The following is a 124,928-nucleotide window of genomic DNA, read 5'->3' as shown; positions in this document are numbered from 1 at the left end:
CCAAGGAATATTTGTGGCAAAAAGTGTTATTTAATCAACCTAATAGGACGTATTTTAATAGGACTAAAGAATTATCTTTAGAGCTGTACATAGAGATAGCTGCAAGGGAGGCAGAAGTGACTAACCCTGTCTACCTGTCACTCCCACTGTCAGGAGGCATCATCGCGTGTGGAGCTTCAGCCCTGCAGGTGGCGGTGACTGTTGGATGTGCCTCGCCTGACTGGTCGCAGAGAGGGCGGGGGGGGGGGGGGGTACCCTTCCATTCATAAAGACCCTTTCATCTTCCAGGTTCAGGAGAGGGAGACAACACCATATTCCTCTTCACCACAGGTGATTCATCATGGCCGGTCTGGTATAGACTGTGTCCCTGTCGACCAGACCCTATATGTGTACGTGCGGTTACACAGAATGTATAGATTTCTTCCTAATGTACGCCTGTTGTGAGATGGAGTCATGGGTTCTCCTGTTGAGAGGGCAGAAGACAGGAATAGCCAATATATTTTCCAGGAAGCAGAATCACCTTGTGGTCACTCTCCACCACTTGACCCTTATCTGACCTAGTAGTGGTTTCATCCTGCATGCAGAGGGAGATGAAAGGTGGCCTGAACTTTGACCTATTTTTGGGGGGCGGCAGAGTGTCGAATGTCATCTCCCACAAAGCATTGGCTGCTGAATTTCATTCAGTTTCAGGTCACCATGCAAACTTCACCCTCTCAAATACAGGAAGGATTTTTTGTGTGTGTTTGTATGTGGGTGTAGTTTGATGTTTGACATACCTACAACCAAGATTGATTCAATGGGTGTCCAGCACAAGCGTATTCATGCAAGGGAGCACAGATCCACTCCTACTCCCAGGGGCTGTGAAGTGCTCCTGTTTAATTGGCCTGCAGGGTTGAAGTGTGACATTTACAGTGTCAAGTCTAAGGGAGAGCTTTCTCAGACTCTGGCTGCCTTCTGGGCTTTTGAGGATTATCCTACTCAGGTTGTGTTTTTAAACGGCTCAGAATTAGTTCTCAGTTTATTTCATATCATTGATCTCACCTATGCCGTTCACCAGCTGCGTTTCTCTCAAAGGTGTTTGGACAAACCAATCATGAAGAGGAGTGATGTCGGTGTGCTATGATCCAGCAGATTAGACAGAGAATACAACACCCTTTGGCAATAACAATGCTGTCACTCATGCTGTACCTGGTGTGAGAATTGTGAACTTCCCCTTACAGAAATGCACATATCCACTCACCATCATTTCTGGAGAAAGTTAGATCTCTCTGAAGTGTGACAAATGACACAATCAAGCCATGTAACTGATCCTTATCAGTGTTGTTTTCATTCTATAGATATAGGCTATAGATAACAACAGTCAAAACAGTATCAAAATTCCAGGTGGTGTGATTATTATAACATATTTTAATTGTAATTTTGCAAATAAGTTAGAAGTGTAACAGTAATGCTGGTTTAAAACATGTTTGTCGTCACTCTAATTGATCTTCATTTTTCATCCTCAACATATGCTATAATGTGTTATTCTTTTGGGGTGAAGACGTATCTATAAGTAGCCTATGTATGTTTACATAGGTGAAGAGCGACTGATGCCGGCTTGCTTCTATAAAATGGCGGTCTGAGAAAGGCGGGGGGGGGGGGGGGCGCACCAAGAGAAACTGAATTCTATACGACCAAATTCCTTGTAGCTACTTACGCCACAGAGAATGCGGGCAATTCGTGTCTAATAGGAGAAAGGGGTTAAATTGTTCAGTAAGAGGTTTTGGTTCCAGTTCAACATATCTCCATGCTATCAAAAACGTTGTCCGGTTAGGGAATATGGAGAATCTTATGTTAACAAATATGTTATAGGCTTGAATTTTAATTATGTAAAGTGTCTAATTTGTTGATTGGTCACAAACACAATTAACTATTAAGTTCTCGAAATTCAAAACAGGTTCTTGTTTAGTTTGAATGCATGAAAACGCTGAGAAATTTAGAAAAGGCGCGACTGTATTCCGACGGGGTGTTGAATTACATAAACTATACCCCGGCACACTCTCAGAGCAGTTACTTTTATAGGCAATAAAATTTAATTGTTGAAATCAACAAAGTTACAGCTTTTGGCCACGAACTCCTGGTAGGCCTAATACATGGATTATTTTCCATGCCTACCACATTTATCTTTTTAATGTCATCCATCATAAAGTATTTTGATTTATGAACAATTTAACAGGTTTAATGCAGACTAGGCTCCACCAAAAAGAATGCTAATCACTTCACAGGAAGCTTGATACATAATAAACATACCAATCGAATAGGCTAACCTCGAAGTTTTATTATTAGGCTATACTGGCGTTTATAGGCCAATAGATGCGTTAGATTGCGTCGACAAGTATGAATGTAGCCTTTTATGATTGTGACATTTCAGGTAAATATATCTAAAAGCACTGCAACCTTAACCACTATAATCCAGATATTTTCTAATAAATGATTTCCTAGAAAGTGCATTCAATAGATTAATATGAATCCGCTTCATACAAAGTTTTTTTGTTTCTAATGCATAGGCCTACATGCATCGGGCTAAGACAATAACAAATATCCACAAATAAGGTAACAAATAAGGACACAAATTATGAAAAATGCTGGTAGATTATTACAATTTTATTCTATGAAAATAAGTCATTTATAACCTTGTGGTCAAAACGGATACAAAAATAAAATAACAAAAACTTCTCCCTTAGGCCTATTTGCTGTATCATGAACCTATTTCTTGCATTATAAAGACCTTCAATTTATTAGCTGTTTTATTATCGTCTAACTTACCTCACGTGAGCCTTGTAACAATCAATTAAATCTAAAAACGGACTCACAAACTCAATAATTTGAAGTAAGATGGGAAAAACTGCGTATGTAAACCGCTATATGAGAAAAGATCTTAATAGCTCAGGTTTTGTAGATCGATTGTTGTCAGTGTTTCTGAGAAAAAATCAAAACTTTCCGTTGATAAACCTATTGAGCTATCCACGGAATCTGACAAAGTTGGGGAGAAAGAATCCGACGAAAAAACGTGAAAGTCCTGCAAAGAAATGTCCAGGGCCGGGGAATTACTATTGTCCCCGCCAGATGAGCAGCCCGGGCCTATTGTTGACACACATATAGGAACAGTGGGTGACGGGTTAGGAAAATGTTTCAGATTTTTGTCATTGCTGTTTAAAGGCGAAACAGTTAAGCTTTGGGTTTCTCCATTGTGCGCATTCTGAGACTGTTGAGAAGTTAAGGTATTTTGGTGAAACGTATGCCTATAGCTCTCTCTCTCCAAAAGCGCCCCAGACACACTGTTTGTAGCTTCTTCGAAGTCGTCCTCTCCATCCTCCAGGCTTGTAAATCTCCCCTCTCCGTTCTGATTCTCCTTAGAGTGGGTTTGTCTCTTGTGTTTCATTCTGCGGTTCTGGAACCACACTTTGACTTGCCTCTCAGTTAAATCCAGTAATGCTGCTATTTCCACCCTCCTGGGTCTGCAGAGGTACTTGTTGAAATGAAACTCCTTCTCTAGTTCCAAAAGCTGGGTGTTTGTGTACGCTGTCCGCAGCCTTCGAGAAGCCCCACCACCACTCTCCACTGTTTCTGGCGAGCCTAAAACAAATTTCAATAATTATACATATTTATTGTGATTAAACTGTTTGCAGCATAAAAATGTCTGTCGAATAGCCCATATTTAAAACTGACCGAGATTAATGGGCAACCCGATTTTCAGCGCAGGTGTATTATAGAATCAGAGGCTCTGCATGCAGCACGAAAATCATTTGTGGAGAACAGGCAACAGGACTAGGACAATTTACGAGCCCTGGGCAGAATATGATGGGTCTGCGTGAAGCAGGCCGGGAGAAGATTAATGAATGTGCAGCTGCGGGCCGGAGTAAAAGTAATCTATCACTCTTCATTACTGTCAAACGCTAAAGTTTTTTCATTGCATTATCAGACAGCACATTAATGAGATTAAATAATGCTTAAATGTTGTCCATTTATATTCTGCCAGCAATATTATATATAGGCAACAGGTATTTTCGTTCCAAAAACACAGCATCTACAACACCAAATCTGAATGGAATATGTGATCAATCATACCCTGAGGAGAGAAGTAGAGTGGTGACGAGTCGTTTGTTGTTGCTGCAGTATTCTGGTTTTTCTTAGTTGCTTTCTTCTCCTTCATCCATGGGTACTCCGGAGGTAGGGATGCGACTGGCAGCGGGCTACAGCCATTCACGCCCTGCTTTGAGCGGCTGTGGCGTGGGTGGCTACCGGGGTTCAGGCTGGGAATGGTATGCTCAAAGGGAGGAGGAATCAGTGTCGACGGAGAAAGCGTCGAGTTCTTGATTGATGAACTTTGAAATGCATCACCGACAGGAGTAAAGGATGTCAGGCACTCGGCGAGCGACGGCTGACTGTTGATAAAACCGCTCTCTCGCTCAAATTCGTAATTCATCTCCTCTCCCTTGCCTTGGAAATTCGACGTTCACAATTTAGTGGGCGATGGCAAATAATGAAATATCGTGACAAGTGTTTTTTTCCCCCAACTATTTTCCTGATTACGGCCGTGTGGGGACGGCGATTCCATTAAACTATTGCTTTCAGTGAGACAAGGTTGAAATTGGACCGTGTTGCTTGTCACATGGTTACCTCTGCCCAATGACAATTTTGGGTTTTATCAAAAGAAGCCACTGTCCTCTGTGATTGATCGAAAAACTCTGAGGGGGTAACGCCTAGTTCTGGGGGTAGGGGCTGCTTTATGTAGGCTACTTTGGGCAGTTTGTTCACTACATGCCACCGAATTCTGTGCGCGTGCATGGCTCAGTGCATGCGCGCTCCTTTGCATCCTCTGAATCCTAGTCCCCTCTACCCCAATTAATAAATGCTAATCTCACTGTAAATGCACAAACAATAATTAACATGGTAGATAACATATTATGCAAAAATATAATATATAAAGAATATAGTTAATATTGCATATTCGTGCGCAATAGTTTGCATTGCTCGAAATATTTCATGTCTGCACTTACTCCCCCTCTTCATCCCAAACTCTCTCCTCTCTCACTCCCATTTTTCATTCTCTGTCTCACACACAGACACAAATCATTTTCTTTGGTGTGTAAATATTTGCCTCTGGACTTTAACCCAGAGAAGTCAGAGGTGTGCTTCATAACCCATTTTCACATTATGGTCACAAACGAAAGTGTATATCTGGATTTAGCCTATTTGTTTTATCCTACACATAGGCCATATGGTTAGTAGCTTAAATATTTTCAAATTATTTAAAGGATCATTTTCTCTCTATTTGAAATTTCAATCAAACGTAAAGATTTTGATTCTCCATCTTAGATCAGTATTCTATTCCGAATCAGAGGGTGTTATTTGTTGTTTTTCTTGAACAGTACAGGCGTCACTGGGAGAACCTGGAAGGCCTTGGGCCGTTTATTGCTTATATTCCAAACAAAGAACCCTGGAGCCCTGCGCGCTATCAATCTTGCTCACCAAAAGGTCTGACAGCTCCGTGCCCTAAGAACACATTTAAACCATCTAACACTCTCTTAGATCGTATGTGGCCAGGAAGAAGGGAACATGAAGAAACTCAAGATCTCAGACATTTATTTCAGTGGGAATTTCTAATGGGGAATAAGATAAGAGGCTTTTTCCTATTATTTGATTTTTGAAATAAATGAGTAATAAATATGCAATTCTAACACGTTTCGTTTGGGAAAAGACTAGCCTATGTTGGCGTAAAATGGTGGCAGAAGAGTGGGACGACTAATGTGGTGGAAGAGCAACGAATTGAGAAGTTTTTACATAGGATCTTTTGTCTACAGAGGTGAGTGGGTGTTGGTATTCTGGGAATAATCCTATTCAATCCCACACATTTTGCCTATGGGCTAAAACGTCCACTATTTGGTAACCTGGACAAATTTACACTATAGCCTATTTAGACGAATGCAATAATTATAACATTTAAATTACATTATATCGCACAGTGCTTGTTTTATGAACACATAGGCTACGCATGAGAGACAACATAGCCACAATAATGTATTTCAGAACTGATATAGCAAAGAGACTAAACCTTTTCGTTGAGAGACAAAGACAAATCGTAATATTTGTTTAATTTGTTCACTCATATTTTAGTTTGGCCTGTTGTTTAGGCTTTAGGCTATTGCACTACATATCAAATTCACATAAATAAACTATAAGGATTACTTTATATCACACTTGGCTTTGTGCATTGTAACCTAAACATGTACAACTTGTTTGTAAAAACAATTTGAAAATATTTCAGTGGTCTATGTTAATTGAGGGGTAGTTATTAGAAAACAGTCAATGTTCCATTTGTAGCCTCGGCCTACTGTGTGTTTGCAAACAATAAACGAAGTGTTAAAAAATCAAAGTATGTTGAGTTTTATTTATCGAACATTAGCTATCGAAGGAAAACTGTCAGGAAAAATATGAAACACGGGAAAGCAACATTTTGCAATTTCATTGTCAATTTTTCGAATTTCTCGAAATAAGTGTGTGTGTGTGTGTGTGCGCTGTTTTATATGGATGTGACGAGATATAATGGAAGACAGACACGTTTTCTGGAAAGTGTCTGTATGTAAGAATAGTGGACCTATTAACCGGCTGTTACCCCATCAAGTGCAGACACCTGGAAATCTGATCTGCGGAATAGTGACCCAGGAGGTCTTTCCTTCAGAACCACAGTGTGAGACCCTCATTTGTTATCAAGGAGATAATTGTCAAGACATAGTGTACTTCTGTGGATACTGATGGTGTTACAATGGTCATAACGATGGGTGATGGGTGATTACATTCATATAATGAAGTTGCTTTTTTATACAGAGCTTTCGTATGCACAGCATAAACAAAATACTTAATTCTATAGCCTATTTTTTGTTGACTCTGGGTGTAGGCTATTTCAAATTGACACACGAGCTAATGTTGTCTGTGTAACCTACGACTCACTTTACTGCGCATAAAACATTATTAAAATGTTCCTGAGAAACATTCAGGATTTTATTTTGTGACATAGCCTATCATGTAAAAAAAATATAAAGACGTAGCCTATTACCGTGAATATGACGGGTTATCGCTAAACTCAACTCAAACGTCTATCATGACTAATGACCAATGCAAATAATTCTATATTTTAAAAAGGTATTAGGAAGGATGAAGATACAGAACATAGCTTACAGCCGTACAAACGTATAGCCTAACGTAGAAAATACTTCTGCATTAGACTTTTATATATAATAGCCTATCTAGTGTGCACTATAATTGTGTAGAACATAGATGGTCCCATGATCGACAAATACAGGGGTTGATGGGTGATATTTTCAATAGTGTCAATGTATTCTACAGTATGATCTGAGGTACGCCTATTGTACGGGGATCAAACAAACCCATGTCCCAGCCTCTGTTCTTAGCAGAATATCATTAAATTAAATTGCTCACAGCATCGTACAAAGCTCATCGTGATTCTATTCCGGATGCTCATCCAAAATTGGATTGCAGTCTAATTCTTAAAAGAGGCCAGTGAACATAGGCTCCTGTGTGTATGCTCTTGAACATTTGGGCATATGCCTCTTCATTGTTGAGAGTGGAATATACACAGAAATTGTGGGCGATGATGAAACCGGATATGACGACACGAAAATGTGTTCTACGGATGTACGGGGCTGGTCGCAGCAGAGCCCTCTCACATTCAAATAGGACATTTTTTTCTTTGAAAGTGTGGGTAGTATCATATGGGTCACTAAAGTTTATTTATGGATTAAATTAAGAGTGCTTTCGGGTTATTTTGGTAAGATATGACTTTGAAACATTAGTAGCCTACCATTTATTCATTAACATAGCCTACACATAAACACAAATATTTACTATAGACTATAAATAAGATAATACAATAATCTTTTAGTAATACATATTTTATATATTTATACCAGTTCAGATCAATAACCAGATATTCATGACAGCACGAATCACTACAGCCCCAAAAAATGTCTTCTGTCACTGGAGCTGACATAAGGCTTGATGCATGAGGGTCACAAAGAAACATTTCAAACAACACCCAGATAACTCTGTTTGAACAGCATTCCAAATGCTGTTTACGTTACTGCCAGCCTAGTCGTCCAACCTGACACGAAGAGCCGAATATAATTAAATTCAGGCACATTACTTACTGTGTTTACCAACCATCAGCTCTTTGCGAGAGTAAGGATCTGATAAGATATCTATGGGACAAGGTTGGACTGAGTAGCCATGTAGAGAGGTGCAAACAAAGCTTTACAAGAGAAGAACGCCTCCACCTATCCCCCCCCGGACAGTGGACCCCTCAAAAATTAAGAGACATGTACAAAACATATCACAATGTAATCAACATTGTGATATGATGTGACGATATTTACTTCATTATGTGAGGTTATTGAAATGTAAAAATGTATTTTAATTTAATGTGGCCTACATATGTAGATAACAATGTTCTTCGAATGAAGCGACGTTCAGGCCATGCAGCGTTAATTATTTTAGGCGAGACGTTGCCTCCACCTACTGGTCATAATGAGACAGCAACAGCAACACTGAATGCACAAAGCGCTTACAACCATCCACCAGTAGATAAGGCACATGTTTATCACTGGCATTTGGTTATACGGTTCGATTACGTCAAAATATTCCAAGTAGGCTACTAAAAATGCCCAAAATGCTAACTGTAAAAAAATATGACCCATCTTGATTTTAGTGGCTTAATCTCAACGAGGCTTTTGTGTCAGAATACACCAAATGGTAATTTTCCTGCACCAACAGTCGAATTGTTAGTGGACAGTCGTAAAGTCATTAAAAGAGGAAACCAGACAGCCACACAGAGATGCCGTTTTATGGAGCATTCTGGTCACCTTTGAAGATCCCATCCCATCTGCGTCACAGCTAGGCTAAACTGGTGACTGACAAGTGTGTTTGTGTAGGCCTACATGTGTGGTTGAGAGAGGTTGAAAGATAGACCACGAGAGAGATAGAGAAAAAAGGAGGACGAAAGAACAGAAGGAGAGAAAAAGAGAGAAAGATGGGTTGTGTTGTGGATTGAACTTTTTAAATGCCTCACACACACAAACCTCCTAATTAGCATAATTCGAACATGGCCGTCCATGATACAGATTCCCTTCTGCCCTCACTCGCTTTACACCCCATAAACAGTTAAACAGTGATTGTGGTTTACTGCTGTATGGCTGTCCGACGTTTGCCAGGGCCCGAATTGTCAGCATTAATAGTAGGCGCCATTCCAGGACGGCATAACTTAATGTATTGTGATTGATAAGTAGCTACAGTTAACAAGACATGAAGGAGAGTGAAGAAGATATGGAAAATTGGGCAACAATTGCCAGGATTATCGTCAAACAACATAGGCCCTTTACCTTAACGTGTAAAGTCCTCTTTGAAAAGGGAGATCAATAGGAATGAATAGCAGTTTTCCCTTTTTCTGAGAATGTGGTTTGAATTGCAAATGCTATTTGTCAGGTTCAACCAAAATGTCACCGGAATTATTTACACACATTTGAAGATAATAAGTAGACGCAGAAATTACCGTCGAAATTTATTTGCTATCCAAATACAAACTAAGAACGTGTAAGAAGACTTGACAACGAGGTATATTGCGTGTGCATATTTCCATTAACAAAATACATACATTTTCTCAATGTACACAATAATTACGCAGCATCTACAAAACAATAACTTAATATTACGCAAAAAGGTATAGGCTAGATAAAGACATTTAGGTAGTCGTCATTTATGGTCACAGTCGATTATCAAATATTACATGCAACGAACATTAAACAATTCTTAACATAATTTCGATGCATGAATTCAGTTTTCAATATTGATGTCCTATGCCCAATCATTTACAAATATCAAACACAGAACAATGGACATAACATTTCTACAACAACAACACAAGACTTATAGAATATGTACAAGCAAGACATCATGGGGTAGACTAACAGTATTTATTTTTATCAAAAATCTGCCAATTTCCGAAACAGTTCACAGTTTACGCCTAATTATCTCTCCGCCTGTCTTTATTGCCTTTTTTCATCTTCATTCTGCGATTCTGAAACCAGATTTTTACTTGTCTCTCGGTCAAATTAAGATGTCTAGCTACTTCATACCTACGGTCACGGGGAAGATACATGTTAAACAGAAATTCCTTCTCCAGTTCGAGAATTTGATGCTTAGTGTATGGGCACCGCTTTTTCCTTGTCGATTTCGCATGAAGCCAGTTGGATGCCGGATTATCTGGAAAATGAGTGTAAAGGCAGACCTCAGTGGTGAGCTCAAAGTGCATTTACATTGATTTCAAATTATGAATCTTAAACAGGCTACAGTAGAGACTGAAATTACTCAAAACGTGTATTTTAGGGCTATTTCAGTATAACGCGCAATGGTGCACCCAATGGAAAGGCCTGCTGGTGGGCTGCGGCTGGTTATAAACATATGATAATATACCCCTTTAGAAAACAAAACATACAAAGTATATAGGCCTATTCAATTAAATTTAGGCCTACTTTAGTTCATAACCAGCATCAATCCCCCCAAAATAGTATACACGTTAGGCCACTAAAACATGAAATGCGCATCAAAAATGTAGGCCTTGGGGTAATGGGGTTACAGTGACGCGTGGTCCTTTTTGTTTTTGGCCTACCCTGCTTATACACTATACAAGTTAACATTAAAACTATTTTAATGTGTCGCTATTATGATATAACATTCCACTACAAATTGTGTGGAAGTCATCGGGTATTTGTACACTATTATCCCCTGCAGAATTAATCAAACTACCGGATTAATGTCTATTCGTTCCTTTTCCAATGTTTTGACGCAAAGCCTAGGGATGACGTATTACAATGCACGAGGTAATATTAATTTAGATTTGTGTTTTAAAGTGAAAAGTATTATAGGTCGTATGCTTCAGATATTCCATTGTCATTAGAATACATTAGAGTTACATAATTTTCTCTTACTTGTGTCTATGTCTTTTTTCTCTTCGGATGACTTGCTTTCTTCGTTGGGTTTAGAGATAACTGTATCGCAAATGGGTTCACTCTCCGCGAGGGACGTTCCGTCAATGTCGGACACGAGAGGTGTGTGCGTTTCCAACGTAGTGCAGTCACCACTCCCAATCAGAGGCTCAGATTTTATATCATAGTGCATGCTCGACGATAATCCTGTTAAGCAAACGGGCGCAGAAAGAGGCTCCAACGTCCACGAGCGCGTAAACATTCCATCGACATCTCCAGTTGGATAATGAGAATGTATATAGGTCGGGTGCATGGGTGCGATGCTCGAAGTCTGAGCAGGAATGGGACTCCAAGATCCGCTGAAAGACTTCGCCTGTAAAGGACATGTTTCTTGCCCGCCATATTCTGTCAGCATCGCCGGGCTAGCCTGATCGAGCCCCGGTGCGGATGAGTATCTGGGTGCCATAACATCCTCCTGGTCCGGAGGAATGTGCGAGTTTGCATAGTAACTCGCACCTAATGTCGACATGACAAAACACACACAATGGATCGCAAAAACCCTGCAGTAAAATATTTAGGAAAGCAGTATCATGATGCTTTCATGCACCAAGAGCACTACAGCGCGTCCAATAAGTTGAACCTTGCCCATGATTGGATTGGGTGACTCAAACACGTGATCGTGGGACAGAACAATAAATAATAAATCAGCCTGCTCAACTAAATTGCCAGCATTTTCCTCGTCATATTTTTTATAGCAAAACCATATGCCTTTATTGGCAGATATTTCGTTTTATAAGCAGTAAACGTTATGATTTTGGTCTCGAGACTACGTTAAGTAGGCAATAGACTAATAAATAGGTTTGTAAGGACTACTTATAACCCATGCAGTTTCAAAGTTACTTTTATTTAGATTATATAATGAAATGTTACGAAATGAGCACGGGATAAAGCCTGTTTCAACGTATTGTATTTACTATGAACGTAAATGAGTCATTGTTTTTTTCCTACTTCATTTCGTTGTTCAAAGAATTGGCTGACTCTAAATAGTTATTCAGATTACAAATGTCAATAGGGCCTTGTGATTCAGATGGAAGGAAGCATGTTCTATTCATTAATTGTCTGTTTCATAAAACTAAACCATTTCAGTTTTCATTGTAATAATTTATACCCAAATAGACCATACAAAAAATACATTTAAAAATATTAGCAGTAGGTCAGGCATTTTTCAATTGCTGTGTGATGTTTATATCAGTGGCATAACTAATAAGACATATTCCAACATTGCTCAGTTCCATTGGTTTTCTGTTAAATGGCCTTACAAACATCTCAGAGAGGAATTTGGCAAATACCTCATTTAAATAGATAAATTGTATGTGATGGCAAGAGAGCGTAGGCTACTTGAAGCCAAAGTAAACTAAATGCCACGCGTTTATTTTTTATCGTACCCAGTAGACTATTCCATTATTCCAAATTCTGCTTTAGGCTACCAATGTTGATGTTTTTAGAATTATGGGATATCAAACAACCCTTCACAATTACAACGTGCAAAACGTGAATTAAGAACCAAGCAACTGTGTCTGTCCGTGTAGCTATACACCGCAACAAACAGCTTTCTTTTATGGACCATTATGAAGATCGAGCTCACATTATACTAGCGTAGGTTTTCTCAAACGGAAAGTAGGGAAAGGATGGGTGCAATAACAGTCTGTTTTTATCACGGGGCTATTTAGCTGTTTGTCTTTAGGTTACAACCTGACTGTCTGGCCTAAATATCGCCAATAAAGTTCATCCTTTGTGTCCATTCTCTGACGGAGCAGACGCATCCGGCACTTAAGGCGTGCCAATGGAAACGCTGCTGCGCACGCGGCATTGGCCAGACTGCAATGATCGTAACCGAGGCCTTGCAAGGACTGTCCGCAACTGCTCCTGGACGTACACGTTTCACTTCTTGTTTAATCCACCTCCTTTTACATTTTTTGAATTTCCCAGTGTATTACTCTAATATAGCCTTCAATTGACAAACTAAACAGATTAATTTGTGTTCAATTAAAATATCAAAAGTTGATAGTGGCCTGCTCGCTGTAAGATTATAGAGCAACATATTATGCCGTCCTAATATAGAGATGTAGACCTATATACTGCCATAAACTTAGGCTACATTTGTTACTTTAGTGACATTCAAAAGAGGTAACAAATGGGGTAGGCCTAGTCAATTCCAAAAATGCGCGTTTACGCTACTGAGGCAACAAGGGCCGTGTTGTTTGAGGCAAATCGAAAGCCGAAATGACATGGGACCCCATGTCCAATGCACACCGAACAGTGTAAGGAAATAGATGTAATATTATGGTCATCGTATTAACATTTATTGATCTGCTCAGTTTTCAGAAACCATAAAGGCTGCAATCGTGCCAGTTTTACCTATTTTCTAAAGGTAGTTTTACTCTACCTTTCAGTGATGTCCTTGAGAACACATTGTGTTCTGTGACATTTTGGCCCCATCTCTTACCCAGGCAATCTCTATAATCTAATTAACCATTAAAAAATAACGCGGGTTTGGCTTGTGAAAGGTTTGATATCAAGGTCATCCATTTCAAAGAGCACAATATAAAGGAAATGGATGTCCATTGTCCAGGGACTTTTTTCATCCTACATTTAACAAACTAAATCTAAATGCCTGGGCTATGCTTAAAAACGCACCAAACCCAGTCGTAGAATAGATTAAAGAGATTAATCATAATATGTACACGATATAGTTAATGTTTGTATTTAGTAAATGATCCCAATCCACACATTGTACGAATTATTTCTTAAATTATTTGTTGTGACAGGAGACAGAGGAGAAACATTGATTATCGACAATGATTTTAATTTAGCATTGTGATTACGCAAATGTTGTAGGTCTACAATACAAATAAAAACATGTAGATATATTGTAGGATGCTTTTATTATATTTGACCAGCAAAATGTGCAACATCAATCAAACCTGTTGGGACTTTTAAGCAATGAAGAAATAAAGGCAAACCTTTGATTAAGGTCCAGCATGCAGATTCAATTGTTGGGTTATGCTGTACAACCAAAGCCGACAATCTGCAGTTTATGTTGTCCCTTGTTAATTTTACTATACACACCAGAACCATATACTTACAGTATAAATACAAATCCACCACAAAAAAATAGACGTGAAGAGATAACATTTCAACAAAACGACAATAAGTTAGCAGTAGGTTTGTCCATATTCTAACAGTAGGGTTTCTGGAGGACGCACTTGCAGTTGATGGACGATGGCGCCAATGACCACAGCACGAGTGTCTCATGAAAAATTGAAGTTGTTCGAGAGCTCCCGTATTCTATTTTCTCGACTCATTTTCTTCAGTTTCATTCTTCGGTTCTGGAACCAGATTTTGACTTGCCTGTCTGTGAGGTGTACACTGCGGCTTATCTCAAGACGACGCTCGCGAGTCAAGTACATGTTGAAGAGAAATTCTTTCTCTAGCTCAAGAGTCTGATGCTTGGTGTAGGGACAACGCTTCTTTCGACCACTCTTTGCAGTCAACCAGTTGGCCGTGCTCTCAATCTTTTGGTCTCCTGCATGAATATGAAATAGAGGTCAGAAGTTAGGCGAGATTTTCGCACACCTTCCTATGATAGGTTCCACATTCTGCAATATTTAGGCCTACTAACTGCTAAAACATATTGGGTTGGAAAGACAACGATGCCCATGGATTCTTTAAAAAGATTGTATAGCCTACTTCAGTTATGCTTGAAGACCAACTGAACTAATTAAACAAACGACACAATACTGTCAAATGCAGTGGATATTTGACAGTAAGGTATAGCCCATACAGTACAGCAGTTCACAAAATAATCTCACTTTAGTTAGGGACGAGACATTGCAGTCTGTTGATTGCCCTGTAACATGATCTTTCACTGTAACATGATACCTTTATTTTGACATAAAACGTGGCCTACACGTTAGCCTGCTGAAATTATGGCTATATGCATTTTACGAGGGGACAACCGAGGACATCAGCGCCTTGCATTGGACAGATGGACTGGACTGGATTGGCCTTGCCGCTCATCGTCACAAAATAATAAAAACACGAGAGGAAATCCCAGTCCGTGGCCTCTCAGTTAAAGCAAAGCTATGCATAACACAGACTATATGTGTTAAGCGTTGTTCACAGTAAACACCGAAGTAGGCATTTTACAACCCAAAGTTAAGAACGTGATGTTTAGGTAACCACGGGCATTGACATTCCTAGCGCGTGTGAACACTGTCATAACACTGTATTAAGCCTGTTTCTGTAAGTGTAATCCATAAACTCACCTTTAGTGGCTTTTTTCGGACTTTCTGCGCAGGTGTCTGGTGGTTCTGGGGAGGAAGAGCCTTCAGCAGACGATGGCCGTGTGTCCTCGTCTCCTTGTGGATGGCATGGCGTAGTGGCAGGCGTTGCTTCACTCTCCCTTCTGCCTATATCGACCGAGGAGCTCTGGGGATGTGTGGTACCGAAACGGGCAGGACGTTGCAAAGTAAAGTGAGTTGGATTTGGCTGAACATCTTGGTAAACCTTGGAAGACGTGTATGTCTGAGACAGACGGAAGTACCCAGGAACAGGCACTGATCCATTATTGTTAACCGGGCATGATCCGGCTGTTACCCGGGAATAGGATATGTCGTTCACCGTTGACCCTTTAGGACATTTCTCTGATTCATAGAGGCAATATGCGTTCTCTTCTTTGATGCTGGGAGAAAAGGAACACGCAGCAGTTTGTTGGTTGCTAGACTGATCTAATCGGCAAGATCTCGAGTTCTCTAACCACGTTTGCATCCCTTGAATATACGTACCAGAGGAAGGTATCATGGTTTGAGAATTTGTCTCGTCTCGCTTTCCAAGACCAGAGAAAAAAGCGCCGTGGGAGAGTCCATATGTGTATTCTGAAGCTGGTTGCAAATATATGCTGTTACTTTCGTAGTATGGGGCACTGCTCTCTGCGCGCACGTTGATTAGGGAGTCCACTAAAAACGAATTCCCAGCTTGGTTGTCGGAGCATGACATCGTTGTAGTGTAATTTGACTGAGGATGAAGATAACGCTTTCCGGCTGACATTTCTTGTGCAAAACATGCTGAATATAATTACTGATACTCACACTTCTTAGTGCTTCAGCTGACAGCCAATTAAAACACAAGAAGACGATAGACTCCTCCCATTTCCAACACGCAATACCAGTATGACATATACGTTTTGTTTTAAAAATTAGAAAATCCACAGAGATAAGTCATGCATTAGCCCACTTGAATGATACATTTACTGTAAACCTATCTTGAGTGTAGTATATGTCGTTTTTACAAACACATTCGTACACACACACACACGCGCGCACACACACCCACATTCACACACACACATACACACACACACACACACACACAAGGTACAGAGTGAAATGCACATTAGCCTTTACCATTAACTGAACTTTCTAAATTATCTGAAATACCTCAACATGTGGTGTAATGTTCCTTGTTATGTCATTGTTGTGTGTGTGCTCCGTTAGCAAGGCCCACTTGCCTTACCTACTCTTGACGCAGGAAATGAGCACTCCAATAAAATCTGTGTCCCACAATCATTGTGTTCAGCTTATTACACTTGTAATTTTAGTTTTGTACACCAAAGAAGACCAGTTTTCCACATAATTTTACGCATTGAGTGAGGCTTACCACCATATAGCATTTTCAAAATGAAAACAATATTTTGCAAAAATTCACAGCTTTTAGGGTATGCAACTTAAAATATGACTATGTGTAACCTTTGTAAGCCAATAACTATAGTTGTTAAAAATCTGTTGTCTTTGCAACGGTAAACTGTCTCTTAATTCACGTTGATTTTGGAATCAGATATGTATTTTTTTATAGGATATTTCGATTTTTTTCTACGCTCATTAGGCATGCTCATCCTCTAAACAGAACTCAATTGTAGTGTGTTTAGGAACAGATACTTTACATTTTTCAAGATTTTCAAGTACTATGTTCATATATTTAATAATGGGTTCTCTAATACTGAGTTATATAAGAAACATTACGCGAAATCTTCTCCCTCCAAATATTGTTTAGATTTTGTATTTAGGCCTACCATGTTCATATTTAATTTCTGCTAATGTTCCCACCTCAACTAGACACAGGTATACAACTGAAGTATGAATATAATAAACACCTTGTTGTATAACACATAATATATTTAAGATAGGCTCTAGAGAATTACTTTGGAAACATTAATTAAATGCACTTAGTGCACTTTTGTAACAGCCACAACATCTAGCGCTATATGCGCATGAAATGGCTGGATTTTCTCCCAGCATAGAATGAATAGGTCATACTTTGGATGAGAATAATAAAATCTCCCATTGCAGTTTATTAATTAGAACACGCATTAAGCATTATTTAGATTTTAGCACAACTAGAACCAACACACAAACGCGCCACATCCTCTACTGCCTAAAGTGTGTCACAAGCAATGATCAACATGCGGTTTCAAGTATATTTCGTAAAATTGCACTGGATTAAACAATTCAACAATTATATTTACCTTAACAATGAAATCTTGAAGCCGAATGGAACGATGGTCTGAATTTCTGGATGTTTTTGATGTTAGAGGAAGGCCCGGTCAGTTTCTACATCCACGGCAATGACATTGATCTGAGGAGCGCCACCCAGTGGAACAAACATCGACGTTGGAGCAGATTCCTGAATATTCCTGCTATGGTGAGACGTCGAGACAAATGAAGCCGGAATACCCAGCGAACACAAGCTTTCAATGGTCCCTCGTCGTTGTCTTCAACCCCTTAGTCACAGTTAATAACCTTGGTCTCAGACGGTTTATTGCACTACTCTCCAAATGCTCCAGACAAATACCCGTTTTATGGCAAAGTTACTACAGCAACAGGGAGGATGTGCCGTAATTAAGGAATTCAGAGAAGCCGAACAGGATGCACAACACAGGCCATCACAAGTAGACCTTACATCAGCTTATGGCAGCCCTTCTTAATAGTTGTTTTCAGCAGCCAAACATTCACGGTAAAGGGTTTTCACAACAAAACAAAGATTTCAAAGTAAAATTCAAGTAAAGGTTAGGCTACAGTATGATCTGTAAAATAATATCCACTTTATCTTGTTGACCCCAAAGCAAAGAACCAAGTCCAAGATTTCAATAGGTAAACAACTGATGGATGAGAAATATTATCTTGCATAAAGACCATATTTCAACATGTATTCATTATTTATTCTGCCATGGAATATCTTAATGGGATTTGCGCTTGGAACATGCAGTTGCATTAACCAACATGCTAGTCAACATTAGGTTGTAAGTTTGGTCATGGATATTTAATATTAATTGTATGGGATCCTATTGCAGCTCAGTGGCAATAAGCACCCTAATATATTAAACATTTGATACTACCCACGTCCACCCGTGTTTTATGTGGGGACAAAAGACTACAAGGGGATCGTTTGTCGAAATTATAGGAATATTCATCCAGAATTTTACAAACACCCAGACATAAGTTTTATACATATTTTGATAACTTCCTATACTTTTAAAATAATTATTGTATTTTGACAGAATAATAAGTTCACAATAAGTATTGTTTTAAACGTTTCAGTGTATTCCGTTCTTAAACAAATGTATCTATTTCGTGGCACATAACACAATAAACAACCAAATAAAGGAAGAAGGTAATTGCGGGTTTCCCAATGCAGGTGCACATTTATACATTAATGTAAAAGACACTTAAGATTGGAATCTTAACCCTTATTAAAATACTCTCGCTTTACGCGCACTTTACGCACGCATCCACCATGTATATTTTGGTTCAGTCATAAAAATAACAAAAAATGGCAACTAAATGAATACATATTTATACTAATGATTACAAATATACCATGATAAAGATACACATATAATAATATAATAATAAAGTCTGCAAGGTTATACTGCTGTGGACAAACTGGCCTAATAATAAATACTACAAACATACGACAAGACCTAACAGTATTGATTAATTAATTATAATTGCTGCAAGAAGTTGAAATAAAATATGCACACATTACTGTCATAGCAAAGGGTTCGTGGTGTAATACTGTAAACGGTCTCTATTAAGTTTCTTCTCTTTCATTCTCCGGTTTTGAAACCATATTTTCACTTGCCGATCAGTGAGATTGAGCATCCTAGAGAGCTGAAGACGTTTCTCTTTGTTAATGTAAACACTGAAAAAAAACTCCCTCTCGAGTTCTCTTATTTGGTATTTTGTGTAAGGGCATCTCTTCTTGCGTCCCTTCTGACCATCTGAAACACAAACAAGGGAAAAGTCAAAACTGTCCATAGGCCTATACGTGATTAAGCTTCTCAAATTTCAAAGGCATTAAGTCTAATATCTTTATAAACTAAAGAAAACACGTAGTACATTTTCCAAGATGTACTTTCGAGTTGTAATGACTAGTAAAGCCAAATGAGCCTAGCAGCCCTTGAAACGGATGATTTGGAAATGAGCAAACATAGAGACTCTATGAAAGTAATAAGACATTTTTATTATCATTCCAGTGGTTTGAAACACTATAAGAGGCATAGTCTAAAAACATGAAGACAACTGGTAGGCCTATGACTAGTTTATAATGGATTCGAAAAAATTCTATCATGGCAAATGCCGGGTCTTTCACGGCCAATTTCAATCTCAAGCACGTGATCTTGTCGTTTATAACAAAGTTTTGTTGGGGTAAATCTGCAGGCCCTCCATAAACCTTCGGCGCTTATAAAACAGCATATAAAAGCTTTAATAGCAAACCGTTAGATTGCAAACTTTCACACATAACTGGTGCGCTTCTATACTTACTACTACTACATCTGTCCTCATTGTTGCAGGAAGACGACGAGGGGCTACAGCTCTGCTCGCGCCGCGTTCTCTCCTCTGTATCCGGGCACGCGTCGGAGCCGCATGAAGGAACTGGAGGTTGTTTGGCTGCAGAATGCTCGTTTGATGTCTTTTCTGCGTAGGCAGAATCGAAAAACTGATCGAATGCTTGTGGTAGCACTCCATTTCTACCAACGCTACCGGAGAGACTTGTCGTTGGATTTGAGTTCGAGTGGTGGTAGACAACACTGGAGGTATTTTTCGCGAATATTTCCCCTAAAGAAGTCGGGCTGGTAAAACAGTCCCTGTGCACAATGTCCTCAGACGGGTAACAGTGTGATAAGCTTCCTCTGTGGTGCCATTTACTGGAGGTATCAATGCCATAGTCCCTGAAGGCTACTTCTCTTACGGACGGAACCTGTGGCAGAGATGAGGATGGGTAGGAATATGTCATGGGACAAGAAGATTGGCTCTGTGATAAAAAAGGAGGGAGGCTTGAGAAGTCAGTCCCGGAGACATAATACGTGCAGCTGGGTAAATACATATTAGACCCAACAGGGACCCGTTCATCAAAATCCATTATTCTACTTTGTATCCTATACCAGTCCTCGCATAGTTCCTCTGCGTTGCTTTGACCCAGTCACTTTGAAGCAGATTCGCGTAGCAGAAATTTTTAGACGTGAGCTGACGTGGAAATCTATCTCCATCCATTCCTGGGGGCGCCAACCATGTGACCAAGGGCAGAAATTGACAGATACGCCTGTTCAACCGATGCTGCCAATGAGTGAATACGCGTGTTAAGGAGTGTGACATGAGAATGATGCGAATTTAGCCTATCACAGCAGACCCTAGCAGACTATATGAAGGAAGTATATGTATATTTGAAACCGTTATATAAAGGACTGGCATCATGCAAATCATCTTCTCAAAATAAGGGAGTATCAAGAGTTATTTATAACTAGTTATTCCGCAGATAATGTTATGCTATTTAAGTAGCTTTCTCGTCAGAGGACTAGCACTTGTATTAAAGATCCGTAGTTGGTGCATGTCAAAGCAAGCACAAGGTGCAGGAAGGAGATCATTTTCACAGACCTCAAATGCCTAAATTGCATCTCATCTCATACAAAATAAATCAGTCATACAAAAAAATCAGGTGAAGCTGTGCTTTTAAAGTTGAATTTTGATTTTGCACTTGAACTGATACATTCTTGTCTCTTGTTGGAAACCTACAGGCAATGCCTATTGTGGAAAACTTTCCAAATAAGACATGAGAGTATTCTTTTTCTCCGGGCTATAATGATTTAAGAATAATAATGTGAATACCATCAAACTTTTTGCTCCGATATCTGTCCAACAATAGTTCAGGATAAGTTATAGCACTTCAAAATACTGCAAGGAGAATTATTTTATTGTAGCCTACTTTACAGTTAACTGTGGTCATTGTCGAGACAGACACAGGCTGCAGACGGGTGCTCAACACGTCATTGTTTTGAGAAGTTCAATGAAACGACATTCGAAATAATGCAGCTGGTGAGTATAGGCTTTAATAGTGCCTGAAATGACTTTTAAAGAAACATTAAATTGCAAAATCTGTTCATAATATAAATAGAGGGCGATATCTGCCTGTAGGCTACAGATATTTTTCAAACATGTAATCTTTGAGGGCCTACACCATGCTTATCAGCTTTTTCTTAAAACTGCGTGCGTAATACCTGAAAAGTTAAGTTCAAATGGATTGATGAAGTGAATTGCCAGCTAGTTGAAGTCGAAGAACACGAAGATCAATTGAGTAAACTATAGTTTACACGTCAACACGACCCCCTATATTGAGATGTAGGCCCTAGCCTAGTTTCCTCAAATTGATCCAGTTATTTTGAGTAAACGTAACTTTTCAGGCTTTACATATGTAAAAAATGAGTGGAAGAAAATAATCATAATGGAGGACAATATCGAGAAACTTGATTTGTATGATGCGACGGTGTTAACGTCGGTGTTAACGTTTTTATGTTTAAGGTCTGCTTTTTAACAGTTCAAAATATCGTGGGGTCTTAAATATGTCGTTATTTAAGTCAAGGAGTTCATGGGGTAATAGAAAATGAAATATTTTTATTCTGAGTTTATTTAGATTTGCAAGTAGCCAATCTGCTTAAAATGTAGCGAATATAACATGTCAACAACGGTCAATGTCAACGCTGTCTTATTGAAGTAATGAATGCATCGGAGTTTACTGAGCCGTTGTGGCCTCAAGTTTGTTTAAATAAAACCAAAGAAAAGGCTTTAATGCAATGTGGATCGTGTTGTCACCATTGTTGGTGGTGATGATGTTGTTGCCTAATTCTTTGGAATTGCTTGTTTTTTCTCATCTTCGCCCTTGAATCACTTTGAATTCATCAGTCTCGTGTGGGGTGTAGGCCTACGTGAAATGCCCTTCCAATAGTTTTGACTAGGCTTATAAAAATTACGAATATTTGTCTAAAGGATTGCATTATTTATTTTGTTCACCCTTTGTATGGAATCTTAGGTTTATAATATATAACCTTCATTGTTCTTATTTTAAATATTATGAAATAACACATATGGCGAGAAATAGAGACTGAACAACTATAGGCTATAGTCTTTATTTTCCACTTCATTTCATAAACCAATATTCAAGGGGCCATGCCATTTTCTAATTCATGTATCAGAGCGCAGGGTTTCTGTGATAATGTGGTAATAATACAATAAACCATTAAAACCATTTAGTACATTCATTAATACAAATGTTAAAGTAATCTTGTGGATGAGGAGATGATGAGAGGATGAGAGAAAGCAATGGGCATTGCAGTTTAAACTAAAAAGGGTTGACATAAGGAAGTATAATGAACACATAAGAAAACATCACATATCAACTATAGATTCATCAAAAGCATTGATATTGTTTGAAATGATAGAGGTGCAGCAGTTCCTGGATATGAAACCATGAAACCAAAAGTTTTCGTCCGACAGAACGAACGCTTCACTCTTGTGGAATTATCAGCCTTAAAACAGCAATATATTGGTTCATAAATATTTATCCTATGGTTGCTACAGCATTTATCACCAACTTTGATAACAAGACAATTTGCAGTATTCTTGCTATATCACCCCTACTGATTACCCTAGGTCATTGTCATCAGCATTGCATTACAGAAAATTGTTGTCTAGACACATTTCTATAGGAGATAGGACTTTATAAAATTAGGTAATCATACTATAGCCTATTCACCTGACGTCATTCTAACAATTATGTCTAGTTTAACATTACAAAACAGGGCAGTCCTTTCTTAAGTTGCTAAATCACATTAATCCATAACCTGGAAATTGCATAAAAGTGAAGTTTCTGTCGACAGAAACGGACTGAACAGGAACCAAGCGCAAAGTGTTAGGTTTACTAACTATACAGTAAGAATGCAGAAGTTTAGAATCTTAATGCACTTGTGCTGTTATCAACATTGCCTTTGGGTGGCAGCAGACACTGAGTGAGACACCTTGGAGTAATATTGGGGCTCCCGTCCAGAATAGAAGAGGCCAGTACCATATTTTTTGTTTCTCTGCCAATGAGCCAAGACCATTTCATTTGAATTTGCAACAGAAAATCAGGAAACAGGAGAATACAGTAACTCTGCTTAGCTGGGGCGATTCTAGGATCAGACCATTAGGGGTGCTCAGCCCCCAATGAGAATGTGACATGAATACAGTGCCTTGCAAATGTGTTAAACCCCCTTGCTAATAAATCCTTAATTTTACTGGATATCAATTAATACATGTTTTTATTATTATGCAAAATATTGAATGAATGAAAAAACTGAGGATGTCCCTTTCTTCATGAACTACCAGCATCAAATCATAATAAACATTAATAAAAAGTATATTTATATATAATTATTATTTTTAGGGGTTCTGAGATGAAATTTAGGGGTGTTTGAGAACCCCTAAAAGGGTCTAAAATCGCCACTGCTGCTTAGGCTAAGTCATCTACTATTTCATACGCCCCACATGCCTCATTCCCATGCAAATAACCTCGATGAGGCCAAAACGGGTTAACCCAACACCCCCATGTATCTCACTGTCTCTCTCCATCTCTCTCTCACACACACACACACACACACACACACACACACGCAACGTAAAATTAATGTGCGATCTATTAATGTTGAAATAAAGACATAATATAGTAGGTGTTGTCAAGTGCATGTTGTCGTTGTTACAATGGCCCTCCGCTAAAATGTTCCATATTATTCCATTAGCACCAACAATAGCATAAAGAAGCAAGTATATCCTTTTCCTGTATACTGGATGTTAGGCCTATACATGCAGTATTTTTTTGATATTGGACTTACGGCGCTGAGGCGGCACAACAGTATGTCTGCCACTAGGTGGCAACATATTCATCATCTCCAGTTCTCGGGCCTTCATTTGTCTAGCCTACATTGCTAGAGCCATTAGAACCTATGTGACCAATAGCAATTCCACGATTTGTTTTGTTTATTACTATCATGGAGGCCTAAATATATACTTAATTAATTAAGTCCTTTATTTGTCTGAAGCAAGACGAGTCATTCATAGCTACATAACATCGAACTCTGAATAGTCTTTTGAGTCGAAGCAGTCTTTTATGATTCATTTAGCCTACAAGTTAAGGAAAAGTAAATACAGCATTTTGTTTATTGTAACAGCAGCAACTGAAAGCAGAAAGTTGAATAGGGCTTAACAACTATTAAGCTGTGTTTCAATTGCACTTGGGAGGATGTGCGTAATGCGGGGATACATATTGTTACGGCCGACATTTTCTTAAAGTTGACGGTTAATAGGCTATTGTTGATAGGCATACAAATATAGATTTTTTTCCTTCCAAATTATTGTTGGTGAACGATTTGAGCCTTAAACTAGCTTTGAGCTGGGATATGCCTTTAATTTAAAACATAGCATATATATCAAAATCACTATAGGCTACATTTAATTACACCAACTAAAATATGATCATGAATATCCTCATCTTAAAAAGGCTATTTCATATGTACTTTTCACGCAACATCGCAGGAATAGGCTACATGACAAGTGGAGCAGGAAAGCCAACCCATGAAGAGAGGGAAACGGCTAATAAATTACAGTTCATTTTAATCGAACAACATTCAAGTCTTTTTTTCATCCTTTTAATTCCACGGCTAACTCGGACTCTTGAACTTGTTGACGACTTTCTTCTCCTTCACTCGCCTATTTTGAAACCAGATTGTCACTTGTCGCTCTGTCAGGTTTGTTTGGGCAGATATCCTTCGTCGTTTGTCCTTTGTGATGAATTTATTCGTGGCATACTCCCTCTCCAGTTCTTTGAGCTGTACCTTGGTGTATGGCACGCGCTTCTTTCTACCACGTCGAACCGAAATGGTATCTCCTCCAGATAAAGAATCTGTAAATAATAAGATGAATTAATTGTTGGAAATGACACGCCTCTGGTCTGTCCAGGCTATTTCCTTTCTTAGGTGGTTTGTATGCTTTCTACAACAATTAAATACATTGTGTAAAATATACATATTTTTTTAATATTATTGCTCAATATAAGCAGGTATGTCGCCTATATCACTGATTACTCAGAAGCAATGTCATAACAAATATTACAATGTTAAAATAATGTGACTATTTCGACAGGCGTTGTAATCAGGCTATAGTCTACATTTTACACTGATGCATTAAATGTGAACTGAAATTTGAGAATAGGCGAGAATAAGTATGAAGCTACCTTGAATGGACGATTTCCACAGAGCATTTGACTGTGGCTGATCCTTAGCGCAGTACACTTGACCATTCCAGCCGTTGGCTATAGCCCATGGCTGATATGGTTCTATTGGCAAAAGAGATTCATGTCTGGGCTCTGGAGGACCGTTTAGACCTGGCACGACTGGCACGTCCAGATAACTTGAGACAGGTTGGTAAGGACCAGGTGAATACCCTTGGTAGAAAGCAAACTCCTTAGCTCTGGACGGGAATTCCTCTCCAGAAACCGATGTGTCCATGTACTTATCCCCATATGGAGAGGGCTGCGCACAAGACTTGACGCCGCTATGTGACATCCTGCACGGGTAATAGCTGCTGCCAAAATATCCATAAGGCAAGGATGCATTGGGCGAACTCTGTGTGGCAGAACAGGGGCTGCATTGTTTGACAGGTTCGCCCATGCCAGAAACCTGCACCTCACTAGGAGTGTAGGTGGTGGTTGGAGCCAAGGACGTTGGATGCGCCAACAAATTCCTGCACTGATTCGCGGCAAAATTGCCACCAGCAAACCCCTCCATGTTTTTACCTATTTCATCCAAACCGTTGTCGTAGAGGAACATCACCGGGTCAATCCAGCGTGAATGGAGTAGTAATGACGCGGTCATAGCATGCCCTACATCGAGGCAACCAGCTCTTTTTCAAAATCCCCACGACTGAAGAAAGATACGGAATCTGAGAGAGTAACCGATACTAACGCGCCTTGGTGCAGAGATCGCAAGGTTATTGGCCAAACTCTGCCACGTGATATGCAAAGGAGATGATAAACGTCTAGACTGCAGATAATGCACACCGTGGTCGATGTAGCGCAAGTGACAAAGCTTACTACGAAACATCCCGTGACCAAGTTTGATTTGATTCATTAGCCTTGATCAATTCATAGCATCGACAAACATCGTAGGCTTTTAAATACATCAAAATGCAGTCCTCAGCTGTGCTGTAGCCTATTGGGATGACATGCATAATTAAAGAATGATAATCTTCGAATTATTTCAGATACAAATTATTTATTTGCCTGTTCAATTATTTTGTATCACTTCATGGTCCTATTATGAGTATGGTTAGTAAAACAATCGTTTTTGATAAGGTTACACTATCCATTTAGCCTAGACATTTTTATAGGGCTATTTTTACACTTAGGGCCTACACATATCACATAACCTTACTTGCATTTAAACTCAAATTTGTTTTTCAATCACCACTGATTTTCCCTAAAGAAATCAATCATTTAATGATTTTATCAATCAGTTGTTTTACGCGTAAAGGACAAACATAAAGCACAATTTGCTGGAACATACACACGTGCTGTCAGTTTTGTATTTAACACTTCAGTTTCCAATTTAGGGGACCAAAAGGAAGGAGCCCACTATTTGGCAGATCTTTTTTACATACGGGTTAGACACGACTAGAGGCCAAGGTCAAGTTGAAAGTTGCTGTCTAGCCAAAGACGCCGTCGTCTTAAATGAGCTGTCCGTCTGCTAAATTCCTTTAGGCGAGGAAACGTCAACATGGAAGAAAAATAAGTTACGAAAACATTTCTATATTAAGGTAACTTCTGAATAACTTTGGTGATTTATTTTATTTTTGTGAAGTGCATGGTTAAATGTATATGTTGGTCAAAATGTGTAATTCATGTTTGCACAGAGAAAGCTAGTCTGAGTGAATCCCGACGGATCTTAGGATCTTAGAACTGGAATAGCTTTCACCCACAAAACAGGACTTCCGTTCAAACTAGCCAAAACACTATTCACAGCGCTTCAGACAATACAGAAAAAGACATAATGTAATGATATATTGAAAAAAAACAAGTTAGGCTAGATGATCATATTTTCCATCTGTTATCCGTGTAATGAATCGTGTTTCAGTAAATAGCTCTGAATCTTGAAAATGTGCTCAACAAAAAAATAATTGGGCGACATAGGTCTAAATGATACTGAAAATATTAAACATTTCTTGAATGGTAGCCCAAAGCAAATATAGCAAAATGTAATTCAAGGTAAAGAGAATATGTACTGCGCCGAACACAGGGGCATAGGCCTATATTATAACGCGTAATATTTCGCGTTAAATCATTCAGTAATGGTGTAGAAATGAAATGTTACTTCTTGCGGAGTTTGATTAAATCCGAAGTTATAACGCACACACAAGAAATGGGAACAATACATATAAGCATACTTGAACCTTTTAATACCTTAACTCCAACAGAACTATCATTGACAATGTTTACTTGTTTTAAAGAGCAACCATATTAATGTTTGAAATCCTTGGTGGTTTAGCCAAATTTGAAATATAGCCTACAAACAATTATTAGGCCTATACTGTAGCTGTTTGGCTTTGTAGGCTATTCAACTGACATCAAACATTATTAGATTAGAAAGCTCACGTTTTTATACTTGTCCCCGTATGTATAAGACAGACAATTGAAGCTTTTCAGTTCCAGCCTTGGGCTACCAAGTGTTCCAGCAGAGTAGGCAGGAAACATCTCAGCCATATAGTTGCTCAGTATTTGTTCCCATTAGAGCACTGGCGCTGGGTGCATGATATCATTCTATTAACCATGCCTTGTGTTATGTGAAATGTTTACCACAATCTGTCCTCATTGGAAAAGCCTAATTTTATCCATACAACAAATAGGCACGAGTGGTTGGACTACTGGCACAAAACACCCAATAGGCCTACGTAAGAAACAAAGTTCGAGGTGTGTGAGACTTCTCATAAAGGTCAAATGAGCAAAACTCCGACCTATCTGTGCCAGGGATCGCAGACCATGCGAAAGTCACGATAGCCATATTGACAATTCAGAAGAATCATAGGGAAAGGTATTTTTAGGAATCGAGATTGCATGAAATAATAAGCATTTGACATGAACATGCGTCTTAATAAAAGTTCACTCATTTAATTATTTTTGTCTATTGAGGGGCTTAAAATGAATTTAACATTTTTGCAAGAAGATTTTTTTTTTATTGCCATTGGCTATAGTTTTAGAACCAATCTTATAATCATCCAATTCAAAACATATAACACATATCTTCCAAGGTAAAATAATAAGACGTAGGCTAGTGTTTGCTTACACAAAAAAACTACAACGACAATTGAGGTATAATAAATAAAAGATTGTTTGTATGTTCGTGATACAAATAAACAAAGGCATTTTTTCGTTTAGTAACATAACGGTATGCTGAATATCTTTATTTTCTCATTTATTGTCAATAAGATGTCATGTTTTTCAAGTGGATATAGCCTAGTAATTGTAAGCTATAACTAGTACGATTATTAGCCTAATTATAAATAACAACAGATTAATCGTTTTCCTGTATTTTCAAGGGGCTTCAAACTGATCAATTAACTTTTGATTATTGTAATTAAGTAGCGTAAAAGCCTACCACCGATACTTAAAAAATAAGATTTAGAAAGACATGAAAGTGTTAAAAAAGTAGCTTTTAATCGTATGGCACACAGATTATGGCCAGACGTGGAGTTGCAATAGCCTATAGGCTACAATTAGTGAGACTTTTAATCAGAAATTAATAAGATATTGTCTGATTAAAAACAAAATATTGTCTGTCTCCTCCTGTGCCCAGATCTAGGAATATCGTAATATCGTGTTATATTTGACGACCTTTTATTCAGCAGGGATTTCTTTCATATCAGGTAGGTTTACATTCAGTTTAGGTAGGTTTACATTCTTTTCCCGCTGGCTTTTACTTGGGTGACATCAATGAATAGGTTTGACGTGGTGTAAAGCTCCACTATCCTAATTTGACCTCAACGCTTTTTATAAGAACATGGAAATTCGAAGAAATTAACATTGTGGCGCATAGTTGACATTTCATATCAAAGAGTATTCGATTAGCGAAAGTAGTAGCCTATTTGTTTGCATACTTTCGTCAACATGCTTTTTCATAAAATTCAATCTGATTAGGTCTACCACTTAATCAATATGTAGATGTCTGTGCCATCCTCTCTCAACCGAGTGTCTGGGTTCGGAGAGAGTGGCAGGGGGTGGAACCTTAGTCCAGTCAGTCAGTATCTTGGGTCTGTCGTGTCTCCCTGACCGTATAGAACCCCCAAGCTCAAGGAAACGGGCAAGGGGATCTTTCAGGAAAGGCCTACAGGACATTATACCAAAGGGCTATGTTTGTAATACCTGCCAAGTAGATAACAACACAGCACTTAGTCTACAGTGCTTAATGGACTTTTTATGAGTTCGTCTTGTGATCGCGTGACCTATGGCATCTTGGCCTCTCAGTGGCTCTTGGCAATCCAGATCAGAAACATACCGCCCCTCTTTGTTTTACAGAAAGAGAGAGAAAAATAATAAATCTGGCCATGGTTTTTATAAAAGCATCCACGCATGACATTTCATTAAAATCCAGCAGGCATCTGCGCATTATTTAATTAAGCCTAGATTCATAAAACCATTAGTGAACGACAACTACTGAATTTCTGCAGGTGGTTAAATACATTTAGCCGTTGGTGGTGCCAAAAAAGACCCGACAGGCTGTCCTTGACTTATCTTAGTTGTGGCCAACACACTGTGGTCTTGACAGCCTACCACTTGATGAATAGACCAACTTACACGTTGAATTGGCTCTTCATAGATAGATTGCCTATAGGTTGTATCGCTATAGGCCACTTGACTGACAGTGCTGGACTGCGTTTCCCAAAAGCATCGTAACCCTAACCCTAAGGCTAAATTGGTCGTAGAATCCATCGTACGATGGATCTTTGTTTAACGGGCCGTTTCTCAAAGCTAAAGAGGCTCTTGAAAATGCTAGTAGATTAACGAGAGTTCCAGAGCAGTCGTAGATCGCAAAGTGCATCTTAAGCTAAGAGACTCAGTGGAGACACCAGTAGGCCAAACCTAAAAACGAGGCTACATGGATGTGTAAAGATAATTCGAGTGAAAAAATATATAATTATTTATATTTTGTATATATTGGTTATATATATATTTACATAAGTTAAACTGAAACTGGGATATTTTTCAATGAACTAGGCAACACGTCTTTAATCAATTGGTGTGCGCTTTATAAGCATTTGTAAAGTCATGACACCTGCTATATGGACATGCCTACATGTCGTTTTAACTATTTTTAACCACTTACAATATAAATTAAAAACGGTCATAATAATTATGATATAGCCTAAACGTTCTGTACCGACAGTAAATCATTTTTGTGGACCGTGACTACTCAATTCTTTTGGTTAAAGTTTATTTAACAAAAGTCATGAAGTGACAACTATCATCTCAGTATGCCTGCGCCTCATCCATTAATTGTACATGGGACAAGTTATCCCTTTTTTCTCACCATGAGAAATGGTTGAAATGCGTGAGAAATACGGTGTTGCGTGAGAAATGGCTGACATGCCTGAGTCTTGCGGTGAATGCGTGAGACTTGAGACCTGAAATCTTTCTTGCAAAATGATTTATACATCGTCTTTATTTTAGTATTTATATAGGCTATGTATGCTTTCATACCCTGTTAGTGGACTTCAATTGCATGAAAACCACACAGCAAAATATCTCCTTCACCTTTATTATCAAAGATATAAGAGTGAATTAGGGATATGACATAACACGGCAAACAATCCATCCCAATATGGCGGGAGAGTGTATCCCACAAAAGACAGGAAGAGAAATATTTCTACAAACAGAAATCACAATCAAACAGAACAGATCAGACTATGTGACTAAAAAGACTCCCATTGCCAGGGTGGTTAGTCAGTTCTAGGTGAGTAATCATTTCTGCGATGGCCAAGTCGGCTCCACTCTGAGGAGTTCCTTGGGCAGCACCTTAGGCAGCACCTTAGGCAGGGAGGGTCTTAGTTAGTCAGCCTACGAAACAGCGTCTTCTGAGATTCTCCACACATCTCGAAAGACACCGTGGCTTCTAAAAAAATAAAAAAACAAAAAGAAAGAAAAAGAAGTGCTGCTTTTCTAACGAAGGCAGGATCACACGGATAACATGACTCCCAGCAGGAGACAGTGCTAACATGATCTTATACTTTTGATTCAAGCTCCCCACTAGCTTTGTTTAAATTAATATGCCTTTTGAAGTCTTTGTGAAATGGGGGTGGGGGACTGCATGAACTGCATGCCTTGTGTGGATCAGGACAAAGCCTGGTAAGGCTGTGGACAGGACGAGGAGTGGCGCCCCCTATTGGCCCTCCTCATCACGAAGGAACTGGAACACAGAAGAGAAGTCTTTGCCGGCGTAGCCACGTGCACACATCATGCGATAGATCTGGTGGGCCAGGGAGCCCAGAGGCACAGGGGTCTTGGTGTTTGTGGCTGTATGTTGCGCCAGTCCCAGGTCCTGGAGACACATCAGTCACATCAAATAATGTCAACTCTAGTCACCTCATCCCAGCATAGACAATTTCTCAAACTAAAAACTTTCTTACCCGTTCAAGAACGACAATCAGATAAAATCGTCAAGAGTATAGTCAAGAGTTCTAAGGAAAACATTTATGCAGAGTAATACACAGACGTATTTGAGTTACCTTAGCCATCAGCTGGGTACCGAAGCCTCCCTGGTAGTTGTTCCCAGATGGCACTCCCTCCATGACCCCAGGCACAGGGTTGTATGTATCACTCGACCAGCACCTTCCAGAGCTCATGTTCAGAATCTTGGCCAGCAGCTTGGGATCAAGGCCTAGTCTGTCAGCAGAACAGAAAACATTCTCTCAGTCTTCAGCAATAACTTTATTTTGTATGCAATTTCCCCTTGGGATTAATAAAGTTTCTGCCTATTTTGTGCCAGCTACTGTAGACGATTATGAACTATGTTAACAGAGGTTGTAATGTTTCCGAGAACACCACATACCTGATTCCAAGGTTCATTGTCTCGGATGTTCCAATCATTCCAATGGCTAGAAGCATATTGTTGCAGATTTTAGCTGCCTGCAATGCAGACAAAAAACAACCAAATTGGTTAGCAGTTCATAACAAACACCATATTGATTATTGCTCATTTAGAATCATTACACCATAACATTAGACCATGTATAGCCCAGCCATAATACCGTATTTCCTCGAATAAACGCCGCCCTTGAATAAACGCCGCACCAAAAATGAACGTTGTGTAATAAACGCCGCCCTCGAATAAACGCTGCACCAAAAACATCTTAAAACGGTTATCTAATTGGTTACATTTTTGCCCAGTATTTATTACACATGTACATATATTTCTGCACAGCTTTCTGTTTGAAAGCTAACGTGTATGAACGTTTCGGCATGCTGCTTCAGATTTCTACACAATGTAGAACACTTGTACTTGAGACAGTTGTACTACCAACGCACACCTAATTGATTGCCAATGAGAAAGGGAGTTGCCGCACTCATAGACAAACAAAGAATAGTTAAGGTCAGCGGTAGTAAATGAAACCTGCTTTTTAGCTGCATGATTCATGTGTCACAATGCCAGCAACGAAGTTGTCTATGGTTGCACTGCAGCTACAATTCACAAAATCTCTCTTACTAATTAAACGCCACCCTCGAATAAACGGCGCACCAAAAATTTACGTTATTTAATAAACGCTGCAGCGTTTATTAGAAGAAATACGGTAAGTGTATTCTCTACATACCTGTCCAGTCCCGACCTGGCCACAGTACACTACGTTGGCTCCCATGCAGCTGAGCAGCTCCTTAGCTGCAGTGAACTCCTCCTCGGCTCCACCCACCATAAAGGTTAGCTTCCCTGAGCTAGCAGCCCCCACACCTTCAGATGACGACATACGTAAAAATAAACACACACAGAAGCTAACTTGCAAAAATGTAATAATACATTTAAAAAGTATGTGATTAATTTTTACTTCTTCCTTCTCGTAAATAACAGTTTCTTAATAATTTGCTTATTTAATATTACCGTGAAAAAACCCACTTGATAACTAAAATCTGTCTCTATTGAAGTGCCGTTTAATGGCAACAATGAGCTGGAAGAAATCTCTGGATCGAAAGGGCCTTTCTCTCTCTGTCCTAAATGTGGTTGGGTAGCCACTGGTTTGAATTGCAGAATGAATTAAAATCTTAAACAAGCTAGGGAAAGTGGCAAAGTGCGTACATAAAAAGGCAACCTCTTCATTTATGCTGCCAAAGTTGCAGGCTCTTAGTCCACATGACTCTACTAATGAGCAGTGTGTGAAAGGCTTCTGCTCTACCGGCACACACCAGCCCAAAAATACACTCACACCTCACACAAATATACATAAGGACACACACATATATACACAATATCAAATAATAATGGATCTTCCCTATCCAACTCTGTCACGCCAAACTTCTGTGTATTAATGTGGCATGTATGAAGACTGTCAAATAGGGCAGGTTTGTGGATCTCGCACTATTGCTGCTGAAAAGCATTCCTTTTAAATTCGCAGCTGCCAAATCTCTGTGACGCATTCGAGGTGGGAGAGGCAACTAATTAAGAACAGAACAAAACTAGTGGGACATTGTTGTTTACAGTTCCAGAAAGAACAAAGAAGAACTACCCAATTACAGAGAATTAAAAAGGTCCTATTCAAGTTCTTCCATTCTACAAAGCAGCCACAGAAAATTGTTACAATCCAGTCACAGTATGGTTCATGGTTTGTGCAGTAGTGTCACAAATATTGCTTACCAGTATTAATCTTAAAAAAATAAAAAATACATATATAACAATACCTGGCACCAAGTGCTGTGGTACTGAACAGATTATCTAATGCAAGTGAAGCTCATGTGCTTATGGGACAGGGCTTGTTGTAGGTGTAGTTACACAAATTAACTTCTCGGTTAACGTGTCCTTTATATTAACATGTGTGTGTTGTCTTCTAACCACAGGCTCAAGTATTGGTTACAGTGCCATCTCCTGGGTATTGCTAACATCACTGTCATCCATGAACTCCAATACCATGCATCAACTCACCAACATCAACCAGTCATAACTGAGCTCTAGCACCAATGCAAAAACATACCTCCTTTTTGAGGCTGGCACACACTGATTCAATGAATCAAGCTGGCCCCATTAAGACACTATCCTTGTCAATCTGCATAGCCTCTTTTGAACACTGATAAAAGGCTAAACCGCACATTCCAAATCTCCTGCTAGGTGGATAACATCACAGTGTAGGGTAGTACATGCTGGAATATTTAGCTTTAACCATACACTCACACTCATCCACTGACCTACAGCCACCCAAGTTCAATGTGGGAAGCTGGACAGCCTTAATCCATATGTACTGCCACAGGAAGGAAGCTTATAAATCACTGCTAATCTTTAGGACCTGATCGTAAAATAAGTCAACTTCTATTCAAAGAAAGTGCCTTTCCTCAAGTTGAAAGGCTGAGTTCAAACAAACTGTGTGTGTGTAGACCCCCAAGACTGCCTGGCAGTGAGAGTTTTACGGCTGGGGACATTTCTGTAGGCCAATACTGTTCTCCCTCAAATTTCCTACCTCCCACACACTGAGGTTGAGATAGGTGCATCTCTTCACAAACCTACACCTACATGAAAAGTAGCAAGGCGGAATGAATGTTAATTTCAAAAGTGATGATGGTGCATTTGAACTCGATCCTTTCTAGAGTATCTTAGAGTATCTTAGTTCTGTCCAAAAACACTTAATGGACACATGACAAAAGACACACACTGTGTTTGAGGCTTCTCTGAGTAAAAGGAAGGAATAAATCTGTTTGTTCACAGAAAGATTTACTGGTTGATACTGAAAGGATACATTGGGGGTTCACCTTTAAAGCAGAATGACTCTACACTGGAAATACACCATCTTTTGGGGAACTGCTGGGATGTTAGCAAGAATGTGTGAGTGTGAAGGTCATTAGATCAATTCCCAGATGCTCATATATAAAAAAAGTTTGAGGAAATGGGCTTGTATCATTTTTATCAAATTAGTAGTAAAGTATGTTATAATTTGGCTATTTAGGGGCCACATAGGGTCTTTGTAAATGACTGATCATAAACAAAAGCCTGACCAGTCCTTACCTCCTGACACAGGTGCATCCATAAACACAGCCCCCATTTTTTCAGCAGCCACTGCCATCTCTTTGGAAACCATGGGGTCAATGGTGCTGGAGTCAATCAGCAGTGAGCCTTTCTTCACCTTCCTATAGGGGAGAAAACACACTTTATGCAGTACTCAATATCTCTGTGAATACAATAAAACATGACAGCATGGATGTTCAGAGTGCCTTGAAGGAAGGAGGTGGTGGATGGATAAATATGGATGTACTTACTTGAGGATGCCATTGGGACCAGTATAAACATCAATGACGTTGGGGCTGGAGGGCAGCATGGTGACTATGCGGTCGGCCTTGTCTGCCACCTCGGCAGGATTATCAAGAATCTAAAAACACAGAGAAACATCAGATCACCAAACTGACTGAACTGGAATAAAATTAAAATGATTATTTTCTTTTTAACAATTGTGGTATTTATGATGTATTGTTGTGCTAGGGTATTCAGTTCCCACCTGGGCACCCAACTCTTGCAGTTCTTTACAGGATTCTGGAAACACATCCGTTGCCAATACTGGGTATCCATGCTTCAGCAGATTTTTTGCCATTGGATTCCCCATGTTCCCAAGTCCAATGAACCCCACATGGGTCTTTGAGGCCATAGACCTGGTAGAGACTAGGAAAATGGAAACAATCATTTTGATTACAGGAATGAAGTGTCACAAAAAGCTGTCACAAAAAGTACAGTCTTAGTCTCATGCCCTTCAAATTCAATGTCACATAAAGCATACTTGCCCTATCTATATGTACTTTTGTAGTAAATTGCTTTAGCATCTGTTGAGTCATAGTTAGACTCAACAACACAATCATGTTGCAGTGGGGACAGTTTCAAACAGGTTTGCTCCCATGTCTGAGAAGGATTGAGAGCCATAGTTTCACAATGAATAAGTGAGACTGTGGGCTAAATAACCACGTTCATACAGGTCATCAAAATGTGTTTCTTTGAACAGTTTTATGAGACAGCCACAGGGCATATAATAAGTAGCCACTCTCTGGTGCATGTGTAGCAAGGAGTATGGACGTCAGCCAGGTCTCACACGCCTCGCATAAGCCATTTTTAAGAGTCTGCCAAGACACCTGCAACTCTTGACCAGGCAGCACTGAGGCTACTTAGCCTACTTTTGCCTTGAGATGTCATGGGCATCATTATGTGAAGCAATGCTGAATACGTGAAATACACTATCCTGTAACATAACATTTAATCACATAAGTCACAAATCATGTGATCGTCTTTATGCATATACAAACTTCACAGAAACGTGGATCAATGTAATGTGACTTTCTCCAAAGCATTCAATTGCGTCTCGAGCATTTTTATCATTTGATATAAATTATCAATATACTGCTGATCCATTTATAGATGGAGAGGTGTGCTTTTGACCATTAACTTGTTGCTCATTTCCTGAAATGACCACATAGCAATCTTTCATCCACTGTATCTTGCCGGCTACGCTTTGACAGTTAAACAGTTTTAAACAGAAACAGACGTGTAGAGGGTTTATTCCGAGATTGTTGAATGAACAACATAACTCCAATGCTTCCTCGCCATATTGCAAACCAAAAAGGGGACCTGTGCTTTGCTAACGCAGATTAGCTGACTGATTTGAGCTCAACATTGATCTTTAAGCATAATGCCGAAGGCTTTACTCAGACATATCCTGTCGAATAGTAACGAAAAAGAGCGAGCAAGCCAATCAAAGAGCTATTGAAAACTCAAAAACTCCTTACCGAAAGCAAAGTCAACATGCTTATAACACCTTCCCAATAGGTTTCGAGACCCCCTTAACACAGCGGCCATGCTTCTTTTCTCTTGACCTCCGATTTGCCGTGACGGCATTGGATGGGTTGTGATTGATTTGTTTTCTCTCCATTCGTAGAGCAGTTTTGGTGCATCGGCGTCCAATGAGAATTAACAGGGCGGGACATCTCAAGGTTTTGTGTTTTGAAGGACGGACATTTGTTAATTAAAATTCATCACAGATTGTCACAACACTACTATTTTAAAGGTGTTTTTATTTAGTGATCCACCTTCCAACTGCAATTGACGATCTATTTCAAACTTTGACAATACTGACTGATTTGATTGATTTGACATGACCTTTAGTTTGAGATTCACTTTCACCATTATTCAATTATCATTAAAAAATACTTTTATACACATACAGTGCGCACACATACAATTGCATATTTGTATTGTATACACAATTTGTTCAAAAACATTATCCATTGTTAACTGAACTGTTTACACATGTACTTTACTCCAGTTGGGGTCTCTCTTGATCTCTTTCACTTGATCTGTCTTCACTATGAAATAAAACTGTCTGTGGCAAAAGTCTTTTCATTTTTTTATATTTACAATTTAGGTCCATCTTCATCTCGTTGTGGAATACAAAAAAAACAAACATGCAAACAAAAAACAGCTACTTATTACGGTTTAAATATGGTACATCAATTGATAATTTATGTATGAATGAGGAATAATCGTTTTACGATTACTGTACACAGTTTGTACTCAGTCACTTTTCTGTCAAATGAAACTTCTGGAATTCCCATTTGACAGGAAATGATGTAGCGAGCGAATGTTGTTGTTTTGTTCCAGGAAGAGAGAACGTGGGGAATGTACTGACACAGCAACTGCGTCAATAAATATTTTGACGGGCGTCTTGGCTTTTATCTGCACTTCAGCATGGTAAATGGGTACGTTGTCGTCTTTTAATGAATTGTCATCGATATAAGAAAGAAAAAAAGAAAATTTTCTTCGGTTTGCTATGATAATTGTGATAACATTTCAGAATAGCTAGCTAGCTAACGTCAGCAGGCTAGTAATAATGTGCGTTATCTGATTCCAACAACGTAGACTAATGCAGCTAGCTACAAAGGGGACACCGTACAAGGACGGTTGACTAAAGAATGTTTAATTTAAGGAACGAAGTTGCCAGAGGATCATTACTGTTGTTGAATCATCGGAGTATATATCTTCTTAGCTATCTTTGCTTAGCTTGGTTGGTTGTGAAAAGACGACTTGAGTCTAGAGCAGAGGTCTGGGCCTGTTCTTCAAGCGTATTGAATAATATGGCTAGCTAGCCAACGCCGTTAATCACTCAAGCGGTTGTTCGGTTGAAGAGGACGATAGATAGACCACAGTCTACTACAAAATGGCAAAACAATGAATTGTAGTCCCTAGAAACTAAACGTAGATAGATTGATATTGTTAGCTTGAAATGGGTTGTCACTACACTGGCCTCAGCCTCACCCACAGTATTCTAAGACCAAATTGAACACATGGGAAAGTAGGCAAGCCAGTCAATTGACAGATTATAATAAACAGAAGTTGCTGATTATACGCATGCTATTGTCTTTTCTAGAATGGCGATTTTGAATGAATTGGTTGTAAGATATCGTGTATGCCGATTATTTTCGAAATGGAGCTGGAATTAAAACTAGACACAAGAACCAGTGTCTATTTATGAGTGTTGTCTCTTTGAAATGTCTTCTGTCACGTATGTAGACTTGCTTAGAACATACCAATGCATATAAACTGGAAAGTCCTGCTCCATCCTATGCACATGCATACCTCCCTAGAGCCTTTAAACTGTATAGCTTATCATAAAACACGATGAGAACTACAGTTAGGTCCATAAATATTTGGACATTGACACGATTTTCATCATTTTGGCTCTGTATACCACCACAATGGATTTGAAATGAAACAATCAAGATGTGCTTTAAGTGCAGACTTTCAGCTTTAATTTCAGGGTATTTACATCCAAATCAGGTGAACGGTGTAGGAATTATAACACATTTTATATGTGCCCCCCCCCTTTTTAAGGGACCAAAAATAATTGGACAAACTAACATAATCATAAATCTAATTGTCACTTTTAATACTTGGTTGCAAATCCTTTGCAGTCAATGACAGCCTGAAGTCTGGAACCCATAGACATCACCAGACGCTGGGTTTCGTCCCTGGTGATGCTCTGCCAGGCCTCTACTGCAACTGTCTTCAGTTCCTGCTTGTTCTTGGGGCATTTTCCCTTCAGTTTTGTCTTTAGCAAGTGAAATGCATGCTCAATTGGATTTAGGTCAGGTGATTGACTTGGCCATTGCAGAACATTCCACTTCTTTGCCTTAAAAAACTCTTTGGTTGCTTTTGCAGTATGCTTCGGGTCATTGTCCATCTGCACTGTGAAGCGCCGTCCTATGAGTTCTGAAGCATTTGGCTGAATCTGAGCAGATAATATTGCCAGAAACACTTCAGAATTCATCCTACTGCTTTTGTCAGCAGTCACATCATCGATAAATACAAGGGAACCAGTTCCATTGGCAGCCATACATGCCCACGCCATAACACTACCTCCAACATGCTTCACTGATGAGGTGGTATGCTTTGGATCATGAGCAGTTCCTTCCCTTCTCCATACTCTTCTCTTCCAATCATTCTGGTACAAGTTGATCTTGGTCTCATCTGTCCATAGGATGTTGTTCCAGAACTGTACAGGGTCTTTTAGATGTTTTTTGGCAAACTCTAATCTGGTCTTCCTGTTTTTGAGACTCACCAATGGTTTACATCTTGTGGTGAACCCTCTGTATTTACTCTGGTGAAGTCTTCTCTTAATTTTTGACTTTGACACAGATACGCCTACCTCCTGGAGAGTGTTCTTGATCTGGCCAACTGTTGTGAAGGGGTTTTTATTCACCAGGGAAAGAATTCTTCTGTCATCCACCACAGTTGTTTTCCGTGGTCTTCCGGGTCTTTTGGTGTTGCTGAGCTCACCAGTGCGTTCTTTCTTTTTAAGAATGTACCAAACAGTTGATTTGGCCACACCTAATGTTTTTGCTATCTCTCTGATAGGTTTGTTTTGATTTTTCAGCCTAACGATGGCTTGCTTCACTGATGGTGACAGCTCTTTGGACTTCATATTGAGAGTTGACAGCAACAGATTCCAAACACAAATACCATACTTGAAATGAACTCTAGACCTTTTATCTGCTCCTTGTCAATGAAATAACGAACTCCCATGAGGGAATAACATACACCTGGCCATGGAACAGCTGAGCAGCCAATTGTCCAATTACTTTTGGTCCCTTAAAAAGGGGGGGGGCACATATAAAATGTATTGTAATTCCTACACCGTTCACCTGATTTGGATGTAAATACCCTGAAATTAAAGCTGAAAGTCTGCACTTAAAGCACATCTTGATTGTTTCATTTCAAATCCATTGTGGTGGTATACAGAGCCAAAATGATGAAAATTGTGTCAATGTCCAAATATTTATGGACCTAACTGTATATGTAACGAGGCCTTTCACTTGTGAAACCTCTTAGTCAGCTCAAGACATGTACTTATCTATGCTTAGGTTAGAGGAGGGATGTTAAATGTTGTTGAGAACCACTGTCAGAAACAGTCTCATGTTCTTAAAACAGGGCCTTCCAAGGCAACACGGGCAAGTCTAAATATAACAATAACAACCTTTAGTTTGGTACTATGCAAACACATCCAGCAATATTAGCCTATGTTTTGATCCATTCTTACTAAATAACAGATCGTTTTAAGCCTGTCTCTGGTTTCCAGGGATACTTGTCAGTAGCATAGTTTAGGGCAGACAAACAGACCATCCCTTTGTGAGTTGATGATGTGTGTGTGTGTGTGTGTGTGAGTCATACATGGGTCATACATGGAAACCACCATGGAGTTTATGACTTTTATAATATGTGATCTATAAAAAAAAAAAAAAAAATCTGTGTCAATATTGTGTCATTGCAAGTAGATAATCATGCAGATAATCATGAGTTGAAAGAATCAATAGTTTTTTTTCCTCACATCCATTTTTTCTTTGCAACCAGTTTTGAGTGATAGATGGCGCTATTCCTGGACGCATCCTCAGTAGGCAACACCATGGACACTTCGAACTTTGCCCACGTCATCTTCCAGAACGTGGGGAAGAGCTACCTGCCTCACGCTGCATTGGAGTGCCATTATACCCTCACCCAGTTCATCCAGCCTCACCAGAAGGACTGGGTTGGCATATTCAAGGTGAGTCATCCCCTCTTCACGTGTACCGTGTCCCATATTCAGTTCAAACAAAGCCTGAAAGTCACCGGCACCCGTCTGTTGTAAAAGCCTTGTATGCAAACCTAACCATATGTAAGTTAAGACAACAGTTTGGGGATGGGGGTGTAAGTAGAATGGGACAACTTGGATGTAGGCCCGTTTTGTTAGGATGATAACATAGGATTGTAACATCATAACTACTGCTGTCAGTTAAACGCGTTAACGGCGTTAACGCAAACCCATTTTAGTGGCGTAAATTTTTTTATCGTGTGATTAACGTTCTTGAGAAACGTGAGAAAGTGGAGGTTTGACCCCCCTGCATACTGGAGTGTCCCAGATGGGGCTGGTTAAAGGAGCACATTAAATTCAATACACCAGCAGTAATTGTTTTGAGCCTTGTCTGTGGTGGGGGGGTGGTGGAGACAGAAGTTTTTTTTATTTTAGTGTGAACTGATGAGTTGCGGTCTGTGTTCAGAACATATCAGATCAAAGCAACAGTGCAATTCTTCTTTCCATTCCCCATCTGTGTGGGCTGGATTAAACACACACACACACACGGTTAACATTTTTCCGGTTCTTTTACAAGAGCAAATTCTACATTGCCATGAAACAGAAGCAGTCTGTTTTATGACATTGCAAAATGTGTTATTATAAGTGAGCGTACTGTATAAAGACTTATTGTGAACCTGAATCTCATTGAACAAATTAGTCTAAACTGTAAAACCATAAACTTAATTCTAGACTCTGTGTCCAAAAAGTTGTGGATTGGTAGGGAAAGCCTCAGTTAGACAGGGGTAAGGGTTATGTTGCCAGAGATGGATCAAGAAATGTCTGGGGCATGTTTACAGTGTTTGGCCCAACATTCGATAGCAGTTTTGTGTACAAAAAAGGGTTTTACCCTCAAGCAAGTGTGTCTCGTAACAAGCACTAATTCCCATAGCCTCTAAAACACAGAGTGAAGGTGGAAAAAGCTGAGCATGGGATCATAAATTGTACAAATGTTCCTGGCTGTGTTGACAGACAGCAGTGTTGGTGCCAAGCTCCCAAGTTTTGGAAGAGGACAGATACCTGCGTTCTGACTCACAGGGCCTGAAGCAATGCTCTCTGTTGGCCCGACACAGCGCCATAGACATTATGCTGCTATCGCCCCCTAGAGACACGGGGCTGCAATGGTCTCATTACTTTTAACGAAGAATGCAGAATTTTGTTCTTCAGCCCTCCATCTGATTCTAAATGATTTTGGCATGTAGGCATTCTTCATTCTGTTCCATATATAGGGAGTCAGGTGGCTGAGCGGTGAGGGAATCGGGCTAGTAATCCGAAGGTTGCCAGTTCGATTCCCGGTCATGCCAACTGACGTTGTGTCCTTGGGCAAGGCACTTCACCCTACTTGCCTTGGGGGAATGTCCCTGTACTTACTGTCGCTCTGGATAAGAGCGTCTGCTAAATGACTAAATGTAAATGTAAATATATTGCAGCCTAGTGGTGACAGATCAGAGGTCAGACTAAGAACAAGATTCTTCGTCTTAATATGTCAATATGTCAATATCCAACTTACTTCTAGACGAGAGAGACATGTTCTCGATTGCAAGTTTCAAGCCTGGACCGTGTTTCTCTGAAGTTGTTTACAAATGCTGGAATTGTTTGGCGGTTAGATAGGGGTTTGTTTGGCTTGGCGAGGGGCAAACAAACCCCTATCTCCCACCCCACAGTTTATGTACTGTCAGGGGAGGTTGCCTATATCCTCTTGTTTGAACATGCACAAGCGCAGACTCTGGGGGCTTTGATGTTTGAACATTTACCGAGAGTTGTGATTGAAGGTGTTGTAGACAGCACGGCGGAGCTGTGTTGGGACAGGTTGTCAGAGGTACCAAGGAGATGGCAAATAGACCTTTATAATTAACCTGTCTCAGAGCACAGCCCTGCTCTGTGATTCATGGACAACTTGTCCTGCCTGTTTGATTAATAGAGCCTGATTCCAACATAGACTAGACTACCAGCATTAGCAGTTCTGTGAATTTAGGCCCCTGCAGCTCTTTTGCAGAAGGGCCTGTTTGTGAAAAATGTAGGTGTTTTCTGAGGGCAAGTTTTAAGGGTGCAACGGTTGCAAAATTAGGCTCTGGACAAAGCTAGATAAGGTTAAAAAGCTTTTTGTTTGGCATCTGGGGGATTCGAAAATGGTGGCTCGGATTGAGAGCAGTCCTCTAGGGCAGGGCTGAACGTTAACATTTATGGGGGCTAGTGGGTTTGAAACTTACTGGCCCCAAGACCATTTTTTACAGGCCCCCACCTCCTAAAGTTGTAATTTATCATTGTTACCAAAAGACTTATAAGTTATGTTATTGTGTTAACATGTTTAGCCATTTACTAAACACATCCTGGATATAAAAATAACACAAATTAAATCACATTTCTAGTGATAAAAAATAAAAAGGTAACGATCAGAAAAACAATTGACTTTTAACGTTATTTAAAATAAAGTTATTTATGCATTTAGCAGATAGCAAAACATGCAGGATGTTAAGTTTTGCAATGCTATTTTTTTTTCCAATCAATGCTTTGCAGTGGCCCGATCGGGACAGTGAGTTGCTAGTTTAACTGTCCCAAAGTTACTTTTTACTGGCCCCGGGCCATCGGCCCATCGTTATTGTCGAGCCCTGCCTCTAGGGTATGATGCTGATTCCAGGGTTGTGCTGTCAGTTGGATGTGTGTGTCCATGTTTTGAGTTTGTCGCGCCCTCCCAGTCCTGTGTGGAGGTTCAGCCAGGACCTCTGGCTGACGTGAAAGACCTACTCACAGAGAGCTGTCACCCCTTTCACCTTGAGCTGCGCTAATGAGCGGAGCGGTGAGCTCCTAGCCCTTAGCGAGGACAGTCTCTAACTATGTGCACACTCTAATGGCTTCCTGTTCCTGCCTGCTGGAGGTGGGAACACCCCCGGTGACAACGTGGGGATTATCAACACCAGAGCCATGTTATCTGTGTCTCAGATCAACACTAACATCGTTGTTGCTTCAGACCTTTCAAATACCCCCGGGTAAAAACATGACGGTCACATAGTGTCGGTTGATCTGAAAGCGTTTTGGAAACGCTTCTTTATCGGGGTGACTTCAGGCTTGCATTGCATCTTATAAGCGTTGCATTCCGTTGTGGGCGTGTGAGAGTTATACTGTGTGAGAATTGAGTTTGGCTTGTTGTGGATGCGTGTGTGTGCCTGAGCGTGTACGCCTGGAAAGCCAGCCAACCCAATGTGAGTCTGATTTTGTTTGACAGTTTTATGGCAGTGGGCTGAAATTATGGATGTATTTTCTGTACTCCCCCCTCATCAGGCATCAGTTAACAACACATAAAGTTCGTATAATTACATCTTGGTTTTCATTTTGAAGTATGTATAAAATTTTCACCTATTTTCTTCTTCCTGTTTGAGGTGAGTTGTAGCTGTTTTTCCACAGTTGGACCAGTTCACGAGCATTGGCCTCATACACGTGGCAGCCAGAAACTGGATTGGTTACATAAGTGGGCCTTATGTCATCTCTGACATGTTGCTACATTGTTCACGGTTCGAAAGCCAATAGACTTTCACCATAGGCTGCAGGCAAGGATGTCAGCTATGATATTCCATAGTAAAACACGAAATAATAACAACTTATTCTAAGTACATTGCCTAATCTTAACAGTTCTGTTTTTTGCCAGGTGGTGTGGGGCAGCAGTTTCTGTGGGTTTACGATGGTTGTCCTCGCGATCAAGCTTGGTCTGTTGTTATTGTCAGTATGTGGTACTAGTGCTGTTTAATCTGAGCCCACTCTCGCCTCGCAGGTTGGTTGGAGCACAGCGCGCGATTATTACACATTCCTGTGGTCGCCTCTTCCTGACACCTACGAGGAGGGCACTGCGGTCAACAGGGCTGTGGTGTTTCAAGGTAAACAACCCAACCACGTTTTTAGACATCTCAACCGCGTTGGGTTACCACTTGTCACTGCCCTTCTGAGGGCCGTTAAAGGGATTTTAATACCAAAACTGCGAACACCAATAAAATATGAAACTGTAGCCATCGGGCTTTCTGCTGGTGTTAACAAGGCCGTTTTCATAAAACCTTTATTCAGTGTCTTGAACCGAGGTTAAGCTCTGTCCACTTCTGCTTCATGGTCTGGCTGACAAATCTCTTCTTTCTAAGGATACTACGTTCCCAATGATGACAGCGAGTTCTACCAGTTCTGCTACGTGACTCACAAAGGGGAGATCCGTGGCGCCAGCACGCCCTTCCAGTTCCGTGCCAACAGCCCCTCCGACGACGAGCTGCTGACCGTGGAGGATGAGTGCAACTCGGACATCCTGGTGGTCACCACCAAGACTTGCTTCCTGGAGGTACAGTCCTGCCCTCCACCCATCCAGACACCCCAAGTGGCACCTGGACACTTGGGGAAAGTTCCATGACATATGTTATCACTTGCATTACATAGTCTCACCACCGTAATTTCATACTATACGCTAACTAAACATCAAGCTTCATGAGATCAAGGAGAAAATGGAAGGTGTCTCTATACTAGGGTATTGTTGACTAAAGGTTGTCAAATTGTCAAACTAGGGTTTTGCTAACTTTTCCAAAAAGTCAGTAACCTTTCTTTCATCCCTTCAGCAAAAGTTGGAGGAAGCCCAGAGAGAGAAGGAGGAGCTGGTGAAGACCATGGCCCTCCTCCACCAAGAGAGAGACCAGCTGGAGGTGGAGAAGGAGAGCCTGCAGAAGGAGTGCGAGGAGGAGAAGGAGACCTGTGCCCAGCTCAGACGAGAGAATCAGGTGAGAGCCAGGCGGGCAGTCCAACTCTGGAACTCCGAGTGGAGAAAAGACCATCGCCTCGTTGTTCCTCTTCTATAACTCATGTTCACTGGGAGTGAAATGATGATCTGAATTTGTTACTTTGATCGAGTGATGTGGAAATGGGTTGAAATTGTAGTAGAAATGGATAAGCAAGGGATTGAGACTTAATAAGGTCTCTTCAGACTGGATGGCAGAATATCGTACATTTCTAAAAGGAGGAGATCTTGTGATGTTGGATGCTGTTGTTCTGGTCTGGCCTCACAGTCTCTCAGCACCCCCTAGTGTGAGTCTTCATTCCACCCTCAGTTTGAAACAACAGACTTACCCACAAGCTCGATCCAACTCATAAATCTGACCTTGACAGTCAGGATCTTTAGAAGTCATTCATTTTTCATAGAGCAACATTAGGCATATTTAATGTGTTTTATGAAATAGTGTGAATGATGATTCATATAATTCTTTTGCGCCATAAATCCTGCTAGGTTTAAAATGGCCTCTAGATGAAAACATGATTACTGTTTTTGCGGCTGTTAATTTTATGGTCAAAGTTTCGTATGTTTTTTTATGTGCTGCTAAAAAACGATTCCAAAATCCTGCCTATAAACATACTGTACAAAGATTTTTTTTTTTTTGCTCATGAATCACCGTGCAAACTTAATGTTTCATTACAAAACGTATTTGCAGTCACAATTTCCCCTCAAAAATGTCTCCTCAGTTTTCTCCTCAGCCTCCCTTGCCACAGGCAGATTCAAAGCAGCACTTCCTTAGAGACCTGCATTATTAGCTGCCTGTTTGTGATTTAATCCATAAAGGTCTGGATTTGTGTCTGGCACAGGAGGGGGAGTGGCCAGGGAGAGCCGCTAGCAGCCAGCACAGTCTACCATTTCAGTTTCTGACTGTAGAAGGAAAAGAGAACTGGGAAAAGAGCTAAAAACCGTTGTGCCTAGAGAGAAAGTTTGTGGCCAAATAATGAATATAACACTTGCAAGAACACTTGGTTCTCTTAAACAACAGCATGGGGGCAGAAATAAATGAGTCCATGTTTTCAACACAGTTCATAAAATTATTTGTTTAAAAAATATAAATAGTTGTAAACAATGTAGTTAGAAATCATTTTGTCCTGTTCCATAATAGGCTAGCAAACCCCTCATAGCTCGTTGTGTTACAAAATATTTCCGCAGAATACCACATTTTTAGTTTGACTCCTTGTCCCCCCCCCACCCCCCCTCCTTCCTCCAGGATGTGCAGAGCTCATCCCAGGCCTTACAAGAGGAGCGAGAGGAGGTGAAGAGGAGGCTGGACGAGGCCACGGCAAGAGTTGTGCAGCTGGAGGATGACCTCATAGGCATCACCCAGAAGGGGCTACAGAGAGTGACTGAGCTGGACGGGTGAGTCTTGGACAAAGGGGTCGCCAACCAGCCAGCCACCATAGACTACGGTTCATTTGCTGTCTCTTTAAGGATTGGACTCAGGTGATGAAAGTCCTGCTGTTTTGATTTGGTCCCTAGCCTGAAGGACAGAGTGAAGAAGCTGACAGTGGAGAAGGAAGCGCTGGAGTCCCAGTTGAAGAACGAGAAGGATGAGAAGGAACTGTACAAGGTTAGTGTTTCCTGTGGCTCCCTGCCGTTTTCTAACCCCAACCCCGGGGCCCCTGAACCTGTATGTTAACACTCCTGTTCTGTTTACGTCCTGAGCCCTGACTTGGTGAAGGTGCACAGTGCGTGCTCTGTGCGTTGTGCCTAAACAGGGCAGGCCCTGTTCCGGCTGCCTCTGGTCCGCATGCCGGTCCCTGGCTCTCTGTTGTGGCCGGCTCGGCTCAGGAACTAGGAGTGGCACTCGCATAGTCTCTGCGGAAACGCAGTCAAACCTGCACCTAATTTAACTTGGCCATCGCAGAGCAGGATTGGAGGGCCAGCTTTATGGGCTCACCTCAATCTCTGTTATGTAATTAAGGTCACGCAACACTTATTTTAACTGTAGAAATTCAGATGGGCACGTCTTGACGATATTGCACAGAGAGGGCTACACAGAAAAGACCAGGCTGGATTATAACAATTCTTTTGATGATTAACCCCCCTGTGTTTGGTCATTTGTTTTGTGTGTGTGTGTGTGCGTGCACGCGTGCTGCAGATTCACCTGAAGAACCGTGAGCTGGAGAACACCAAGCTGAGTGCGGAGCTGCAGATGCTAAAGGGCGTGGACGTGAACAAGGAGAACACCATCGCCCAGTTGAAGGACGAGGTGGGCTGTCTGCGCACCTGCCTGACAGAAAAGGAAAAGCAGCACAGAGAGGTCCTGGCCAAGGCCTCCCCATCGGTAACCCCCCCCCCCCCCCTCACCAATACACACCCACTACCAGCCACCAGCAAACACACTCGACCTCCGATATCCTCTTCCTCGTCACCGATCGTCGCAGCGCGCCTCAGTCTTTCGTGTCGTCGTTCTGAACGTGTGTTGGTGTCCACGACAGGGGGAGCTGAAGGCCCTGAAGGAGCAGCTGCGTCTGAAGGAGGAGCAGCTCCACGCCACCCAGCAGGAGTCCTCCATGCTGGGCGCCGAGCTGCGGGACGCCTCCAGCGCCCGGGACCGCAGCATGGCCGACCTGTACCGCATGAGGCTGGAGGCCGACGCCCTGCGCCAGGACAAGGCCGACGTCCAGGCCCAGTGTGCCCGGCTGGAGCGCCAGGTGGAGCAGATGAAGGTCGAAGCCCAGCACGAGGCAGTAAGGAGCATTACCACTCTGATTCCCTGTCGCGCAATCCAGCTTCTGGGATATGCGTACTCGACAACACATTGTTCATGTGAAAATCTAGTTAGTTTAGCAGATGCTTTTACCCAAAGCACCAACAAATAGTGCACGTTGTAAGTAAATAATCTAGGACTAAAAGTGTACAGTTCTAACAGTATTTCCAGTGGTTCGTGTCAAAGAACAGTCTGTATTCTCACGATGAACCAGTTAGAAATAGTATCACTGCTCAGTTTTATACAAGAAGTGTGGAGGTCAAGGTATGAGCTGGTCTTCAGTCCGTGGGCTCCTGTCTGCCTGCAGGCTAAGGCAGAGGCCCGGCCGGAGGAGGACGGCGTGGATCCTGCCACCGTCGTAGAGCTGCAGCGAGAGGTGGAGGACCTGAAACTACGCCTGCATATGGCCGCCGAACACTACAAGGAGAAGTACAAGGAATGCCAGCGACTCCAGAGACAGGTGGCCAAGCTCTCTGAACAGCAGGGGGTGAGTCTTGGACACACGCATGCACGCACACAAACACACACACACGAACCAGACTACACTGAATCAAAGTCAAAAATGTGTTTGTTTCCGTCTGGTAGGAACTGAAGAGAAACCCAGCGGCGGAGGCCATAACGGTTCCTCTGTCTGTGAGCCCAGACACATCAGTGCCAGGTATACACTCACTTCCTCTCAATGTTGACCCTGGGCACAGGTGTGAGTGGTTTGCTCATTGACTCGGTGTTCTCTGGAAGTCTAACCCTGTTCACCCCCCTGCACCTCGATCTCTCTCTGCCTCTTTATCTATGTCTCCTCTCTCTCTACGTCTCTCTCTCTACTTGTATTTTTCTCTCTGCCTCTCTCTTTCTACCTCTGTCTTCCTCTCTCGGCCTCCAGGTAGCCCAGGTTCTGCTGACCCTATGCTAGAGGCCATCTTCCAGGAGAAGCTCAAAGGCATCAACAGAGAAGCCTCCGACAAGAGCGACAAATACAAGAAATGCAAACAGATGCTGAGTGTAAGTAGCTGTTTGGCAGGCAAAAACGGTGTCATGTTTGGACATTTTCACCATCCTACGCCAACCAGTCGAAACAGAGTAGGGAGAGACCGCTTCGGTGTGATTGTCCTCATGAGAGCCCAGATAGGTGTTTTGAAGCAGTTTTGTGTTGTTACCTGTAGGAGGAGAAGGAGCGTAGCTGCATGTTTGCCGACGAGCTTGCCAAGATGGAAGTGAAGTTGAAGGAGCAGCTGAAGACCAATGAGAGCCTGAAGCTGCAGCTGGCAGCAGAGGAGGACCGCTACAAGGTCAGTTGGCAGGACAGGCTAGCAGAGAGGCTAAAGCTAAGTCTAAGGTTTAGGCTAAAGCTAGGTTAAAGCTAAAGCTAGGCTAGTGCCAATGCCAGTTTCCTGCAATCCTTTTGACTGGGCGCTGCTTCACCAGAGTTGCTGTCTATCACAGAGCTACTACTAGAGAACAGAAACATAAATCACTCTCAACTGCACGTAAAAACTTGGCTAGAAGACAATTGTGTACCACTGTTGTTTGTTGGTGAAAACCCAGAACAGTTTTTGGATTGTACATCCTAGCTGGCTGTTTATTACTGTGTATAGCTGGTCTAACTCAAGTATTCAGCCCTTGATGGTATCTCCAATGGAACACAGAACGAGTGACAGTGGTGTTTATGAGCAGGCCTGTTCAGAGAGGACGTTTTACTGCTGTTTATGTGAGCGCTGGAGACAGCTAAGCCTGCCTCCAGAAGAACCCGCTCCTGCTGTCTGGCTTATGCAGTGGTTGGCTCGGGGCTAGCGGATATTTGTTCAGCATCTCAGAAGGGTTCCAACAAGTTGTTTTGGTTTGAGCTCTACAGTACGTAAATCAGCAGTCAGCAACTACCAAAGCCTTTTTTAGGCCTATTATAATTAAGATGACTCTCTGGAGAAGTTCGCTGTCTTAAATGTCAGAGATAAAGCTTCATTTTATTTAGTTTTTTTCCTAGACTGAGTTTCCTTTGACATTGGATCAAAAAAAGTTCATTTCCTGTTTGTGTGCAGAGTCAGGTGGCAGAGAAGGGCCGTGAGCTGAAGGAACTGAAAGGCACTCTTGCTGTTCTGATGAAGGAGAAGGAGAAACTCGAGGGGGTTAGTGACAGCTTTCATTTTCTCGTTTCAAAGTCTTCTTACCAAGCTAAAAATGCCCCCGAAAGCTGCAATTTTTCCGGCTCCTAATCTGGTTTGGGTTTAACATGTCTCTCTAATTGGTGAAGCAAAGTAAGTGAGTTCTTATTTTCCATTCAATTACTCTGGACCACAGCTAGATCCACACTGACCCAAACAAGCTGCCACGGGGTAATGCAGTTGTAGCTCAGAGAAGCAAAATGACCCAATTTGAGGTTCAGACTGTAAATTAAATTGGCGCCTGCAACAAACTTCAATAAAACACAGCCTTCCATTCCCTTTGAAAACGCAAAGAGTTTCTTTTTAATGAAGATGCTAATTAAACTGTTGTGTGTGTGTGTGTGAAAGAGCTAGCAGCGAGTCCACAGCCTCAGAACTTCTGGGAGCTTGTGGCTGGTGAAGTATTGTCTCGTAGCTGACGCAGGGACGCAGACTTGATAGGTAGTTTCTGTCTAACTCTCAGAGACGTACGTCAATATCCATTTAAGCACTCTGACGTCTCATGGTGTTCCGCAATTACACACGTCAGATGTGGGTGATATATATATATTTTTTATATATTTTTTTTTTTAAAGCTCCTAAAACTAATATAGCACCACAGATTGAATGGGAGTCAAACGAATGGAACTGTTATGATGTTCTTAACCTTCATTGTCCTGCTGTTGTCCCCACCAGGAGCTCCAGAACGGCAGCCCCAGGAAGTCGGAAGACGAAGAGGAGATCAGTCTTGAGAGCGTCCAGTCACTGTTCCTGCAGTACCCCCTCCCCTACGCCCAGGACACCCCCACACCCCTGCTGGTCCCCCAGACCCCCACACAGCTGCACTTCGGGAACCCCTACTCCCCCTCCGACACCAGAGGTAGTCCTCACCTCGATGTCTCGTGCACACAGCTGGCTCTCTCTCTGTACCGTGACATGGATGGGGTTTTCTCTCTACCAACGACACTAACTCGCCACACAGCACAGTAGCTTGGGGATATTAAACATACAGTCTGGATGACTCCTGTGCTTCACGTGGGATTCAAATGAATCTTTGTACAAATGATATAGAGTTTAGTGGAGCAGGACCGACAACGACAACAACGGTGTATTTGTATGTAAATAAAGAAATAGAGAGTAAATGAACGACCCCTTGCAGACGGGGCGGACGGGGAGTTCTCTGACGACCAGGTGCTGCGCCTGCCCCCCGTGGGCCCTCCGTCCTGGGACAGCAACGTGGTGTGCATCCAGCCGGCACGCAACCTCAGCCGGCCCGACGGCCTGGAGGACCCGGAGGAGCAGCAGGTGAATAACAACAACAACGTGAGTCCCCGCCCTCCCCTTGCCCGTCGCATTTGTAGCTCCTGTGCACTCATTCGTTCAGGGAGTGTCATTCCAACCATTTGTTAGTTTCGCGTACACTTGTTTATGTGTTGTAGTGGCATTTTGTTCCGAGTGTGTTTCTGAAGCTGCTCTGTGATTCCCTTCTCAGGGCAATGCCAGCGAACACCCTGCAGCCACTGAACCCCACAGCCCTGTCTTAAATGAGGGACAGACAACTTTTTGCTTTGAGTCCAGGTAACACGCCCCCACAAGTGGTTTAGTTTGTCTCAGCCCAGCATTTTCCCATCATCCTATGCATCATAATAACATGTGTAAAGTGTTTGTTCTGCTGTGCGTGGAACCCCCCCCCCAGCCCACCCCAGCCACCATAGTCCTGCTGTGAGGCGTAGAGCAGCACAGGGCCCACCCACGTTGACTCACTGACAGATGCTCCTTATTAGCCCGCTCTCACTGGTTTGCCAACATCATCACTTGGCTGCTCGTTATCCCAAACTCACTCTTTTCAATTTTTCCATCTTTTCTTTTTCCCCGCGTCTATCCTCCTCTCCCCCCTCCCTCTTTCCGTTCTGCAGCATGGACATCCACAAGCGCTGCCCGCTGTGCGACGTCATCTTCCCCCCCAACTATGACCAGAGTAAGTTTGAGGAGCATGTGGAGAGCCACTGGAAGATCTGCCCCATGTGCAGTGAGCAGTTCCCTCTGGACTGCGACCAGAAGATCTTCGAGAACCACGTGCTCACCCACTTCGACGGCAACGTGCTCAACTTCGACTAGACGCCTCAGAGGTGTGCAAACGCGTCCGAGGTCCCGCCAGCTTCTCTCGCCTCTGAAGTAAATCCCACTGCACTCTTTTTTCCGCATGTAACAGTGTGAAGATCCACTTTTAGGATTGTTATCGACTTGCAGTTTGTAACTTTTACTTAGAAGAACCGTTCTTGTGAAAGTGAAAAGTGAAAGGTGCTGCGATTCTCCAAAAAGGACGATGTCATTCGATTTTAGTGTAACTGAGGGCTATGGGTTTATGAGTAAAACAGACCTCTTGAAAAGGTCCTCTTGGTTCTCGTTTGAAGAGACTTTGGGGGAAAACGACTGTTCTATTGACTCACCTCTGTCCAAAACCACTTTTAAAAGATAAAACATGAACACTAGAATAAGAAATCAGGGACAGTAGTTACAGGTTTACCAAACATACATTGAACCCTTCAACCAAATGCTTCCCCTGGGCTTCTTGTTTGTCAGATATCTTCTTTATAGAAAGCAGCCATGCTGCACTTGATGCAGTCAGGAAGAAAGCATTGCTTCTGTGATTTAAATCCAAACCTGATCATATTATGAAATAATCTATTTTAGAACTAAGTTTAAAGGCCAATGATATTGCACAAAGTCTTTCGCAATATGGTGTATCGTGAAAGACATGTTCTACATTAGTGTAAGTTGATTTCTTCTGCTTGTTTTATTATTTTAACTCTACTGTGTTGTGTCTGGCTAAACAGCTCATGCCTGACGCTCTGCTGATCAGTGCATGTCAGGCCTGTGTTAAATCTATTTCTCTCTTTACTTCCTTAAGTTATTCCTGTCATAGAGGCCGTTCATTTCCCCGCGTGTTTGACTCATGTATCAAATGAATAAAATCTCAATAAAAAAGTGTCAGTTTGAAACAATGTTTTGTTTCGAGTGTTTTTTGTGACAGACTCACTTGAGACACATGTCAGAGGCATTTTGTATTTTTCAAATGTAATCAAGTTTACATTTATGAAGCAGCATTCTTTTTTTGTTGTTGTTGGAGACAGTACAGTACATCACCGTCAGGTCCGTCACAACCTCTGGATACACATACGTACATTGTCACTTCAGAAACATACGAAAATATAATTTAATGAACTTACACTGATAACATGACAATACATTAACTATACACAATATTTCAAATACTTCCCTCCTCACTGGCAGTATAATACTGTCACTGTTATCATCTAAATATAAACTATGGTTCCATAGCAACATTAACTTCCATGCAGTGATGATGTTTGAATGAGTCATTAATAGCCTCTATTTTGTCTTGTTTTCTGCTGGAATTTTTCGCCTCTTACTTCCCTTTGCATGGCACATAAGAAGAGTTGGTAATGTGCTCCACTCAAACAGGAGGTATTCAATGATTTCATATAAAGGACGCGTGCCAAACTCGACTGGAGGTCTCTTGTTCTAGGAGAGGTCTCTAGAGACTGCACTGGGCTGTAGTCTACACTGGAGGAATCGCAGACAGTCTGGACCAGTCTATCTTTATAAGAACGTCTAACAGGAACGTTTTGAACAGGCTAGGCTTGAACTCCTTGGATCGTCTCCACGAGGCTGTAGAAATATACTGGATTGGAATGCTGTGGTCTACAGTTCAAGGCAACCATATACATAATCTCACAACAAACAGGAAATGCTGGAGGTCTGGTGAAAAAAATAACGTCCCTTAAAATTGAGGGGAACATCTAGTACCTTCAGAGTTCCTTTAGCTACTCTCGGAGACTAAATATCATCGCAGACCAAGACATTGGCAACCCAACAATAAACCATTCAAATTGGTTGGCAACAGGTTACTAGAAAGTGCTTTAAACTCCTCACCAGATTCTGGTGAACAGGACCAATCAGCTCCCTAAGAAAGGCTTCTGGAACTCTTGAAGCAGTCTTGGAGTTCCAGGGAACAACGATAACAGCTGACTCCATGATCCTGTTAGTTGGGCAGGATTATGGTACTGAAATGTTGGCGAATTGTCACCTGAGATTAACATTTGGTGCCAACACAAAAAAAAGGTTCTGAGAAAAAAAGATGTCTATATAGGAGGATCTTCCACTTCCGTCAGTTCAAATTGGAAAATAAATTGTCGAAGCATTTTCAAAATCTCAATATGAAAGTGCATTTTCTATACGGTATGTATACACTGAATGTATATACTGTACACAAATGTACAGTATCATATATTTTCTATATATTGGGTAGTAGGTTACAAACATTGTCTTTGAATTGTCACTGCAGCAGAAAAGTGTATCACTAGTGGGCCGAAATGAGAGAAGTGGTTTGAATGATGATGATGTGATGATCTTTGATTTCCGTGTAGAAATAACGTTTTTCTTCCTCAGCTAACTCTAAAGTCGTTTTATCTTCTCATACAATCTCAATTTGTATTTGTTTTGTATCTGTCTCCCTCCATATCAGGGACTTGGCTTTCTCTGCAACAAGTTGGACCAATAAGCACCGTGTGTCAGAAAGTACAAGAAGGTGAATGATAGCTTAAATGTGCAAAAGTACAAAACCGAACACTACAGAGATACATTCCCAAATAAAAACGGGAGAAAAGTAATACATTTAAAGCATGCCATAAAAGAGTAGTGTAATGAAGAAGAAAAAAAAGTATGTTTGAATATGTGTGTGTGCCTATGTAATGAGGGGTGTGGTGGGGGAAAAGGGGGTGTTAAAAAGGACTCAGCCACTGCTGGTGATGGTAGGACGGGACGGGGGGGAGCAGGGGGGGCTGGTCGGGCGCCCTACTGCTGCATCTTGCGGATGATATCGGCGGACACGGGCGGGTGGAAGTTGATGGTGTGGTGGCGGAGCCCCTGAGAAGTCTTGTAGCTCTTCCCGCAGCGGCACTTGAAGGGTTTACGCACGCGGATCTGGGTTCTGTGGCCGTTCTTGGCGTGGTACTTGATCCCGTTCACATTCTGCACAGGTGGGGGGGGGGGGGGGGGGGGGAGGAGGGGACACAGGACAGGACATTTTCAGGACACTGGTGCTCCCAACACCATCAACCTGACGACATCGTACGTCCTTCTATGGAAACGTCACGGACGTGGCCCACTGCTTTACCATGTGTGCCATCAACCGTGACCCTGAAATTCACATCAGCTGAACCGTTTTCTCAAGCTGCACCTAATTTACCCTGACCACACACCCCAGATGTAAATGGAAAAATCTAGTGAAACACCGTCAATCATTGAAGTGGACTGTATGTGTTGCGTTAAAGGATGTTGACATGTAGTAACATTCAACTAACTAACTAACTGCACCCTGCTCTCAGACATCTGTCTCATCCGGGTTCTACCGCACAGCTTAATGCAACATCTGAGATTTAGGTTTGTGGGACCACACAAACATCTCTGTTCCCTTCTAGTTTTGACATGGTGGGGTGGGGGGTGGGGGTGGGTAGTTATCGAAACCTTTGCAACAGCATCAAGCGATGTAGCCAAACATCGGCAGGAAGAGCTCGCAGGTGGGTCCTACCTTGTATCTCTTCTTGCAGCCGGGCACGGGGCAGGCGAAGGGCTTCTCCTCCCCTCCGTTCATGCACATGGAGCTGAGGATGGACTCGGAGCTGATGGCGCTCTCCGTGGTCCACGACTCGTCACTGTCCGAGTCCTCGTAGTCCACCTCCTCCTCGTCATACTCACTGCCTGGATGGGGCGAAGCACAGATAACACACACGAACACACACGAACACACACACACACAGTCAGATTAGAACCAGAGCCTTGTATGTGCTTACACTTCCTCAATCCTCTTAGAAAGTCTTCTTGATCAGACAGTCATCCCCAGGTCTGGCACAGGCCCCTACTCTCTGGGACTGTGCAGAGAGAGGCAGAGTCTCAGAGCCCGTCCATCCACATGTGTTCTGAAGCAGAGTTCCCACATTCTGCATTTCCCTTGTTACTAAACCCACATTTGATGATCGCCTAAAACACGCTCGTTTGTGGGAAAGTATTTAGCCCATTTCAACAGGTCTTAAGGTTAATACACTCCATGTAAATGCTGCATCAGCTATCAGCGTAGCAGCCAGGTTTAGCTTCACAACCACAAGATCCAAACAAACAAGAAAAAAGCAATTAACAAAAATGCTGAATATTCTTAAACCGTCTGAGAACATGGGAAAACAACAAGCAGTAACCAGGAAGTCGTTCTGTGTGAAATAACCACTGTAATACTGTCCGACCGGATGCAGCTTCTCTGCACTCCCAGTGGATAAACTACCCAACCAGTCATGAGAGCAGGCTCAACAGCGACCACGCAAGGAGTGCGTGCTGTTCCCATGGTTACGCTAGCGGTGAAGGGCTGTTACCATGGTAACACAAGCATCAAAGGGCTGTTACTATAGTTTCGCAGGACCTGCTGCCACACTGAGGCGGGGTGGGGGGAGGGGGGCCGTTGCCATAGTTACCCGTGGGCGTGCTACTGCGGAAGGATGAGGAGGGGGTGATGGGCGGGGTGACGGGGGGCGTGAGGTTGCCGCTGCTGTGGCGTGGAGGCGTGGACACGTTGTTCCGGGACAGACTGCCAGTCAGGGACAGGGAAAGCTTGGGCTGGACCTTCTTCTTCAGGGTCTCGTGTTCCCGACGCGCCGCGTCCGTCATGAACCTGTCAGGACGAGGAACACACACACTGTTTAGGACCAAGTTCTGACCTGGACCGGCAGTGGAAAGCATATGTTCTGTCACCGTCATTCACTGAAGCCATTCCCATTTTCAACGGCGAATGCAGGACCTGAACTTTACGATGGACAGTAAAGTCTTGGGGTGAATGTATGTCATAAAAATGAAATGTTCACACAGACATTGTTAAAGCAAAAGTGGAATTAACAGATTAAGCAGAAACCACATCAAGATGTGTTTGTAGGCCCAGGGAGACAGGCTGATTCTCCTTCTCTGGTTCCTGCTGCAGGCCTGCTGCCCACCATTCACACACCATATCAAACACGGCCCCAGTTAAACTGCAATGTCATCTAACTCTATTTCTGTAGGACCCATGGCCTTATAAAATCCAATTACCATATGCTAACCTAATTAATATGGAGTAATACACCAGATGAGACTGGCTACCGAAGCAAATTTGCTCATGGAACTAAGTGGTAATCAAATCCTTAAAGAGAGCATGATACTGTACAGTCAATTCGCAGCACACTACATCGAGACAGACATTCCCAGGGCCAGGTATTATGGGATGTGTTGTGAGGGTCGGGACAGCTCGTCCTCACTTGTTGATGTAGCTGAGAGCAACATAGGTGGGCTGCTGCTGCTCCTGCTTCTCCAGAAGACGAGGGTCTGTGTCTGAGGAAGGGGAGAGAGGGAGAAAGGGGGGGGAGAGAGAGACAGCAGTCAAATTACACCACACCGAGACGGACACACAGAACAGAGGGCCATGGCATTGTTACTGTAACGCCTGTTATGACAGTCCAAGGGTCCCTGTTGAACATTGGGACACTGCAGCCCTTTGGACCGTAGCAGGTCTACTAGGAATACGACATTATGTCATTGACTGTCTAGACGGCAGTTGGTCCTGAGCAAATCACTGCTGGAGATTCTCCACAAACCACCTCGTATCCAGTCTCTTTCGACTCTGGGAATGAACTTTTTAATAAAACATCTCTCCAACTCGAAAGCAAAGGGTCTTGCCTACAAACGGCGTAATAAGGCCACGCGTGGTGCCGTGTCTCTCTCTGAAGCTCCCTCGTTCCGTTTTTAAATGGCCCTCGTCGCAGCCACCCTACTGGCTGCGTGGAGACCACACTCGACACACACTGCGTTTTCCCATGCCGGGCTCCAGATGCTTGGCTTGCTCTGCAGCACTACAATGGCTAAGATCCACACCCTGAGGTGAACCAGGCCTCACTTCAAAAAGCCTGCCCACTGCCATGCATGTGGGAGCAGGGAGACGCTCCATAAAACCCCCGCTGCCTCTGCCACTCACCAGCTGTGCCTGGTGCCTCGGGCCGGGACGCAAGGACAGTGCTGCCCCCCTGTGGCTAAGAGAATCTCTGGCAGCTGTGGCATACCAGGGAACGCGAGCGTAAACAATTCTCGTACATTCAATAATGTACACCCATGCATTGCTACAGTATATCATGAACACGCCGTAATATGAGGATACAAACAAACCACAATGATATTCAGACACATGCAGGCAAAATGATCCTTCATAGATGCATGCAGGCAAAATGATCATTCTTAACAACAGTGTAGAGGGCTTGTATTCTGTGGTAATGTAGAGGAGGCTGACAACAGACTGAGGACAGAAATAAACAGTTGCCTTTAGGGTCAGAATGATTTATTCATGCAGCCTATGGCAAGAGCACTTTGAATCACATCACTGACGTGCTTGTCCTAGATTCACACGAGATGTGACCTCGTAACCTCTCTCAAACTCTTTTCAGTGAACGCTCTCTATGGGTGGGCTCATGCTGAGGCCACGCTGATTCCTGCCCATCTTAGCATCTGATCCAAAGCTTGCCGTATTCCCAGAGTTGGGGAGAGGACGGACATTTCAGCGCGGGGGCGTGCGTGCCGTGTTTGTGTGGCGTGGAATGGTATCAAGCGCTGTTCCAAACCCTGCCGTCATCTCTCCATGCAGCTCTCATGCATAACACACACTCTCCCACACTCCCACAATAAAGCCCCACCGAGGTAATGGTTTGCAGATGCACCCCTCCATAAGACGAATACAAAAGAAGTGCTCCCCTCCTCATCTCACCTCTAATGAATCCCCCCCCCCCCTGCTATGGGACTCCTGAGCACCTCCACCTCAGCCACACTCTTTTGAGGACATGAAAAGTCAACATTTCTCACCGGCTGAGGGGATGGTGGATCTAATATGGGGCTTTGGCCAGCGCCTGGAGCCGTAAGACTTTAACACCTCGTGATTAAACGACAACACGGGCTCTACCACTCCGCTGTTTGTTTACAGCACCATGGAGACCCTGAGCCAAACTATGACCCACAGAAACCCCACCGATAGGCAGATCGGTCGGGGCTGGGGGGGAGGGAGGGAGGGGGTTGAGGCCGGGGATTATACTGAGGGTGGTGGTGGGGGTTCTTCTGTGCTCGCTCTGACAGGTATGGTACCTCTGTAGCCAGGTGGGCTTCTCCCATGGCTCCACTGCTGACCAAGTGTTTCATTAGCCGTGATTTACCGTGTGTTAAGGAGGACCCCACGCACACACACACACACACACACACACACACACAGTTCCTCCTCTCTTGTCCATTCACAAGCACAAAGACATAAAGAAACGCACATTAATAACCATATTAATTCTCCTGCCAGAACTTGGAGGTGCTGGTGAGGGGATTGAGTGTGTGTATGTGAGAGAGGGGAAATCCTCCCTAAGATCACTAATGAGCATAAAGGAGCAGCAGCGTGAGGGGGGGGGGGGGGGGAAGGTTGCTCACCGACCGCTCAATTAGCTCTGGATCAATCTGTTCCCACACACTGTAAATCACACACACCTCAGGTGGGGGCCAGGGAACAGGGAGGCCGGCAGGAGCCAAAACCCCAATCCCCCAGAGCCCCATGCACTCTGCTGGGGCCACCGGCACAGACCCACAACCCCTCCCCACCCCCCACCTCCCCTGTTAGGACCAGGGTCTGGGCCCCTGGAGAGGAGAATGGGGGTCCCCCTGAGCGAACCACACAGGTGGTCCGCTGCGGTGGTCTTTAGACCGTCGAGAACCTTCTGGGAGATATTAGCATGTTTGCTCTCTTCATCTGATGCTGAGATGCTGAGATCAACAAACTCCACCCTGAGCTTCGGTATGGGAAGGAGTGTGGGTTTGTGTGGGTCTCGTTTAGGTAACCCTGTGAGGAGCCTGCCAGTGTGTTGGCTCTCAGATGGCTCATCGTCCCCGTGGAAGCTTATTGTCCCCATGTCATAATGAAACAGACGTGATGTCAACCACACAGTCTGCATGGGGCCCAGCACCCAGGGACAGGAAACAGGGGATGGCCTACGCACTCCAAACCTTCCTGAGGCAAGAAGGGGGGGGGGGGGAAGTGACGCCTGCTACCCCTTCATTACTCCCTCCTTCCCCCAGACACGGTCACACCTCCCTGCTTCCTCTCCCCTGTTCGCCCCCTTCCCGGCCACCCCCTCACCCCCGCGCTGTGGGGTGGCGCAGAGTGGCAAGCATCATGGTGACATGTTTATGGTGGGGCCGAGCTGCAGGGGAATGTTTCCTGGGATGGCGGCACAGTGAATGGATTAAGGCAGGACTTCCACGGAGGAAATTAAACTAGAGTCCAGGAAGCAACAACAGCAGCAGCAGCAGACGTGTAGCATATCTGCATGCTACTGTGGGTCCTGCTTCGACCTGCCTGTTCCTCCCCTGGTTCTCAAGGCTGGATGGACCTATTCTTAATCCAGATACATTAAACAGACACAGGCTCATACTGAAACACTACACAAACACAGACCGACACACCCCCACAGAGCATAGGCCCCCAAACCGAACCAGACACCCTGGATGTGAAGCATGCAACATCAACACAGTCGGCCTGGTTGTCTCATAAAGGCTGCTGTGTTGAGCGGCTTCTCTCCTCCCCGCACTCGAGCCCGGGAGCAGGGGCGGGGCCTGGGGAACTGGTGTCGGGGATGGGGAAATGTAATTAGGTCCACCAGGTGCACAGAACGGGGCGCCAGTTACTGCTTCCCAAATTTATGACTTCCGCTCACATTTTGGGGGTGCATTCCAAGAGCTCCTAAATGAGCCCCCTGTGTCGAGCAGCTACACTGAGCCATTGTTAGAGGGCCTGGACACTAAAGACCATCATTATCCCAGCCCAGGGACATGTAGACCTGCATACAGTCACACACCATGGCCATGGGGACTCTCTATGGCTTAACACTGGTCTGGATCTAACCTACTGTAGGAGAAACTCTGTCTTACACACAACACAACACACTAACCAGTGGCCTAGTGTGTTGGCATGGGGATCTTAAATCGCTAACCCTTCATGATTTCCAGTCCCTTTCCAGGTCTGATTTGCACCTGTTCTTAAAAAGCCCAGTGAGATTTAGATAAGCAATATGGAATCGCATTAGTAAGACAGGATGGGGCCTAATTTATTTTTAGAACAAAAGGCCTACATTTAATATACAAGTTATTTGTCAGATTTATGTGTCTGCTATCAATCTCAATATGAAGGCATGAGCTAATGTTTCCCAGGACTAGGTTTAAGAGAATGGACAAAACTAACCCTAACCCTGTTCACTCTCAAACTTGTCTAAACAACTGTAGATCTAATGGTTCTACTCTGCATTACGATCAAAGGACAGGTTTCCTTTCACCACGACTCTCTAAAGACAACAATCCAGCGCCACCTACTGGCCTGCAGCCCACGGAGCAGGCTGGAGGGGGGATACGGGGACAAGAATGCAGAGCTTGTTTTCCGGGCCTCTAATTATAAATGAGAATGTGTTCTAAGCAGCAGGCCACCAGATGAGGAGGAAGAGAGGCCAAATCAAGCGCACTCTCTGTAATTACGCTTCACAGGCGCTTGGCAGAACGCGCCAGATTTCGCACTTCTGCAAGCGGGCACAGGCCAGCAGACCAGGGACATGAGCGGGGGGGGCAACAGTTTTTCCACTCGGGGTGCACTAATTGGCTCATTATTCCCCAATAAGTCATTGGGAGTGTTCCTCCTTGGGCTAACACCTCGGACACACGTTCAGCTCTCACTCTGAGGGAAGAAGAGGAGATTAAAGCAAGGAAGTCATGCAACCAAAAAAGAATAATGGAGACAGCTGGGCCCAGTTGACATCAACACCAGCTTGAAATTGTTGACTAAGTCGACTGCAGAGAGTGTGTATTTTTTCGACGTGCAACACAGTGGATGGATCGACCTTAATGGATCTACTGTGTATTCCTCACATACTTTTGAGAGTGACTGAAGTGTCGCAGTCGTTTTCACAGTGCGGGTGACAGGAGTGATATTCTGCTTCACTGAACATTTAACTGTCGGACCTCCATCGCGTATGTTAGTTGCACAGTGTATTGGCCAACAGTGTTACATGATGTTTTTCTCAACCTGTAAGGTGAGGTCATATTTAAAATTCCAGCACTAATCCCATGGAATTTAAAAGCAACAAAATCTCCTTTAGTGACGAAAAACTCCAAGCTAGTGGTTTGCTTTTGCAAACTACGTAAATATTCTCGTGAACCTCACAACTCTTATATTCATGGGAGTCAGGTGGCTGAGCGGTTAGAGAATCGGGCTAGTAATCAGAAGGTCGCTGGTTCGATTCCCGGCCGTGTCAAATGACGTTGTGTCCTTGGGCAAGGCACTTCACCCTACTTGCCTCGGGGGGAATGTCCCTGTACTTACTGTAAGTCTCTCTGGATAAGAGCATCTGCTAAATGACTAAATGTATATTCGGATTCATTCTCATCTTGTCTGCAGTGGGATTACATGGTACCTGTTCAGTGGCAGGTGTACTTGTACAGGTACAAAATCCATACAGACCAGCCAGACAACATCCTAGGGTAGGCTACAGCTCCCTCTGTTGGTGACATCAATGCGACCCCCAGCTCCCTGTCCCACTCCCCTGACTGGACACACATCACCCAGACACAGGCAGAGATACACAGTGGAACTCTCCCTGGACCATGGACAAAGGCATGTCTCTACGAGGTCTGTCCATGAAACAAGGCCTTGATTGTGCAGCATAAGAAATGAAGAAGTAACAAAACACTGTTACTATCAGGGTTGCAGTAGCTCAGGCTTTGAATGTTTTTGTACAGTGGTATACAAGCGTGATTCTAGAGGTTAAAGGTGAGGAACTCCAATGGCTCTAGATTTAGAGTTGATGGGAGAGAAGAGGAAACCATGACAACTGACCCATTACTCCCAGTCTGGGTCTACAGTCACAGGGACAGCATTGTAGGCAGGCAAATGCCTTTTCATTCGATCACCCCCGGGTCCCCCCTCTCTCCCTTTCCCTCTACAAGCACATTCAAGATGATTAGGTCAGGGTTGGGCTTGTTCAGTCCTACCTTAAGAGAAGCACTTGAATAATCCTGCATTCCAGATGCACTCCATCCCTGCACTCCCACAGCGCCTGACCCCCATGCTCTGAAAGATCTGCACGTGCTTCTGCAGAACGAGTTAACCAGCAGAGTGGTGGGATTGGGTGGAGGTAGAGGGGGGGGGGGGGGGGGTCGGGGGAGGGGGTACTATCAGCTGCAGCTCTCAGAGCAGGTGGAGTTCTCATTACCCAACCCCTCTGCAGGAAGCTATTTAACAGCACTTACGGATACCACAACAAAAACATGGTGGTGTGGAAGTCAAGCCTTGCGTGAGAAAAGCACCACCGCACAAAACCCAACGTACAATTCCACAACAATGTGGGAGTGAGTGAGCTGTTGCCATGCAATACAACGCCGATCATCTACTCAAAGAGTTTAGCCACAGCACCACCAAAGCAGGCCTACGCATCCCCATGGTAACCACAAGGGTGACTTATCAGTTTGCTCAGCATGCACCAATCATGATTCATGATCCCCGCATACCAGCCAATGACAGGGTTTTATCTGGACTTAGCTGCCACATGAGCTCCCCAGGGGTGTAGCTGATTGAAGCTCAGGGTTCACACAAGGGACATGATTGATTCCTGGTGGGTTGGGGGCTGAGGTCTGGTCTATATGTTGCAGAGAAGATACGACGACACTAAGAGGACAAGACCACAATTCCTACAGGAGTGGTCGTGTTTTCACGGTAGTCACTCATCTGGGCCTAATCTGATTTCTTATTCTGCACACAAACTGTTGTGGGGCTCCCCAGGCAGCCTCTAGCCCTATGGGCACAGGACACCTCAAACCAATAGGGGAACTTGAGAAGGTTATTTGACCTTTTCATGTCTGCGAGGATAGCATTGTCAACCCTGCTGTGCTAGAAGGAGCGTTTTTTTTGTGACCCATATCCAGATGTATAAATATTCAATTCAAGACGCAAGGTGATCCACATTCACATGTAGGCCTGGTGTATCAAGCTCTGCAGAAGCCTGATAACGACTATTAGTTTTAATCAGCTGTGTTGGAGCAGGGAAACATCTAATACAAACAGGACAGTGGGCCCTGAGGACCAGGGTTGAAGACCACTGATCTATTCTCGGCGACGGTATGGGTCAGAAACTCAACATGAATTCACAAGGCAATTTTCTGAAAGCAATCTTTTTTTCTTTCATATATATATATATATATATATATATATATATATATATATATATATATATATATGAAAGCTATTGTCATGATAATATTTAACAGACAGTGTTACTGCTAAACACAATGACCCGGATTTTCAGATACCATGCACTTTACTGTTCCTTAAAATAGCAGTTTTGGTCTGGAGTCAAATGGTTACCCCTTCAAATGCAGACAATTTTGGGAACAAGTTACAACACAGTGGGTCACATAATAAATGTGATGAATAATACATGGAGCATATACAGTTTTATACAAGTATTATACCATACCTATAATAGGAGTCATTAATGAATTCCATGGGTTATGATGCATCTGATTCTAATTGAGTCTCAGAACCGCATTCAACAGGGGGGAGTGGTTTAACATTTGTCAGAGCTTCCAAATGTATAATCCTCAACAACTCGTTGATGTTTTAATGTTAAGTAACGTAAAACTAGTATCTTCTATCAGCTCACAACTCAAATTTTGTTTACAAAGTCGAGTTTTTCCGCATGTACTAGTTCCGCTACTCAGCAAGCGCTCACACGGGCCTAGCGCAGAATTGCAGTCAATGGTTTGAGCGAGCATAAGCTCGAGACAGCTATGTGCGTAAAAGACTAAATGCATTAGTAATTGTGCCTAAATCACTATATGCATATATGTAACTTGCAAATATAGAAAATATGTACTTTTAGATGATTCACTAGTAACTAAACCGAATAAACAGGCAGAGGTCCCATCGATACCACACCTAGCAACAGCGCTGTCCAGGACGCAGGAAGTAGCTGGTAGACGGCTAACCTAGCCACTTTACCCTGGTTCGTGCTAACCCCAGCCATTGTGTATATGTGCGGCACTGATTGTTTCTGTTCGACGGTGCTTACCAATGTGGTTATCCTCAATGTGTACGATAAGTTCGGATAGGGATTCAAAGTGAAGTCCGCAGCCCCCGAACCTGCAAATATTGGAGAAGAAGGAGGCAGCGGCGATGCCTGTCATGGTCTCTACTGCATTGAATATGCGGGAGCGGCGGCGAAGAGAGAAGCCAGTTCAGACTCTAGAAGGCAGGCAGGCAGACAGCGGCGGCAGCAGCTGGAACCGCACACTCTGCAAGGCAAGGACGGAGGAGAGGAGGGACCAAGTATTTGCGCAACTGTAATCATCCGTATTACCTGTTGAACGTAAAGTAGACAGCAGTCAGTGTGCATTATGACCAAAAAAGTCATCTGCTGACAGACTTGTAGTAACAAGGGAGAATGAACAGAAGCCTGGATGTTTACCTGATATTTATCACCATGTTTATCTTGATTCTCTATTAGTTAATTGTAAAATATAGGCATTTTCCCCATAAAGTAGGCCTATACAAGTTGTTTTTGTTGGTGACTTTGTTTAACTCGCTAAATTGTATCAATGAGTGAATGATTTGTGGAAATTCGTTTTTCATTTAGTTCGGAGTCTGACCATTCAGTGTTGCCTATAGCCACAGTGTGGCACTGTAACCCCAAAGAACGAGAGAAGTGAAACCACTGTTCAATGAGACAAATCTTCACCTGTTAGTCCCAATATTGAGTTTTTTTTTTTTTTTTTACTAAATAGTTATTATTGTAGAGAACATGTATAACTACTATCATGAATAAATCAGTTTATATGCCAACTGACATAGTCTAACTGACTTGAAGGATCAAATATCTTAAAATGTATCTAGACATAAGTATACCCTTCTCTAATTCATAAAACAGTGAAAGTATAATTCTGCCTTGCATTCATAACATTGTAAAAATTAGGAATTATATTTTCTGTTCTTCCCCAAATATATCAATTTCCACCAATCCACATTATATTGAGAAGGGGAGAGGGGAAAAGGCAAATGATCCATGACTGTTGGCACTAGTATAGGTGTTCTTTGGTTCTATGCCTGCTGGTGTGTGAGATGTCTGACTCCTGGGCCCAGCCCAGTGTCAGATCAGGCTACCCAGCGCTGGTAAACTGTATTTTTCCAGGGGTAGGCCTACTGGGGAGCAGTGTGGTGTATAACTGAGAAAGCATGACATCACACTGAACCCCTGTTTGAGAGAGTCCAGGGCTTTCATTTGAAAAGCTGCCGCTGGCTATCCGTAGCTATTTATTGATGGCTGTTTCTTGATGAGTAAAGCTGCTACTAATCACTACTCTTCAATTCATAATAGCCCATAAAACCAGATGAGGTAATAGATGTATGTGTGATTTTCAGAACCTCAGATTTAGTGGCCCTCTCGGGCAACCCGTGCACAGTGTAGAGAATTACATTTCAAAGACTTCCATGTCATTTACTGAATCATAGTCCCTTAGTTGACATCGCCCAACTAATCTATCTACCGTACTCAAGCAAACCAACATGCCTGGCCTGGACAGAGTCTTCTGATAAAAAGAACCTCACTTCCAACCTGCCATTCCCAACCCCTCTACACCCCCCCCCCCCCAATCTCTCTTGGGATTTAAGTATTTATTTTAATTCCAAATCCTTACTTTGTTTATTTATCAATTGTAATATGGCATGTTAGCAAAGCAGAGGAGCCATTCAGAGTTTATATACCAAGTTTAAATATTGACTGTGCAGTGCAGGGAGTAATTTCAATGTGTCCTCGCGTGAAATTGGATCTCTTGAAACTGCAAGCAAAAACAAACCATTGCAACGTGCTAATGACATCATGATGTGAGTACCTGGATACCATTACCCGTTCATTACCCATAAGGCTTCCCCAAAGACTCTCAATGTTGACATCATATTGTAGTTCTTAAACAGTACCCCAGCGCCCCCCACCCATCTCACTCACACATACAAGCACATCTGATCTATGGTGATATGTTGAATATCTTGATATCTCGACATACTTAATTAATCCCATCCTAGGAATTCCTTTATAGCACAGAACACTCCGTAAGAACAGATAAGCCAAAATAACAATGGATGACGATTCCAATTGGCCTGCCTTTAGGTCCTCATTGACATCAGGAGTCACGATAAAGGACGTGGGGTAGGTATGTGGTATTGCATAAAGCGTGATGTCTCAACATTTCCACCCCTGCAGGCACAGCCATCCCTGCTGAAGGTACGGCAAGTGCTAAACACAGAGACAGTAACATTCCATACAAGATCTAACAGAGAGGAACCTGGCCTCATTGGCCGTGCATAATAAACATCTCTCCAAGGTGATCCTTTTGTACAAAAGCACTGCGGAAAAGAAGAGCACAAGAATAAAACATCTGCAACAGTAAAGATGGATCTCTTTAAGTGGGGACCACTGACCCCCAAACTATACCGTCTCTTTTACCATTAATAGTCCAGTTCTCCAGGAACATAATATTTGGATTGGTTGAGAAATATATTGGCAATAAAGGGACAAAAGGATGTCATAAACGTTGATTAAAGCCCAGGTTAAAAGATGGAGGCGGAGAGCCTCTGAGTTATGGCAGCTTTCCAGGCTGTGTTACCGTTCCAGTGACAGAGCTCTTAGTGCGACTGGCTGGGCAGGCGGTAAACATCTCTCACAGTGTGAGGAGACAGTCATTAATCCCTGAGCCGGAGCGAGGCTTCACGTCTGGTGCCTGTGGACCCAGAAATCCCACCCAGACGCCACTAACGGGTCAGACTGAGTCCTAGCAGACCGCCAGGATTGCTCCTCTCAGTACAACTCCAGGAGCCACTGATGTGCAATAAAACAGACATCAATAATATTGGGTATGGAGGAAGGACTTGTTTCGTTTGCATCATATTCCTTTACAATTCTTGTCTATTGGGTTGACAAAGAGGGTTGTGTTCTGGTGACTCTGTTGCTGACAGTCAACATGTCAGTGTACTTCATGAACTGTCAAGCTGTCAGACGCTGGTAAGGATACCTTTTGAGACAGGTTTTCTTTGTCCTCTATGTATGTACGGTGGTTTTTAAATAGTTTGCCACCAGTTTACAAAGCACACATCCTGTAAGCTTTAACCCAAGTCGTAACAAACTGGATTCAGAATTAATTAGATTTTTTTCCGGCAGACATTGTCACTTTATCATCACTGCATGACACCAGACTGGAGATGACGCATTGCTCTGTAAATATAACAATATCATTAGAGAATGCTGTAGCCCACCTCAAAGTCAGAAGCAGGGGACAATGAGTGACATATGGTAATCATCCAAGTGACAAGCACATCATAACTGCATATCCCTATGTACTGATGTACAGTACTTTGTCAATCATTTTAATGCGTGCATAAACGTCTCTTAGATGTAAACATCTTGAGGTGCAGGAGGAAGGATGTGTTGCAGTGCCGAGAGTTGTTTGGTTGATGGACTGCCGTGATGTTCTGTCTGTCCTTTGATTTCACTTGCATCAAATTACCTCTACCTGGCAATTACGGCAGGACAAATATCTCACTTCTTCGTCCCTGTAACAGCATCCCTTAAATCCAACACTTAGACGTCCATATAATGCCACCAATTATTTATTTACTCAAGGCTGCTTGATTATTCATTATTAAGAAGGCATGCACTCTCGTATAGACAAGGGCAGCTCTGGGATCTTTCTAGAGCAGGGCTGTCCAATCCTGTTTCCCAAAGTATACTGTCTTGGTGGTTTTTGCTCCAACTTTAACCTAGAGCACTGGATTCTCACATACAGTAAATTGGTTCATAGATGGAACTCGGAGGATCCAGGAACATGGTTGGGCATACCTGTTTTAAAGATCCATGCTTTTATGACCTCGAGTTTTTATAGGGTTAGGGATAGAGTTATTTATGATATTAATACATTTATTATTAGGGTTATTTACAATATTTTTCATTTTCCATTCTTCAGAAAACTCGATAAGTGACAAAGTGAATCAATAAATATGACATATATTTAACAAAGTTAGCGACGGACATTATTATAGCTTTAAAAAGTACTTTGTAGATATACGAGCTCTTAAAAACAGAATAGCCATATTGTCAGTATTTCCAAACATATCACTGCTTAGTACTTACATTTAAATTAGACTGTTACCTGCTCTTACCTCGGTGAAAATCTTGCATTTTGCTAAATGCATCTTACAGACACAAGTTCGATAGTGGAAGATTTGCGCCGCACCGCACCGCACCCACCATAAGTCCAGCGCTCCGTAGGCCCTACTGTTGCTAACTCCTCCTCGCTTGCCCCGCCTCCAGCCGGACCGCAATGATTTAGAAGTTCAGGAATCCCACGTGACGTCACCTTATGGGTGAGGTAATGCTTCTCTAAATAGAATGTATTGTAATCTTTTCTCAGTCCAACGTGGTTCCTTCAGAGAGACTGCTGCACATTTTATACACTTGTTTGGTAAGTTAAAGTTATTCCACTATCATAGTTTATCTTGAAATTGCGAGTATGTACTGTCAGACTAGGAAACCGTTAGTTGTTAGCTGGTGTTGATGTGACAACTACAGTGGCAAGTTATATTGCATTTAAATAGATTTATTCAGCCTACATATTTTAAGCTTTGTGCATATTTCGGTTTGAAGATACTTTTTATTATTTCCCTTCGATTTGCTTCTTATGCATTGGTTTCCATCTCACCATCATGAAAAACAGCCTAGTATTTGGACGCGCGCGTAGTCCACGCTGTTGACTGTTGTTGAAGTTCACAGCGGAGAGGCAAGTGTAGCTCGGTGCTCGTGGTCTGTCAAGCAGGCTGCTCCCGCTAAGTAACAGTAACACACTGGGTTGTGGAATTGAATCGTATACGAATGACAGTTCACCGTTCTATGTACAAATAAGAAAGTAACTTATTTAACAGTCGTAGTTAAAGTGTTAGTTGGAGACTTCACAATTAAAATGTTCTAGACTGCTATAATTATATATTTTTTACTGTGAACAAAAAACTTAAGATATTTTTGCACAATTCTCCTCCTGTCCCATCTGTGACTGTAGAGGCCGTCTAGACTTCTGCGTCTTTTCGGTGAGCTGCGGGATTCTTTTACAGTCATCTCAAGAACGATATAATGGGTCACGGTACTGTATCATTATTATTATTTTTAAAGAAATACAATTAGTTGCTTCATACTGCTTAAGTATTCATTTTTCGTTTTAAATAGAGAAAAAACATTACGTCATTCTGCAGGCCAGTCGGTATTTGATTAACCGACGAGATATTGAAGGTTTCAGTGGTTTGTGCTGACGAGGCACACTTGTGCCCGCGGACTGAAAAAGATGCTTTAATATTATTGTCTTTGTGTTCACATTACGGTAACCACTTGTTTTCAACCAAGAAACTGTTCGCTTAATACCGCAGAGTGAATGATAATTTGACAAAGCCTCCATGAGGTTTAGGATGATAACTATAAAATGTATAATAGCCTAATTGGAGTCATTGGTTGCCATGACTGGATTGAATGAAGAATGAATCCATAGGCTACTGAAAATTAAAGACACAATACTACAAGCAAACTTTTCAAAAGCTGTAGTAGAACTAATGATTGTTTTACCACTTACAATTAAACACAATTTTCCTTAGTTTTCTTATGTTTCTATGTTTCATCATGAGATGTAACTTTAAATCCTTCCTAAAATATTTCTCGTCTGTAAGATGGCTTATAGTGATAATTTTATGTCAGCTACATTGTTTGTCTCTGCTCTTTCTTATAGTATTAATGTGGTTATGCAGGAATACATTTATTTTGTAGTCATAACTATAAAAGCAAAAGTTCTTAAACAAATTAATTTAATCAGACTAATTGAATTTTTAATGTGCTTATTAAATTACACAGATGACCTTGACCATCCCAATGAAAAAGATTTATTGAACTGTATTGTTGGAGTTGTTATAACTATCACAACTTGAATGTTCTGCTCAATATTAAACAACTCATACCTTAAATAGTAGTGGTACAAAAACCTGACTAAAACCTCTTTTCACAGTTATCGATCTGATTTGACTCAAAGCTAATTGCTTGTGGTGATACGGTACATTATCTGTACAGTGCACTCAAATTTGCATGGGCCATATCGACCTCGCAACCTGGTAAGCTCGGCTGTAGGTATAAAGAGAACTGTCAGTCTTACTGAAGCTGGAGCGGTTGTATATCTCTGTGGCCGATGTGAGTTGACACACTAAGGCTGACGTGACGACTGACACTGATTGAGGGTTGCCTGACTTGCCTCTGCCGGGCCTCTTTGTCCTGTGTGTGTAGGCCTGCTTGAGCTGGGGTTCACGGCTCACAATGCATTGTGGGAAAGCTCAGTATTTCTTGCCTCGGGGCTCGCTGTGATCCTACCTTGAACCTGCGCTGCCGAAGGGACTCGAGTTGCAACGCAAGTTTGTGCTTGCCGTAACCCTGGACGCCCCTGTCCCCAATCCCCGGTTTCCTCACCATGCTGTTTGAATTTGAATATGCGGTCTACCTGGAGAGTTCCTTCCCTGGTTCCTCTTGAAACCGATCTCCGGACCCTAATCCTTCCCCTCTCTCACATCGGGACCTAGTTAATTTAAAGTGTAACCAAATTTCCTCTGCTAAACTAAAACATCTATGCCAAATGAGAGCCAAGTGGCCCATTGAAGGAAAGGGCGTTGAGCACTGTCGGGTTAGGGGGCTTGAGCGTTTGGAACGTTCACCCTGGCTTATATGGAGCTCATGTTTTAGTGTTTTATATGTCTTATGGTTTGAATTTCCTTCTGGACGTGCTGATTTTATGTCTGTCTTGGTGAAAGGAAACAATGTAAAAATAAGCAATATATTCTGTTCCTGTAATTATGAGGATATATCTATGTGATTACAACAGGGGAGTGCCCCAAGAAGTTGATTGTTTTGATTGTTTTTAAAAGGTTTGGGAACCAAGCCTTTTTTTAACTAGGTGCGATTGCTTGGATCTGGGATCGTATCAGAAGGAGTGAGTAGCAGTGAAAATATGACCTCAATTTAGACAGAACTATCCAGTGACGGCTCCTGAAGAGTTGTCAGTCACTGTGAAAAACAAAGTGACCATTTTGTTGACGCTGAAAAATCTCGCTGTGGATGTCACACATCCTTGTGTTTGGGATCAATAGCGGCAACATTCAGTATTATCGTTACTTCCTGTCTGTTTTCCCTGCTCAGAGATGGAGTGGTCTTAACATTGTTCCTCTCGGAGGCTTTGTTGTGGTGAAATAGACCAGGTGAAGGATGAGGGCCCTGGGGAGCCTAGGGATAGGGAGGGGGTTGGAGGTGGCAGCCCTCATCGCTCTCTGACAGAGGGACCCTGTCCAGGCCCTTTCCAGCAGACTTCGCAGCAGAAGTATAGCCTGGAAGGAAAACAGGTCTGTCTGGTTAACTTAACTTATTTGAATGTTTCGACTGTACCAGAGGAAATGGTCTGTACTTGTCAGAAAATCACGCATGCAAATCATGTATGAAAGTATTCATGCTTAAGACGTCATGTGTGGCCTGGTCTTAAATATTTTACTTATTCAAATATTGGATAGGAAAGTGACACTTTTGTGTATGTAGCCTGTTGCTTATACAGTTTATAGTCTCCTTTCCCTCAAAATTACACACTCGGTCATACACACTATAACGGAGTATCAATTCTTTTGGGAGCCACAAAATCGCTCAAATAGAGTTAGTCTTTCTCACTGATGTGGCCTGGTCGAGGCTGGAGGCCGCTGAGCCTGACCCAGAGGCCAAGGTGGAGGGACCGGTCAGAGGCATGGAGAGCACCTAGCCGTCTGTCTCACCCCCCAACACCCCGGGGCTTCGTCCCCCCCCCCCCCCGCCATTGGATCTGATCCCTGGGAACCTGCTCATTGATCTTTTATAAACTCTTTATGAAGGGTGACACCACCCTGGAAAATGTACTGATTTGCACCATACATGTCAACAACAGTTGGGCAGAGAGAGAGAGAGAGAGGGCGGCCCAGAGTGGAAAGCATAACAGTTAGCATTCTGTCTAACGTGCTGTAAGAACAACACTGTCCTATATTTTAAAGAGAGGATTTGCGTTCTTGCAGATGCCTATTGAGTGTAACCATTGAACAAGTAAAGCTCTGTGGTAGTGACCACTGGCTGCTGTGACCTCTGTGCTGAGAGACCAGGGCTCTATCTCTTGTGTGCCACTCCAACATGGATAGCTGACACTGCTGCGCTGTGGTCAGTGATACGGCTTCTCGCTGAGACGCTGTGGCAGTCTGACACCCGAGGGTCAGTAATCACCAGTGTCATGGAGACCCGGCCAGGCCCTGCCTCCCAGCCCTAACAGCTCTGCCCTTGATGTCACTTCCTCCATCTGTAAACACCTGAGTGCAGACCACTGCAGGCAGGGAACACTATATGTTTATGACTGAAAGCAAACCGTTAAGCTATTTTCAGGCACGACGTAACCGCTTCATCTCGGTTGACACAATGAGAGGGATGAAGTCGTTTTCTGCATCTGCTGGGGGGGGGGGGGGGGGGGGTGACAAATATTAACTTCCCTCCTTTTTCTCCTATTTTTTTTGTTTGTAGTTTTATGAGGAGTCGGCAAGAGTGATGAACTCAGAGCAGGAAAGGCCGTACGTGTGCAGCGCTCCTGGCTGTTCTCAGGTGAGTGGGTGTCGACACAAGGCCTGGTGTGTGTGTGTGGTGTGTGTGTGGATGTGTGTGTGTGTGCGCGTGTGCTTGTGTCTTCGTGCATGTGCGTGTGCGTGTATTTGCATGTAACATGAAGACGAGGACATTGAGCAGGCCTAGGGAGTAGGTTGCTCCCTCACACATTAAGAGGAAACATAATCTCACAGACAGGAGTGAAACACTACCTTTAAATAAAGGTGCTTTTTTGCTGCAGGTGTAAATATGTTACTCTAAAATAGTTATGGAATCAAAAGGAACCCTGTCACTCTTTTGTTCGAAAACACTGCGTGTGAAAAATTGTAACATTTGCATTGTATTCATTTGGTTTAAGGCTTTAAAGCCAAGGTGGAGATTAATATTGGTTTACTACATAAACCATTGATACTGGTTTATGTATATTCAATATTGGCAGAATTCTCTAATGTGAAATGTTTTTATAATATATGAAATCCCCTACAGTAAGAAAGTTGCAGAACATAAAGGGAAAGCAAATCCATGTGTGTGTGTGTATGTGTGTGTGTATGTATGTTGGAGAGCTGATCTGTCATATTCCATCCCATTCACCCCTCCACACCAGCGGTTCCCCACCGAAGACCATCTGATGATCCACCGACACAAGCATGAGATGACCCTGAAGTTCCCCTCCATAAAGAACGACAACATGCTATCAGGTGAGAAACGGCTCCATCGATTAGGCAAACATTACTCTGCACCGTCCTGACACCGTGTTCGGGGGCCGGATTGTAGCTTCTCTCTGAGGGCTCTGGGGCGGTCTCCCGCCTCTGCGTGCATGGATGAAGTCCCACATAAACTCATCCCACAGTGCTGTCTGTCATCCACTGGGTTTATGGTGTATCTGTACGGAGCTATTTACAGTCATGTAAATCAAGACTTGTCATGTTCACCCACCCCTCTTTCATTACTGTTGATGCCTTCTCCTCATCTCTGCTGTCTGTGTATCTAGTGTCCATGCGTATGGAAGGGTATAGTTGAGCTTGGGTCTGCAGCCTGTCTTTAGCCGGCGTTAAATCTGCTAAGCTCAACGGAGACAAGGAGACAATGATGTATAACCGTCCAAATGAATGGGGCTTCTTTTTCAAGTGAAGATAAATGTTTTGTCAAAGACAGCATTTTTCCACCTCACCTCTTTGTGTTTTGCCGACTTCCTCTCGTCCTTCGACCCCGCATTAGTCTTTCCCTGACAGAGGAGAGGAAAAGAGGGGGAGGGAGGGAGGAAGAGAGGAAGAGAGGGAGGGAGGGAGGGAGGAAGAGAGGAAGAGAGGGAGGGAGGGAGGAAGAGAGAGGGTGGGTGGTTTCATGCCCAGGGAGGGAGCAGGGAGTGGCTCAGGTGACATATTGATCTACCGTTCAAAGAAACATCTGATTTATAGATTGTGTACAGCACCTGTAAGCGTCACCTCAAGGGCACACCATAATTCCCAGCTCCTCGTGCCTAGACATGACCCTGCAGGAGCAGCTGCAGCAGTGTGTGGAGCTGCAACGTCGAAGCTGTTGCTGAGATTGTGTCTTGTTTATTATTTACACTCAGCGGACAGCCAGATCGGGTTTCTAGGCCGCGTGTCCTTGTTCCTCCCTCTCTGAGGTACAGCTCGATCGTTTCTCTTACTGGGACCTTGGCCCCTCAGGCTGGGAGAGTCAATGTCCATAAGTCACATTTCTGCCGGACTCCCCTTTGGGGGTTAACATAACTTCAACATGTCAACCAGACAGATTTGATAACCGCCTGCCCTTTACCTTAAAAATCTATGACACTAAAGCAACTTAGCTCGTTTGGGTTCGCGGTTGGCCTGCTCCTAACATCCCCCTCGAGTTAGCGCGTCTGTGGTGAAAACAGACACCGCGCTCTGCTGATTTTATTAATGGAAGACTTCAACTTCAACCCCGTGGGGAAAGCTGAACTGCCTTTGGTCAAAACTGTATTTTGGGTCCTACAGGTCACAAAGAAAGTTTTGAAGTCAATCCCCAGTCTAGCCAGAATGGATAAACAGACGTCAAAGTATGCTTTTAGCCTTTGAAATGAACTTGATCCTCAATTCACCTCGGCCTATCGGAAACCAGATCCAGTTGGTGCCCCTCTGAAGGTGGGCTGGGGGACCTGGCTTGACAAACGAGCCCCCCTTTGCTGGTGGGATCTGGACTTTGTTAACTGGAATGGCTGGTGAAAGCCATGCCAATGTCTGCTATTCTTTTTGCTCCGTATCACAGCAGTCTAAAAGCACAGGGAATTTTGTTGAAAAACACGGTATCATCTTCAAACTTAAACTCACGTTCAAACGATTTGTAGGCTCCAGTCCCAACTGCGTTGAATTCTAAGCCGTTGTTGGGTTCCAACCTGTCTCTCTCTGTTCCAGACCAGACGCCCACCCCAACACGCTTCCTGAAGAACTGTGAGGAGGTGGGGCTGTTCAGCGAGCTGGACTGCTCCATCGAGCAGGAGTTCCGCAAGGCCCAGGAGGAGGAGGACAACAAACAGGTAGAGTACAGTTCTATACACTGGGTCAGATCACAGTAGAGTGCTGTACACTGGGTCAGATCACAGTAGAGTGCTGTACACTGGGTCAGATCACAGTAGACTGCTGTACAGTGAGCAGAGTTGTGTAGAATAGAGTAGAGCAGTGTTCTGTAGAAGTGCTGTGTTCAGTAGAATGTGGACAGTAGAGTAGAGTACAGTACAGTACAGTACAGTACAGTACAGTAGATAGGCAGGCATGGGAAACCAGGTGAACATATAGCTGTTTTGCCATTTTTGCTGCAGGCAGGTCAGACGGGTGCACACATTTTGTGTTTGCAAAGCTTGCTGGGCCTTGGCATAAAATGACTGCTAAAATAATTTCTGTAAGTCATATCATTAGCACAGGGGAAAGTGTGAACTAGTTCTAGCCAGGTGAAATCACTCTATCATTCTGATTGTATTTTAAGAGCAGATCGACTGCTGTTAAAGAGGGGACTATTTGCATATATTAAAAATGTTCGCCCCAAAAAAGCTTACAAAAATATGAAATGTTCCTTATTGTATTCCAGTATTCTATAGAAACTTGAAAATATTTTTCTCAAATACTGAACCAGCAAACTTTGCAAAACACAATATTTCTCATTGCCAAAACTTATGGCCACGACTGTAGGCAGGCAGGCAGGTAGACAGGCAGACAGGCAGGTAGGTAGACTGGCAGGCAGGCAGGTAGACAGGCAGGCAGGTAGGCAGACAGGCAGGCAGGTAGACTGGCAGGCAGGCAGGTAGACAGGCAGGCAGGTAGGCAGACAGGCAGGCAGGCAGGTAGGCAGACAGGCAGGCAGGTAGACTGGCAGGCAGGCAGGTAGACAGAAAGACATTCAGGTGGGTTGCCCTGGTTGCTCACCGGGTAGAGCACTTAAAGAGCACATAGAGCACATAGGTTGACCGCAGAGGCCTTACTGCAGACACCTGGGTTTAAATGGCCTGCATTTCCTGTCTCTCTGTAACAATCACTGTCACAATAACTCAGAAAGGCCTTCAAAAATCCATGCATTCAGGGAGCTAGATTTGCAGATAGACAAGCAGGCTGAGCCAGGCAGTGAGAAGTCTGGGAGTTCCAACAGGTGAGCAGAGAGCAGGGGATCATGTTCTCCACCTGTACTTCAAACAGAGAGACAGTCACCTGTCAGGGCGCAGATAGAGAGGATCAGGTTTCCTCCAGCGCCCACAGATAAGCTTGCCATAGCCACTCCCTGCAGGTCAGACTGGGCCAGGCCAGACACCCCACCCCCCTGTGGCCTGGCAGCTGCTCATTGTGACCTCAGAGTGGGGTGCTGTGATTGACAGGTGATCACTGACTGCATACCTGTAGGCTGCGGCTCTAGCGTAGCCTAGCCGCGGCGCAGACTGCTTATCTCATGTCTGGAATGAGTTGCTCTGCAGGCAACATCTAGCCCAGCTGACGTCTGGGGAGGTTTTTGCGCGAGCAGGCTGTCTGAGCTGGGGTCAGCCGCGTCTCGTCTCCCCCAGCGCGGGTGGTTTATGGTTGGGGAGCAGCGCTAAGTCAGCAGGAGGCGAGTTGCAGCAGGAATGGGACAGCCCAGCGCAGGCGAGAGAGATCAGAAGAGAACAACCGGGGTGTGGAAGTTCAAATAGCAGTGGTGTCCTGCTGTAAGCAAGACAGAGGACAGTCACACTTTAACATTAGTGCTGGGACTTGCCATAAAACACCTACAGTACCAAGACTGCACAGCATATTGGAAGTGGCGTTGGGTGTCTATACATAGTGCCTCAAAGACCTGTGTTAAGTTGCAGAGGAAAAGGTGAGCAAAGGATAAACAGTACAGTTAGAGTTACGGCGCATATGAATGTGTGTATTTTACTGTTAGTCTGTTTAGAAACGCCTCTTCTGTTCTATAAGTATCTTATTATGCAAATAATTTTTACTTGCCTGTGCGTGTGTGTCTGCCCTGCCAAATTAGTGAAGTGGGGGATATATATTTGTATAACAAGTTATTTTAAATTCAAGTCTCCACACTCATGCCTCTAAGACTATATAAACAAGCATAGTTGCTGGACAAATAATGGTATGAAAACCAGACCCTCATTAGCCCTGTATCACACACACACACACACACACAGATGCACGCACACACACACAAACACACACAACCACACACACACACAGATACACACACGCACAAACACACACACACAAATACACACACGCACACAAATGCACACTTCCCATGTGAAAAGACGGTGATGAAACCACAGTTTGCGCAGTTCCTCCTAGGTACTGAACAGTGTGTACTGAACAGGCTACTCAGTCAAACGACTGTTGGAGTGCTCAGCATTTGACAGCGCACAGCTTTATTGAGGGCGTCACAATCAAACGCATTCAAGTGACTCAAAGGCATGAACACCCTAACAGCATTATTGATGCCCTAACCCTCGACGTACATTCACTTTAGAAAATTCAATATCATTCCAATGATTGACAGTTGGGCATGTGATGGTCATTAAGTCGCCCTGTCTCTCTCTGTCCTCCGTCCAGAACATCTCCCTGCATGGCCAGCCAGGCCAACACCAGCAGTCTCACTCCCGGATGGCTAACCACGACAGCAGCATTGTGATCCAGCAGGCCCTGCCCTCGCCCCAGTCCAGCTCTGTCATCACCCAGGCCCCCTCCACGAACAGACAGATCGGGTGAGTGCTGCAACCCCCTCCCCACACCGCCACCGACCACCAAACCTCGCCGACACACACAGTAAAACTGACAGGCCTGTCTCTCAACAAAATGCTGTTCAATCTGTCAAGGACTCTCGCTGGCTGGCTGGCTGGCTGGCTTTCAGAATTCATAACATTCTCAAATCTCCTCAGACTCCTAGAAGTTTGCTGTTTGCGTTGGTTTGTGTGTTTGTGCGTGCTTGTGTGTGTGTGTGTGTGTGTCTGTGTGCATTTGTATGTGTGTGTATGCACTTGTGTGTGTTTCTGAGTACAGTATATGTGTGTGAGTGAGTGTGCGCATGCGTGTTTGTGCCACAGCATTTGCAAAACTTAACCGAGCATAGCGGTTGGAGGTGATGTGAGTTACTTTCAACTTGGCCAGTAGATAGAACCCCACCACATCACATACAGCTCTCACAGTACATGACAGAGGGGGAATCTGTTTCCTAGCGCAGTGTGGTGTGTTGAGGACCACAGTTAGGGGGGCCCTAACTGTCCCTCTGCCTCTTGTACTGACTGCCCCTCTGTCGTCTCTGAGCTCATGTCAGTGTTGTGTTACATATGGAGCTGCGTGCGTGCTGTGCGTGTGTGTCGGTGACAGGCGATTCATGTTTTGCTGTTGGCTCAGTATTGTCCTAACAGGCATAGCGTGTCATAAGTGTCCCAGGAGACGACATGAGGTCATGGCTGAACTGAGGCCTCTGCCTCGACTGCTTTTACAGAGGTTTTGCATTTCACGCTCCAAAATAGTCCCTCTAAACACGGGTACTAACGCAGGACCTTTCCACGTCTTTTGCTCGTACTGTACGGATGCTGAACAGCTTTCTGCAACAAGGCCGGTCTGTCGTCGTAAAACTGACCGAGAGGGTTTGGTTCATCTCGATGGGGTGTGAATCTGAAATGGATTCCAGTGACAGAAAAGATACCCTTTTGTCACTACACTGTAAAACGGACGGACTGTTTTTTTTTTTTGCGATTTCTGTCAGTTCGTGTGCATTGGTTGGTTGCTGTTTCTCCGCCCCTCGCTAGAGGTCCTCCGGGTGTGGGTGTGTCTCGCTATGATGTCACAAGCTCTCAGACCCCTGTGGGGATATCAGCTTTTTGGGGGTAACGCCTTTGGTTGCACAAACACTTCAGGGTTTGTTCAAATAACCCCTATGTACTGTATGTCTCTTTGGATAAAGACCAACGAATACGTTATTCTGAGTGTCTCTCATTCCGAGTGCACTGTCACCTCCAGATGACAGAGTGCAGCGTTTAGATTTCAGCCCAAGCAATGTGTCAGTCGGTCTGGCCCACCTTGACCCAGGTGTGCGTTGGTGTGTGAAGCGGGAATAGTGTTAGCGTAGCATAGCTTTGAGGCAGCCTGGTGTTGAGAAGCTGGTGCTGAATGACTTTACAGCAGGAGGAGCTGGTGAATATTAGATGGGAGGCCCAGCCATGGCTAAGCCTGACTGACAGGGCGACAGGCTCTTTGTCCTCGACGCAGATGAAATTTCATCCCCCTGGAGAAGTAGCAATCACTGCCGGTAAGAGAGACATCGCAGGGCCTGCCTCACCTGGGCTTATCTGTCGCCTCAGACTCCGCACCTCGCTGGGTCTCTCCACCGCCTCACCACGTAGTCAACCGCCATGCACTAGGGCTCCGATCAGCCCCCCCGGTTGTGGTTTTTGTCTTAAACGTTTTATAATCAGCTGTATTATAACATGTGGTCACAGCTAAACATAACTGCAGTATGACATAAGGCCCTACTAATTGGGTTCATATAGCCCTGCCAGAATCTGATTCTGGCGCTGGTACTGGTGTCGGCACATGCCAGGTTATTGTGGTAGTCTGGGCCTGGGGCCTAACTTGGTGTTTGTTTGTATGGTTTGCCACTCTGTTATCTAAAATGGTAACAGAGTTCAGCTGTTTCAGTGATATTTACATCAAGCCAAGCTGTGGTCAACTGACAAGACACCAATTACTTTCTAATGAACTATGTATTTATACATATTTGGATATATTTATAAATATACTGCCTTTGGTAAAAGGGATGAAAGCGAGGGCGACAGAAGACGTTGAGCTCTGCAGTGCAGGGTTGACCTGCTTTAGACCATGGGACGACCACAGAGCGGGTCAGATCGAACCGTGCAGGGCGACGTGTCTTGTTTACCGGCAGGCGATGGAATGAGGCGTGAGTATCGGAACGCTCTCTGGACGGGCTGGTTCACACGAGTGGGGAGCCGCATGGAAATGTTCGCATCAGCAGGAGCAAGCAGGGCAGAGGAAACCCCTCTGTTGAGAAACAGCGCTTCCACAGGAAGCCATTAGGACCCAACAAGTGGCTTCGTGCGCGGGCTCTCTCCACAGGAACTTCCTGCCCCCAAAGCCCCACCGCAACACAGACAGGGACAAAGGTCAACGTTTCATCGCAAAAAAACATGGTACTGAAGGTCAACGTGACGCCGATCACGCTCAGTTGCACTGAGTGAGTGAATGAGTGGCAACTTGTAGGATCAGCAACAGTACAAGAGGTCACATTTCCCCAGAGGGATGAATCTATCTGTCTCTCTGTCTCTCTGTCTGTCTCTATTTCTGTCTGTCTGTCTTTATCTACCTACGTACCTACCTATCTACCTAACTCTCTATCTTGGCAGACTTGTAGGAGCTGTATAGTCGATCTCTAGAACCTTTTAAATTCCTTTTACTATTGTTCGGCAGAGCAGTTTACGAACGTATATTCTGTTGCTCAGAGGCAGTTCTCTCCACATTGCTTCACCTTAAAGGAGCCATGTTTATGAGCTTTGTTGTTTATTGCGAACCGTAGAGCTTTGAGAAGTTCGGACATGCTTTTCTTCGCCGCGCCCCTCCGTCAGAGCTGAGATCTCCCTGAACGAAAGGAGGAGTTTAAATTCAGGCAACCATCTGTTTCCCGGGTTTTTGGCTTTGCCAAACGCGAGGCAGAGAGCGTCCACTGAATTACGATAACAAGTCATTTTCATTGCTCCACAATGTTTACTAAAGAGCTTTGAGGCTTAGAATCAATTAAGATTGGCTTTCCCCAAGTCCATTTACTTTAGGGTTGAGCTGGGGCTCACAGCTGTGAAACCTGAGGACTCTCTCTCTGTCTTGCTCTCTCTCAAACACATTCTATCACTCTTTCTCTCTATATATCACCAAGTGTCTCTACTCTGTCTTCTTACCTCTCTTTCTCTCTCTTGAATTCTCTCTTTTTCCTTCTTTCACAGAGACTCTCTATCTCTCTCTCTCACTATTTTTCTCTTTCTCTCTCTGCTCCCTGAGTCCCCGAGCAGTGCCCTCAGGGAGCAGCATTGACACGAACCAGTGTTAAAACCAGGCCTTAGAAAATGCCAACAGATCTTACTGTAATGTCATGGCTATCGTTATCATACAAAGGAAAAAGGGGTGTCCAACGGATTTGAATGCTCTCTGCCTTTGAATCATAAACATCTGGTTCTGAGCAGTGTCAGGGCTAAATGTGTTAGACATAGCTAGTCAACCGAGTGAGATACAACATTGTGTGGAGACCTCCACCTTTTGACTCATAAAAGAGGGGGGCGAGGGGCAGGGGTAGGTAGAGAGGGCGAGGGCTGGTTGGAGGGAGGGAAAGGGGGAAGGGGGGGGTACACTGGAGATGGGCGGTCGCAGCCTCAGCATCAACTGTAGCATCCAGACTGGCGGCTCAGTGCAGGGAGGAAACACAGCTATCATCGTCCAGAACACAGTGAACCTGAACACCACTGGGCTCCTGGCCAGCTCTGATTTCAGACGTGGTGTTAGGCTCATCAATTGCTTATTTATAATAGATTTGAAATCTGCTGTGGGGTTTTTCCATACTCGTGAGGAAGCAAGCTGATACTGTATTGTTCTTGCTCTCCACAACACACCACTAGGGTTATATTTTATGCCTTCCAGTTACTATTATTATTTATTATAAGGCTGCTTTTTGAGCATTGAGCTTGGTAAATTTATTGATGGGTGTTGCGCTATTCAATCATTGTTCTAGAAAGCAAGATCTGAAACTAGAAACAGTGAGCTCAAGTGATTATCTTGAAATGATGGATAATCACAATAAAAGTCTTATCTTACTCAGGTTTCTCGTTGGAATGAAAATTGATTGCGAAACCTTTCCCAGAAATACTGAACATTGCAGTGCACTGGTTGGAAGCCACGAGTCATTTAGACTTAACCTGCTGTTCCTCATGCACTTGCAAACTCCTCAACTCCTTACCACTTTGGTACAGACCTTCGGTTGCTGATGTCGCGGGGTTTACTCCTTTAAGATTAGAAAATACTTTTATAATAAAGTATCTAGTTTTGGGGCACCACCTCAGAAATTGTTTAAAGGGGCTGAGGCAACCTTACCGAACCTTGTTTAATAATAGCCTTTGTAATAATCAGTCTAATCTTAAGTAATGAATTAGTTCTAAGTGTAGAGCAGAGCAAATAACATGAGGGATCAGAATATGTGAGTTACAATTAAACCTAATGATTTATTGGAATAAATGGAAATCTAATGAACAGTAATGGAAATATGTTATTGGCTTTAGTAAGAGTTTGATGGGCTAACACATGAAACAAAACATACAATGGGCCAGATGGAAAGAGCGGGAAGGGGGAGGAGAAATAATCAATTAAGGCCTAATAAGGTCTAATAACTGGAATGTCTGGTGGTAAACTAACGGTAGTTAGTTTTACGTGTAGGTTGAATCAAAACACACACAATATAAATTACTTCATGCCAATGTTAAAGGTAAGAAATATGGCTAGTTGCATTTACGTTCGCCGTTGTGTTGAAGTTGTCGGTCTAAAGCGGAGTCTGTTTTAATTTTGGCTTTAGTAAATTAATCTGTGTAATCCAATCAAAAGAGTCTTTCGTGAAAGTATTCCTTTTAATCCGTGGTGAGATTGAGTTTGGTTATCTCAGTTTCGCAATTTTAAATTACGTTTGGTTACTTCTGCAGAATTGTCCAGAAAGTGTTGCAATCACTATAATGTTGAATCCCAGGACCTTGGCAAGATCCTTTTTGAAGGCCTATCCGTTGTCTGGACTTGCTGCATCAATGGACTCAGCGAGTGATTATTTGTTGTTGGTATTTATAATCAGAATAAAAGGGAAGTGTATTGTGGCAGGTAAAACGATTCAACGGGTGTTGTTCAAACTGTCTCACAGATATGTGTGACGAGGCTGTTACTTTTGGATGGTTTCTTTGAAATGTTCATACCTTGCATATACTTCATAATATATGTACACAACATTTATAAATGGTTTGGTTTGTAGATTAAAATCATTTTGATATCAAGGTTGACTGGCTTATCATAACAGGAAAGGAAGTTACATTAAAACATCAAATTACATCAACACAGCATTAAAGGGAAAGCATAAATTGTCACACACAAATTCCAATAATTATGTCCACAAACAGCATTGTCTTTGAGAGATGTTTGTAAATCCATTAAATGTCTGTTTTGGATAAATCCTTTGTTTAATCCAGAGTTTTCTGGAGTAGGGATAGGTTGAGAAAGGTGGGCCACTTGGCTGGTCCTTCTCCCTCCCCTGGGGAGAAGGAGATGCCAGGCCTGGTGTCAGCCCTTTGAGGCTCACCCAGAAAGATAGTGGCATTGTATGAGGCGTCATATCATGCAATCAGTCGTCATAATGTCGTCAGTGCTGTGTCTTACTGAGGTGATCAGAAATGGCCACGTTCAAGGTTTGACTCTATGCTTCACTGAACTCATTCAGGCTGTCATTATTTTTTGGGGGAAACGGAAGTAGACTGAAAGAAGTGTGTGGTGTGTTAAGTATCAGAAACATGCTTGTTTGCACACCTCTAAGGATCTTCCGTGGCTTGTGGTCTTTTTCATGGTCCAGAAGAGAAGTGAAACTTTGACAGTTTGCAGAGATCACCAAATAAAGAATGTGTCACTGGTCGGTCTGACTGGAAGTGTGGCTTTGGCTTGGCATGTTGATTTGTTCTGTAAAAATATCTCATCACATTTTTACCACAGAACACAGCACTGGCGTTTGATGATGTGTCCAGATCTGCTCGAATGGAAAAAACCCACACATGATCCAGAGGCTGCATGTATTTGCAGTCAATGTTCATTTCTGCTCCTCATCAAGGTGTTCAGTAGCGGTTATTAATACCATGCCAAATCTTTTTTTTGTAGTTCTTTCGTAGTTTCATAGTTCTTTTCGAAAATATTACCTAAGTTAACATAACTATTTATTTCCTGAACAATGGTTTCAGTTACAGTATAAAGGTTCACTAAGACAAGAGGAGATCATATTCCTGTTGGTTTTGGGGTGAACTCAAACTCCTAACTTATCAAGTGTAAAAAAAACTATGAAAAAACGCTACTGTTTGCAGTTTTCCAAACACATCTCTCTGTAGATGAAGAGATGGTGTCCATTGTGTTTCTGCTCGCCATTGTTAGACTGTGTCGGAGGGGGGAAGTGGCCTTGCTCCACAGAGCGTTGGGCTTTTCATGTTTCCATGGCCGAGGCCTGACCTAATGACCTTGGCCGCTTCAACCCGACTTCCTTTATTATTGTTTATGATTAGAAAGCGTTTACAGAGGGGAGATAAGAGGAGGGGGTCCACCAGGAGGGCAGAGTGGCAGCGGCGAGTGGCCTTGCCCTGCTCCTCTAACTCCACAGGCAGCCCTGGAGCCACATGCCAGCGGTGGTGGTGACCCCAGATAACGTAGGTGAGAGAAAGAGCCTAATGATGACACAGTGTTTGAGAGAGAGAGAGAGAGAGAGAGAGAGAGAGAGAGAGAGAGAGAGAGAGAGAGAGAGAGAGAGAGAGAGAAAGGGAGGGAATGAGAGCGTGAGAGAGTGGGGTAGGGAATGAGAGCGTGAGAGTGAGAGATGGAGAGTGTGTGTGTGTGTGTGTGGGGGGGGGGGGGGGACAGAAGGAAAGAGTGAATTAGAGAGAAGGGATGGAGACACACACACAAAAAAAGCGCAGGATGTACATCTGACCTGAATTAAGATGAGCTCATTGTGTACTGCAGTGGGTTTAATAGTGCGTTCGGAGAGGAACGCCCGGCTCTGTTCCCTCTCATTCCAGCGGGGCTGTGTCATCCTTGCCCCGGGGCCACCACACACACAACCTCCTGCTCCAACACACAGCTCCGGGGAACACAGGCCTCTCAAGACCCGGAGGAGGTCGAGAGAGAGGGGATTACCTGAACAGGTTGGAGGACAGGAGGCGAGGGAGGAGGAGGAAGAGATGGACACCTGAGCAGGTTGGATGACAGGAAGTGAGGGAGGAGGAGGAAGAGAGGGACACCTGAGCAGGTTGGAGGACAGGAAGTGAGGGAGTAGGAGGAGGACGAAGGAGAGGAAGAGAGGGATCTCAGAGGAGGATGGAGAGGAAATGAGGGATCAGGAGAGAGGGGAAGAGAGGAAGAGGGGATCAACAGGATAGAGGAAAGGAAGAGAATAATCTCAATTCAAAGATGTTTGGAGGTGAGTCACAAGAGAAAGAATAAGACACAAGAAAGGCACTCAAGGTCAATGAGGCATAATCTTAATACTCATAACTCATAATCTTCTCAACAAAAAAAAAAGAGAACAACACCTGGAAGAAGAGGGGGTGGTGGAACACAGACAGAATTCTCCAGACTACTTTGAGATGACATCACCCTGTACACCTGTGACACTCTCCGCACCACCTGATGTTGTACTGTACTTCTGGCATTTTACACCATGCACAAAGAGGGAGTTTACACTGGGGCCTCATGGGCTTTCCAGGAAATCCATCATCTATATTCTGGCATCAAGTCAGCTCCTCATTCCCCAGCATGCGGCGAACACTCCATCCCAGATCCATCCCGCAATCCCGAGCAGCCTCCCAGCATCCCTGGTGCTAGCTCCCTCTTCCCACTAATAAAAGTCAGCCTGTGTCGTAGCCCATTAGGACTGATTTATTTGATCAGATTCGTATTATTTCCTCCGTCCAAACCCCATGGCTCTCTCCTCCCACCAGTGATTAAAGGCAGTAAATCAGGGCCAGGTCCTGCCTAGTGTTTACTCAGTCAGCCCGGCAGCTGCAAGCTGTTTGAGGCCCTTGTTTCTTGCCGTGTTTACCTCCGTTCCCATGGCGACTGCACCACCGTCTCCCGAGCGTCTGGAACTTGGCCCCGGGCTGTTTTGGTTACATTTGAACGCTTTTTTCGCTGCTGTGTCTACCCAGAGCTAGCAGTGACTTCACCCAGAGCAGAGTGGAGCAGAGCAGAGCAGAGCAGAACAGAACAGAAAATTGGAGAGCAGAGCAGAGGAGATCAGAATAGTGGACAGCATGGTAAAGGAGAACAGAGCGAGGGCCGATTTGAGGAGAAGAGAGCAGTGCAGAAGACAGGGGTGGAGGGCCGAGTAGAGGTAAAGGAGAGGGGAGCAGAGGAAAGGAAAGGATAAGATCAGAGGAGAGGGGAAAAAAGAGAGGAGAGGATGGACGAGAGGAGAGGAGAAAAGAATAAGAGAGGAGAGAATGCAGTGCTGCTGGAGAAGGTACTGAGAGAGAGAGAGAGAGAGAGAGAGGAGGAGAGAAGGGAGGGCGTTAGGGGCAGGCAGGCAGGGGGTGGGGGGAGATAGAGAAGCCAAGAGCATTACATCACTGCTGGAGCAGAGTCAGAAGGGAAGGATATGAGTCAGTGGGTTGGCTGCACCTCCCTCTCTCTCTCTCCTTTGCTCTCGCCCTCGTCTTTCTTTTTCTTTCTCTCTCTCTCTCGTCCCTCTCTCCCGAGTCTTTCTCTCTCTCATCTATCTTTTCTCTCTCTCTCTCTCTCTCTCTCTCTCTCTCTCTCTCTCTCTCTCTCTCTCTCTCTCTCTCTCTCTCTCTCTCTCTCTCTCTCTCTCTCTCTCTCTCTCTCTCTCTCTCCCTCTCTCTCTCTCTCTCTCTCTCTATCTCTTTCCCTCTCTTTCATTTCTCTTTCCCCCATCTCCAGTTGGACAGCTGCCAGGCCCCTTGTGTTCAAGTCCCAAGTGCTTGAGTTGGAGCTGGGACTCTGGGCCTGGGACTGTAAAGCTAAGTGTATGTGCAGACCAGGGGATTTGTAGCTTAGAGTAAGTAGGGGGTTAGGGTGTAGGCTACGCTTTGCGCCCGGAGCAGAGTGATAGAGGCTGTGCCGTACAAGGATGGGCTGTGTTTTAGATCAGGATGGAACGGTAGAGAAGTGCGAAGGGGGTGACCAGGGAGAAACAGAGGATGAGAGTGGCAGATTAGAGAGAGAAAGGCATTGAGGGAGGGGGGGGAGGCTAGCAGAGATGTTCTAATGGAGTGGAGGGGAATGAGAGAGGGGTACATAGAAGTGGGGAGGAGGAGAGGAGGGGGGGGGCAGGGTAGGGAAAGAGGGGAGAAAAATGGGAGGGGGGGTGTATGAAAGGAGTATGGAGGCAAGTGGAGGTTTGGTGGAAAGGGAGGAGAGGGGAAGATGGGGGGGGGAATGGAGGAGAGTGGAGGACACTGGGGGCAGGGAGGAGAGGAGAATGGAGCAGAGAAGAGTTGAGGGCAAGGGGAATGGAGGGAAGCAGAGGGGAGTAGAGGAGGGTGGTGGCTCGGGGCTGGAGGAGACTGAGAGAGGAGGAGGGAGGGAGGGGAGTGGGTCTGTGAGCCACTCAGTAATGTGAGAGTGCCGGGTCAGGACTGCGGATCGTCTACCTGCTCTCCCTCGAGGCTGGCAGAACAAGCTATTATCAATCCCCTCAGTGGGGCCGCAGCCTGTCATTATTCACACACACACACACACACACAAGTACGCACACACATACATGCACAGACGCTATACACACACAGGCAGACAGCCGCACACACAATCACTCACACACATACACACACACAGCCACACGCAAATATAGGCTCACAGAAAAATTCAGTGACTTGACTCATAGACACACACAGACTGCCTGTCAGACATGTCAACAAACATGCAGTAGGAAAAAACAGGTACCTTTTCCAGTTAGGTTAGCACAGGGTGAGCTGAAGAGCCTTTTAGACACATACATACACACAGACCCAGCCCTCTCCCGAACAGACACACACATACACATGCAACAGCTCAATACTGCTAATGCATACAGTATGTGTCCACGTGCCCAGCACCCACACTTCACCACATGCTCACACACACTAGACCCTGTCACAGCCATGCACAATGCCCACAGTCACAGACACACAGGCTCGCTGGTTAGCGCCAGCCTGCCTTACAGCCTGCCTGCCTGCCTTTCCTGACTGCCTGCCTCCATCGAACATGAACATGTCTCCATCTATCAGGCCAGCATGCTGGGAGCTGGAGTCAAACTGCAGGAGAAGGCCTGTCAGGGAGATGTCGATGTTTTCTCTCCTGTTGGACGTGCGGGTCCGCTGGTGTTCCAGTGAACTGGAGTAGTGCAGAGTGGTATTCCCCTGTGGCAGACACTGAGCCGTGTGTGCCCTGTCTTGCAGGTGAGCAGTGATGCAGACAGGCAGACAGGCAGACAGGCAGACAAGCAAACAAGCAGACAGACAGACAGAAAGGCAAACAGACAGGCAGACAGGCCGGCAGGCAGTATTGAGACTTTTCCAGTAATCTATTGGGGAACATTACAGCCTATAATCATATTTTGTTTTGAATAATATAGTCTAATAGTTTTTTTGGGGGGGAAAAGCCATATTTATTTGTTTAGAATTGTATTGTAGTGTTTATTTTGTTCTGACTGCCTATTAGCTTAAGTGTGCATTCCCAAGAGCCACGCTCAAAGTGGACCAGGGAAGTTTGGTTGGCGCAGGGAGGGCGCACCTGATCTTGAACGTCCATAGGAATTGGAAATGTTTTTGGTTGCAGGGTAGTGCCATGAGATTTTGCCTCTATGACGAACGAAAAGAAAATGAAAAGAAAAAGGCAGTAAAGAAAAAGATAGACCGACTCCTGAGAATTGTTCGCACTTGCAGGCAGGCAACCCAGAGCAGAGCATGGCTGGCAGGAAGGCAGTCGGCAGGGGAACCTGCATCTCTTCAAAAGAGCCTTTCTTCTCAGTGGATCCAGAGCTGGGCCTGGGACCAATGCCCTGGGTCCCCACCCCAACAGCCCTGGCCAGGCCAGTAACCACACAGGCCCCTGGCTCCAGTCAGAGCAGAGCAGGAGTAGATTATAGCCTCTGACAGCACACCGATCCTGGGTGGGTGTCTGTCAGGGGGACCCAGGCCCTGATAACCCGGGCTCCCTGATAACCCAGGCTCCCTGGGACAGAGCACACAGCCATAGCCCCTTCTTAGCACTTGGAACCCTTGGCCGTGTCACTTGGAAAAGGTCAAATGTAAATGTCCAAAATACCACCGGTTCATTTGTGCTGACTTGGGTTAGCATTAGGAAAAGAGGCTTGCTTTGTTACACGGTGTTGCCTGTATTGATTAGTGTACCCCTTTTCTTCACCCTGCCCTGGCATCCTGCTTTCCAGAGCAGAGCAGAATCAGAGAGAGGGCTTGTTCGACCTGTGTGCTGTACAGCCACACTGAATGCATGCATGATGTTAACCTGGTTGCACTTACACAGCTTTCCCCTCCATGTGGAAATGTTTGCCTTCAGCTGCGCTCGCTGCCCATGTCACACGTGCCGTTGAATGAGCATGATTGTGATAAATTGGAACGCCGGACAGAAATGACACCGAGTCGGGGAAGGTAATGGCCCGGGGTGTTTGTCTCCATCGCGACTCTGTGTGCAGTCGTCGAAAAAAAGAGGAAAAAAACACAGTCTGGGGGCGTAAATGCACACATTTAGGTCTGGGAAAATACAGGTGTTTGTTCAGGTGGGGGGGGGGGATGGGGGGGGGGGAGTCGTCAGCTACACCCTCACCCCCCCAGCTGTCTCTCGTTCCTCTCCTCTCAGCAAAATCACAGCTGTGATGTGACCCTTTGATTACAGTGACCCCTCTGAGGCCCTCCTGTTCCAGACTCTGCTGGTTGGCATTAGTGGGTACACTGATCCATGGATCAGTTCTGAGCGATGAGCAGCAGAACAGATCTGGATGATCTGTGATCAGGAAGTCGTAGGACGGAGCTCACTGTGGCCTGACAGGCCATTGTGTGTCTGTGGGCCTCATGCAGGGCCGGAGTGGGGCCACTTTTCAGCCCGGGAGTTTCAGGCCCAAGACCGGACCTTTTTTTTGTATACCAAACAGTGCCGGATGCAGCCTGCTTTGACTGAGGGTGCAGTGAACATTTCTGGGGGGCATCATGATTACAGAAAGGGATCGTATTATTTTTTATATTGATACCATTTTTGAGACTGCTTAACGATCCGAGTGTTAATCAGGCACGGAGCCAGACGTTGTAAACATTAGGAGCTTTGCCCCAACCTAGGGCGTATGGGTTTGATGTGATGCAAGATAGGGACTTCTACACTTAATGCGAGCGCGCACAGCGCTTTGACCGCAAAATAGTTTTTTGAGCTTTATGTAAAATAAACAGACGTTTTTCAATTGGTAAAATCTTGTCTAGCGATGCCATCACTCCGGCCCTGCTCCCATCCATCCTCCCTGATGCGTATCGTTACGGCCGCCCGTCCTAGCTATCGGTAGCCGATCTGGGAAAACTTTTTGACGGGCTATGGACCCAACCAACTCAATTTGGGAGGGGAGAACTCCCTCACATGGTACAACCCATGCAGAGGCTGAGGTGTCAGAATGCGGAACGTGTGTAGCCTACTTTAAGAGAAGATAGACTAACGTGACAAATGTCAACAACAAAAAAATCCTCGACCGGCCCAAAAGTGAAGCGGCCCACTGGGAACTCTCCCGATTCTCCCGATTACCCACCCCTAGTGATGTGTCGTTCGTGAACGATTCGTTCATTTTGAACGAATCCTTACAAGGACTCGGGAGTAACGAGTCCTCTCAAAGAGTGATTTGTTCATTTTCTCGTGGCCGCGCATCGGGACTGTTGCATAGGCTCGTCCAAGTAAACAGAAATGATTCGTTCATTTCCCGACTCGGTCTTCGGGTACGAGTCTTTGGATCATTTTCCACGTGACCTGCATAGGCTCTGTAGTGGTAGCTAGAGGAAACGCTAGAGGGAACGATTCGTTCATTTCCCGACTCGGTCTTTCTACGAGTCTTTTGATAATTTTTCACGTGACCTGCATAGGCTCTGTAGTGGTAGCTAGAGAAAACGCTAGAGGGAACGATTCGTTCATTTCCCGACTCGGTCTTTCTACGAGTCTTTGGATCATTTTTCACGCGACCTGCATAGGCTCTGTAGTGGTAGCTAGAGGAAACGAACGATTCGTTCATTTCCCGACTCGGTCTTTCTACGAGTCTTTGGATCCTTTTTTCACGTGACCCGCATTGTATTTTTTAGTAGAGGAAACAGTTTCCTCATTCCCTTTCGCGTGGCCGCTGCTTTAGTAAGACGTGAATGATATTCGCTCAAGTCATCATACTGGCTGGTTTAGTTATTTTCACTTTACATTTACACTTACAGTTTAGTGCAGTGTAATTGTTTGCTGTGATAATTAAATGCTAGTGTGATAATAAATGACCAAATAATACAAGCTGTCATGATACATTATTTTAATGCAGGAATTTCTTTTAAAATAGTATCTGCTGGTGCACATATCATGCACTAACCTACATGAGAATATGATACGTGTTTGCAGTGGACGGATAGCCCCCCCCCCCTCCCCCCTGAAATGAACGAATGACTCGAACAAAGATTCGTTCATTTTACTGAACGAGATTCAAAGAACCGAATCAGTAAAATGATCCGAACTTCCCATCACTACCCACCCCGGCCCTGGCCTCATGTAAATACATTTGCAAACGTAGCGTTATTAGCGCCATGGTCAACCCGCAGATTGCGCACGCTGTGATACTTCAGTTTACGTCGTAATTACGAAACCTGCAGGTCATCGGGTAATCAGCGCCTTTCTCTGCCCACTATACCGTACATTGCGAGCATTCAAACGCGCGATTGAATGGACCTCGATCCTTCTCTCTTTCTATCATGGATCAGCCACCAAAGTCAAAACAGCGATGACTGTTTGAAATGATCCTGATGCCAATATTTGTAATGTAGCGAGGAGTTTAACAACTGCTGGAATGGAATGTGAACGCTGAGTCGGAGATTCGATGTAATCTTTGATTTCTTCCAGTAACTGTAATATTGCATGGCTGCTTAATCTGTAACGCGTAATGATTTCGTGTTCATTCAACTCAAAAAGTGTGATCCTTGTGGCAAAAAATCCTTTGGCCTATGTCTTCGTCTTTCTCGGGTTACAGCTGCCATTTCACCAGGAGGCATATGCGCATCCTGGTTTACGCCTGCTTTTAACAGGCGAGAATTTTCACCGCAAAATAGAGGTGCGCTTTCACAGGCGGTTTTTGTACATACCGCGGAATACATAATTAGGCGTAATTTACGCATCCCCTCCCATCTATTTATGGGAAACTCCCACTTTCCCCTTGACCCTCCCGTGAATGTATATGCATGATACGGAAAAGCGCAATTTACCATTTTCATTTCCCGCGCTTTTACCTCTGTGCGGCATGTTTGTACATACCTCGCCATGCTTTTACGCGCAAATTGCGAAACAAATACGCCTGAAGTGGGCGCAAAAGCTTTATTACATGAGGCCCTGTGTGTCTCTGTGTATATGTGCATATATAATTATGTGTGTATGTACGTGTCTGTGTGTGTGTGTGTGTCTGTCTGTCTCTGTGTATGTGTGCATATAATTGTGCATGTGTGTGTAGGTGTATGTGTGTATATGTATGTGTACAGTTTAAGCATAGGCAGCTGGGACTCTGTGTTCCTACATAAGGGGAATTTGGTGGCAGTTGTATAAATGATGTCAGTCAGGCCAGATGGAGTGGTCTGGGTATAAGCAGAGCAGTAGACCTGAGCCAGGTCTGCTGAAACAGGACTGGATCTGCTCATACAACGACCGCAGAGCCCAGTCCTAATCCCATTTATTGATGTGGCTACCAGTGTGGATTGGCCTGTCAATCCGCACGCTGGATTAGTGGCAAAGGGGAGACTTTCCAAAGCTTTGCTTCACCAGAGCGCTTTCTAAAAACATCTCACTTCACTGTTGTGGCTTGAGCTCCGGAAATACGATTGACATGAAGCAGACCGATTCTCATTGTTTCTGAAAACAGCTGTTTGCCCGATGTGTCCTGCTCAACCTTTAGTTAGATTCTGGTCAAGTTTTGTTAGTACCACTATGACTTTCTAAAGAGGAGTTGAGATGGATAGATGGACCATTAACTCAAGTGATGTATGTTGAGGGATGGCACTGCACAATGGACACCCATGTGGTTGAACTGTTGAGCTGAAGAACTCTGCACTGTGTTACAAAGACCTGCTTGATAAAGTGTGTGTGTGTGTCTCTTACTGAGAACTCATGGTATGAATAGGGTTCATGCTGCTAAAGAATGTAAATGATCAGCAACAGTCATTGTGTGTGTATGTGTGTGAAATATACCGTACAGAGCATGTGTGTTATGACTGCATACTAGTGCAGTGCCTGTGATATACATGTCAGACTATGACTAGTTGCTAGTTCTTCTAGTCAGACATAATGTGCTTTCTCTTGTGCATTTTCCTATTTCTAATCAAATAATATAATACAAAGCATAAGCTTGTCAATTAGCCACTACTTCAGTGAACTGGTTGAACAACTTATAAGTCATGTGGGTAGCTAGCTAGCTAATGTTAGCTGCAGAAAGCCAGGCTATATAGCTAGGTAGCTAGTGCTATAGGATGATGGATTTAAAGCTAACCCACACTTTAAGCCTCTCATGCTGGCCTCCTCACATGACAGGAACCAATCCTTGACTCTTTGCCCCCCACGTTGCTCTCATTTCATGGCAACGTGAGAAAAAAAAATGTCAGTGAGCTGTGATCCAGCTGGCAAATGTTAACTTCTTACAGCGGCCGGTTCTCGAGATAATCGAGACACAGACAGACGCACAGATTCCCCTAGATTTATTGTCCGATTTTCATTCGTCGTCGCACTGTCAAAATTGCTGTCTCTCGGAAATGTGTCTGTGACATGAAACCAACCAGAGTACTCTGTGTGTCTGTGTGTCTAGGCCTGTCCCTGGCTCGCTGTCCTCACTACTGCACCTACGGAACAGACAGAGACAGCCACTGCCAGCGTCTATGCCTGGCACCCTGCCAGACCCCACCATGCCTGGCTCCTCAGCTGTACTGATGCCCGTGAGTACACAAAGACACACTCAGGCACGCACACACACAGACATGCATACACACACATACAGGCACACACACACACACACAGATACGCATACACTCACACCCACACAGGCACATATAGACACACACAGATATATACACACACGTACACAGGCAAGCACACACGCAGACAAACACACATCCACACACACACAGGCACGTAGACACATAGGCTCTCACTCTCACACACACACACAGACACACATGCACACACGCACAGACATGCTTACTCTCAGACATGCACTCATACACACCCGTACAAGCTCATACAAACACACACAGGCTTGCACACAAAAACACAACATCCAATCACACACATGCACCCTCATTTAAAGATGCTGTAAAGGGGAATTGAAAATTAGTTTTAAGTTCATCACACCACAGAAGAATGTGTTGTTAACTACCCATCCAAATTCGAATGAAAAAAACCACTGACAAGTATGTTAAATTAGGCTTTTGGAGCTGAAGCTCCGCCCCCTCGAATTTATTGAATTTAGCAACAACAGCAACACTAAATCAATTGCAGATATCAGAACAGACCTACCTGCAGTCTCTGAGTGTTTTATGTGTTAATCACTTGTCTTTGCATCGTACCAGCATTCAACCAGAGTAACAGAATGCAACCGTCTGTGATCTGTTGTAGATAGTCGCTGTGACGTAGATAGGTTGAGTTTTTGCCCCGCATATAAAACTGAGTTGAAAACGGGAGAGAAACACTGTTCAACGGTCTAACTCCACATTTCAGTGCGACAAAGTTTTCGCGCTTTGCACAAGCTTTCAGGAACTCATTTCACACGTATATAATGTACTGAGAAGCAAATAATGGAATTTGCTTTACAGCATCTTTAAGTGTGCATGCAAGCACACCGACACATTCACACACAGACACACAAACACACCTTGTTCTTCGGTACATGTATAATCATTGTCTCACGAATGTCCATGCACACACTATTGCACACTGGCTGTAATGTCAACAGTAGCTATCTTGCATATTTAAAACCATTATAATCAGCCTCTATTAAAGTGACCTCATCTTTATCGTCTCTACTTAATGTAAGACTCCACAGTGAAGACTTTATTGTAACAAAGCCAATATGATTTAGAAGGAATTGTAGTGGGAGGCAGGGAATGATAACAAGGCATGAGAAAGTTCCCCCTATCAGAATTCTAATGATACAACATATGTTCTCATTGTAACACAAGACAAGCCATGTTTATGCTAAGGAAAAAAAGTCCCATGTTTATTAAATTAAGAGCTAAGCGATTTTGGAGAAGATTGACGGGTCAGGAAAGGGGTGCAGGTTTGGGTGATATTTTGACACAAAACACACTTAGTGCAATTACGGCGGTGTGTAGCCTTCCTGGCCTGGCTCTCAGTAGACAGGGGCCTTGTGGAGGGAGGAGGAGGGGGGCTGGTCCCCATGGAGACCACCAGACTGGGGCCTGGAGAGAGCTAGGAGTCCAACTCATACTCACCCGCACACACACCAAATCCATGCACTATAACAAAAAACAACACATTTCACATTCACACACACACATATACTAGAGAAAGCTGGAAGACCCCAGCACCTGACACAACCTGCACCCCCCCCCCACACACACACACACACACACACACACACACACACACACACACACACACACACACACACACACATATACACACACACACACACACACACATACACACACAACTCAGTTGACACCTTTACCCTGACATTTCCAGTGTGGCTCAACCCTGGCCAGTCCCTTAGAACGCAGAACCAACCACACACTGATAAAGATCATTTAAGTTTCTCACCTACCCACTCCCAGTCACATTCTCACCCGCTGGGCCTGAAAAAGAAGTCTATATGTGTCCACATTTATTATGAGAAACTCACACCGGTTTACACAGCTTCCTGTGCTCCCCCCCTCAGCTTCCTGTTTTGGGGGAAGCTAGCTGTTAGGATGCTGTGCAGAGCTGTGCAATGGGCAGGTTCCAGTGTCAAATCAGTATCCTATTTGAATTTAGTTGCATCTAGTCGGCCAGATCATTCTTGTGGTTCATAGCAGATTGGAATGGTAATAAAGTTATGTATGCATGGTCTTCAACCCCATTTAAGGCTGTGTTCTTGTCAGCATGTGTATATGGGGGTCTGTGTGTGAATGTGTGCATATGTGCCTGTGTTTGGGTGGGTTTGTGGTGTGCATTCACGAGTGTGTGTGCATTCATGATTGTGTATGTTTTTGTGCATGTGTGTGTGCATGTGTGTGCATGCATGTGCGTGCATTTTTGAGGGTGTGCGCGCGTACTTGTGTGTGTGTGTGTGTGTGTGCTGCAGCGGTGGTGTGTGACGGTTTGTTGCTGTGCTCCTCAGATGGAGAGGCAGATGTCCATGGGCTCCAGTATGATGAGCATGCAGGGTCCAGCCCACAGCACATCCTGCTCCTCCACGCACATGCCCTCCATGCACTCAGAGGCCAAACTGGTGAGTCCTCACACACACACACACACACGCGCGAGCGCCCACACACACACACAAGCTGACAGGCCTGCCAACCTTTACAGTTGTGCACACATGCACACACACACCTCCCCCTCCGCACACACACTCAATATGTTCCAGCTTTCTTTTCCACTGGCCTGTGCCAGCAAAGCTGTGCTCTTAAGTCTGTGAGGATTTCATCATTTGGTGTGGAATCAAAGCTGCGCCTCAACCTGCCAGAGCATTGCTGCAGACTCTGGCTGGAAGAAAGAGCCCTTTATGTGGCTGGGCTGCCCACCGACTGCCTGATGTGTATCTTAATGTACAGAACATGGTCTGTAGGTCCTGCAACTTGTTAGCACTAGTTTAACACAGTGGGGGGGGGGGGGGATGACCTCATCCTTCACAAAGTTGGTAGTTAGAGCTTGCAGGGAGAAGGAGAGAGGGCTGAGAGAAGAGAAATAGAAAGAGAGAAGAGAAATGAAAAGAGGAGAGAGTGCTGACAGACAAGCCAGAGAGAGAGAGGGCGAGAGAGACGGGGTGTTGAGAGACATCCCCACAACTTGATTGGTTGTAATCCTGCTACTAACAGATAGGCTAAGAGATAACATCCTGATGATATGATAGTCAGGTTCTGATACTTGTTTCCATGAAATATGACCTTTCTTTGTCATGTGTGCTCTTTGAGCCAACGCGGTTGTGCAGATCTCAACTGTCACAACTTTGTGTTCTCGAATGACAAAGACCAAAATACGGTTCGGCTCCTAAAATGTTTGCTACGGTTCTACTAAGAGAGAGAGGGAGAGAGAGAGAGAGAGGGGAAGAGGGGAAGAGAGCGAGAGGAGAGGGGGAGGGAGGGAGATAGCAGAGGTCATTATAAGAGTGATTGCGCTGATAGAGGAGAGCGGCTGCATTCTCGGGGCTCTTAAGTCTCCCCCTCTTCCTCTCACTCTCTCAAGATTGATCGTCTTTGTAGTCTTTTGGATCTCTTCTGCGGTTCCTATGGCAACACGCCTCAGTAACACAATATTAGTGTACAGGGCTTATCTCTCAGCTGGCTGTCATCCAGACACATCTTGCTCTTTTTTTTCCTCCTCCTATCAGGATAATTGAATTGTAAATGCACTGTTAGGGCTCCAGTAAACATATGCAGTCTGTGAAGGGCAGAAGAGCCAGTGACCAGACATGGCTGCTCAGTGCAGCGTTCGTAATGCGACGCGCGAATGCAAATCAATTAAGATCCCGCTCCTCGATAACTGAACGCTCCGATGGAATTCCGAGATTGTGGAACAGAAAGTGAGATTCTAATTGTGTTATCAGGCAGCGATCTCCAGCGTGGTTTTCATAAGCGCGGACGGGGGTCTCTAATGTCTGTAATATCCGCGCCCGGGTCGGGTCGATAAATACGGCCGCGCTATCGGGTGACCGGACCCTGATCAGGCCCATGTGTCCCCTGCGACGGGCTCGATCCGGCTCTAATCGCATTAGCCAGACCATGTTGACTTTCCGCCAATGGGAAATCTCCCCACCGTAACCCCACACCCAGCGAGGCACGGATCCGAACGGCCTCTCTTTTTTCAACGTTTACATTACGGGGGGTGGGGGTGTGGGGTGGTGGTGGGGGTTGGGACTTTGACAGACATGGGGGGAATGGATAGAGATAGAGAGAAGGAGTTGAGACAGTGAGGGCTGAGAGAGTTTTCAGTTCCAAATGATATTGATAACAAGAGCGATAGCGCACACAGAGTGACAGGGTGAGAGAGAGTGGCAGACAGCGAGAGAGAGAGAGAGAGAGAGAGAGAGAGAGAGAGAGAGAGAGAGAGAGAGAGAGAGAGAGAGAGAGCGAGAGAGAGAGAGACAGACAGACAGACAGATAAAGAGACAGAGAGAGAGATAAAGAGACAGACAGAGAGAGAGAGAGAGAGAGAGAGAGAGAGAGAGAGAGAGAGAGAGAGAGAGAGAGAGAGAGAGAGAGACAGAGAGAGAGACAGAGAGAGAGAGAGAGAGACAGAGAGACAGAGAGACAGAGCCTGTGTGTGTGTGTTTCTTCAGGGCCTGATTTCTTGTGCTTGTATGTGTGTGTGTGCATGTGTGTGTTTATGCTGTGGTAACTGGAGGTCCCCCTCCCTCGGCAGACTTAACCCTCTCCTGCACAGAGGGAGTGTGCTGAAGAACCCGGTCCCGGGACTAATGAAGGCTAATTGATTTTGCGGTGGGCCTGAGCTGCTGGGAGGCCTGTCTCTGGTGTAAATAGTTAATGAGCTGGGGGCCGCTGGGGGCCCCTTGGGGACTCATATCACAGCATCTCTCACCGGGCGCTGTGTTTGTGCTCTCTGGGCCCCCTTATCTCCTCTACCTCTCTCTCTCTCTCTTTTATCCCCTTCACTCGTTTAGTGCCGTTGTGGGTTTGCGTAGCCCAGCGATGGCGTCATAACTGGCTCTAACGGCGCGTGTCTTTCTGGTGTTTGCTGTCGGAGTGTTTTGAGAAGTTCTGGTTGAGGTGGTTTTTATGTGTTGGGGTCAGGGTGCCTCGTGCGACATGGCGAGGGGTGTGGTCGCGCTGCGCCGTGTCTTGGGAACAGAGCGCTGTGTGTTGTGCGTTAGGGATGACGGGATAGTTGACTCTTGCACTGCAGAGGAAACGCAGCGGCGAGGAGGCCAAGTCCCACACAGCATGACATCATCACTGCGAGCCAGCGCTCCTAAGACCCCAGCCAGCTCCAAGCCTGCGTCATCGTCCTAGCATGGTGCCACATGCTTGTGCACACACACACGCAAGCACACACGCATTCACTCAGCCAAGCATACACACCCACACACAGATAGACACACACATAAGCAGACACACGTACGCACACACACATGCTCACACAAACACATACACGCACACAAACATGCGCGCACACACACACGTATATAAAAACACACACATACACAATTTTGGGGGGGGTATTTTGTATTCGCACAACAAAAGACTTTCACTTCTCCTTGCTGCAGAAAGGGAAGCCCAAACAAAACTCTTATCAAGTTCTTAAAAAATGTGTCTTGTTGTGCCAACTACGAGACATAAGTCAGAAATGTAGTCAGAGCAGGTCAGATTTCAAAGTGGTGTTGGCTGCCACGGAGAAGAATCTCCAGATTTTATAAAGCTCTTATCTTGCTTTTTTATGTCCTGTTTCCCTGGCTTCGACTGCAAAGTCATAAAGGGACTGGTTTGGTGAGCAGTTGTATGAAAATGTGCTATTTATTATCTCCGTAATTATCTTTTGTTTACATTGTTACTAAGGACAATAAATGTGTCACTAAGCGTCAGGCTAGGTGCTGAGTTTTTCATGAGGTAAACAATGCTATATGTTCCTAGACCGCTGCTCTGCTGGCTGTGGAGCTGGCGCAGCATGGGATGGTGACATAATTCTTGGCATGCTCTAAATGTACTCCTTTTTACTGGAGTTGGGGTGGGGGGAACCGGAGCGCCTCTTAAAGAAACATTTCATAATACACAGAGACCCGCCATCAAAATCAAAGAATGCAGCTTGAGTTCTATTTTTTTTTTTTCTTTTTTTTTTGTCAGCATGAGTTTTAGTGTTACGATGTTATCCTTTTCCATTTCAAAATTCGGATTGGAATGGGTCCAGCATTAAAAGAAATACGTTTTCCTGAAACTCAACTTAAAAAAAATATCGATGTCATGATATCTTAATCATGTTAGGAAGACATGCCAACTCCTAAACCGACACTAACAGTCAAAAAGCAACAAGAGCAGATGTCAACTACCACTGCTTAGTGTGAAGTCATTTATACAGTAAGGAAGCACTCCATTAAAACAGTTAACCCTGTTACGTGTTCCATTTATCTTCTTCCCCTCAACTAGATGAGCACCTCTGGCTCAACATGGCATTGCTAGGAGGAGCAGCTCACAATAGGGCCCTAGCTTCAGGTTTTAGAAGCAACATCTGCATGAATGGTGGCATTGTCAGAGGATGATGTCATCGCGGGGAGACGGTGAGCTAAGAGCACAGCTGAATCCGCGGGCTGCAACACTGCTCCACAGAGCTCCGACGCGCGGGGTTAAAGCGCCCGTGAACGCATGCGTGTAGGGTGTGTGCCCGTGTGTGTGCACGTGTGTGCGTCTAGGATGCATGTGTGTTTCAGTGAGAGCAGGGGAGGGTTAAATGGGGGACAAAAGGATGCAGAAATAATTTCACCAAGGGGAGGGTCCATGTCTCTGTGTCTTGCCAAAAGCAGCTCTTCCAGGTGGTTCACATTATCCCCCCAAGGCTGGAAGGTGTATGGATTTATAGTATGGTACAGTCCAGGAAGTAGAGTCAGAGGATAGTAGAGTATATGAGGGGTGAGCAAGCTCCCCGGGTGTGTCTGCTAGCTTATCTGTGGTGGGTTTGGGCGAGGGGGGCTCTCCCTCAACAGTGGTGCCAAAGGCGGGGGCTTAGACAGAAGCCCTGTCTGTCTGTCTGTCTGTCTGTCTGTCTGTCTGTCTGTCTGAAGCCATGACAACAGCACCACTGTGACTCCCTGTGACTCATCTACACCTACTGTAGCACCGGGTGCTTCACCTAAATTCTTGACTTGAGCTTTTGGTGCACTGACTTGAGCTTTTGGTGCACTGTAGCTGTGAGGCCTATCTTCGCAGCGTTCTGCTTTTTCCACAGTGTGGGGATTTTCAGAGATCCTTGTCTGAAGGGTGTGAGCATTGTGCCGGATGTGACCAAAGAGGATGTCTTTGTAAAGAGAAGCAGGTGGTGTAGGGAAGGACCATGACGTTAGATGTATCGGAACATGGTGAGACCGATGTGAGTAGATTAATTTAAACCGTCACAAGTTTATTTGTCTCAAAGATGGGTGGGACCAGTGTGTGTGTGTGTGTGTGTGTGAGAGAGGGTGGGGGGTATGGACAGGAGAGGGCAGTGAGGGTGGCAGGCAGGCGGGCTTGGAGCAGAGGGTCCCGGCTGTTTGTCTTTGGGTGACTGCGTGTTGTTTTAGCTGGGCTGGTGGGAGGCATGTGTGTGAAGGCCATTTGGGCACGGTTCAGGGCCTGTGAATGGGGCCAGTGCTCTGGCAGGGCCAAGCTTGGGTAAACCAGCCTCGCCTCACCAGAGGAGCCAGACTGGACTGGCCAGCCCCCGCCAGCCCCCACAGAGCCCCCCCTCGCCTGATGGACTGGGCCACCGACTGCATGCGGTGGGTGTGTTGTTATGTGTGTGTGTGTGTGTGTGGGTGGGTGTCAAATACTGTAGATGGAACTTGGTTTGTGGATGAATGGTTGATACACTGAGGATGACACTCTTTTGATTAGCTCCGTATACACATACTAACCACCAGACTGAGTGTGGATTTCTCAGGATTACAACATCATAGCTTCTTTAGAAATGGTCTAAAACGTCTAAAAAACTAAGCTGTATAACGTGACACATTAATACATTTGGCAAGACAAACACATTGAGAATGAAAATGCAATTACAACACTATTACCAAAGAGTTTCCTTGTTATCCTTACTGTCATCTTTACTGGTTGCAATTTACCCACAGGAAAAACACAGACTCTGTTGACCTTACTGTTGTTCCAGCCATCTATCAAAGTCAGATGAAAGTGAACCTTTAGTGGTACTCCTTCCAGGAGATCCATCCTGCTGTCTGAGGAACTCTGGATGACTATCAGCTAGTTTGTGGGTTGGGGGGGGATAACTTCTGATACACTCTGCTAAGATTTTCCTGCTTGGGTAACGTGGGAAACCGTTTCTTTCTTTCCTTCTCTCTTTCTCCCTGTCTTTTTTCTGACTTAGGGTTGGTTATTTCTCTCCCTCTCTCTCTCTATTTCTCTCTCTCCCTCTCCCCCACACTCTCCTTATCTCTCCGTCTCTCCGTCTCTCTCTCGCCCTCCTCAGTCATGCTGATAGCGATGGTGCTGTGGTGATAACCATGTATGTTGCTCCAGAGCCGGTCTTTACAAGGGGAGACAGTGTGTGGATACCCAGTGCGGAGTCAGAGGCCCATCTATCAGCCTGACAGGGAGGAGGGGCCTCAGCCAAGAGCATGAGCGCACGTTTGGAGCGCTCTCCTGTGTGGGCGTGTCCCACACAGGATCCCGGCAGAACCGGCCCACCTTTTTTATGTCTGTGAGGAGCCATAGGGAGGCCCAGGCCCGGCCCCAGAACGAGAGCTGCTGAGCAGGGAGAGTCTCCTCGACAGAGACGTTGCAGCTCTGCACTCCCATCAGGCTGTCTGGCTCTGTGGTCCCTGAGGAAATCAGTTTAACAGTCCCCAGCTCTTGGTTAGGGCAGGGGGGGGGGGGGGGAGATGGAGGAGAACGAGGGAGGCAGGGGCGGAGTAATGGGGGGGATTGGAAAGGGGGGGGGGGTTCTGCCTCTCAGGGCGAGAGGGAAATCTAATAAACTGATCTAATGGGGGGTTGGGGGGAGTGTGTGTGTGGGGGGGGGGGGTGTGGAGAGGGTACATCGGGGAGGCATTGGTGGGTAGTGCTGGTGGAGGACACAGAGGGGGGGATTAGAGGACTCTTAGTGTTTGGCACAGCCCAGTCCAACTCCCCGCCCCTCTCCCGCAGATGGTGAACCCATGCTGGGTTTAGGAGCCGGGGGTAAACGTTGGGTGTGGGTAGGGGGGTGGGTTGATGGGTGTAGGGGGCTGGGCCCCACAAAGACCACTGCCAGGAAAGTTACAGCGTTGATTTATGATGCAATTATAAATACGGTGTGCACGCGAGGCACCGTACACGGCGACGGGGCACCGGTTTGCCCCGTGCTTAGCTCTGAAACATCGCCACTCGTTTCTCCCTCGCATCCATACAGGAAGAGGTGTCTCTCCATTAAAAAACTCTTCCCATATTGTAGCACTTTGGCGCTGACTTCCCAGACCTGAGACTCTTTCCTTTGCTCGGAGGCGCCAAAGATGCCTCCGGCCCCCCGATCGCCCGCTGCTCCACTTTTAAGGGGAATAAAAGTGCTCACCCTGACCTCATTGGGTTTGATTTACCCATCCTGAGGCGGGCGTGGCCTCCTCCTTTTGTACCTGTTCCTCGCCCTCTCATTCTCCCAGCACCATTAATAGATATGAAGTCATCTGTCCAGGAGAAACCCGAGTGTGTTCTCAGGATGAGCCCAGGGCACTCACAGGAACATCACTCAAAGGGACCCAGCGTCAGAGAGGAAACCCACATACATAAATATCATTAATGGCTGATCAACCTGGCGTCTCTGAATGGGCCTGGATGGGAGGCGCGGGGAGAGGGAGGGTCAGGGGTCAGAGGTCCGGTGGATCCCCCTCTCTTCTGAGGCGAAAGCAGACTGAATCAGCGCTGGCGTTTCCAAGGCGTTTATTATCTATGGGGATCGATATGCATTGTTAGCACTTGTCTTGTCTGTGACTGCGTACGGCTGGGGTGAGGAAGACACGTTGGTGATTGATGCCTTTCCCCCCTAAAAGCCTTGTTCCAATAAAGAGATTAACGTGGTTGATTTGTCAAAAACGTTGGATAAAAAAAACGTCCCTCATATGCCCTTTATTGCATTGCAAGACATATTCATTAGCAACCCTCTTAGGCAGCCACATCCAGTCCCGTAAAAAAAAACATGTTTTCTGCTCCGTGGTAACAGTGTCCGTGGAGACAGTCGGCGTAGAGGGCAGACGGGGCATGCCTTTGCAGGTCATAGGTCACAGTGGACCATCCTATCATGGGAGAGCAGAGAGCAGGGAGAGAGCTGTGATGTGCCACCACCAGCTAACACCTGTGCTGACATAATGACTGTTTACTGTGGCATCAATGTAGCCCTGGAGCTGTTTGTGTGTGTGTGGTGTGTTTGTGTCTGTGGTGTATTTGTGTGTGTGTGTGTTGCATGCAGGTGTGTGTGTGTGGTGTGTGGTGTGTTTATGTCTGTGGTGTATTTGTGTGTGTGTGTGTCTGTGAATGTGGTGTGCATGGTGTCTGTGTGCGTGGTGGGTCTGCGTGGGCTTGTGTGTGTGTGTGTGCGTGTGGTGTGTTTGTGCGCGAGTGTACGCGCGCGCGTGTGAGTTCCCAGTGTGTCATTAGAGGTTAATGTGCAGGGTGGTGCTAAAGCCTCGATGATGAGCCGAGTCTGGGCAGAAACACAACCATGAGTTAGAGACACATTAGAGATCCTGATGAAGGTGTTTGAAGAGCGCAGCCTGCTTATCATGGTCCTGCGAGCCCTCTCCGCCTGCGTCACTGTGGTTCCTGACGCGGGGGACATAAGTCCTGCTGGAGGGGTGCTGAGCCGGCTGTAGGTAGAGGCCGAGCAGGAACCTGTCCTGAACAGTCACCCCGAGGAGGAAACTGATACGGTGAGAAGCTCTCTCTCTTTGTTTTCTCCTTCTTTTTCCCTTCTCGCCGCCCCTATCTGGCTGGACGGTGTTGGCTAATGTTTTCTCTTTGAGTAGTTCTGGAGCTGTACAGTTGTGCTGTTGGACAGTATGCCGTAACGCTGGATTGAAACATTGCATCGAGACAGCTTTAGTTTGTGGTCGATCCTCACGTTTGTTGTTCCCTGGCTGGTCTTCCCGCAATGGTTTTCCAACATGTCTGCTACTCAGTTTGTTGCATGATAAGGCTTATCGTTTTTTTTCCGGACGTGATTCTATCCATACCATATGTTATGGAGCAACTTGTTGGATTTAGTGTTACGCTGCCAATAAATATCTTTTGGGCGTGCTGAGTTGAAAGCTACAGTTTGTTATACTGACAGAGACACACTTGAACCTTCTGTTGGCGCTAACTGCTGTCTCCGTCCTGGAGCCTGGAGGAGGGTAGGGGCCCATGGGCCTCTGACCTGCTGCTGGGCTGTGACACTGCGCTCCTCCTCTGATGCAGTCTAATTTAATTAATAAACAGATAGCCCTGCCTGGCCAGCTGGACTCCTCAGAGCCAGGGTGATAAACGAGCTCTCTGGCCTGGCTGGCTGTGTGGAAGAGAAACTGGGAGCCATCTACTCCCCCGTACTAGCCTCTGCTCTCACTCCACCCCCAAACCCCCCCCCCCCCCCACTCCCCTGACGCCTGGCTGGCATGGAGCCAGGCAGCCCCCAGCCCCCAGACGTCCGTCTCACCCACTCTCAGAACACATTAGCTGGGCTGCAGAGCAGACATCGGTGGTGGATGGGCTGGCACATTCCACTGGGCCCTGCCCTGCCTTGCTCTGCTGTGTACTGCTCTCCTCCAAACTGCTCTTGTTCTGGCCTGCTTGGCTCTGCTGTGCTCTGCTCGGGACTGCTCTCCTCTTCTCTGCCACGGTCTTCTCTGCTCTCAACTGCTCTGCCCTGCTCCGAGCTGCTTTGCTGTGCTGTGCTCAGTTTGTCTCTGCTCTACTCTGGACTGCTCTCCTCTCCTCCCTTCTCCTCTCCTCCCGTCTGCTCTCCTCTGCTCTGTCGTGGCTGGTGGGAACAGTCTGTAGATTGCCTGCTGTGACCCAGAGTGCCCAGAGATAGCCCCACAGCTGCAGAGCCTGGTTGGCTGTCTCTGACAGGGGAGGGCCCACAGCTGGGTGTTGATTGACAGATGGGAGGCTCCGGGGGGGCGGGGGGGGGGGAGGTGTGTGTATGGCTCGCCCAGACTCAGATGACACCCTCACACACACACATGGAAGATGTCCCTGTCAGCGCGGGGAAACACGGCTGAGCTCTGATACTGGCTCCTGTCTGTCTTGCAGTACAGTAAGTGTGGGAATAATTCCGATTCGACACGTTATTGCTTTGTTGTTGCGCCGTGATGTCTGTAAGTAGATGATTCCCCCAAAAAATCTGCGTATTGAGAGAGACAGGGGAAGGGAAGGAGGGAAGAAGCAGGCCTGCCACCCCCCCCCCCCCAGACCCCCGTCCTTGGGGTCAGGGAGCTATCTGTCTGGTCTCCAACCCGACCTCCGTGGTCACACAGGGTCAGGCTACTGGGACTGTGGTCAGAGTATGACAGGATGATAACTGTACTGTGAAGCTTGATGGAGGCACTGTGAGGAGTTGGTGGTTGGAGTATGAAAGTGTGTTTATACTGTGAAGCAGAGTGGGTGGGGAGGGTATGAGAGTATGGTGGATTTAAAGTGGTGGTGGATTTGAATGAGGAAAAGTTGTAGAAGTTAGTCGTTGTGTAGAAGTGAAGAATACTGTCTCCATTGTGTCATTCTAAGTTTAGATAACATAAACAAAGAGTATCCAGCACAAATGAGGACATTGTTTCTACCTGGGGACTACAGTGCTATTTTGAGAAGCAGAAACTGCAATCTGGCAAAAACAGGCTCGACAGGGTGATGGTTTCACTTTGCTGGTTTCATGTCAGACTCGCTGTATCACTGGGCCAGTTTGAACGGCAAATTCTTGTCCCTCATTCCTTCTGCTCTGCGTCAGGCCTTGACAGATGTATGGCCTAAATAGTGTGAATGTGTTTTTTATTTGTTTTCCGTCTTGATGCCTCATCCTTTATCCTGGACAGGTTTCCACTGAAGTAGAGAGGGAGGTATGGTGTGTGTGGGGGGGGGGGTCTGCAGAGGGAGGTGTTGGAGAGGACAGAGAGGGATGGGCGGGGTTGGAAGAGGAGGAGGGAGGGAGAGGAGGGTGGGGTGGTGGGGAGGGGCGGGGCGGCTGATGTTTTGCTCTGGTTCAGAGCGGTGATCCAGGCCAGCTGTCTGCCGTTCCCTGTGGTAATCATGAATGTGAAGGTTGTTAAAGATATGGAGCCCTGGACACTGCCTGGACTGACTGACAGCAGCTGGGAGGAGGAGGAGGGGGGGGGGGGCAGGGGGGTGGGGGATGGAGAGAGGGAAGGAGGGAGGTACAGACAGAGAACGCGAGAGGGAAAGGGAGCGAGCTGGAAACGGAAAGGAAAACGAGAGGAGAATGGAAAACAAAGTAGAATGGAATACATGGTTGAGCGGCAGACAACTAAACCTTTGAACTGAATAGACTGATGGGATTAGTAAGTGTGCTTTTATAGCTATAATGAACACCTCAGAACACGAGAGTCCACTGAGGAGAAGCCCGTCGACTCAAAGAAATTGACGCAGAACGGCACACCTTTGAGAAAGAAGCAGCACCAAACGGCATCAATCATAGTAGCTGTTGCAGACTCAACACTCTCTCCAAATGTTATTCCAGAATGAAATCGGAACAGAAAAATGAATGGGTGCAGACATAGCTTTTTTATTATGTCTGAGTCGGTTTTCAACATCTCGGGCCTGCAGACATATTTTGGCATTGCTGTGTTTGGGTAATGGCTTTTTTACAGTCCTGGGGTCTGTCTTCAAGTGATGCCCAGACTAACAGACAGTTGAGGAGTGGTGGGCCTGGTAAACCCAGTGGGAACAAGCCAGCACCTTGAGAAACGCTGCCCTCCGTGGTCTCCCTGCCAGAGACGACTCCTCACAGAGTCCTCGGTGACCACACGGTTAAAGCAACAAACCTCCGAGTAAACAGAGGGGAGCCAACCTGAGGCTGGGGAGGCCAAGGCTGAGGCTTAGTTAGAGGCAGAGGCTGGAACAGAGGCTGAGGCTGATTCTGGGGCTGCAGCAGTGAGAGACGGGAAGGACTGAGTGAGCGAGTGATTAGAGAAGGGAGCAGGGAAGGAGAAAGGAAGTCAGGTCAGTCCGAATTCTCTGTTTATTGTTATTTTGACATTTGCGTAGATTTATTGAGGCGTCGGGTCCACTCTACCTGCAGCCAACTGACACTATGATCTATATGAGAAACAGACCAACCTATTCCTTCAGTAGTAAATGACGCCGAATGTGACAGATGGTAAACGATCCCCATTTCTCTCCACAGAGGCTGAAAGCTGCACTCGCGCACCACCCGGGAACCATCGCCAACGGCAACATGAACACCATGGGTCACATGATGGACATGATGTCATCGCGGCAGGAGCAAGGGGGCCACCACCACATGCACTCCCACCCTCACCAGCACATGCAGGGCCCTCCCCACGGCTACCAGCACCACGCCCACCACCACCACAGCCACCCCCAGGGGCACGGCCAGGGAGGGCACCATCACCACCCCCAGGGACACAACCCCCACCACAACTCCCACCAGCCTCACCTCCACCCCGGCCACCCGCACCAGACCTCCCCCCACCATGGGATGCACTCCGGAGGATCACAGGTGAGCCAATCAGGAAAGAGGATCACATCCCACAAGTAGATGACAGGAGCTGCTCTCTTCCCACCCAAAACCACCCCATGTTTCGCAGCTTACAAATCGGTAGCCGCTAAAACCACTTGTTTAGTCCAAATCGCCTACTCTACTCTACCAAGACCCAGGGCAGACACTGGTTCAGAGGCCTCTTACATAGACCATCAAACAGACAGTCATTAGTGGTCTAAAGTCAATTGGGCAGCGGTGGATATGGCCGTACATTCCAGATTCACTGTAAAACACTGGTCAAACACACTTTCCTTTGCCATGGCCGGACTGCCAAGTGGTTTCCTGGCAGCGGGCTCTAGGGTCAGTTTTTCCTGTTAGGCTGGTCAGCCACGGGTCAGAGTCAGGGGCCCGCCATGGACGCAAAGGTCACAGAGAGGTCGTAAACTGCCGGCTGTAAAAGGTTTGCAGGGCTCTCATTTGGAAAGTGCGACCCACGCCCTGACTCCTCCCGACTCGGCCTGGCTGTCGTTAAGCGGTCACAACATGGTCCAGGTGTCTCAGGGCAGGGTGGGTTTAACAGCCGTGGTTCTGGTGAGTGGTCAGCCTTAGTTTTATACTGCAGCCTCACACTGTACTCAATGAGTCTTTTAAGGTGTCGCTGCAGTACGTACTTAGAACTGACAATGTGATATGAGTCAACATCTACTGATGATAGATGCTGCGTTAAGTTATCAGACATCCCGATGACGGTCAATTTGAGGTCCGTCAATTCTAATATCCCCCGTTTGTATTTGAGGACTTGACAGTCACGAAGGATCTAGATGTGCGTTCCAAATGAACCATTAAAGCGTTGGAATAACACCCAGTGTATACACAGCAGCCATCAAAGCAGCTTGGGTTTTCCAGATCCTCGTAAAAAAAAAAAAAAAAAAAAAAAAAAAAAATGGTAACGATCTGAAGCCTGAAAACACTTGACCTTGCCAAGTAAACGTCAGGATCAGTCAGCGGGCATTGGGCTGTAGAAACGGGCCTTTTGACTGGGCGTCTTGGAGCGTTAGTCTGAGTGGAAGTGGGCGGTGGAAAAACGGTGCCCTGACACCTCTTTAACAAGGCGGGCAGGCCAGTGAATCAGCCCTCTCTCTCTCTGGCTCCCGACGCACACAGACCAGGCCAGCGGGGAGCGGGGCTGGGGCAGGTGTTGTTTTTAGGGAAGTCCAGACACGGAGGGGCTGCCTGCAGGAGGTACTGGACTGTATGGATGCTTGTTCAGTGGGGGGCTCGGTGGACAGGTGACTGGCTGCTCCCCAGGCCTGTCAGGCTGAGAGCGTGTCTGGCTGCAGGGCTGGAGATGGAGGCATAAAGAAGGCAGACCAGACCATGTTAGGGACACACCATGGAATGAACATCCAGATGAATTGAGTTTGATTGCCAAATATTCCTATACCAAATGGTTCAAATGGTTTGTTTACTGTAACATGTTGTATACACTTATATCAGATACCTGGGAAATTTGACACATTATCCAAGAATGAGGGCTGTGGGTTGGTTTAGGTGCAGTTCTATGGGCAAATGTGAAGCCATCTGTGACATTTAATTATATAAAGAGGCTTTTCAAATTCAATTTGATTTGATTATAATACAAATTTCCATTTCAAGCATTTTCTGGAATGTACAACAGAGCCCAATCAGAGACGTGTATGTGAGCTTGACCCCTGTGACCTCTGTCTCCCTGGGTTACAGATGTCCCCGGCAGCACAGCAGATGCAGCCCACGCAAACCCTGCAGTCTCCACCCCCCAGTGGTGGGCGCCGCAGACGGGTGGTGGACGAGGATCCAGATGAGCGGCGACGGAAGTTTCTGGAGAGGAACCGGGCGGCGGCCACGCGGTGCCGACAGAAGAGGAAAGTGTGGGTGATGTCCCTGGAGAAGAAGGCTGAGGAGCTCACCCAGACCAACATGCAGCTCCAGGTATAGAACCACTGGGTTTGAAGCTCTTCTGATTCTGATTCTGATTCAGATCTTATCAGCGTTGGAAGAAGTAGAGAGAATGTTCTGAGGGTTCTGTTCCTGAAAGTACACCCTCTTCCACTGACACCCCTACCTTGGAAAACACCTTCCAACCCAAAGTGTTTCTTTTTTGTATCCGTTCATCTACAACCCACAGAGATTTTCACAAATGTTCCTGATTTGTTTGTTGTTCTTTTAGTCTTTGATAGAGAATAAATGAATGCTCTCTGGCACTGTCCCAGTCATGTGAATGGGCTTGCATTGGTTCAGAGACAGCTCACCCACTGTAGCGATGCTGAAATCAAAAGCTTTGAACCCATACAGTTTCACTTTTTTTGTTTAACTTTTTTCAAAATACATTTCTGATAAATATCTTATCTCAATCTCTGGTATGAGTCGTATGGCATTTGTAATTTACTTAAATGTAGTCAGAAGTCAGACAAATTATCATGAGGTTGGCAAGAAAAACATCAACCAAAATTTCCCAACCAAACCGACTCTGTAAAACCGCATCATTCACGTGTGTTGATGGCAGTCCTGCTCAGTGTTGCTCATGAGTTCCTCTTAACCCAGTTGTGATGTGTGTGTGTGTGTGTTTCAGAACGAGGTGACCATGCTGAAGACAGAGGTGACCCAGCTTAAGCAGCTTCTCCTTACACACAAGGACTGTCCCATCACCACTATGCAGAAAGATTCCCAAGGTTACCTCAGTGAGTAGCCCGCTGCCTCAACACACACACACACACACACACTCAGCCAGGCGAACGCACTCTCTCATCAGTGTGCCTTGCTGTGTCACCACCATGCAGACAACCCTGCATGGGTGCTTCACTAGTTCCTCCTTTCAAAGGAGACGGCCAGAGTCAGGCTGGCCGAGGGAGGCAGTTGTGAGGCAGCCCAGCCTTGGCCGCCCTGCCCTGTCCCCGGGTCTGGCTCTCTCGCTCTCCGCAGGCACGTCCTCCTGACATATGGAGGGACCCACTGAGCCAGCGTGGCCAGGCTGGACCCTCGCTGCTCTGCGGCCGTGGGGACGGTGGGACTGGACCCGGGCTGGGAGCTGGCCCTCTGGGTCCCCACACGAGGCCCTGTGATGTTTTTTTTCCGCCAGAGGGGTGCGGAGCGGACCGCAGGGGGTGATGCTCGGCTTCCGTGGGCGGAAGACATCACCGAACGGCGCCCGTCCAAACTCCCCGTGTTCTTCCCAGGCTCCCGCTGGTTATTGGACTGTTCCGCTGATTACATCAGAGCCACACCCCTCAGATATGGATATGGGCGACATGTGACATTTCCATGTAATTAGGACAAGGCCCCTCCCTGTGCGGCTTCAGACAAGGAAAATCAGGCTCACTTCCCCCTGAGAGAAAGGCTCCTTTATAGGGGAGAGACAGGGCAGAACTGCCACCGGCCTGGGAGGGACTCAGACTCTGGTGGGCCTTGTCTGTGTGCTTGTCACTGCTAGCACGATGGAAATCAATCAAAGTTTTTTTTTTCTTTCAGGGGTGACTGATTCACTTTTTCAGTTTTCTATTAGTCGTTGATGGTTTTTTACATAGAAGTTGACGTTGTATGTGAGACTAAATCCATTGTATTATACTGTACAAATACAAATGTAACAAATATATTTTTGGTAATAATAAAAATGTCTTTTAACTGTGACTAATTTGGAGAGTGTTTTTTTAGATTAGAATAATAATAATGTTTTTGATCAGAAAGATGTCAGTGTTTGAGATTGTTGTCATTCATGTACCATAGTTTGAAATGACCATGACCAACTTTGAGTACACAAACATCCTCTCTCTTTCTCTCTCATCCATCCTATCTCACACACATACTTTTCACACACACACACACACACACACATACGCAGGTGGTCCCCTCCTCAGTGATCTGTGTGGTTGTGTCCTCAGGTCCAGAGAGCAGTCCGGCGAGCAGCCCTGGAGCCCCTGCGTGCTCCCAGCAACAGGTCATCCAGCACAACACCATCACCACCTCCACCACAGCAGTAGGGGGCGGTGGTGTGCACGGCCAGCCCAACCACCGCACAGACATCAACCCCATCCACTAGAGACGAGGGACCAGAGAGACTCCCCCCCCCCCCCCCCCCGACCCCCCCCCCGAGGCTGTTGTTCGGCCATGCGCTGCCTCCTCCTTCAGGACCCATCAAGGGAAAACCTCGGAAGCCTGCGAGGCTGCTCTTTATACAGTAGCTATGTATTTTTATAGACCTTATTAACTCATTAATGTCCGTTTTTTGTTTGTCTGTCTGTTTTTTTTTTTTTGTCTTCTGAGTTGTCCTGTCTACTTTGTATCCTGCGTCGGTTGTTATTTGTACTTCGCTAAAAAGGGAGTTCGGCTGATTGCGCAGCGTTAACCCGTGTGACCCTGCTGTTGTTGTTGTTGCGTAATACCTTCGGTACTAGACGAACAGGCGTCCGAGCTGGTGGAACCACGGCAGGAGCTCGAGCCTCAGAACGCTGACCCTCCGTGTCCCCGCCCCACCCCTCCGCCACCTACTCCTCCGTGTGACTGAAGCATGGGTGTCATAGACCCAGTATGTGTCAGATGCGCTGATCACAATGTGTGTGACGGTGTTCTGACTGTTTTAAGGTGTCATAAAATGTGTGTTTATCAGAGGGAGTATATGAAGGTTTCTGCCTCCGGGCTGTTGGTTTTGTAACCGAGTTGAACTGTTGCCATGATATGTTTTTAATGACAGGAAAACAGGCTGGCGTTTTTATATTGAACTAAGCTCTTTTTTCTAGATTGGTTCTTGACTGTTAACTGTCATTGGTATTCTGAGAGTCTTTTGAATGAACAAAAAACATGATGCTAAAAAAATATACCATATGATCAAATGGAAGCAATACGACATCTCAGTATTGATCATGTCCCATACAGAACCAGCACTGCATAGCAAAGCCAGTGTGGCTGTATACTGTTGGGATGTGCTTTGCTGTTACAGCCATATTGCTCTGCACTGTGATATCACCTAGGCAGCTGAACGGGTTAGACCAAACTCTTCTGCTCTTCAGGACCAATAGAAGCTTTATCTGAAGGAGGCCTCTCTCTCTTTCACTCTCTTTCTCTCTCTCTCTTTCTCTTCTTCCTCTCTGTGTTCTCTCTCCCTCTGTTCTCTCTCTCTCTGTGTGTGTTACTGCTTTTAGGATCCAGTTCTCAGGATTCAGTGGCAGATTCCAAACAACCATAACATTCCAATGTGTCTGTGTTCTGTCCTCTTCCTGCCTGTTCTACCTCAGTGGTGGAGTTCAGATCAGGCAGCAGACAGACATGGAGAGAAATGAGCTGGAATATCAGGTCAGAGATTTGACCGATAGCATAGTTAGTCTGTCAGTGTAATGGAGAAAGATTGAATGATGAGATTTTATTTGTTGTTTTTTTATCCCACCATTGGCATTTAGCACTGTACTATTTCTAAAATATCTGCAGCTCAAGCCTACTGTACGCTTTCCAAATGTCACATAGTGCCTGAATTACTCTCAATGTTATGTGTTACCATATGCAAGAGTATATTAATTGTTTCATACTGTACATTGTCTTACTATTGACTTAACCATTGAACAAACAAACCCCTAACATGTTGTTTCAAAGTCTCTGCGTTGCATGGATCTGCACAGTGTGTCAGCTGAAGCTTCAGTCAGTTCTTGTTTTTCACACAAAGGCAGAGCCAGCTGACCAGAGAGGAAAATACTGACCCCCCTATTTGACCTCTGACCTGTCTGTCCACGTAGCTTTCCTTCAAGCAGGTTGCGATGCATCACTCCCTCTCTCTCTCTCTCTCTCTCTCTCTCTCTCTCTCTCTCTCTCTCTCTCTCTCTCTCTCTCTCTCTCTCTCCATCTCCTTCTCTCTCTTAACCCCAGCATGCTTTGACTAAACTCTTCCAGCAGTGAAGCTGCATCCTTTCTTCTGTGTGGATCCCTACAGCTGAGAATGTTGGAACTTGTAGGTTCCCATTGATCACTGTGTTTTTCAGACTAAGCGAGACCACGGAGCTGTCTATGCACTTTGTCCTCTGGGATGCCAGAGGGTAGAATAGCCATATTGAGGTCTCAGAGATCTCAGCGATCCCCATTCACACACCAGCGAGACACTGACCGTCGTCAGCTCTGTAGAGACTGCTTTGCCTTGACTGTGCCTAATGTGTGTCGCACGTGTACCTGAACGAGGAGAAGCAGAGAGCCCGGAGTTCAAATCCCAGACTGTAGCCTTTGTCCTTGGGATAGGCTCAACAAGAGACTCTTAAGCTTTAAAAAGTGATCTGTCAGTTCTTGCCTGTCCTTCTAATCTGTACCACAAGGCAAAATCCCAAATGTCAATTTTGCTCACTGTGTGACGTTTGATCGACAGCATTAGGTGAACTGGAGACTCTCTCTTATACTCTGGGTGTTGCAACATTGTTTTAGAAAATGCAATTTTAAGGTCTTATGTAATTCTCGGGCCGAAGTGTTTGTGTTACTGAGGGAACGAAAGGTTTAGATTCTCTTTAAAAGGGCTTCCTTCTAAGAACCTTGGGAAAACACCTTCAAAACGCTTGCCTTATTTCGTCAACTTGTGGCTCCTATTCAGAAAACGTTTGAACTGTTCTTCTGAATCAAACATGCATGCATGGGAAAATATGACATTGACCTCAAAGCGTATTCAACTGGAATTTTTTATGAAAACGTTTTCTTAGGCATAACGGTATCTAGACTTTGGTTTTGACAGTAGACACAGGTTGTGCGATAAGGAAACGTGAGCTTTGTCTACTGTAAAGACACTTTCAGGGCAGGTTGAGGGAGTGAGAAACTAAGTGGGTGTGTGTGCCTACACATTAATGAAAGTATAAATGTATCATTTTGAATATAAAACTATAAATATTGTATAGAATGTAATTCATTTCTGTAATCTTGTACATGTAAGGCAACCACCTTTCTTTTTGAAAGGAGTAAATGTTTGGTACATGTATGTAAATAATGTTTGCATAGCACTTGCATCCTTTCATTGTGTGTCAAGGAGAATTTTGGCGCTTGCATACATTGTGTCTGTTCTATGTCATGAACTGATGAGAGCACTCTTGCCTGCAAAACTTTGTACATTTTTGTGTCTCTTACAGCATTGTCTTGTCTTTGTTGTTTTGCATTTGTACAGATGTGAAATATCACTGCAGCTACTTTACAGTATGAAAATAAAGCACTTGTTCTGTAAAATAACACAACCGACATGTTTCAACCTAACTAATACAATTATTTATAATAGATTAGAAATTGTCATAATATAATTATACAATTGTGGATGTTGCTGAATCAACAGTCTAAGGTAAGAATGTGCTGTATGTGCTGAATGCAAGAAAAACAATCCTCATGTTAAATTAATGATCCACCTATTCTTTCATACAACACAGATCTCTGATTGTTCATTAAAATGTTGTTTGTTTAAACGATCTATATCACACATCAAATATTGAATTGTCTAGACTCCTAAATTGATGCCTAATGAAATAACAAGGTGGTGTACCATGGTACTGGACACAGTCCCAACATTTATGTGGAGCAGACGATGTCACAATGCCAAACCGCCCCAGATAATAGAACAGTGTTCCAGCCTGTGTTTGAGAACAGTCTAGTATCCTGTAGTGGGCTGACTGACTTAAGGTCTTTGTTAGAGATGATCTCCAAAGATTAAAAGGAGTTTCTAGGGAGATAGGGAGGTTCTAAATGATGCAGTAGAATGCCTCAGTTGGGCTGCATCCTGGGTTCATATACATGATGCTATTTTCAGGAGACTGGCAGCACAGTGATAAGAGAGTGTATGTCTACACAGGAATAACGTTTAATAATGCATACTGTTATGGTTTTCACAACCACGCTCTACAGTGTCTTGACTTGCTCATAGCAAATACAGTATCAATACTTGTGCATTGCCATACTAGGATCACTAGTGACCTCTGGTGTACATAAAGAGAACTTAATTGTTCAGCGTTGATAAATGTGTTCTTTTATTTTATTGATAACAAAGCATGTCAACCTTGTCATTAAAAAATATATTGATCATGTGCAACAGTCTTTCCCCACCCAGTACCCTTTTAAAACATACAATCAAAATGTACTCAATTCAGGCACATCCAAAGAACAGAGAGCCTAAATGTTAATTTGCAGAACAGGCCATTGAACAGCATTTACTGATTTCTCAATCTGGAGGCAAAGGAGGATGTGTTGATTCACCACGCTTATTTTGGGTGTGAAATGACAATGTACGAAATCATGTGCTACTGCTCTTCCTGACATGGCGTTTAATTAAGGGAGGAACTCAGATCCACCGTGTTCCTGTGCAGTCCCACCTCAGGACCAGCCCTGCGTCGAGAGGAACCTGTCAATCATGTCGAACGACCTCTCCGGTTGGTCGTACGGCAGGATGTGTCCTCCCCCGCGTATGATCACCTGTGAGACGAGAGCATCGTGGAGACGCCAGATGTCACGGTCAGAACGGACGACGCTATAAACTAGTGCTGGTGGCTCAGGCACCAAGCCAGGCTACAAACACCACACATCCACCCACCTGGTAGAACTCTCCCACTTGACGGACGTAGCCGGCTACCTCCGTGTCGGTGGGCTGGATCTTCCAGTGGAAACGCGGAGCCCTCTTGTACTCCTCGGCGCCGGTCCAGTTCACCGTGGGCAGGAACCGCTCCGTCAGGGGGGCCGCCACGATCACGTCCAACTGGCCGCTGTAGATCAGCACCTGGGTAGAGACAAAAGATAATGCAGGGGGGCTTTCAGTGATGCTGCCGGGTCGCGGTTGGTCTCTGGACTCGGAGGAGCTGGAGAGAGAGCCGCTAATGCTATATGGCTCGCGAGCCATTTTCAGTGCGCAGTGTGACTCTGCCTACTGTGTATCACCTATCTGGCGTGGCTGTAATTTCTGTCAGTTTCCACCCTAAAGCACATATTGGTAGGATAGATGAGTTGGATGAATGTTAATTGGGATAAAAGCTCAATTCATTCATGTAGTTGCATCACACTATATCGCAGCTCTGGATCACACAGTCCATTCCTAGGAGATATGCATTTGAAGTTTGTTTTTTCCCTGCCCGTGTGTGTGTGTTTACCCTGTAGTTGTCCATGAGCACGCCCAGCCAGGGCTTGATGCTCTTCATGACGTCCTCCAGCAGATGTTTCTCCACCAGGGAGCCGTCGTGGAACGTCAAGTTCCCCACGTGGATCGAACGGCGCACGGCGGGCAGCGTCACAAACTGGGAGAAATACTCCTGGTCTTCTGGCTCCTGGACAACATAACCGTGCGTGTGAGACCCTCACAGAGTAGTGGAGTCTGACTGTGTGGTGAGCTGGATGGAAACAAGGGTGGTCTAGAGAGACAGAGAAACAGAGTCTGGGGAGGTTTGTATTCACCTGGCACTGCATGTAGTTGTAATAGTTGGTGCAGCCCGTAGCATTCTGGAAGAAGGAGGGGTAAGGTTGCACATCTCCATTCAGCAAGCTGTCGAAGACCTGCGAGGTCGGACACATAACACGCGTAAACATCCTGTCGTATTTGACTCCCATCTGACATTCTGTGTGGCACACGCCCAGACTCAGAGAGACACCAAAGTGTCTCCTACCTCAAAGGCTTCGACCCATTTCTGCTGCTGGATGAACTGCACCCCGTTGTCTGTCTGCTGGATGACATACTCCCTCTGCAGCTGGTCCACCATGCCTGTCTGGTACAGGAAGTCTGCATAGCCGCCCAGCATCTGAGACCACAAAAGCATGTACTTCGGTTTCCTGACACGCCTCGTGATATTGTGAAGAGTCAGATCAAGTCAGGTCACAATCAGATTATTCAGTGCTGGGATTGTTAAATCTTACCAGCTCAGGATCGCACAGACCATCTCCGATAGCCACACCTTTAAAGTTGATCTTCACCTTAGCTGAGGGATTGTTCTTATGGATGTAGTAACCAATGGCTGGAACATACTTTCCTGCATAGGACTACAAACATGGAGTGGCATTAAATTATGTTTGATGAAATTAAGCGAGCAAATAAAAGAGTTAAATGTAATAATAATGGGAAATAAAGTAGTAGGACAAAGAAGGCAATAATTACCTCTCCAGTGGCATAGAACTCATTGGACTGATACTCTGGAAAGATCTGGAAGAACTGGGTCAATGCGCTGAAGGAGGAAGAGAGATGGGACAACAAAAGACACAAATGCACAATCAGTGATACAAGAAGCACAGCTTGGGCCTCGACAGATGCATCTAAACTGGTCTCACCTGTAGAGATCTCTGCCGACATCATCCTGGTTCTGGGCAAAGCCTCTGTCATCGTCCGTGAAGCTAAAGCCTGTCCCTACCTTGGAAAAAACCCCAACAAGGTTCACTCTATGGAGAGCTGTGTTACACCACAGCTTATTAAAGCAGTACTGCAATGTAAGACACTCACTGGATTGTCAATGTACACAACCGAGTATCTAGATGTCCAAGGATAGTCTCTGAAGCCCACTGTAAAATCCATGGCAAGCCAAAAACAAACTGTTATAAATTGGTATTAAAAGCAGCATATGGTAAATATGGTAGTAAGACTATTATGTTACCTGTAAGGTTCTTATGAACCATGTAAGGTCCATGTTCAACAAAGAGTCCAAACATTGAGGTGCCCCCTGGACCTCCTTGTAGCCACAGAAGGACTGGGGCCGTTTCTGGTGTTTCCTATAAGGAAGCAGGCACAGAGTGGATTAGAGGAACACTGCCATCTTGTGGTGAAATGAGAGAGGTGCAGACAAGTCTGTCCTGTCACTGTTTATGAGTTCTAGAAAGAGTCATTTTTATAGCTGTAAACATGCTCACACTGACAGTGGTTGGACCTTGGCACTTTGTAACACTCAGATTTATAATCATAATACAACACCAATGTACACTAGTATTCCTCACAAAATAGTGAAAGCTAGACAAACTGGTTTTTCCTTATCACTGTTGGAAGGCATGTGGGCCTGGGTAAAATGGCAGCTGCGCAGATCAGTATGTTACAGTACAGTACAGATGAGTAGTATATTATGGTAGATTACAGATCAGTATGCTACAGTATGGTAACTTATAGAAGAATACAGATCAATATGTTGCAGTACAGCAAGACCAGCATGTTACAATCCAGTGCAGATCAGTATTTACAGTGGATCTACAGTACACATGTTACAGTACAGTACCTGTGCAGGGAAGAACCAGAAGTAGAGGTTGCTGTTGTATTTCTTGTTGACGGTGAGGTATCCAGCATAACTCTTGACATTGGCTCCAGGCAGAGGTCCCACAAGACTCAACTTCCTGGCTGGAACAAAACAAGTCAGATAATAAATGTATGTTTTTACCCCAGTGTGTATGATGCATCAAATATTGCTGGTCTTGCATTTGATTCACACTTTTGTAATTCAATATTGTAAGGAGCTTGATAACAACCATGACACAACATGGAGGAGGTTACTGTACAACAGACAGTGTACAACTATTGGAGATTATAGCTTAATTGTTCTGGCAGTCTACTGCAGCATACCCTCGTCGATGTTTCCCTTTTCAATGTATGGGGTGAGAAAGAGCGGCGATCCAGGGTCTGCTCCTTTGTGTTCGCTGACACGGTGAGATTTTCGGCAGAAAAAACTCGAGCATCCCCTTGACTGCGTCGACTCCAGGACAGTCAGCAGCAGGAGAAACCTCAGCGTTTCCTTCAACATTCTGACAGACTAGTAACGGGAGACAAGTTACAGAGCCTGTTGTATGTCGTTTCTGTTTTAAACATTGAAGATCATATGACCAAACTAGCCTGGCGGCACTAGTCTTGACAAAATGCTACTGGGGTTCATTAACAGCACAGATGGAGACTGTGTTTTAGAAAACAGTGCTCGATACACAATTCAATGGCGATGCTAAGTTTGTTACTTTGCGCATTCATTTACCGAGCCAAGACCACGTTATAATTGTGTAAACCATCCCATTCTGTTTTTCATTTGAAATTGGCAATGGGTTAGTTTGCCTTTAGTGAATGAACAGCATATATCAGGAATGTAAATACCTTATGAACTGGATCTAGCTCAGCTGCAGGATCTTCGGCTAAGCAAAACACTTCCCTGTGTCACATGATCATATTGATGGTTTAAAAGTCATGTGACAAATGGTCTCTTGCGCAATTGGAGGACCACATTTATTTGGTGCGTTTCCGCTTCCTAAATGTCTAGCCTCCACATGCCCTTACTCTGTGCTATGCATACACACCTTTCTGCAAGAAAACTTATAACTTGGGTTATTTACAAGTTCTAAATTCTCTGTTTATTCGTACATTTTGTACAGTATTAGAGTTTTCCACATTTTTGTAAAGCTTGTAGCCTATTTGCTATCAATAAAAAAAAATTGACGACTGAAGTATTATTCGACTGGTATACCAAATTATTCGAGATTAAATAACTCCACGTAAATATAAAACAGAAATACATGAATTTTCGATGTTATGTAGCCTATAAACAATGTGAGAATAATTGCCACATTAGCCTATAAACGCCAGTTTCACGGGACTACGGAATAAACCGAGATATGAATTAGGTGTTTTCACAAAATTAGGTTCATTAGATATGAATCATCCATAGTCTGCATGCCGCTTGCAACACAGATAACTAGGTTAACAACCCTAGCTGTCCGTGTGACTTGAATTTCATAGTATTTTTTTTATAGTATCATTACTTTTTTTTGTTGAGAAACACTATCAGTACGGCATGTAATGTCAGTGGGCGAGGTAGTCATAGGTCATGACTCATGAATGTGAAATGCTATGAAGAAATACATGATTGAGAAATATAATTAGTAAGACTATTTTGAAATCAATATGATAACATCATTATAACTTATAAGACATTTTGAAAAGATTTCATAATAATGTGCAGGCCTGGGACGTGGAACATCACCTCGCTGGAGGGAAAGGATCCAGAGCTGGTGCGCGAGGTAGAGAAGTTCCGGCTAGATATAGTCGGCCTCGCCTCAACGCACAGCATCGGCTCCGGAACCAGTCTCCTTGAGAGGGGCTGGACTCTCTTCCACTCTGGAGTTGCCCTCGGTGAGAGGCGTCGAGCTGGGGTGGGAATACTTGTTTCCCCTTGGTTCGGCGCCTGTACGTTGGGGTTCACCCCAGTGGACGAGAGGGTAGCCTCCCTCCGCCTTCGGGTGGGGGGACGGGTCCTCACTGTTGTTTGTGCTTACGCACCAAACGGCAGCGCAGTGTAACCACCCTTTTTGGAGTCTCTGGGAGGGGTGCTGGAAAGCGCTCCTCCCGGAGATGCCCTCGTCCGCCTGGGGGACTTCAATGCTCATGTGGGCAATGACAGTGAGACCTGGAGGGGCGTGATTGGGAGGAATGGCCCCGCCGATCTGAACCCGAGCGGTGTTTTGTTGTTGGACTTCTGTGCTAGACACGGCTTGTCCATAACGAACACCATGTTCAAGCATAAGGGTGTTCATATGTGCACTTGGCACCAGGACACCTG

General features: G+C 44.6%; 10 protein-coding genes across 14 annotated transcripts; 2 read left to right on the top strand and 8 right to left on the bottom strand.

Moving 5' to 3' along the window:
- Positions 1 to 2,627: 2,627 nt before the first annotated feature.
- hoxa2b (homeobox A2b) lies at positions 2,628 to 4,601 on the bottom strand. Its single transcript, XM_062466755.1, has 2 exons — positions 4,108 to 4,601; positions 2,628 to 3,615 (listed from the first exon to the last, which is right to left on the bottom strand). Exons 1-2 carry the CDS (start codon positions 4,463 to 4,465, stop codon positions 2,918 to 2,920), a joined length of 1,056 nt encoding a protein of 351 aa, XP_062322739.1. The 5' UTR covers positions 4,466 to 4,601; the 3' UTR covers positions 2,628 to 2,917.
- Positions 4,602 to 9,610: 5,009 nt separating this feature from the next.
- On the bottom strand, positions 9,611 to 11,676 carry hoxa9b (homeobox A9b). The gene is made up of 2 exons (XM_062466251.1): positions 11,040 to 11,676; positions 9,611 to 10,314 (listed from the first exon to the last, which is right to left on the bottom strand). Exons 1-2 carry the CDS (start codon positions 11,563 to 11,565, stop codon positions 10,076 to 10,078), a joined length of 765 nt encoding a protein of 254 aa, XP_062322235.1. The 5' UTR covers positions 11,566 to 11,676; the 3' UTR covers positions 9,611 to 10,075.
- Positions 11,677 to 13,929: 2,253 nt separating this feature from the next.
- Positions 13,930 to 16,190, bottom strand: hoxa10b (homeobox A10b). Its single transcript, XM_062466250.1, has 2 exons — positions 15,365 to 16,190; positions 13,930 to 14,622 (listed from the first exon to the last, which is right to left on the bottom strand). Exons 1-2 carry the CDS (start codon positions 16,143 to 16,145, stop codon positions 14,348 to 14,350), a joined length of 1,056 nt encoding a protein of 351 aa, XP_062322234.1. The 5' UTR covers positions 16,146 to 16,190; the 3' UTR covers positions 13,930 to 14,347.
- A 2,624-nt stretch (positions 16,191 to 18,814) lies between these two features.
- hoxa11b (homeobox A11b) lies at positions 18,815 to 20,583 on the bottom strand. Its single transcript, XM_062466254.1, has 2 exons — positions 19,919 to 20,583; positions 18,815 to 19,374 (listed from the first exon to the last, which is right to left on the bottom strand). The coding sequence occupies exons 1-2, from the start codon at positions 20,514 to 20,516 to the stop codon at positions 19,142 to 19,144; spliced, it is 831 nt and encodes a 276-aa protein (XP_062322238.1). The 5' UTR covers positions 20,517 to 20,583; the 3' UTR covers positions 18,815 to 19,141.
- A 4,017-nt stretch (positions 20,584 to 24,600) lies between these two features.
- Positions 24,601 to 26,368, bottom strand: hoxa13b (homeobox A13b). The gene is made up of 2 exons (XM_062466249.1): positions 25,692 to 26,368; positions 24,601 to 25,361 (listed from the first exon to the last, which is right to left on the bottom strand). The coding sequence occupies exons 1-2, from the start codon at positions 26,329 to 26,331 to the stop codon at positions 25,120 to 25,122; spliced, it is 882 nt and encodes a 293-aa protein (XP_062322233.1). The 5' UTR covers positions 26,332 to 26,368; the 3' UTR covers positions 24,601 to 25,119.
- Positions 26,369 to 31,247: 4,879 nt separating this feature from the next.
- hibadhb (3-hydroxyisobutyrate dehydrogenase b) lies at positions 31,248 to 37,587 on the bottom strand. The gene is made up of 8 exons (XM_062466754.1): positions 37,461 to 37,587; positions 36,188 to 36,348; positions 35,952 to 36,061; positions 35,701 to 35,822; positions 33,314 to 33,447; positions 32,554 to 32,630; positions 32,231 to 32,387; positions 31,248 to 32,043 (listed from the first exon to the last, which is right to left on the bottom strand). The coding sequence occupies exons 1-8, from the start codon at positions 37,567 to 37,569 to the stop codon at positions 31,885 to 31,887; spliced, it is 1,029 nt and encodes a 342-aa protein (XP_062322738.1). The 5' UTR covers positions 37,570 to 37,587; the 3' UTR covers positions 31,248 to 31,884.
- Positions 37,588 to 38,289: 702 nt separating this feature from the next.
- On the top strand, positions 38,290 to 54,481 carry tax1bp1b (Tax1 (human T-cell leukemia virus type I) binding protein 1b). 3 transcript variants are annotated; one of them, XM_062466751.1, is made up of 18 exons: positions 38,290 to 38,429; positions 41,578 to 41,767; positions 45,600 to 45,702; positions 45,958 to 46,148; positions 46,420 to 46,578; positions 47,839 to 47,987; positions 48,108 to 48,198; positions 48,730 to 48,915; positions 49,070 to 49,321; positions 49,649 to 49,828; positions 49,927 to 49,999; positions 50,222 to 50,340; positions 50,502 to 50,627; positions 51,375 to 51,461; positions 52,173 to 52,356; positions 52,636 to 52,799; positions 52,969 to 53,054; positions 53,393 to 54,481. In XM_062466751.1, exons 2-18 carry the CDS (start codon positions 41,591 to 41,593, stop codon positions 53,592 to 53,594), a joined length of 2,529 nt encoding a protein of 842 aa, XP_062322735.1. In that variant the 5' UTR covers positions 38,290 to 38,429; positions 41,578 to 41,590; the 3' UTR covers positions 53,595 to 54,481. The 3 variants fall into 3 exon arrangements, with proteins under 3 accessions (XP_062322735.1, XP_062322734.1, XP_062322737.1); XM_062466750.1 differs by having other exon boundaries at positions 38,296 to 38,421; XM_062466753.1 differs by lacking the exon at positions 50,502 to 50,627 and having other exon boundaries at positions 38,296 to 38,421.
- A 47-nt stretch (positions 54,482 to 54,528) lies between these two features.
- Positions 54,529 to 66,981, bottom strand: jazf1b (JAZF zinc finger 1b). The gene is made up of 5 exons (XM_062466749.1): positions 66,701 to 66,981; positions 58,835 to 58,907; positions 58,022 to 58,218; positions 57,091 to 57,260; positions 54,529 to 56,531 (listed from the first exon to the last, which is right to left on the bottom strand). Exons 1-5 carry the CDS (start codon positions 66,813 to 66,815, stop codon positions 56,355 to 56,357), a joined length of 732 nt encoding a protein of 243 aa, XP_062322733.1. The 5' UTR covers positions 66,816 to 66,981; the 3' UTR covers positions 54,529 to 56,354.
- Positions 66,982 to 71,044: 4,063 nt separating this feature from the next.
- On the top strand, positions 71,045 to 118,850 carry creb5b (cAMP responsive element binding protein 5b). 3 transcript variants are annotated; one of them, XM_062466745.1, is made up of 12 exons: positions 71,088 to 71,138; positions 71,730 to 71,810; positions 75,275 to 75,352; positions 75,957 to 76,050; positions 77,752 to 77,873; positions 80,410 to 80,561; positions 96,662 to 96,788; positions 99,191 to 99,301; positions 111,091 to 111,426; positions 113,149 to 113,376; positions 114,017 to 114,125; positions 115,323 to 118,850. In XM_062466745.1, exons 3-12 carry the CDS (start codon positions 75,299 to 75,301, stop codon positions 115,478 to 115,480), a joined length of 1,491 nt encoding a protein of 496 aa, XP_062322729.1. In that variant the 5' UTR covers positions 71,088 to 71,138; positions 71,730 to 71,810; positions 75,275 to 75,298; the 3' UTR covers positions 115,481 to 118,850. The 3 variants fall into 3 exon arrangements, with proteins under 3 accessions (XP_062322730.1, XP_062322729.1, XP_062322731.1); XM_062466747.1 differs by lacking the exon at positions 115,323 to 118,850 and adding an exon at positions 114,225 to 115,071; XM_062466746.1 differs by lacking the exon at positions 71,730 to 71,810 and having other exon boundaries at positions 71,045 to 71,138.
- Positions 118,851 to 119,371: 521 nt separating this feature from the next.
- On the bottom strand, positions 119,372 to 123,597 carry cpvl (carboxypeptidase vitellogenic like). The gene is made up of 13 exons (XM_062466748.1): positions 123,470 to 123,597; positions 122,954 to 123,140; positions 122,613 to 122,731; positions 122,004 to 122,118; positions 121,853 to 121,911; positions 121,684 to 121,763; positions 121,514 to 121,580; positions 121,276 to 121,398; positions 121,029 to 121,160; positions 120,820 to 120,918; positions 120,519 to 120,692; positions 119,969 to 120,151; positions 119,372 to 119,850 (listed from the first exon to the last, which is right to left on the bottom strand). Exons 2-13 carry the CDS (start codon positions 123,129 to 123,131, stop codon positions 119,752 to 119,754), a joined length of 1,428 nt encoding a protein of 475 aa, XP_062322732.1. The 5' UTR covers positions 123,132 to 123,140; positions 123,470 to 123,597; the 3' UTR covers positions 119,372 to 119,751.
- Between the last annotated feature and the right edge of the window lie 1,331 nt (positions 123,598 to 124,928).

This window comes from Osmerus eperlanus, chromosome 7, assembly GCF_963692335.1.
Source record: "Osmerus eperlanus chromosome 7, fOsmEpe2.1, whole genome shotgun sequence".
NCBI classification, from domain to species: Eukaryota; Metazoa; Chordata; class Actinopteri; order Osmeriformes; family Osmeridae; genus Osmerus; species Osmerus eperlanus.
The sequence above is the reverse complement of the archived record's forward strand: the minus strand, read 5'-3'. Positions and strand labels throughout refer to the sequence as shown.

Bases quoted from the DNA above. Each gene is read 5' to 3' on its own strand.
- hoxa2b (XM_062466755.1), bottom strand. From the start codon at position 4,465: ATGAATTACGAATTTGAGCGAGAGAGCGGTTTTATCAACAGTCAGCCG. The intron at 3,616-4,107 runs GTATGATTGATC...AATTTGTTTTAG, and splicing joins ACTCTACTTCTCTCCTCAGG to GCTCGCCAGAAACAGTGGAG.
- cpvl (XM_062466748.1), bottom strand. From the start codon at position 123,131: ATGTTGAAGGAAACGCTGAGGTTTCTCCTGCTGCTGACTGTCCTGGAG. The intron at 120,693-120,819 runs GTGAATACAAAC...TATGTTGTCCAG, and splicing joins ACAACTACATGCAGTGCCAG to GAGCCAGAAGACCAGGAGTA. The intron at 120,152-120,518 runs GTAAACACACAC...GTCTCTACCCAG, and splicing joins TGCTCATGGACAACTACAGG to GTGCTGATCTACAGCGGCCA.
- tax1bp1b (XM_062466751.1), top strand. From the start codon at position 41,591: ATGGCGCTATTCCTGGACGCATCCTCAGTAGGCAACACCATGGACACT. The intron at 46,579-47,838 runs GTGAGAGCCAGG...TCCTTCCTCCAG, and splicing joins AGCTCAGACGAGAGAATCAG to GATGTGCAGAGCTCATCCCA. The intron at 48,199-48,729 runs GTTAGTGTTTCC...CGCGTGCTGCAG, and splicing joins ATGAGAAGGAACTGTACAAG to ATTCACCTGAAGAACCGTGA.
- hoxa10b (XM_062466250.1), bottom strand. From the start codon at position 16,145: ATGTCAGCCGGAAAGCGTTATCTTCATCCTCAGTCAAATTACACTACA. The intron at 14,623-15,364 runs GTGAGTTTATGG...ATATTCATGCAG, and splicing joins TCCGAAAAAAGCCACTAAAG to GAGACCAAAAGATTGAGAGC.
- hoxa11b (XM_062466254.1), bottom strand. From the start codon at position 20,516: ATGGATTTTGATGAACGGGTCCCTGTTGGGTCTAATATGTATTTACCC. The intron at 19,375-19,918 runs GTAAGTATAGAA...TTTGTGTTTCAG, and splicing joins TGAGGACAGATGTAGTAGTA to ATGGTCAGAAGGGACGCAAG.
- hoxa9b (XM_062466251.1), bottom strand. From the start codon at position 11,565: ATGTCGACATTAGGTGCGAGTTACTATGCAAACTCGCACATTCCTCCG. The intron at 10,315-11,039 runs GTAAGAGAAAAT...CTCATTTTCCAG, and splicing joins GAAAAAAGACATAGACACAA to ATAATCCGGCATCCAACTGG.
- hibadhb (XM_062466754.1), bottom strand. From the start codon at position 37,569: ATGCCGTCACGGCAAATCGGAGGTCAAGAGAAAAGAAGCATGGCCGCT. The intron at 36,062-36,187 runs GTGGGAACTGAA...CTGTGTTTTTAG, and splicing joins TGCAAGAGTTGGGTGCCCAG to ATTCTTGATAATCCTGCCGA. The intron at 32,388-32,553 runs GTATGTGGTGTT...TTCTGCTGACAG, and splicing joins ACAATGAACCTTGGAATCAG to ACTAGGCCTTGATCCCAAGC.
- hoxa13b (XM_062466249.1), bottom strand. From the start codon at position 26,331: ATGACCGCGTCATTACTACTCCATTCACGCTGGATTGACCCGGTGATG. The intron at 25,362-25,691 runs GTAGCTTCATAC...TATTATTTACAG, and splicing joins GTGGAAATCGTCCATTCAAG to ATTCTTTATCTGGAGGAGAT.
- jazf1b (XM_062466749.1), bottom strand. From the start codon at position 66,815: ATGACAGGCATCGCCGCTGCCTCCTTCTTCTCCAATATTTGCAGGTTC. The intron at 58,219-58,834 runs GTGAGGACGAGC...TCGTCCTGACAG, and splicing joins GCTCTCAGCTACATCAACAA to GTTCATGACGGACGCGGCGC. The intron at 56,532-57,090 runs GTAGGACCCACC...CCACCTGTGCAG, and splicing joins GCTGCAAGAAGAGATACAAG to AATGTGAACGGGATCAAGTA.
- creb5b (XM_062466746.1), top strand. From the start codon at position 75,299: ATGAACTCAGAGCAGGAAAGGCCGTACGTGTGCAGCGCTCCTGGCTGT. The intron at 77,874-80,409 runs GTAGAGTACAGT...TCCTCCGTCCAG, and splicing joins AGGAGGAGGACAACAAACAG to AACATCTCCCTGCATGGCCA. The intron at 96,789-99,190 runs GTGAGTACACAA...TGTGCTCCTCAG, and splicing joins CCTCAGCTGTACTGATGCCC to ATGGAGAGGCAGATGTCCAT.